At 45.8% G+C, this 135,507-nt stretch overlaps 1 protein-coding gene and 1 non-coding gene across 4 annotated transcripts; one reads left to right on the top strand and one right to left on the bottom strand.

The window, feature by feature from the left end:
- The first annotated feature begins 45,428 nt into the window (after positions 1-45,428).
- UBE2F (ubiquitin conjugating enzyme E2 F (putative)) lies at positions 45,429-119,111 on the top strand. Of its 3 annotated transcripts, none has more exons than XM_010357964.2 (10): positions 45,429-45,616; positions 51,877-52,010; positions 66,952-66,981; positions 73,673-73,738; positions 93,050-93,117; positions 101,473-101,543; positions 106,406-106,463; positions 108,045-108,077; positions 112,353-112,415; positions 117,810-119,111. In XM_010357964.2, the coding sequence occupies exons 2-10, from the start codon at positions 51,893-51,895 to the stop codon at positions 117,858-117,860; spliced, it is 558 nt and encodes a 185-aa protein (XP_010356266.1). In that variant the 5' UTR covers positions 45,429-45,616; positions 51,877-51,892; the 3' UTR covers positions 117,861-119,111. The 3 variants fall into 3 exon arrangements, with proteins under 3 accessions (XP_010356266.1, XP_010356269.1, XP_010356267.1); XM_010357965.2 differs by having other exon boundaries at positions 45,470-45,652; XM_010357967.2 differs by lacking the exon at positions 112,353-112,415.
- On the bottom strand, positions 105,124-105,225 carry LOC115893334. Its single transcript, XR_004053350.1, has one exon. It is a non-coding gene; the product is annotated as a U6 spliceosomal RNA (small nuclear RNA).
- Positions 119,112-135,507: the final 16,396 nt, after the last annotated feature.

The raw sequence follows: 135,507 nt of genomic DNA, 5'->3' as shown, positions 1-135,507 counted from the left end.
GGTGAGGTCCACAGGCAAGGCCTGTCGTGGCTGGGATGGGCAAACTCTGCCCTTACCAGGGTACCCTGTCTGGTCAGGTTCCTGGTCAAGTCACGAGGCTGGGAACCAAGAACTGAATGCCAGCACGTAATGTGGTAAAGGAGAGGTGGAGCGGGCCTGGAAGCACCGTCCCTTCTCCATCCTTCTCTGATGGGCCCAGGGCGGGAGGCAGTGTTGACACAGGGAGGGCCTGGGGTCTCTGCTAAGCCGATGGGGAAACCAATGGCGGGGGGGGGTGATTTTTGATTTGGGGGTTTTTGTTGTTGTTGTTCTTTTTTTAATTAATTTTTTTTTTTTTTTTTTTTTGAGAAAGAGTCTCACTCTGTCACCCAGGCTGGAGCGCAGTGGTGTGGTCTCGGCTCACTGCAACCTCCACCTCCCGGGTTCAAGCAATTCTCCTGCCTCAGCCTCCTGAGAAGCTGGAATTACAGGCATGCGCCACCACGCCCAGCTAATTTTTGTATTTTTAGTAGAGACAGAGTTTTGCCATGTTCGCCAGGCTGGTCTCAAACTCTTGAGCTCAGGCGATCCGCCCGCCTTGACCTCCCAAAGTGCTGGGATTACAGGTGTGAGCCACCGCACCTGGACTCCAAAGGCAATTCTAATTAAAAAAATAAGACTGAGTGGCTTTGTTGTGTCCTGAGCTGGAGAAACAAACACTCCCTTATCCAGAGCTTGTCATAAAAATCCATGTCATAGAATGTCATAGAAATCCGTAGGAAAAAAAATGAATTGGAAGTCAAAAAATCTTTAAAAGGCAAGGGAAAAATATGGAATTTAGCATGGGAAATGGAACTGCCCAACTACGTCACTGCTGCCAAAGTTGCTTGTCTTAATGAGCTCCCAGAAATAAAATTGCTCTGGGGACAGGGTTTCTTGTAAACCAAGAAGCAGCTCTGGATTGGAAAAATCTTCAAAGAAAGGACCTCCCTGTTGGATTTGCCACTAAGGAGGCCACAGACAGCCTGGAAACGTAGGGGCAGAGGCAGCACCAGAATGCACAATGAGTCTGAGCCTGGGAACAGGCCATTCCTGCCGGAGAGAAAGCCCTGAGGCCTCTGGAGATGCGCTCTGCCTCTTGTTCATCAGAAATGAAAACTGGGCTGGGCATGGTGACTCACGCCAGTAATCCCAGCACTTTGGGAGGCTGGGGGTTTTGGGGGGGATTATTTGAGGTCAGGAGTTCCAGACCAGCCTAACTTGGTGAAATCCCCAATCTCTACTAAAAATCCAAAAAAATTAGCTGGGCATGGTGGCAGGCGCCTGTAATCCCAGCCACACTGGAGGCTGAGGTAGGAGAATCACTTGAATCCGGGAGGCGGGGGTTGCTTTGAGCTGAGATCACACCACTGCACTCCAGCCTGGGAGACAGAGTGAGACTCCATCTCATAGATATAGATAGATAGATAGATAGATAGATAGATAGATAGATAGATAGATAGATAGATAGATAGATGATAGATAGATAGATAGATAGATAGATAGATAGATAGATAGATAATAGACAGGTGATAGATAATAGATAGATAGATAGATAGATAGATAGATAGATAGATAGATAGATAGATAGATGGATAGATAATAGATAATAGATAGATAATAGGTGATAGATAGGTGGATAATAGATAGCTAGCTAGATAGATAGGTGATAGATAATAGATAGATGATAGATAATAGATAGATAGATGATAGATACATAGATAGGTGATAGATAATAGATAGGTGATAGATAAATAATAGATAGATAGGTGATAGATAGATAGATAATAGATAGATAGACAGATAGATAGTACCATCTTTCTGGAGGCCAAGTTGGAAATATGTACCAAAAGTCTTGAAATGCTTATTCCCAGTAATTTCCCTTCTAAGAATGTATCCCAAGGACATAATTAAAGATATGCAAAAGGACTTGCAGGGACAGATCTTCACCTGGAGTTATTTATAAGAGCAAAGGGTGGAAACACCCTCAATGCCCAACACTGGAGGACTGTCAATCAGATTAAAACCCAGATGACAGGGAAAAACTGTTCAGTCAGATCAAACCCAGATAACAGGGAAAAACTGTTCAATCCAGATGACAGGGAAAAACTGTTCAGTCAGATCAAACCCAGATAACTAGGGAAAAACTGTTCAATCCAGATGACAGGGAAAATAGGTTCTTTTTTTTTTTCTTTAGAGTCTCACTCCGTCACCCAGGCTGGAGTGCAGTGGCACGATCTTGGTTCACTCACTGTCACCTCCACCTCCCGGGTTCAAATGATTTTCCTGTCTCAGTCTCCCAAGTAGCTGGGATTACAGGTGTGCACCAGCACGCCTTGCTGTATTTTTGTATTTTTAGTAGAGACAGGGTTTCCCCATGTTGGCCAGGCTGGTCTGGAACTCCTGACCTCAAGTGATTCACCCACCTTGGCCTCCCAAAGTGCTGGGATTACAGGCGTGAGCCACCACCATGCCTGGCCGGGAAAAACAAGTTCTTAAATTAAGTACATGGGAATTTTTTTTCATAGTGTAAAGGGAAAAGGGAAAGTGTAATAGTCCCATGGTGTAATTCCCATAGTGTAATTGGGAAAGGCAGATTATGAAAAAGGAGAGGGAACTGATCTCAGTTTTGGTGTGTGTGTGAACACATTTCCCAGGCCATATCCAAGTGGGGGAAGAGCGCATCATACAAGTAGCAGAAATGTTAACAACAGGCTATGGTCTGGATCTAGGTGCCACATCCCAATTACTGGGCTGTCACTCCCTGGCATTAGATCAGACTTAGCAGGTTCTGAGCCTTTTTTTTTTTTTTTTTTTTTTGAGACAAAGTCTCGCTCTGTGGCCCGGGCTGGAGTGCAGTGGCCGGATCTCAGCTCACTGCAAGCTCCGCCTCCCGGGTTTACGCCATTCTCCTGCCTCAGCCTCCCGAGTAGCTGGGACTATAGGGGCCCGCCACCTCGCCCGGCTAGTTTTTTGTATTTTTTAGTAGAGACGGGGTTTCACCGTGTTAGCCAGGATGGTCTCGATCTCCTGACCTCGTGATCCGCCCACCTCGGCCTCCCAAAGTGCTGGGATTACAGGCTTGAGCCACCGCGCCCGGCCTTTTTTTTTTTTTTTTGAGACGGAGTCTCGCTCTGTCTCCCAGGCTGAAGTGCAGTGGCACAATCTCGGCTCACTGCAACCTCCGCCTCCCTGGTTCAAGCAATTCTCCTGCCTCAGCCTCCCAAGTAGCTGGGATTACAGGCACCCGCTACCATACCTGGCTAATTTTTACATTTTTAGTGGAGACAGGGTTTCACCATGTTGGCCAGGCTGGTCTTGAACTCCTGACCTCAAGTAATGCACCCACCTCGACCTCCCAAAGTGCTGGGATTACAGATGTGAGCCACGATGCCCAGCAGGTTCTGGGTCTTGACTGGACCCCTTTTTAGCTGTGTGACTTTGAGCAACCTCTTCATCTTTCGATAATTTTATGTGCATGGAAAAGATGCCTTAGCATTGGTCATATGCCCTATTCCAAGGATGGTGTTTGAGCTCCAAAGAGCAGGCCACCTGCTAGAGGACCCGTATTTTGCAGGGACAGGGATGAGGATGGGATGCAAGAAGAGAGCACATGTAGGCTGAGAGCCTTGAGAATGGGAGAGGAAAGAGGTTTCAAGACACTTTTCTCTAGATTGTGAACAAAATTGCCCTTTGGTTCCCCCTAGAACAAATTTAAGAAGGACCCAAACTGCTTTTCAAGGCTGTTTTAGGAGGTGAACTTGGATCTCACTTTGTTTTTTCTTCCTGGGCCTGTGCTGAGGTGGGCCATGGGTGCCCATCTTTATTTGGGTTACAAAAATATGAAGGGGGTGCAGAGGAACAGCAGAAAGAGGGCAGCCCTCCAAAGCATCCCTCTCTGCCCCACACCAGCCACAATCCTTGGGCCTGGGAACAGCACTCATGCCCCCACGCGAATCCCTTCCCCACAGACACCCTGGCAGGAGGCTGGGGAAGTTTGCTCCCTGTTTTCTGGGGGCAGGGCAGGAGGCAGACAGGGTGACTGGAGGTGCATGTCCATGACAGGTGGCAGCTGCTTTCCATCCCCAATGCAGCCTGCCATGACAGCACCTACATCCCAGCCCTGCCCCTGACACCTTCTTGCAAGAAGCAGTGCCACCTTTAAAACGTTTCAGATGGTCAGGCGGGGTGCAATGGCTCCCACCTGTAATCCCTGTACTTTGGGAGGCTGAGGAGGGCAGATTGCTTGAGCTCAGGAGTTCGACACCAGCCTGGGCAACATGATAAAACCCCGTCTCTACCAAAAATACAAAAACTTAGCCAGGTGTGGTGGCACACACCTGTGTTCCCAGCTACTCTGGAGGCTGAGGTGGGAGGATCACTTAAGCCCAGAGGTGGGAGGCTGCAGCGAGCCGAGATCGTGCCACCGCACTTCAGCCTGGGTGACAGAGCAAGACCCCATCTCAAAAGAAAAAAGTTTCAGATGGTCATAGGTGTGAAAGTATATAATGTAAATAAAATGTTTTTAAAAAATAATTTTTTCAAAAGTTGTAGCATAGAAGTGATGGCACCAGGCTGCCTGAGTTCAAACAAAATGCTAGCTGTGCCAATTTAAAATGGTGAGGCAGGCCGGGTGCAGTGGCTCACACCTGTCATCCCAGCACTTTGGGAGGCTGAGACTGAGGCTGGAGGATCACTTGAGCCCAGGAGTTTGAGACCAGCCTAGGCAACATAGTGAGACCGCATCTCTACAAAAAAATTTTTTTTAATTAGCTGGGTGTGGTGGCATGTGCCTGAAGTCCCAGCTACTCAGGAGGCGGGGGGGGAGGATCGCTTGAGCCGGGGAGGCAGTAAAGCCATGATCACACCACTCCACTCCAGCCTGGGTGACAGAATGAGACAGACGGAAGGAAGGAAGGAAGGAAGGAAGGAAGGAAGGAAGGAAGGAAGGAAGGAAGGAAGGAAGGAAGGAAGGAAGGAAGGAAGGAGGAGGCAGGAGGGAGGGAGGGAGGGAGGGAGGGAGGGAGGGAGGGAGGGAGGGGAGGGAAGGAAGGGCAAGGCAAGCTCCTCAACCCTCTGGGCTTCAGTGTCATTGTCTGCAGAGGGCTGGCCGTGGACACTTCAAGGACTCACAGTGAAGACAGCCCTTGGCCATGTGCTGGGCACATCACAAACGCTGCTAACCAGGGCCATAGTGATTCACTTTCACAGAAGGGCTGGGGGCTGTGGCTGCAGGTGCGCGTGTACATACGTGGGCATGCTCCTGTCTCTCAGTGTTCCCAGCCCTTCTGCACAGAAGGTGCAGGTGAGTCAAAGAGAGAATAATCGGTGATCATAATGATAGGAAATGATCAAGTTCAGGGATTCTGTCCTCCTAGGGCTCGGCTGAGGATAAAGCAGTGCAGTCAGGGTCTGCTCAAGCTGCTGCTGTAAGACTGGGGACTTAAACGACAGAAGTGCGTTTCTTGCAGCTGTGGAGGCTGGAAGCCTGAGATCAAGGGGTCGGCAGGGTTGGTTTCTTCTGATGCCTCTCTTCTTGGCTTGCCACTTCCTCCCTGCCTCACATGGTTGTCCTTCTGTGCCTGCATCCTAATCTCTCTCTTTTACTTTTCTTTTGAGATGGGGTCTCACCCGGTCACCTAGGCTGGAGTGCAGTGGTGCAACCTTTGCTTGCTGCAGCCCCCACCTCCCGGGTTCAAGTAATTCTCCCACCTCAGCCTCCCAAGTAGCTGGAATTACAGCCGTGTGCCACCATGCCTGGCTAATTTTTGTATTTTTAGTAGAGATGGGGTTTCACCATGTTGGCCAGGCTGGTCTTGCACTCTTGACCACAGGTGATCCACCCATCTTGGCCTCCCAAAGTGCTGGGATTGCAGGTGTGAGCCATCACAACTGGCCCTAATCTTCTCTCCTTATAAGGGCACAGTCACATTGGGTTAGGGCCCACCCAGTGACCTCATTTAACCTTAGTCACCTCTGTAAAGACCCTGGGTCCAAACCCAGTCATATTCTGAGGTACTGCAGATTAGGACTTCAAGATGTGAAGTCACATTCTGAGGCAGGTACGCAACTTAGCCCAGGACAAGAGCCACCTCCCCAACCATAAAAGTGTCACCCATGGCAGTGGGGTTTTCTACCTGACTCAACACAGCCAATGTCAGGTGGAATGGAATTAAAGTGTTGTAATTCACGTGAAAAGGCATGGAAAACAGCACTGCAGTAAGGCATTGGCTACAGAAACATCACAAGATTGAATAAAGACCTGTTTTGCATCAATGCACATCATGGCACATTCTCATTGTGGGAAAATGTGGTTTAATGAGGGAGCCACGGGGAGGAGCAGAAAGACCTCAGGGAGATTCCAAAGAGGATTCCCAAGCAGGTGCATTCAAGGGCACTGGTGAAAGGCAGCAGGGGCTTGCCATCCCACTTCTGAAAAATGGGCAACTCTTCTCTTCAATGATGCCCATGTTCCCCATGGGGGATGGCGGTGGCGGGGGGAGAAGGCAGGACCGACAAATCAACCTGCAGCAGGAGGTGGGAAAGGAGGGCAGGACTGCTGCCAAACCAGCCTGCAGCGGGAGGTGGGGAAGGAGGGCAGGACTGCTGCCAAACCAGCCTGTAGCAGGAGGTGGGGGAGGAGGGCAGGAGTGCAGCCTGGGCCTGCTTCCTGAGGCTAAGAGATGCCACCCCTGCAATCCCAGCACTTTGGGAGGTCAAGGTGGGAGGACCGCTTGAGGCCAGGAGTTTGAGATCAGCCTGGGCAACACAGTGAGATCCTGTCCCTACTAAAAAATTTTTTTAAATTGAGAGAGACAGATGTCTGCCAGCCAGCCTCACACAGCAGGCCAGCCCGGGAGAAAGCAGTGGAGGAACAGAAAGGCACTGAGCCCCTATGAAGGGGCCTGTCCCTGACCTCTGCTCTCCTAGTCTTCATCAGCCTGGAGGTTATGTCCATTTTGCAGTTAAGGAGATTGAGGCACAGGCAGGTGACAACACATGCCCAGTGTCCCTGAGCGAGCGCGGGTACTAGCGCCAGGATTGGAAGCCAGCTGTCTGACTCCAGGGCCCCCAGTTCACTAACGAGTCTGTGCTGCCCTCCTTGGCACAGGAGAGAGCAGAATCATCAGGAACTGGGATTTGAGGAGGGGAGGACAAGGGGGGCTGTGTGCCTCCAGCCATGTGTACACTTGGGTGCCTCACAACTGAGTATTTGCAACGCTGGGTACCATAAACCTAGTGGGCCACCCTCTGCGTGACTCATGCCACCTCCTGCCCAAGCTTTCCCGGGGCCACCCCTGCCCTGGAGGAGTGCCCAACACAGCAGCTGTCACGGCCGATCTCCTGGGAAACCCTCCTGACGGAGCCCAGCCCAGGGAACCCCACGGGATGCTCTGGTTCTCCTCAGCACTCTCTCTGGCCCATCAGCTTCAAGGACAGCTCTAAGTCGTACCCCGGAGAAGAAACTGGGGCACCTCCTGTTTCCTCCGCTCTGCTTCTCACCAGGGTGTGCGGAAAGGAGACCTGTGTCTGCAAGTCCTGCACCTGTTTCGTAAGCCTCACCTGAGCTTCCTGGGGATGGAGTCCTGTCCTGGCCCCCTGTTCCCCCAGGAAGGCTGGCAAGCCCACAGCCAGGACAAGTTGTGGGAAAACGCGGGGACCATAAGGCCACCCAGCCCAGGGAGGAATCTGTGTGTCTCCAGGCACAGCTCAGTCCCCAGCCCACCACAAGCTGGCCCCACGGGCAGCCCCACTGCCCCTGCTGTCACTGCTCCTGTGGCCCTACAGCCCACCCAAGGCTGCCAGGGGACCCTCCTTTCCTCCCAGCCCCCCGATTTTTAATTAAAAAGCAATGATTTCCCAAACTGGTACCAATAAGTGGTAAATTCCTGTTGACGGGTTTGGAGGAGACTTTCCTAGTTCATAGATTCCACGGTTTTAAAAAGATCACTGCTGTCTAGTTTTCCAGTCCTGGCCCCGTGGAAGGTCACGCGCAGCTGAAAATAATTTTCTGGATCAGGAAACAGGCCAGACTGACGTGTGCCCAGGCAGTTCCCTTGCTGGCCTTGGAAGACATCTGGCAGACACCTGGCTGCGGAGGTTCGACTTAGAGTCCAGCTGGGGCTCAACTCAGCTCGCTGGAGGGCAGGGGACTCTGGAAAGAAAACGGGCGCAGCTTGCCCTGTGGGCCCGGGGTTGTGCAACGCGTGGACACAGGACCGCACGGCCCGCAGGACGCCGGACGCCCGCTAGGGGCGCGCGCGAGCCAGGGACTCCACGAGGGCCCTGTGGGGAGCGAGCCCGGCAGCCAGGCCCAGGACCCCCTGAGTTCTCCTGCTCTTACTCCTCTCCCTTTGTTTATTTCTATCTTTTGTTTTTCTTTTCTTTTTCTAAATTTTCTTTTCTTTTCCTTTTCTCTCCTCTCCTTTTTTTCCCTTTCCTTTCTTTTTTTCTTTTTTTTTTTGAACAAAAAGCATAGTCACATGTACAGCCTAGAACAGCCAAAGAACATCTAATACCTAGCACGTAAAAAAAACTATTCACTGGCGTCATTAATTGTAAATAAATGTGACATACACGTCATCAGCCAATCCTCTATTGTTAGACATGAAGCTTGTTACCAATTTCCCCCTATGTCTTGTCACCTTTTATTATAGAAGTGCATTGTAGAAAATATAGGTAAACAAGGCCGGGCGCAGTGGCTCACACCTGTAATCCCAGCACTTTGGGAGGCCAAGGCAGGCAGATCACGAGGTCAGGAGATAGAGACCAGACTGGGCAACATGATGAAACCCCGTATCTACTAAAAATACAAAAATTACCTGGGCATGGTGGCATGCGCCATGTAGCCTGTAATCCCAGCTACTCGGGAGGCTGAGGCAGGAGAATCGCTTGAACCTGGAAGCTGAGGTTGCAGTGAACCGAGATCGTGCCACTGCATTCCAGTGCAGACAGAGCAAAACTCAGTCTCAGAAAAATAATAATAATAAAGAAGGAATAAAGAATAAAAAGAAAATACAGGTAAACAAACCAAACAGCCTTAATTCCAACCATACATTTTGGCATTAATTTATACTTAAGTACATAGATGATAGATAGATGCTTGTATTAAAAAAAAAAAAAAAAAGAAAAAGAGGACTTACTGGGCGCAGTGGCTACATGGTGAAACCCTGTCTCTACTAAAAATACAAAAATTAGCCAGGTGTGGTGGTGCGCACCTGTAGTCCCAGCTACTCAGGAGGCTGAGGTGAGAGAATCACTGGAACCCAGGAGGCAGAATTCACAGTGAGCCAAGATTGTGACACTGCACTGCAGCCTGGGCAACGGAGGGAGACTCTGTCTGAAAAAAAAATAATTAATTAAAATGGCCTCATACTCTTTTGTAAATGGCTTTATCAATTTAAAAATTACCGCTTTTTTAGAAAATGACTACACAATTTTTATAAGCTCTGAAGGGCAGGGAGTTCATCTGTTTTGTTTATATTTTTATTAATTTTTTTTTTTGAGACAGAGTCTCTATCACCCTGGTTGGAGTGCAGTGGCACTATCTCAGCTCACTGCAACCTCTACCTCCTGGGTTCATACAATTCTCCTGCCTCAGCCTCCTAAGTAGCTGGGATTACAGGCGCCTGCCAACACGCCCAGCTAACTTTTGTATTTTTAGTAGAGACGGGGTTTCACCTTCTTGGTGAGGCTGGTCTCCAACTCCTGACCTCAATTGATCCACCCACCTTGGCCTCCCAAAGTGCTGGGATTACAGGTGTGAGCCACCGTGCCCAGCCTGTTTTGTTTATTGCTATTTATAAATAACGCTCTGATGTGCACTTCCGTAATACGAATGTTTAGAAATAGAATATTTGGGTCAAGGAGATCCCTAGGCTCTGTGTAGCTGTTGCCAGATCCTTCACGCATGTTTGTGTCCTCCCGACACACCAGCATTGATTCAAGTTTCTACTTACTCACACTTTGGCCAGAACAGGGTATTAACTTTATCAGCTGGATCAGGAAAAGATGCTCTCAACTGCAGTTTTCATTACACACATCAAGGCCAATGTTTTCCCCATGGGTGTGGGCCATAGGAAGTCTTCTTTGGCGAATTACTGCGCAGGCCTGTGGCCCATGTATAAGTTACGATGCTCTTCACAATAGCATTCTGCCCCCACAAGTTCAGGCACAGAAGGCCTCTGTTTTCCTGAGTGTTTTCGCATGTACATTCATAAGCCAGTCTGTAGTTATTTTGCAGGGAAGGAGTCTCTTTTGATCAGGATTTTGTGAGCTATCAGGTTTCTGTGATTTTGTAAAATGAATTGGAAAATGTCCATCTTATTCTATGCCCTGGAATGGTTTACAGAGCATTAGAAATGCAGAGAAGGAAAACAGAAATGCTTGATAAATATATAAAAAGATGATCAGAAAAATGCAAATTGAAAGGAGATACCATTCTTTGTATATATATTGTTAGCAAAATGTGTAAAGAGTGATAAATCCAGCCAATAACTCATGCCTATAATCCCAGCACTTTGGGAGGCCAAGACAGGCAGATCACTTGAAGTCAGGAGTTCAAGACCAGCCTGGGCAACATGGCAAAACCCCATCTCCAAAAACAATAGCCGGGCATGGTGGCACTCGCCTATAGTCCCAGCTATGCTGGAGGTCGAAGTGGGAGGATCACCTGAACCTGGGAGACGGAGGTTGCAGTAAGCTGAGATCCCGCCACTATACTCCAGCCTGAGCAACAGATTGAAGCCCTGTCTCAAAATAAAATTAAATTTAAAAAAGAGTGATAAAATCCATTATGACAATCATCTTAAGATTCTCACAGAGGCCAGGAGCTGTGGCTCACGCCTGTAATCTCAGCACTTTGGGAGGCCAAGATGGGTGGATCACCTGAGGTCAAGAGTTAGAGAGTACCCTGGCCAATATATGAAACCCCATCTCTACTAAAAATACAAAAAATGAGCTGGGCATGGTGGCACACATCTGTAATCCCAGCTACTTGGGAGGCTGAGGCATGAGAATCACTTGAAGCAGGGAGGCAGAGGTTGCAGTGAGCCAAGATCATGCCACTGCACTCTAGCCTGGGCGACAGAACAAGACCCTGTCTCAAAAAAAAAAAAAAGAAAAAAAAAATTTATAGAGATGGGATCTTGCTGTGTTGCCCAGGCTGATCTCAAACTCCTGGCCTTAAGCAATCCTTCTGCTTCAGCCTCCCAGAGTGCTGGGACTATAGGCTGTGACTGGCCATGTGCTTCAGTATTGATGGGAGATTTTCTAATGAGAATATTTTATTTTTATCAAAAGCTTAAATAATAGAATAAAATTATCTAACTCTCAGAACTTGAGAAAACAGGTTCATTAAACTATCTATCTACATGGTGCCTATTTGAAATGGATTTCCTTTTCAATCTCTCCTATAGCTATTGGTATATTCAAGTTTTCTCTTTTTAAGAGATGGGGTCTCACTCTGTCAACCAGGCTGGATGGTGGCAAGATTATACCTCACTGTAACTCTGAACTCCTAGGGTCAAGTGATCCTCCTGCCTGAGCCTCCAGAGTAGCTGGGACTACAGACACACACCACCATGCTTCGCTAATTTTGTGTGTGTGTGTGTGGAGACAGAGTCTCACTATGTTGCCCAGGCTGGCCTCAAACTGTTGACCTCAAGTGATCCTCTTGCTTTGGCCTCCCAAAGTGCTGGCATTGCATGTGTGAGCCACCATGCCTGGCCCTATATTCAGGTTTTCTAAGTTTCCTTGGTCATTTTTGGTACTCTACTCTTTCCCAGATAATCAACCCATCTTAATATTTTATTGTAAAATATAATATACTGAAACTAAAGAGAGAGGAAAAGCTAAATATCAATTATCACTAAAGAAATAGAAGTAGGGGACCGGGCGTGGTGGCTCACGCCTGTAATCCCAGCACTTTGGGAGGCTGAGGTGGGCAGATCATGAGGTCAAGAGATCGAGACCATCCTGGCCAATATGGTGAAACCCCGTCTCTACTAAAAATACAAAAATTAGCCAGGCGTGGTGACAGGTGCCTGTAGTCCCAGCTACTCAGGAGGCTGAGGCAGGAGAATTGCTTGAACCCAAGAGGTGGAGGTTGCAGTGATATGAGATCGTGCCATTGCACTCCAGCTTGGGCAACAAGAGTGAAACTCCATCTCAAAATAAAATAAAATAAAATGTTCCAACTGCCTTTTTTTTTAATTGCAGAAATAGACAAACTGATCCTCAAATTTATATGGTAGTGTAAGAGGGCCTGAGTAGCCAAAATAATTGAAAAGGAAGGTGTTGGGGACTCACACCTCCCAATTTCAATACTTACTGCAAAGTTACAGTCATCAAGACAGTGTGGTACAGGCGCAAGGACAGGTGTATAGATTAATGAAATAGAATGAAGAGTCCATACATCTGTGGTCATTTGATTTTCAACAAGCGCGCCGAGACCATTGAGTGAAGAAAGAATAGTATTTTCAACAAATGTCACTGGGACGACTGGATATACATGCAAAAGGATGTATATTCTTTTATTTATTTATTTATTTTATTTTTATTTTGACAGAGTTCCGCTCTTGTTGCTTAGGCTGGATTGCAATAGTGTGATCTTGGCTCACTGCAACCTCCGCCTCCCAGGTTCAAGCAATTCTCCTGTCTCAGCCTCCTGAGTAGCTGGGATTACAGGTGCCCGCCACCACTCCTGGCTAATTTTTTTGTATTTTTAGTAGAGATGGGATTTCACCATGTTGGCCAGGTTGGTCTCAAACTCCTGGACTCAAGTGATCCATACACCTCGGCCTCCCAAAGTGCTGGGATTATAAGCGTGAGCCACCTTGCCTGGTCAAGAATGTATATTCTACCTCACACCATATGTGAAAATTAACTCGAAATGGGTCAAAGGCTTAGATGTAAATTTAAAACTGTTAGAAGGAAACATAGGTGTAAATCTTCGTGACCTTGGGTCAGGCCATGGTTTCTTAAGTATTAAAACACAAGCACAAGCAACAAAAGGAACAAATAGATAAATTGGACTTCATCAAAACTTAAAACCTTTTTGCATCAAATGACTCCATTAAGAGAGTATTTCTGTGTAGCTGCTGAGGGGGAAGAAAAAGAAAGTAAAAAGGCCAGGTGCGGTGGCTCACGCCTGTAATCCCAGCACTTTGGGTGGCCGAGGCGGGCAGATAGCTTGAGCTCATGAGTTTGAGACCAGCCTGGGCAACATGGTGAAACCCCATATCTACAAAAAATACAGAAATTAACCGGGCGTGGTGGTGTGTGCTTGTCGTCTTAGCTACTCGGGAGGCTGAGATGGATCACCTGAGCCCTGGAGGCAGAGGTTGCAGTGAGCCAATATTACTCCACTGCACTCCAGCCTGGGTGAGAGAGTGAGACCCTGTCTCAAAAATATGTATATGTATATATGTATGTGTATATATATACATATATATGCCAGCACTCCTCAAAACTGTCAAGATAATAAAAACAAAAGAAGTCTGAAAAACTATTGCAGCCAAGAGGAACCCAAGGAAACATGGCAACTGAATGTCATGTGGTATCCTGGATGGGCTCCTGAATATAGAAAGAATATTAGGAAAAAACTAAGGAAGTAGGAATAAAATATAAGCTTTAGTTAACAATAACGCATTTGAATATTGGTTTATTAATAGTAACAAATGTACCCTATTCACATAAAATGTTAGTGGTAGGGTTGACAGTGTGGCATATATGGCAGCTCTCTGTACTCTATTTGCAACTCTTCTGTAAATCCCAAGCTGTTCTAAAATAAAATCTTGTTTTTAAAAAGATGAAAACAGTGGCTGTCCCTGTTCCATCAGTTTGGTGAGTCAGTGTCCCTGTAAGTTGTAGAATGAAAATACCCAACACTGAAATTCAAACGCAACACAGATGATTGTGGAGGTGGTTCAAAAGACAGTGCTTTGAATATCAAAGGTTCCAGAGAAACACTGGAGAAAACTGATCAAGTACTTTCGCAAAAATAACCCTCTTTCTTGAGAAGGCCAAGCATGCTGGGTAGGAGTTCACGTGGAGCTGTCCAGCCTCCTGGCTGCTGAAACCCTGATCAATACCTGATGGATTCTTTGTTCTAGAATGGGCAGGTGGCACCAGGAAGATGACGGGTCCTGACCCCTGGAGCTGCACCAGAGCTCAGCCTATGGCAACCTATGAGCACCCTGTACTCTTCCTAGGAGGGATCAGGAGGAACACCAGGACCCCAAACCCCCAGAGCTAAAAGATGGTACCAGTCTCTAAGTGGAAACCCATGGCATGAGGACCAGAGCCATTGATACCTCTGGCTCTCCCCAGGGTACTCCATGGTTACAGGTGTGCACCCCACACCTGATCCCGCTAGGGGCTGGAACAGGAAAGGGGCTGGATGGGGGCTAGGGGAAATAGGCAGGAAGGGCAGAGCAGTCCATCTTTTGCAAGTAGCAGTGGATCTCTCTCCGGGAAGCAGAGAACTAGCTCTGGGGCAGCCTCTTTCTGTGCTTTGGGAGATTCACTTTGAGGGTTACAAACCCTCAAAGCTGCTCCTACAAGTCTTCTTGGGCAAACCGGGACTTTGGCATGGCTGGCAGCGTTACCGAAACAACAGGAATTTGGCCTAGGTTCTAGTGCTTGCCATGCCAATCCCTGAAGCCACTATTATTGCCAAGGAAGAAGGCTTTAATTGGGTGCTGCAGCCAAGGAGATGGGACTATGTCTCAAATCCTTCTTGACTGATTACAATTAGGGGTTGATATAGCAGAAACGTAACCACATGCAGGAAAGCAGGAATTAGGGAGGGGTAAGGAAGAGGAGTCGGTTAACAGGGAGCAGGTGGCCACTTAGGCAGTCATCAGAGGTGAAGGATTTGGCTTCTCATTGTCCAAATGCAGTGACTGATGAGTTTCAGCTTCTTGATACTATCTGGGAGGCCAGCTGGTTGGTCTCCTGAGAAGGGAGCTCAGAAAAAACAAACATAACTTTCTCAAATTTCACAACTGGGAGGGGCAATTTCTATGTTTACTCAAAATAAACTATAAACATCAGTCTTGTTTTGTTTTGTTTTGTTTTGAGACAGAGTTTCACTCTGTTGTTCAGTGACACCATCTTGGCTCGCTGCAACCTGGGTTCAAGTGATTCTCATGCCTCAGTCTCCCAAGTAGCTGGGATTACAGGCAGGCACCACCACACCCGGCTAATTTTTTTTATTTTTGTGCACTTTTAGTAGAGACGGAGTTTTGCCAAGTTGGCCAGGCTGTTCTCAAATTCCTGACCTCAAGCCTACCTCAGCCTCCCAAAGTACTGGGATTACAGGTGTGAGCCATTGCACCTGGCCTATAAACATCAGTTCTATGGGACAATTGGGCAGCTTTCAGCAGGAGCCTTCCAGGTTCTGGGGTGTGATTGACAGGGACTTGGCTTTGTCACCACAGAGAGTGAGGGTCAATAGCTTCAGCTCTGCATGAATTGAGACCATCTTGACCTTGAACCGAGGTTTGTTCTGGAAGATCATTTGAATGTTTTGCTGGGGCAGGCGAGGCAGGGAACCATGCGTCCACCAGTACAAAAGACAATCACGTAGCCACTAACAAGAACAGTGCAGATCTGTAAATACTGATGTGGAATTAACCCTGAAAAATTCTGTTAGGTGAAAGGAACATAAAAATAATCGAATTTGTCCACTGAAATTTTCTAGCAGGTCAAACCAGAAACAATGTTGGTTGACTCAGAGGAAAGTTACTGGGGTACTGGTTAGGAAGGAAATTTGTGTACCCTCTTAAGTATTGAAGTTTTACTTTGTGTATCATGTAACATTACATTATACTTTTTCTTTTCTTTTTTGAGACAGTCTCATTCTATCACCCAGGCTGGAGTGCACTGGCACAATCTCAGTTCACTGCAACCTCTGCCTCCTGGGTTCAAGTGATTCTCGTGCCTCAGCCTTCTGAGTAGCTGGAATTACCGGCGCACACCACCACACCCACCTAATTTTTGTATTTTTTAGTAAAGATAGGGTTTTGCCATGTTGGCCAGGCTGGTTTCGAGCTCCTGGCCTCAAGTGACCCATCCACCTTGGCCTCCCAAAAGTGTTGGGATTACAGGCATGAACCACCATGCCCGGTCATATAATGATTTTTAAAGTCTAACCTAACCAAACTATGTCAGAAAGTTAAAATGACAACCCTTTCATTCCAATTGATTGTACTAGAATGTTCCAAGCAAATATCCCCTTCCTTCCCCAGGCCAGGTCCCAGCCCTGCCTCCCACTCCTCCAGGCTACTGGGCTAGTTGCTGGGTCCTCGGGTGGCCCACAGGGACTTTGCCTACTGTAATTTCCACCAGCACCCCCAAGCCACCCCAAATAAACACAGAATTGAAGTACAAATTGCATGTTCACCATCTGAAGACAAATCCTCTATTTTCTGCTTCCAACTGGACTGTTTTCTCAAGACCCTCTGCATTCATTTCTATTGCTGGGTAATATATTTCCTGGCTGGTGAAAAGTCCCGGCATAGTCCAGCTATGTCCTCCGAGACGGCAGGGTCTCATGAGGCTGTCATCAGGTGTCCGCTGGGTCGCATCCTCCTCTTGATAGATGCAGAAGGCAGATAAATGCCTAGGCAGATGGGGCGGAACCCCAGTGAAACCCTATCTCCAAGACAAAGACAGTTGAAAACCTGAAAGCCAAGCTACAAGTCAAATCTGCAGACTGGATTGAGAACCTGTCTTCCCGTGTGGTGCACTTTCCTCTGATTGATCCCCACCCTTTACCTATTTTACAGAAATCTACCCTACCCTAATTGGTTTTTTACACCGTCATGCCCACCTTTGAGCGGTGCCTTTGTTTTAACCTTTCTTGCATACTCACAAACCAATCAGCACACACTCCCCATTCTGAGCCTGTAAAAGCCTCAGATCCAGCCACACTGAGGGAGAGACCACCCAACTTAGAGTGGAGGACAACCCTTGCATCCCCTCTCCACTAAGAACTTTTCCATCACTCAATAAAGTTATTATCTGCCCTCCTCACCCTTCGATGGTCAGGGTAACCTCATTCTTCCTGGACGTGAGACAAGAGCTCAGGAACACTGAACACGGGTAGGAGCTGTAACACAGGCAGGCTGAGGCACACACAGCCCAGCTATGGGCTGAGCTGGTGCACAAGCTCAGTGCAGCCCAGTGGACTGAGTGGGTGGGACATGTGACCACGGGGCCCTGGCTTTTGCTGCCTGCTGACTCAAGGTCCCTTTCAGGTCCTTGTTAGTGTTTTTTTTTGTTAGGTGAACTTATAACATAACATGGTCCTTATTTCATCAAGCCAGGAAGGAAAATCTCCAATGTGTGCTGGTAAAATGGAGGCTTGTCTAGGTATCTATAGTAACTAAGTCATGGAGTGACATCCTGTCACCTGTGCTATATTCTACTGGTTGTAAGCAAGTCACAGGCCCCATTCACACTCAAGAGGAAGGGATTATACAGGGCATGAAACTGGAGGCTACCCTTGGGTCTGTCTGCCACACCCTCCCACAGGGAGATTTTTGAGCTGGCACTGGCAAGGCCCTGGGGAGGATTTATGGGACGCCACCCTGCCAGGAGCAGAGGAACTGTGCGGGGTTTGTGCCCTCAGATTCACAGTGGCTGGCCCAGAAAGATGAAAGGCATTTAACATGGTAAAGCCACAGGGGCCATAACTAGCCAGAGCTTTTGTCATGGGCCAGTGTGTGTGATGTTAACACTGGCCCTGAGTTGTGCAGTGCACACCTGCACAACTGTTCACAGCAGCCCTGACCCCCGCCTGTGGATGAGAGGCTTCTTCAGAGCACTACCTCGCTGATGATCATTATCTGGTCAGACTCCAGTTCCACCAACAGACCATATGTCTGTGCAGCTGAGTTTACTTTACACTACATCCTCTTTTCCAGCTATTCTGTGACTTCTCAGTTCCTCAAACACACCCAAAGCTTGAAATATTTTCTCTGGAACTTTTGGCTCTATGCAATTCAGAACTCACAGCTTCTCAGAGTTTTATTTCTTTACACTGCTGGGTGGGTCTCTAGAAGCGAAATATCAAACCCAGCTGGAATCTCAAATGAGAAACCTGATTCTTCCAGAGCAATGATTGTCATAGCTGTCAGGTAAGTGGGACAGCCCATCCCCGACAATGCATTGCAGTTGCAGTGCCACAATTACAGGTGAGGTGTACATTCCAAACAGTTCAGTTCATCCCAGGCATCCTTGGCACAGCTCAAGACTGTTTTACAATTAACAATAAATGTAGAAGGTGCTTGCCGGGTGCAGTGGCTCATGTGTATTCCCAGCAATTCGGGAGGCTGAGGTGGGCAGACCATCTGAAGTCAGAAGTTCGAGACCAGCCTGGCCAACATGGCGAAACCCCGTCTCTTCTAAAAATACAAAAATTAGCCAGGTGTGGTGGCACGCACCTGTAGTCCCAGCTACCCAGGAGGCTGAGGCAAGAGAATTGCTTGAACCCAGGAAGCAGAGGTTGCAGTGAGCCAAAATTGTGCCACTGCACTCCAGCATGGGCAACAGAGGGACACTGTCTCAAACAATAAACAAACAAACAAAGAAGGTGCAGAATTTCAGAACAGCAATTGCTGAACTTGTATCTGGACCCACTTACAGAGGTAGACCACATTCTAGGCCAAGTTCATCCAATCCGCAGCCTGTGGGCCACATGTGGCCCAAGATGGCTTTGAATGTAGCCCAATGCAAATTCATAAACTTTCTTAAAACATTATGAGACACTTTGGGAGGCCGAGGTGGGTGGACCACTTGAGGTCAGGAGTTCGAGACCAGCCTGGCCAACATGGCAAAACCCTGTCTCTGCTAAAAACACAAAAATTAACTGGGCATGGTGGCGGGGGCCTGTAGTCCCAGCTACTTGGGAGGCTGAGACACAAGTATCACTTGAACCCGGGAGGTGGAGGTTGCAGTGAACTGAAATCGTGCGACTGCACTCCAGCCTGGGTGACAGAGTGAGATTCTGTCTCAAAAATAATAATAGTGATAATAATATGTTTATTGCATTTTTTTTTTTTTTTTTAGCTCATCAGCTATTGTTAGTGTTAGTGTATTTTATGTGTGGCCCAAGACAATTCTCCTTCTTCCAAAGTGGCCCAGGGAAGCCAAAAGATTAGACACCCCTGTGTCCTAGAATGCAGCTCATAAAGCAAGTCTCAAAAATGTTTTTGAAGAATGCAAGCTGTACTAAGTATGTTTTCTGACCCCAGTGGAATCAAATGATAAACCAGAAACAGAAAGATCTCTGGAAAATCCCCAAGTTTTTGAAACTGGATATCACACATCTAAATAATTTATGAGTCAATCAAAAATAAAATAAAAAAATATTTTGAACTGAATAAAAACGAAAATGCAACATACCAGGCCGGGCGCGGTGGCTCACGCTTGTAATCCCAGCACTTTGGGAGGCCAAGGTGGGCGGATCACGAGGTCAGGAGTTCCAGACCAGCTTGGCCAACACAGTGAAACCCCATCTCTACCAAAAATACAAAAAATTAGCTGGACTTGGTGGCAGGCACCTGTAATCCCAGCTACTTGGGAGGCTGAGGCACAAGAATTGCTTGAACCCTAGGAGGTAGAGGTTGCAGTGAGCTGTGATCATGCCACTGCACTCCAGTCTGGGCAACAGAGCCAGACTCAGTTTCAAAAAAACAAAAACAAAAACAAAAATAAAAACAAAAAAATATGACAAACAAGTGGGGACAGATTCCCAGGGCCACCAGATGCTCTGCGTGGACCCCAATGTGCTTGGCACCCCTGGAATCCTGAGTCATTCTGGGACCCAGTGGCAGTGGGGGCATGTTAATTAGTTGCCGTCCCTTCAAATTAATATTCTCTAAATTTGTCAGAATTTAGGTGACAGAGAGCCGGGCATGGTGGCTCATGCCTATAATCCTAGCATTTTGGGAGGCTGAGGCAGGTGGATCACCTGAGGTCAGGAGTTCGACACCATCCTGGACAACATGGTGAAACCCTGTATCTACTAAAAATACAAAAATTAGCTGGGTGGCATGTGCCTGTAGTCCCAGCTACTCAGTAGGCTGAGGCAGGAGAATTGTTTGAACCCAGGAGGCAGAGGTGGCAGTGAGCCATGATCGTGCTACTGCACTCCAGCCCGGGCGACAGAGTGAGACTCCATCTCAAAAAAAAAAGAAAGAAAGAAAGAAAGAAATGGCCAGGTGCGGTGGCTCACGCCTGTAATCCCGGCACTTTGGGAGGCTGAGGTGGGCAGATCACGTGGTCAGGAGATTGAGACCATCCTGGCTAACACAGTGAAACCCTGTCTCTACTAAAAATACAAAAAATTAGCTGGGCATGGTGGCAGGCGCCTGTAGTTCTGGCTACTCGGGAGGCTGAGGCAGGAGAATGGCGTGCACTTGGGAGGTGGAGCTTGCAGTGAGCCGAGATCGTGCCACTGCACTCCAGCCTGGGCGACAGAGCGAGACTCCATCTCAAAAAAAAAAAAAAAAAAAAATACAAAGATTAGCTGGGCATGGTGGCTCGCACCTGTAATCCCAGCTACTCAGGATGCTGAGGCAGGAGAATTGCTTGAACCTGGGAGGCAGCAGTTGCAGTGAGCCAAGATTGTGCCATTGCACTCCAGCCTGGGTGACAGAGGAAGACTCCATTTCAAGAAAAAAAAAAAAAGAAATATATTTGGGGGCTGGGCCCAGTGGCTCATGCCTGTAATCCCAGCACTTTGGGAGGCTGAGGCAGGTGGATCACCTGAAGTCAGGAATTCAAGCCCAGCCTGAGCAACATGGTGAAACTCCATGTCTACTAAAAATACAAAAATTAGCCAGGTGTGGTGGTGGATGCCTGTAATACCAGCTACTCGGGAGGCTGAGACAGGAGAATCACTTGAACCCAGGAGGCGGAGGCTGCAGTGAGCCGAGATTGTGCCACTACACTCTAGTCTGGACGGCAGAGTGAAACTCTGTCTCAAAAAATATATATATATATAGTGTGTGTGTGTGTGTATATATATATATATGGATAAATATTTTGATTTCTTTCAGGGCACACTATATGTCAAGTGATGTTATACTAGAGTCAGGTTGGAATCTGGTATCTTATTACTATAAAGAGTCTTGTTTTGTCAATCTTAAGACTGTTTTAATGTTAATGTTGGTCAGTTGTACCTGAACTCCAAAGGGAGGAGAATATAATGAGGCATGTCTCACCTCTCTTTCCTGTCATCACATGAAGTAGTTTTTCAGGTTTCTTTGGACCCCCGTGGTAGACAGGAGGGGTCTATTCAGTCAGTTGGGGGGCTTAGAATTGTATTTTTGGTTTACACAACAAACTGTATTACAAATGCATGCAACAACTTTGCTGGAGGGGATGGAGGCGTGAGGGGTGGAGGGGATGGGAAGTTGCTGAGCTAAGTAACTTGGAAATGAGTTGCACCTCTAAGACTAAAGACAGAAAGAATTGCACATGAGCACTGTACTCTACTTAATAAAGTTGTTTGCTATGGAGGTATGAGCTAATAATTCAGATACTGCTATACATATATACTGGAATAGAGCAATTATGTAAATAGCAGCAGATGGCAGAAGGTACATTTCTCAGTGTGTTTACACAAAAGCAAGGGGAGGAAGCTAGAATGATCCATGTGGTGATGGATTAAACATCAGTATGAATTCATTCTTAGCTTACTGTAGATGCAGATAGTTACATATAGAAATAGTTGTTGATACATGCTGCTGGTTACATATGTGACATGAGTTAGTATGTACACATATACAGGTATGTGTCACTTAATGGTATTACAGTCTCGTCAATGCACCACAATGGAGCAGTCTCTCACTGTAAAGTATCACCTGGAGTTCTTTGTCTCGCAACCAAGAGAATTAAGGAGTGTGGACACAAAGGATGAAGTTGGAGCAAAAGTTTAATAAGTGAGAGAAAAAAGCTTTCTGCTGCAGGGAGGGGACCTGAAGAGCGTTGCCATTTTCACAGCTGAATGCAAAGGCTTTTATAAGAAACTGGAGAGGGCTGGGTGTCTCATTTGCTTAAGGTGCAAACTTCTGGTAGCTCTACCCCGTCCTCCTAATGTGCATCTGTGCCCTTGGCTTGAGTTACTCCACATTGCTTTGTAACCCTTACTGTGCATGTGTCAGGGCACGGAATTTTCCACTGTGGGCATGTCTGGGAAAGTCACCTATGTAGTCTTTTTTTTTTTTTTGAGACGGCGTTTCACTCTGGTTCCCCAGGCTGGAGTGCAATGGTGAGTGTTCCGTGCGTTCATGTGAAGAGTCCACCAAACAGGCTCTGTGTGAGCAACAAGGCTGTTTATTTCACCTGGGTGCAGGCGGGCTGAGTCTGAAAAAACAGTCAGCAAAGGGTGGTGGATTATCATTGGATTATCATTAATTCTTACAGGTTTTGGGATAGGCGGTGGAGTTAGGAGCAATGTTTTGCAGGCCGGGGGTGGATCTCTCAAAGTACATTCTCAAGGGTGGGGGAGATTACAAAGAACCTTCTTAAGGGTGGGGTAGATTACAAAAAACTTTCTTAAGGGTGGGGAAGATTACAAAGTACATTGATCAGTTAGGGTGGGGCAGAAACAAATCACAACAGTGGAATGTCATTGGTTAAGACTATTTTCACTTCTTTTGTGGATTCTCAGTTGCGTCAGGCCATCTGGATGTATATGTGCAGGTCACAGGGGATACGATGGCTTAGCTTGGGCTCAGAGGCCTGACAGTGAGATCTCTGCTCACTGCAACCTCCGCCTCCTGGGTTCAAGCAATTCTCCTGCCTCAGCCTCCCGAATAGCTGGTTTTAAAAGAATGCGCCACCATGCCCAGCTAATTTTGTATTTTCAGTAGAGATGGAGTTTCTCCATGTTGATCAGCCTGGTCTCAAATTCCCAACCTCAGGTGATCCGCTGGCCTTTCTTATCTGTGCAGCTGTGGGCATGTCTTAGGCAAACTCCCTTGTGTAAGTTCCCTTATCTATGCCTGCAGGCTGTTCTTTTGTTTGAAAGAATTCAACCAGGGACCCACCCTTACTGCCCGCCTGATCTGTTTCTTTCTCCTGTCTCAACATCAGGGACACCTTTTAAGAAATGTGTCTGGTGATTTTGTCACTGTGCGAATATCATAGAGTGTGCTCACACAAACATAGATGGTGTAGCCCACTACACAACCGATTGTGCCTAGGCTACAAATCTGTACAGCATGTTATTGTACTGAAGAGTGCAGGCCATTGTAACACAGTGGTATTCATGTATCTAAACATATCTTAACATAAAAAAGTACAGTAAAAACATGGTATTTGCTCCATAGCAGGCCAGTCTATGCAAACCTACCCCCAAAGTCCAAGGAAGCTGAGGGCTAAAGAAGAGGCTGACAAATCCAGCTCCTCAGAAACAAGCATTTAATAAAGACTTAGGAACAGAAGCCATGTCTCAGGTGGCCAAAAGATGGTGGACCCTCACACCATTCCTACCACAGGGAAGGAATCTGTAGGACAAGTGAAGCTGATCCCCTAGGGAAAGGCAAGAATGCTACATGAATCTGCCTAAGGGCAGGATTTATGGTCAAGGTTGTTTTGACCCAGGGCCAGGGTTTATGGTAATAGCAGATGAAATAAAAATCTTAGAGGCCTCCCTGAACCAGGGTTAATGAGAAGTCACCATGGTGGATTAGAATCCAAGATGGAATTGCTTTAGCCTCCACAGTCTTATAATCTTATGGGACCACCATCATATATATCATCCGTCATTGACCCGAACATTGTCATGTGGTGCATGACTATTTTTTACCCTGCAGGCTGAAAGGGCATTTAAAAACCAATACCGTGAGCTGGGAATGGTGCATGAGTCTGTAATCCTAGCTACCTGGTCAGAGGATCACTTGAGTCCAGGAGTTCAAGACCAGCCTGGGCAACATAAAAAGACTCCCATCTCAAACACACACACACAAACACACACACACACACACAAACACCTTAGTGGCAATAAGCACACTGAGCACTCGGATATTGGTTTTGAACACCATTTCCAATTAATGGAACAATTTCAATTAATTATTGTTTTTCTCAACTGTTATCTGTTGCCTCAGGCAGCAACAACTAAAGCCTTTGGCTGTGTTTTTGACAAACATTCCCTGCATAAGTCTTCAACACTGGCAAAGTTCTGGGTCAAAAAAAATAAAGACAAGTGTTTTGAGCTGGTCTTCCAGGGAAGACAGGTCAAATAATGACAGTTCTTTGAGAATGAGGTCTGTTCTGCTCTCTCTGGTGCTGGGGATGTGTGCTGTTACCTGTATGGAAATAAAGAGAGAAGCATAAATAAAAAGGCTATTTATTTAATAAAAAATAAATAAAAAATAAATAATAAAAATATAATAAATTTTTATAAATAAATAAATAAATAAATAAAATAAAAATAAATAAATAAAAAGGCTATTTATCTACTCAGAGGTTGCTTTAACAAGGGAGGAAGCCACTATCCTGTGTTTCAGCAGAGACTCAAAAGCAGGCAGGGGATTGGGGAAGCTTCATGGCAGAAAAAAGGGAAGTCTCAGGTGTGTGCAGATGGGAGGCTATTGACCTAGGGAAGCTGGAGGGCTCACAAGAAATGGGGCTCCTATATGATCGCTTAGGGGAGCAAATTGACTTTCTCTGTTTGGTCCTAAGCTGGAAGCAGGCACAAAAATTAGGACAGTGGTTAGTTATTAATCAGTCAACTGGCTACTTGGGGCCAGTTGTCACAGAAGTAATTGTTTTTACTTTGCGATTTGTTTCTAGAGAGAGCGATTGGACCTCCAGCAAGTCTGACTTGTAGCATGCTGGCTTCCTGAGTTGTTATGCAGATAAGGGTTTGGCTTCCTTCCTGGGCTTGTTGTTACCGGTTGTGGGTTAGAGTTCTGTTTGTATATATGGCCTGGCCATTGTCTGTATATTTGGTCTCTCTTTTTTTTGAGATGGAGTCTCACTCTGTCATCCAGGCTGGAGTGCAGTGGTGTGATAGCTCACTGCAACCTCCACCTCCCAGATTCAAGCAATTCTTGTGCCTCAGCCTCCTGAGTAGCTGGGATAGCTGGGATTACAGACACATGCCATCAGGCTAACTTTTGTATTTTTAGTAGTGCCGGGATTTCACCATGTTGGCCAGGATGGTCTCAAACTCCTGACCTCAGGTGATCCACCCATGTCGAACTTCCAAAGTGCTGGGATTACAGGCATGAGCCACTGTGCCTGAACTGGCCTCTCATTTTCAAGTTTCCTGCTTTGCTGGGGAGCCAGGGAGAGGAATAGAGTTAACTGCCACAACGCCTACTGCTCTTACGGAGACACCAGCCCTTCCTTCAGCTGTTCCTCTTATCAAGTGCTTCCTGACTTCTTACAAGTCTTTGTTTAATTTCCAGAGTTCCAAGAAGTTAACTCCAGCAGTTTGGGCCAATGTTTTGTGGCTTCTTAGAATGCACAAGATTTCAGGGTTCCTCATTGTAGTTTCACTAACATCACTTGCCATATTAATTTTTTTCTTTTTTTCCTTTTATTATATTAGAAATGGGGATCTCACTATATTGTCCAGGCTGGTCTCGAACTCCTGGGTTCAAGTGATCCTCCTGCCTCAGCCTCCCAAAGTGCTGGCATTGTAGGCATGAGCCACCACACCTGGCTATAAGTAGATTGTTCTTCAGAAGTTATTTTCAGCTGACTTTTGGTTTCCTATCTAATTTTGTAATGGTAGGTAACGAAGCCCCTCTGAACCAGGAAGTTTGTATGCAGCCCATTCTTGTCTTCTGTGATTTTCCTTTTTTTTCTCTCTGTCTTTCTTAAGTATAATTAGAGAGTTTATTTGGGCCAAATTCGAGGACTGCAACCCAGGAGACACATAGTCAAGTTGCCCTGAATATATGTTCCCCTCTTTGATTTTCATCTGCCCTGCCCAGCTCCTATTAAGTACATAAACTGCCTGTCCCATGGTTTTACTTCAGGGGAGGTACATTTAATACCTTGTCTTTTCTAATCAAGATATCGGCCAGTGCTAGTACAGGGCCTGGCACAGGGTATTAAGCCTCCTCTTGGTTGACATATTTTTTTTCTAGAGACACAGCAAACACCAGTCATGTGGACAGGGAGCAAGTAGACTCATTGGCTTTGATGACAACAGTGGCCCATCTGGAGAGGCCACTGGGAAAATGCTAGCTGCAGTGGGGGAGGTGCGGACAGGGCGGCATGCTCCGCATAACAGGCAGGAGCCCTGGCCCCTACAGAGTTGGCAGCACGGAAGCTCCATGCTCCCAGGCGCAGCTGTAGCCGCTCAGCCTCAGCTCCAGACCCCAGGCATCTGTGCACTCTTGGGGACCCAGGAAGCCCCTTACCCCTGCAGGCTTGAAAGTGTCTGCTCCTGTTGCCTGGCTTCTCCCTGCTCCCAGTACCCACTCTGGGGTACAGCAAAGTTGTGGCCAAGCCTGGGCACTGTCATGACCTGGCTGAGTGATTGCGTTTGGGATGCTGCTGACATGCCAGCCCCCTGACACCTTGCCCCCTCTGGACTTTGGGTGTCAGCCAGCATGAGAGGGAAGCCAAAGGGGTGCTGAGGGCAGCTCAGTGTGGGCCTGCAGGTGCCCCTCAACATGAACAGCTTGGGGACCATGGGTGGCATGTTGATGGCAGCAGGAAGAAGATAGGCTCCTGAGTGGGAAGAGGAGGGTCCCCAGTGAAGTCCTACATTCAAGCAAGGGACAGCCTGAAGCCTAGGGGCTGGATTGTCAGTTACAGATGGAGTCCACAGTCTCGAGTGAGAACTTATGGCACTTTTTCCAGGCCCACCTATGGCTGCCCATGGTCAGCACACACTTCCTCCCTTCTAAGCCCATAAAAACCCCAGACTCCCACAGACATCAGGACTACCAGCTGCAGGAAGGGATGACCTACTTTGGGTCTCCTTAACTCGTCAGGACAACCTGCCTGTGCACAGCAGCTACCCACTCTGGGTCTCCTCTCCATTGATAGCCGGACACTCATCAGGATGCCCTGCCTTCAGAAAGGAGCTACCCACTCTGGATCTCCTCTCTGCTGAGGGCTGCATTCATCAGGACTACCTCCCTGTGGAAACAAACTACCCACTTTGGGTCTCCTGAGAGCTGTTCTGTCACTCAGTAAAACTCCTGTCCATCTTGCTCACCCTCCAGTCGTCCACGTACCACATTCTTCCTGGACATGGGACAAGAACTCACCACATGGTGTGACTGAAAGAGCTGTAACAGAAACAGGGCTGAAACATGCCCCCCAACCCCCCACTCACCATGTTGTGGGCAACAAGAAGGAGAGAAGAGCTGTGGTCCTTCAGGAAGCCCAGACCCAGGGGCTCCCTGAGCCAGGGCTGTGACACCTTCTTTGGGGCTCTGTGGTTCCTGGCATCTCCAAGCTTCCAGATACCACCATGCTCCCCTTGTCCAGACACAGGTAATCACAGAGGAAGCTGCTTGCAGTACATCTGATCCAGGTGCAGCCTTGCATGGAGTCAGTGCCTGTGCCAGCGCCTGGAGCTGCCTGTCCCATAGCAGCAGCCAGTTCCCTTGGCTGTGCACAGTGGTCAGACCCCACGCTCACTCCACTTTGCTACTGGCTCACCCTTGGCAGGTATGAGATCCAGGTAAGTAGCATGAGCTGAGTGTAGCCTGCCAGGCCAAGTGGGCAGAATGAGCCAAGCAGGTCCAAGCAAAAACTCAGGCAAAGGCACCAGCAGCCACAGAGGTTTCCAACTGCAAAAGCAACACCCTAAGGATCCTGAGGCAGCTTCAGAGACAATGGAGAGTAAGACAGCAATAGACAGAGGCAGGGCTGTGGAGCGATGCAGACCTCCAAAGAAGAGAGAAGTTTCTATTCCTGAAGCCTTCTGGAATCTGAAGTTTGCTGCCTGGCCTGCCCACTTTTAGCAGAAGTAAGCTTGCATGGGTCTCTGTTGCTACCAAAGACTCTTGGCTAGAGCAACGTGGATCAAGGAAGGTTGAACCAAAGACATGACAGTGGTTCCGAGGGGCTGGGCAGCCTTTGTGGCCTCCCACCACCACCTCAATTAAGCCAAGTGATGGATGAAAAGAATCTTCTGGGTTCTCAAGTGTCTGCTTCTTACAATCACTTTGGAGAGCCCAGGGAGTGCAGGAGGCAAAGCAGTGCCCCCTACATGAGTCATCCCCATTTGAGCCACCTTCCCACCCAGAACTGAGATACAAGGCCACACTTAGCATTGAGGGTGACCAAGTGATGTGCCCAGCTTCAAGCTAGAGCTTTGTTACAGAGAAGAAAGGGAAGGGTAGATGTTGGCATAGCAACCAGCCTTGTCTGCCACTCTCCTCTGTCTGCTGCGTGTCTCCCCATGAGATGCCCCCCTGGGAACAGGGTGCCTGAGTGCGACTCTTAGGCCTGGATGATGAAACCGGACTTCTAATTCCCTCTTTCACGTAAATCAGAACCAGTCATGTCATTTCTGCTCACAACCCAACAGCCGTAGCTAGGCATGGGGCCCTACCTGACTGCAGACGGCTGGACGCATAGGGAGCAGAAGGAAGGTAGTGAGCAACACCACCTCCAACAGCCTTTAACAGGAGTGACGTGGCTCCACACGCACTTACAAAAAAGGGCTTCAAGACCTGCTGTTAACTGGAAAAATAAGAAGAGCAAGCTACAAAACTCATGTAGAATATGATCCCACTTGGGTAGGAAATGGTTCAATTAACCCTTAATAGGCCAGGCATAGTGGCTCATGCATGTAATTGCAGCACTTTGGGAGGCCAAGGCAGTGGACTGCTTGAGCTGAGGAGTTTGAGACCAGCCTGAGCAACATGGCAAAAACCCATGTCTACAAAAAATACAAAAACAAGCCAGGGTTGGTGGCACATGCCTGTGGTCCAGCTACTCAGGAAGCTGAAGTGGGAGGATCACTTGAGCCCAGGAGGTGGAGGTTGCAGTGAGTCAAGAATGTGTCACCTCACTCCAGCCTGGGTAACAGAGCCAGACCCTGTCAAGAAAGAAAGGAAGGAAGGAAGAAAGGAAGGAAGGAAGGAAGGAAGGAAGGAAGGAAGGAAGGAAAGAGGAGAGAAGGAAGAAGAGAAGGAATGAAGGAAGGAAGGGAAAGAGAACGAGAGAAGAAAGAGCGGAGCGTGGAAGAAAAAGAGGAGGAGAAGGGAAAGAAGGAAAAGAAGAAAGAGAAGAAAAAAGAAAGGAAGAAGGAAAGAAGAAGAAGAAAAGAAAAAAAAAGAAAGAAGAAAAAAAGAAGAAAGAAAGACAAGAAAAAGAAACCGAAAGAAAGAAGAAAGAAAGAAAGAAAGAAAGATCAAAGAAAGAAAGAAAGAAAGAAAGCAAGCGAGCAAAAGGAAAGAACAAGAAAAGGAAAGAAAGAGAAAGAGAGAAAGGGTTCAAGATGCAGCTATGAACACATGGCTATATTAGCTTCCAATTGCTGCTGTGACAGATTACCACAAACCTGGTGAAAACAGCACACATTTGTTATCTTACAATTCTGGAGGTGAAACTTCTAAAATCGAGGTGTCACCAGGGTTGCATTCCTTCTGGAGGCTTCAGGGGAATCTGTTTCCTATGTTTTTCAGCCTCCAGAGGCTGCCCGAGTTCTTTGGCTTGTGGCCACTTCCTCCATCTTCACTAGCAGAGGGGCATCTTCAGAGTACCCACCCACCCTCCCTCCCTCCCTTTCTCTCTCTCTCTCGACAGGGTCTCACTCTGTCACCCAGACTATTATAGCACACTGCAATATGAATCCACTGGGCTCGAGTGATCCCTATCTCAGGGGATCACTACCTTCCGAGTAGCCAGAACTTCAGGTGTATGTCACCATGCCCAGCTAATTTTTCAATTTTTGGTAGAGACGGGAGTCTTGCTATGTTACCCAAGCTGTTCTCAAAATCCTGGGTTCAATCAGTCCTCCCACCTTGGGTTCCCAAAGTGCTGGGATTACAGGTGTGAGCCACCACGCCCAGCCTTCACATCTCTTTCTTTCTGACTCTGATTTCCTGTGTAGCTCATAGGAATATGCCACCCCAAAATACGCTATGTTGGTATAATGCTTAATTTGAGTTAGAGGCAAATGAGAATCAGTAGATGCAGAAAAACATCTTCTTGGTGCTTTTCTTATCTGACAAAAAAGCAGAAACTTCTGGGGAATGAGGATTGCTATAAATGCCCTCTCCCAGGGAAGCTTTATGGCCGTGTGGAAGACGGAAAGTCAGCATCCAGATGGACCTGCCCAGGTGGCTCTACTCTTCTGTTAGCTTCCCTCATCTGGTCACCTTCTCACAGTTTGTCACCCTTGGAAACCTAAAACCCTTTCCCTGTGTCTCATCGCTTCTCTAAAAATGTATTGTTTCTTTGCTAAAATGCTACATAAACCCAGTTCTTCTTCTTTTTTTTTTTTTGAGATAAGAGTCTTGATCTGTCACCCAGGCTGGAGTGCAGTGGCACAATCTCGTCTCACTGCAAACTCCACCTCCTGGGTTCAAGTGATTCTCCTGCCTCAGTCTCTTGAGTAGCTGGGATTACAGGCCCATGCCACCACACCCAGCTAATTTTTGTATTTTTAGTAGAGACGGGGTTTCACCATGTTGGCCAGGCTGGTCTCAAACTCCTGACCTGAAATAATCCACCCACCTCGGCCTCCCAAGTGCTTGGATTACAGGCGTGAGCCATCCTGCCCCGCCTACACAAACCCAGTTCTAAATATCCCTCTGAGTTACTCATCACCAAGGTTTCTCCCAAGTGATGTGTGCTGCACTTTCTAACAATTTGTTTGTTTTTCTCTTGTTAGTCTGTCTTTTGTTAGCCCAATTTTCAGGACCCCAGCTGGAAAACTTAAGATGAGCAGAAGAAAAAGATGTCCTCACACACCTGCCTCACTCTTTTTTTTTTTTCTTTTTGAGTCCGAGTCTTGCTCTGTAACCCAGGCTGGAGTGCAGTGGTGTGATCTCAGCTCACTGCAAGCTCCGCCTCCTGGGTTCTCACTATTCTCCTTCCTCAGCCTCCCGAGTAGCTGGGACTACAGGCGCCTGCCACCATGCCCAGCTAATTTTTTGTATTTTTGTAGAGATGGAGTTTCACCGTGTTAGCCAGGATGGTCTCAATCTCCTGACCTCATGATCTGCCCACCTCAGCCTCCCAAAGTGCTGGGATTACAGGCGTGAGCCACCATGCCTGGCCTGCCTCACTCTTATAAGGACCCTTGTGATGACATTGGACCCACCAGATAACACAAGATAATCTCCCAGCTCAAGGTCTTTAAGTTAATCACATCTGCAAAGTCCCTTTTGCATTGTGAGGTAACATATTCACAGGTTCCAGGGATCAGGATGTGGGCATTTGGGAGGAGGGCATTATTCTGCCCACGACAATGGTCAGTGGTCATAGAAAATTCTGGAGAGGTTTGTTATACAGCTTTGGGGTGGGGAGAGTTCCTTTAAGAAAAAGTACACTCGGCCGGGCGCGGTGGCTCAAGCCTGTAATCCCAGCACTTTGGGAAGCCGAGACGGGCGGATCATGAGGTCAGGAGTTTGAGACCATCCTGGCTAACACGGTGAAACCCCGTCTCTACTAAAAAATACAAAAAGCTAGCTGGGCGAGGTGGCTGGCGCCTGTAGTCCCAGCTACTCGGGAGGCTGAGGCAGGAGAATGGCATAAACCCGGGAGGCGGAGCTTGCAGTGAGCTGAGATCCCGCCACTGCACTCCAGCCCGGGTGACAGAGCGAGACTCCGTCTCAAAAAAAAAAAAAAAAGTACACTCAATTTTGACAAGTTAAGGATGAAAGTAAATATTACTGGTGGTGAGAAAGCAAATCACAAATACTACAAACTGGCGGGGGTGGTGGCTCACGTCTGTAACCCAGTACTTTGAGAGGCTGAGGTGGGCAAATCACCTGAGGTTAGGAGTTCAAGACCAGCCTGGCCAACATGGTAAAACCCCGTCTCTACTAAAAATCCAAAAATTAGCCAGGCATGGTGGCACACACCTGCAGTCCCAGCTACTTGGGAGGCTGAGACAGGAGAATTGCTTGAACGCAGAAGGCAGAGGTTGCAGTGAGTCAAGATTGCACCACTGCACATCAGCCTGGGTGACAGAACAAGATTCTGTCTCAAGAAAAAAAAAAGAAAAAAGGATAATATTGTATATGTCACATTGTATCTATGATATGGTTTGGCACTGTGTCTCTCCTCCAAATCTCACCTTGAATTGCAATAATCCCCACCTGTCAAGAGTGGGGCCAGGTGGAGATAATTGAATCATGGAGACAGTTTCCCCCATACTGTTCTCGTGATAGTAAGTGAGTTTTGATGAGATCCGATAGTTTTATAAGGGGCTTCTCCCTTCACTGGGTTCTAATTCTCTCCACTGCCGCCCTGGGAAGAGGTGCCTTCATCACGATTATAAGTTTCCTTAGGCCTCCCAGCCATGCTGAACTGTGAGTAATTAAACCTCCTCCCTTTCTAAATTTCCCAGTCTCAGGTATGTCTTTATTAGCAGCACGAAAACAGACTAATATAATTTTTATTTTGTAATAATATTGCATATCATATATAATGTGATTATATTTTTCTGTATTTTGTCATTTTTGTGCTATTTATTATTTTCTCACTGTAAATAAATATTGACTTTCATCCCTGACTGTGCATTCTTTGAATATACAGCACTTTGTTTTGGTTTTGGTTTTGGTTTGGTTTGGTTTCTGAGACCGGGTCTCACTCTGTCGCCCAGGCTGGAGTGCAGCGGCACGACTTCGGCTCACTGCAACCGCCACCTCCTGCGTCCAAGCGATTCTCATGCCTCAGCCTCCTGAGTGGCTAGGACTACAGGCACATGCCACCACACCCAGCTAATTTTTGTATTTTTTGGTTGAGATGGGGTTTCATCATGTAGGCCAGGCTGGTCTCAAACTCCTCAAGTGATCTGCCCGCCTTGGCCTCCCAAAATGCTGGGATTACAGGAGTGAGCCACGGCACCCAGCCAAGTATATAGCACTTTGTATAATAACTTTATATAATTATGTTCTTTCTTAAAGAGGACTCCTCATCTATGTATCAAGACAGAGACCCCACAAAACTGGATCTGTCCTGGAGTAGAAGAGCTTTTTTCCAAAGAAAATATGACTGTTTATTTGTCAGAGATTGACTTGAAAAAAACAAAAGGCTGAGCACAGTGGCTCATGCCTGTAATCCCAACACTTTGGGAGGCTGAGCCAGGTGGATCACTTGAGGTCAGGAGTTCGAGAAGAGCCTGGGAAACATGGCAAAACCCCATCTCTACCAAAAAAAAAAAAAATAGAAAAATTAGCCGGGCATGGTGGTGCACACCTGTAGCACCAGCTAACCGGGGGACTGAGGTGGAAAGATCACTTGAGCCTAGAAGGTCAAAGCTGCAGTGAGCCAAGATCATGCCACTGCACTCCAGCCTGGGAGACAGAGCCAATTAAACTTCTTTCCTTTATAAATTACCCAGTCTCCGGCAGTTCTTTATAGCAATGTGGGAATGAACTAATGAAAACACATAGGCAGGGTTGGGGGTCATGGCTCGCCCCTATAATTCCAGCACTTTGGGAGGTTAAGTGGGCAGATTGCTTGAACTCAGAAGTTCGAGACCAGCCTGGGCAAGATGGTGAAACCCCATCTCTACCAAAAATACAAAAGCTTAGTCAGGTGTGGTAGTGTATGTCTGTGGTCCCAGCTACTTGGAGGCTGAGGTGGGAGGATTGCTTAAGCCTGGGAGGCAGAGATTGCAGTGAGCCAAGATTGCACCACTGCACTCCCATCTGGGTGACAGAGTGAGACTCCATCTCAAAAAACAAAAACAAAAACAAAACAAAACAAAACAAAAAACTATAGGCCGGGTCCAGTGGCTCACAGCTGTAATCCTAACACTTTGGGAGGCCAAGGCAGGAGGATGGCTTGAGCCCAGGAATTCGAGACCAGCCTGGGCAACATGGTGAAACCCCTTCTCTACAAAAAATACAAAGAATTAGCTGGGCATTTTGGAGCATGCCTGTAATCCCAGCTACTTAGGAGGCTGAGGTGGGAGGATCACTTGAGCCCATGAGGTCAAGACTGTAGTGAGCTGAGATTGTGCCACTGCACTCCACCCTGGCTGTGGCTGACAGAGCAAGACACTGTCTCAAAACAAACAAACAAACAAACAAACAAAAAAACTGGGAGGCCAAGGTGAGCAGATTGCTTGAACCCAGGAGTTCAAGGCCAGCGTGGGCAACATGGCAAAACTTCATCTCTACAAAACCACAACAATTAGCTGGGCGTAGTGGTAAGTGCCTGTGGTCCCAGCTACTGGGGAGGCTGAGGTGAATTTGAGACCAGCCTGGCCAACCTGGTGAAACCCTGTCTCTACTAAAAATACAAAAAATAGTTGGGTGTGGTGGCGCACGCCTGTAATCCCAGCTACTCAGGAGGCTGAGGTAGGAGAATCACTTGAACCTGGGAGGCTGAGGTTGCAGTGAGCCGAGATCACACCACTGTACTCCAGCCTGGGCAAGAGTGAGACTGTCTCAAAATAAACAAAACAAAAAAAACAAAGCTAAGGAACCAGCCACTGAATAGAAGATTTTGTACTACGTACACTATGTCTTATGTATTAGACACAGGATTTATTCCAGAATGCATAAAGAACTTTTACAGATCAATAAGAGAAAGATAACAGAAAAAATGGGCAAAGAATATGAAGAGGCCATTCGCAGAAGGAAAACGGTGAATGGCCCATAGACAAGAGGAAAGCTGCACACACTCGCCATTGAGGGATACGCAAAGGAGACCCACAGGGAGATATAATTTCATCCCCATCACATTGCCAGAATCAGGCCTGTCAGTGCCAGGAGGTTACAGGGAAATGCAAATCCTCACATACTGCTTGTAGGCATGTTAAGTAATATGGCCACTCTAAAGACCAATGTGGCAATTCTAGCAAAGCTGAAATGTGTATACTCTCTCATCTAGCTATTTCACTTCTTGGGGCAGGCTTTAGAGAAACTCCTTACCTTACGTCAGGCGAGGTGTCAGAGGCCAGGCAAAGGAAAGTGATTGGCTCTTAGTTAGTAAGAAGAATTTACCAATAGTATAGGCTTGAAAAGGAGGCCAGGCGCGGTGGCGCACGCCTGTAATCCCAGCACTTTGGGAGGCCGAGGTGGGTGGATCACCTGAGGTCAGGAGTTTGAGACCAGCCTGACCAATATGGTGAAACCCCATCTCTACTAAAAATACAAAAATTAGTCGGGTGTGGTGGTGCATGCCTGTAATCCCAGCTACATGGGAGGCTGAGGCAGGAGAATTGCTTGAACCCAGAAGGTGGAGGTTGCAGTGAGCTGCAGTCCAGCCTGGGCAACAAGTGAGATTCCAAAAAGAAAGAGAGAAAGAAAGAAGGAAGGAAGGGAAGGAGGGAGGGAGGGAGGGAAAGAGAAAGTTTTATTAGATAAAAAATGTGCTGCGGAAGAGTGCAGTGGGCGCTTCAGCAAGACAGGACAGCACACTGCAGTGGATTTTCCTTAGGGCTATTTACGGACCGTAAAGTGGGAGCTTAAGGGTAATTTGGACCATATTAGCCACGTTAAGACATGACAGATAAATGATTACCTTTGTAGACATTCTGATGCTTTAATGCCAGCAAGGGTTGCACAATGAGTTTTGACATCTGCATTCTGCAGATGTATAGAAATTTGAATTACATATACATTTTTGGGAAAGAAGCCTGGAACCGGATGCTGGCTTTAGATAACAAGGAAGTCTAATTTACTTCTAAGCTTCTCAGATAAGGAGTTTTTCCTCTGGGCCTTACTCCAGGTTACTTTCACCAGGCAGCGTGTTTGCTGCAGCACTGTTTGTGATGGCAAATAATTGGAAGCAATGAAATGGAAATAGGAAACTGGACAAACAATCATGAAATATTCTTTGTTTAAAAAATTATTTTTTTATTTTTAATTTATATATATTATATATATGTGTAATTTTTTTGAGATGGAGTCTCACTCTGTGGCCCAGGCTGGAGTGCAGTGGCCAGATCTCAGCTCACTGCAAGCTCCGCCTCCCGGGTTTACGCCATTCTCCTGCCTCAGCCTCCCGAGTAGCTGGGACTACAGGCGCCCGCCACCTCGCCCGGCTAGTTTTTTGTACTTTTTTAGTAGAGACGGTTTCACCGTGTGAGCCAGGATGGTCTCAATCTCCTGACCTCGTGATCCGCCCGTCTCGGCCTCCCAAAGTGCTGGGATTACAGGCTTGAGCCACCGCGCCCGGCCTTAGTTTTTGTATTTTTGATAGAGATGGGATTTCACTATGTTACCCAGGTTGGTCTCAAACTCCTGAGCTCAAGCAATCCACCCACCTACCTCGGCCTCCCAAAGTGCTGGGATTACAGGTGTGAGCCACCACGTGGCCAATTGTGAAATATTCTTATGAATGAATAACATATGCACTTATTAAAAGGAATAATATGGCCAGACACAGGGACTTACACCTGTAATCCTAGCACTTTGGAGATCGAGGTGGGAGAATTGCTTGAATCCGGGAGTTAGAGACCACATCTCTACAAAAAGTTTAAAAATTAGCTGGGTGTGGTGGCTCACCCGTGTAACCCCAGCACTTTGGGAGGCCGAGGCAGGCAGATCACTTGAGGTCAGGAGCTCGAGACCAGCCTGACCAACATGGTGAAACCCCATCTCTACTAAAAATACAAAATTAACCAGGCGTGGTGGTGCATGCCTGTAATCCCAGCTACTCAGGAGGCTGAGGCAGGAGAATCACTTGAACCCGGGAGGCAGAGGTTGCGGTGAGCTGAGATCGCGCCATTGCACTCCAGCCTGGGCAGCAAGAGTGAAACTCTTGTCTAATAAATAAATAAATTAATTAATTAAAAAAAATTAACCAGGTGGCACATGCCTGTAGTCCAAGCTACTTTGGAGGCTGAGTCAGAAGGATTGCTTGGGCCGGAAGATCAAGGCTGCAGTGAGCTGTGATTGCACCACTGCACTCCAACCTGAGTGACAGAGTAAGAACCAGTCTCAAAAAAAAAAAAAAAAAAAAAAAAAAGATGAATAATATGGATTTCTATATATCAATATGAATAGATTTCAAAGCCATAGTATTAAGTTAAAGAACTAAGTTGTGGAATAAGTACTTTTTCTGGTGAATATATGTATACATACCTAAGAGTGAAATGGCTGGGTTGTAAACATTTCTTCAACTTTAGTGGATGCCACCTATTTTCCATAGCCGATGTGTAAAATATTCACTCCCATCTGCAGTGTATGAGTTGCATTTGCTCCACATCCTTACCATCTTCGTTGTAGCCATCCTGACAGGTCTGAAGCAATGTTGGATGGTTTCTTTTCCTGCTGACTAGAGAGCGACCAATGACTGGCTGACGCTGGAACTCCTGGTCTCAAGAGACCCTCTGGCCTGAGCCTCCAGGTAGATGGGACTTCAGGCGCCACCCCTCCCACGTTCACAGGCTTCTTGCCATTTGGCGAACCTCATTTGTGAAGTGCCCGATCAAATCACTGGATGATTTTTCTTGGGGAATTTCTGCCTTTTCTTGTTGACTTATAGAGTACGGTTCTGGCTATGAATTCTTTGTGAGATATGTGTGCCAAATATCTCCTCCCACCCTGCGGCTTGTCTTTTGATTGTCTTGATGGTGTCGTTTGATCAAGAGAGGTCCTGAGTTATAGTGTACTCTAATGTATCCTTTTTGTCCTTTATGACTAGTTCTTTTTTTGTGTTCTGCCTAAAGAAGCTTTGCCTTCTCCAAGGAACCATTTTCCTGTAAGCGCTAATAGAAGTGTAGTCTTACCTTTTACATTTAGAGCTACAATTCATCTGGAATCTGAATTCCTTTGTAATCTCTCCTTTAAGGTGGTGCGCAGTGGTGGAAGGGGACTGGGAGGGGGTAGCAGGCCACTCCGTGCAAAGGCAGCCCTGACCCCCAGTGTACCAAGCGTCTCCCCTCATTAATTTCTCCTGCTTTGCTCTGACCTTGGCTCCTTGAGATGCTCCCCCTCGGAGGCCTGGCCCTACCCTGCAGTCAGCTCTTCGGGCTTCCTCGAAGGCCGGGCACTGCCCCGCTGCCGGTGCTCAGCCCTCCGGGGGCCCAGCGAGTTCCAGGGACTGCCAGGACCACCTGCCTGCGGGACCCGCGGAGCCAGGACCCCTGCAGGGGGAGCCTCACTCGCAGCCCAATGCCCGGGTGTCGCCCCCACCCAACTCTCCTGCCCCAGGACACCCGGGCTTCGGGCTTTGGGGAACCTGCGGCGCCTGGGCCACCCCCTGCGTGGACCCCTAGACCCCGGGCGAGGCCACGAGCTCCCACAATCCAAAGGGCGACAGGGAGTGGTCCCCCCAGCCCCAGTGGCGATGTCCCCTGCGTCCTGACTAACCACATGCCCTGGACCCCCGCACCCTCTGTAGCCCCACGCCGGGTGTAACCGCGCCCCGTGTCCTGGGATCCCGCGCGCTGGGTAATCTGGTCCCGTGTAACCGCAGCCTGGTGAAGCTGTGCGCCCTGGGCACGGCCACCTGGCCCTCCTGGCAAGGCGGAGATGTGAGGCCTCAGGATTCAGCCCCGCAGCACCGCTGAGTCCAAGGACCAAGTTGGGAGTGGGGGCGGAGCAACATCCCAGAAGCAAGCTAAGTATTCCCGGGAGGGCCCTGGGGAATAGGTGATGGGGCATTAGTGAGAGTCTACACAGCTGCTCCAAAAACAAGGTCAACACACATTCCCTGCTGGAAAAGTATTCATCACACATGATAAAATGAGAAGGACAGCAGTCTGTATTGGGTTAGGGCCTTTTCTAACGACCTCTTTTTAACTTAATTACGTTTTTATTTACCTTTTACATTTAAAATTTTTTCTCGCATACCAGCCTTCATGGATCACTTAATTACCTTTAAGGGCCCTCTCTTTAGATAAAGTCACATTCCAAGGTCCTGGGGTTAGAGCTTCAATGTATACACTTGGGGAAGGATACAGTTTAGCCCATAACGACAGGGCTGCATTCCTTCCGAAGGCTTCAAGGGAGCACCCGCTTCCCTGCTTTCTGTAGCCTCTAGAAGCCACCTGCATTCTGTGGTTTGGGCCCCTTCCTCGAATGCCCCCAACCTCTGCTTCCATCCTCACATCTCCTGTTGACAGATCTCTGGCCTTCCTGGCATAAGGACCTTTGTGATTACCTTGGCCCCACCTGGATAATCCATGATAATCTCATCTCAAGATCCTGGATTTACTCACATCTGCAAAGTCCCTTTTACCATGTAAAGCCATATATTCACTGATTCCAGAAATCAGGATGAGGGCATCTTTGGGGGCCATTATTCAGCCCTCTGCATATGGTTATGACCTGTCATACCACACACACCTCCCACATAAGGCCTCTACAGTGCTAAACCATAAAAGGTGGCACTTTTCTTTAGCTGCGTAGAAACACCTGAAAACTTAGCTGGGCGCAGTGGCTCACGCCTGTCACCCCAGCACTTTGGAAGGCCGAGGTGGACGGATCACTTGAGGTCTCTCTCTCTCTGTCTCTCTCTCTCTCTCTCTCTGCCCCAGCACATAGAGGCTGTGTGAGCACAGCCAGATGGTGGCTGCTTACAAGCAAGAGGAGGCCTCAGAATGAACCCTACCTTGCCAGACCTTGATCTTGAGCTTCCCAGCCTCCAGGCTGTGAGAAAATAAACATCTGTTGTGTAAGCCACCCAGTCTTCGGTATTTTATGGCAGCCTAAGCAGAATAAGATGCTGGCAGAGGCCACTTTTCCTGCCTAGGAGACCCTTCCCTCACCCAGCAGGTTCCCAGGTCCCTGCACCAATCCAGGCTGAAGTGCCCATGGCCCTGGACCAGGCTGGAAAGACAGATAGCCCAGGCCATCTCCCCTTCCACATCCTAGCTGGAAGCCTCTGGGGTTGAACTTAAAGGGGTAAGGGAGGAAAGGATGCGAAGGACATCGTCTCCCCCTGCCCTTCCTTGGGCAACAAGATCCCTCTGTGGGGCTCACGGTTGAACCTCCACCCCCACCCCACCCCCACCCCACTCCCACCCCACTCCCAACCTCCACCCCACCCCCACCCCAATCCCACCCCACTCCCAGCCTCCACCCCACTCCCACCCTCCACCCCACTCCCACCCCACTCCTACCCCACTCCCAACCTCCACCCCACTCCCAATCTCCACCCCACTCCCACTCCACTCCCACCCCACTCCCAACCTCCACCCCACTCCCAACCTCCACCCCCACCCCACCCCCACCCCACCCCACTCCTACCCCACTTCCACCCCACGCTCAACTTCCACCCCACTCCCACCCCACTCCCACATACACACACAGTGACTGTGACTCAGGTAGAGCCAGTCTCTCCCAGAGAACATGAAATTCAGAGTTAGGGACACCAGCCCCCTCTATGTCCTGGATTGTGAAGATGTCTGAGCCCAGGTCCAAGATTCCTGGAGGTACCTGGGAGGGCAAGGCCAGCCCACAGAGGCCAGGACTCAGATGACAGGCCTGCAGACAATATACTCATGGCACCATCTCCACCTTCCCAGAGCTAACCTCAAGTTCTTTGTATCGGCTGCCTCAAGGTGTGCTGGCTGAGGGCAAATATCAGAGTCAGACTGCCTGGTTTTAAATCCTAGCTCTGCCATTGTTGGAAATGGGTGTTTGATGTGGGAAAATCAACACTGAGACAAAGGATCTCTTGGTAAGGCTAGTTTGCTTTCTGCAGAAAGGGTGCTGCTTGCTAGCAGTGTTGCCATGAAAGCACAACCAAACAAAGGAGGTGGGGATATTTATCATCTTTGTAACCTGATGCAATCGTCCTATGGCTGTGTCCCATTTCCATTGGCCAGAATGGGGCCTCACATTCTAAGCTTGACCTGATTGGCTAACAGCTTGAAACTTTTCTAAATAAGTAAAGGGGAAAGAGGACAAAGAAAAGAGGAAGCTAGTCATGAGAGGGTCAGGAGGGTTTCCAAACAAGGAGTGGCATGCACTATGGTCCGGGGCTCGCTCAACCCTGTCCAGGCATGCCAGGCCAAGTCAGAGCAGCTGCATTGGAACATATATAGATACGCATAAACCAAATAAATGACAAGCTCTTTATGGTTTTAAGAAACTTTGAAGAACTTCTCTATTCCTCACAGTCATGTTGGACATGTAAACCAAAAATAAAATTCTAAACCCCCTAATCGACCGAATGGACCCCTCCTCTTGACCAAAGGGATTCCAAAGAAACCTGAAAAATTAGTTCAGGCCATTATGGGAAAGAGGGGTCAGACATGCCTCATTATGCCCCCCTCCCTTTGGCATTCAAACACAACTCACCAGCATTAACATTAAAACAGAGATCATAAGACTGACAAAACAGGCTCTTTGTACTAATAAGATCCCAAATTCCAACTGACTGTATGTAGTACAGCATCACATGACAGCAGGCCCTGAAAGAAAGAGAAATATTTTACCCCAAAATATATTTCTTTGACATATATATATAGAGAGAGAGAGACGGAGTCTTGCTCTGTCGCACAGGCTGGACTGCAATGGCGCAATCTCAGCTCACTGCAACCTCTGCCTCCGGGGTTCAAGCGATTCTCCTGCCTCAGCCTCCTGAGTAGCTGAGGTTACAGGCACCCGCCACCACACCCAGTTAATTTTTGTATTTTAGTAGAGACAAGGTTTCACCATGTTGGCCAGGCTGGTCTTGAACTCCTGACCTCGTGATCCGAAAGTGCTGGGATTACAGGTGTGAGCCACCGTGCCTGGACTTCTTTGACATATTTTGAAATGGTCCTGCAAAGCTGTCTCTTGTGGGGAAAACCTACGTTCTGTAGATTTCCCTTTCCAGGTCTTTTCCTGATCCAAGGAGAGATTAACCAAGAGTCTGGCATCTTTTTAAGTCTGATAAGAAATACTTACCATCTATTTCGGAGGCTTCATCTACATAAGAACGTTGGTCTACACAACACCTTTTCTTATCCCAGACACTCCTTTCTATTCATTCCAGTTCGTTAGACAATAACTATTTCAACCAATTGCCAATCAGAAAACCTTTGAATCTACCTATGATCCAGAAACCCCTACCTACTCTTCCCTGCTTCCAGTTGTCCTGCCCTTCTAGACTGAACTAATGTACACATATTGATTGGTGTCTGCCTGTAACTTCTGTCCCCGTTACCGAAAAGGGGTCCCGATCCAGACCCCAAGAGAGGGTTATTGGATCGCAAACAAGAAAGAATTCAAGGCGAATCCATAAAGTGAAAGCAAGTGTATTAGAGAAAGAAGGAAATAGAAGAACGGCTACTACACAGGCAGAGCTGCCCCAAGGGTTGCTGACTGGTCACTTTTATGATAGTTTCCTGATTGTATGCTAAACAAGGGGTTGATTATTCATGAGTTTTCCAGGAAAGGGCTGGGCAATTCCTGGAACTGAGGGCTCCTCCCATTTTTAGATCACATAGGATAACTTGCTGTCTTTGCCATGACATTTGTAAACTGTCATGGCACTGGTGAGAGTGTCTTTTAGCACACAGATGTTTTTTTTTTTTTTTTTTTTTTTTGAGGCAGAGTCTCGCTCTGTCGCCCGGACTGGAGTGCAGTGGCCGGATCTCAGTTCACTGCAAGCTCCGCCTTCCGGGTTTACGCCATTCTCCTGCCTCAGCCTCCCGAGGAGCTGGGACTACAGGCCCCCGCCACCTCGCCCGGCTAGTTTTTGTATTTTTTTTAGTAGAGACGGGGTTTCACCGTGTTAGCCAGGATGGTCTCGATCTCCTGACCTCGTGATCCGCCCGTCTCAGCCTCCCAAAGTGCTGGGATTACAGGCTTGAGCCACCGCGCCCGGCCAGATGTATTATAATTAGTGCATAATAAGCAGTGAGGATGAGCAGAGAACACTTTCGTCACTCTCTTGGTTTTGGCTGGCTTCTTTATGGCATCCTTTTATCAGCAAGGTCTTTGTGACCTGTACCTGTGCCAACCTCCTGTCTCATCCTGTGACTTAGAATGCCTAACCTCCTGTGAATGTAGCCCAGTAGGTCTTAGCCTTATTTTACCCAGCCCCCATTCAAGATGGAGTTGCTCTGGTTCAAACGCCTCTGACACCCTTAAAATTTATAAAAATCGAGCTGCAATCCAACTACCTTGGGCACATGTTCTCAGGAGCTCTTAAGGCTGTGACTCAGGCCTTCATCACTCATATTTGGCCCTGAATAAAATCTCTTCAAATATTTTACAGTTTGACCTTTTTTGTCAATAGACTACTTAACTTCTATGTCAGTTTCCTCATCTATAAAATGGGGATAATACCTGTTTCATGGGGTTATTGTTTGGATTAATTGAGTTAATAAACGAGGAAGTCCTAAATAAGTCTTAGTGAAAGAATTAGGCAGCCTCATGAAATGGAGCTAGAAATGACTTCATTCATCCACAGCGGTGGAATTTGGGCCTATGTGGGCCAATGTGTGGTGCAATCCATTCTGCAGACAGTGATGCTTATGAGTAAGACAAGTGCTCACACCATTCCGGCTGCACCTTTGCACACTGCAATCTTCAAGCCCTTATCTCCTCTCACCAGGACTCATGCCGCCAGCTCATACAATCTCTATCCAGCAGATGTGTTTTAATCACCTGCATGTCCCAGGATGGGAAAGGGGGTGGCAGGAGGTGAGGCTGGAGGAAGAAGGAAGAGGAGGGCTGAGGAGCTGAGCTTAGTCAGGGAAACAGGCCATGACAATAAGGAAGAGGGAAGTGCAGGGCTCCAAGGAAGACACAGAGGGCATCTGCACTGCCCCACCCCACCCTCAGACTTTGAGGCCTCTGAGAAGGTGGTATCTTAGCTTAGAAAAACTTGAGAGTTAGCCGGGCAAGGAAGGGAGAGACATGGTCCCAAACACAAGAAATAACACGAGTTGTGTTCGTTCGTTCGTTCTTTTCTTTTTCTTTTTCTGGAAACAGAGTCTTGCTGTGTCACCCAGACTGGAGTGCAGTGTCAGGATCTCAGTTCACTGCAACCTCCGCCTCCCAGGTTCAAGCAAATCTGCCTCAGCCTCCCAAATAGCTGGGATTACAGGGACACACCACCAAGCCCGGCTTTTTTGTATTTTTAGTAGAGACGGGGTTTTGTCATGTTGGCCAGGCTGGTCTCGAACTCCTGACCTCAAGTGATCTGTCCGCCTCGGCCTCCCAAAATGCTAGGATTACAGGCCTGAGCCACTGTGCCTGACCGAGTTGTGTTCTTGACCAGTTTTCCTGACTCCCCTCCCACCGACTCTCTTAGAGCCAAAGCCTTTATTATTATGGGGACAGGGTCTGGCCCTGTCACCCAAGCTGGAGTGCAGTGGTGCGATCACGGCTAACTGCAGCCTCAACCTCCTGGGCTCAGGTGATCCTCCCATCTCAGCCTCCTGAGTAGCTGGGACTACAGGCGCGCTCCACCATGCGGCTATTTTTTTTTTTTTTTTTTTTGTAGCGATGGGGTCTTGCCACCATCAGGAGGCTGGTCTTGAATTCTTGGGCTCAAGGGATCTTCCCACTGGCCTCCCAAAGTGCCGGGATTACAGGCATGAGCCACCGGGCCCGCCAGCCTCTTTTAGGAAGAAAACCTGATACTGTCACTCCACTGTTAGAAACCTCTCAGTGGGGTTTTTGGAAATGAAAGTCTAACTTCTTGTCTCCTTCGTACCGTCTCCATGCTGAACCTCATCTTTCCGATGGTCCACTCCTCCAGGGGCCTGCCTGACGCCCAGGGCGGCCCCTCGTCAATCACACAGGATGCACATGAGCGCGGGATGAATCTGGGCTCCTAAAAGAGGACAAGTTGAAATGGATTTTTAAGGCACTTTAAACACATTTAAGAAAGAAAATAAGGAATAGAAGGGACATGACAAGAACAGTGGGGCCTGCGGGCGCAGCACACGGTTTGGGGTTGGTCGTGGTTTGCGCGTCTGACCGCCCGGTCTCCCTCACCGCCCGCACTGCAGGCTGCGGGGCCGGGTCCAGTACTTTGCACTCCAGGTGCGGTGCTGGACAGCGGGAGCTCCAGCCACGGAGGCCGCTCCTTAGGGAAGGATAACCCGGGCTCCTCCGAGCCCCTAAATCCTGAAGACCAATAAGTTAACTCCGGTTGGAACCAGGAGCAAAATCCCCAGCCCTCGGGCGATCGGACTCTAGAGCCAACTGGGAAGCCCCGCCCCTAACGCTACTCGCCAATCAGCGACGGTCGCGAAATCCGTGCCCGCCCCCCGGCCGCGCCCTCTGCCAATGAGCGAGGTCCGAGCGGCCGGTCGCCCAGCCCAGTCCCGACCGGCGCACGCCGCTGTTCGCGTGTCTGGTTCCAATAAAGTTTTTCGTCACTTTGAATTTTTTTTTTAAAGCGCCCGCTGCTGTCTCTGCAGCCGCGGGCGAGAGCGGCCGAGTCCCCGCCTCTCCACTTCCGGTCCCGCCGCCGGGAGCCGGTGCGGCTGTGAGGGGCCGCGTCTCGCAGCAGCCGCCCGGGCCGGGCATGGTGTTGGGTGCCGGACCCGCCTCGCCTGTCTCGGGGAGCCCAGGTGAGGAGCGACCGCGCGGCTCTGCGGCGGGGCGAGGTGCGGAAGCCGGTGCGCGGGCTGGCCTGCGGGCCGGGCGGAGGGCGCGGGCGGTGGCGGGGCCGCCTCAGGCCCACCGGGTTCCTCACGCCGGGGGCCGGGCGGGCGCGGGCACCTGGACGCAAGGCCGAGCGGCGTGAATGGGAAGGGACTGCGGGCCGCGGGCAGCGAGCCGGGGGTCGGAGGCGGCGTCAGTGGCCAGGGCGCTGGCCTCGCCCGGCAGTGAGTGACCGCGGCGGCTCCTGGGGACGGCCCGCGCCGAGCACCTAATGTGAACCAGGCCCTGGGTCGAGCGTGGCACAGACCTGGCCACACACGCCCCACTCGCGGGATCGGTTGCCTGCCTTCTAGGGAGGAAGCGGGGCGTCCAGCGCCTGGCCAAGGTCACCGGCCCGACGTGGCCGCAGAAAGCGGGACTGGACTCCCGATCGCGGCAGGAGTCACGCTAGGCCGTGAGGAGCGGGGGAGGTGAGGGGAGTGACAACTCGCGCCCCGTCCGTGTACCTGCAGCGCGAAGAGTAAGTATGGGCGCTTACCTACAATTGGGGGCGGCCAGGCTAGTTTGGAAAATTTTTGCCACAGCAAAGGAGACGAGGAGGGAAGGGCATCTTGGAGCAATTAGTGCTGCAGAATCTTGGTTCCAGACCTGGTTCTGCTGGTGTGTCATCTTGGGTGTGTCCTTCCCCTCCCTGGGCTCAGTTTCCTCATCTGTCACAGGAGGGAATTGGGCCCCCCACCCTGCATTCCCGACCGCCTGAAAGTGGGGGCAGGATGGGTTGGAACAGCCAGAGAAAGCTTCTTGGAGGAGGAGACGTTGGAATCTAGGTAGGAATCTTCCCCTTAAGGAAGGGGTAGGATTCGTTTGTGAAGGAAGGAGGGCATTCCAGACCTGGGTATCAGATTGAATAGAAGCTTCTGGAAATGAACAGGGTGTTGTGAAGGAACAAAGAGGAAATTGGCCTGCCTGGTGCAGAGGAATCCTGGCTGAGGAGTGAGATGAAGGTAAGGGGGAGCATAGAGGTGGGAGAGAGATTGAGAGACAGAACCACACCAAGTGTAGTGCTGTCCCCCAACCTGGACATACCTGCCTTTCAGGTAGTAGGCAGTGCAGGAAGGGGCAGGTTCACTGCTGAAAATAGAAGGGGCTGGGACTCCAAAGATGGTCAGTCAACCAGCGTACTTCTGTGCCAAGCAGGAGGTTCTTGGGCACTGGCATTCTGTGGAAGAGTGGGATATGGACTTTGTTGTGCCCTGATCTGGGCCCCTTTGACTGGGGAAGTTGAGTGTCCCCTAGTGACCCGCAGTCCCATCCTTTATGCTTGGATTGCGATGTCTCCATTAGGAAGGAATTGTAAATAAGTAGCCCCCTCACCTTGAGCTGACTGGCCCCTGGCGTCCCTGCACAAAGTGACATGGCCTGGTTTTGCCATTGCTTGCAGGGGTGCTGAGTAAATATCACTTGATGACACTAATACATTGCACACCAGATACTCTTTGGGCCGTCAGAAAGCAGGTCCCATCCAGAGGAAGAACCTAACTGGGCCAATTACAACTTGTGGAATTTAGAGACTGAGAATGCTGTTCAGAACAGCTGATGTTACCGAAATGCTGCCTTAGAGTGTAATTTGCAGGAAAGAGGAAGTTTTGTTTTAAACCAGATCTTCAAGAGTTGAAACATATTGAAGAAGGAAAAGAATTCTGAAGCAACTGCAGGTATTCAGCTAGCCGCTTGACAGTTTGAATACTTATTTTTTGTTAGAATCCTTTGGTATAGATTTAATTTTATAGCTATGGAAACATTCCCAAATTAGGCCTTGGGTTTATCCTTAAAGTGGCATGTGAAAATGATACACATGACAGAAAAATAGATGGTCACTGTATTAGATTTCTTAGAATGTTAGGGAAGTACATTTTTTATTACTTTCTATGGAAAACAAAACACCAGTGTTGAACATTCTTTTATATCTCGCAAGTCACAGACTTGAAGATAGTAAACCAGCAATCTGACTCTTCCAGTGGAATTGAATATTGGAGCATCTTCTGCCCACAGAGAGGATTTCGTCATGGCATGATTGGGGGTATAAAAGCATTAAGCATAGCCTGCAGACTGTAGTGGTACAGAAGAGTTTCTTGGTGGTGAGCCTTTCAGTATGTGAGGGATCAGTCTCCCCAGGCACCCCTGAGCCTCCTTCAGTGCAGGTTCTCGGGGAGCTGGGTGTGGCCCTGGTGCTTGCTGTTCTATGGGACTCTTCATTCTGGCTTTCCTAGGTTACTGCCTGCTGAACTCATGTTCAAGCATGTTGTGCTTTTATTTTTTACTCTTTGCTTCATTTGCATTCCCAAGGTCAGCCAGAGACCTGGTAGTCCTTGTGTAGGGCATCTGGTGCATCCAGCTGACCCCCAGGTGATGGATGGATGCACGTCTTGGTCTATAATTGGGTGACCCTGATGATGTGGCAGGACTGATGTGATCGAGTCTGCACACGTGGCAGCAGACTTGGCTGGGAAGGGAAACACTGTTCCATGACAAGGAATCCTTGTGAGGGACATTTGACAAGATCATTCCAGGTAGGGGCTGAAGCAGGAGAGCTTGGCTCTAGATGGTGCTAATGTCTGTGGTAGCTGAAGCCCCTACAGGTGTTTGACTTTTTCCCTATGAAGTAACTTCATCAGCTGAACCCAGCTGCTTTGCCCTGGGCGAAGCTGTGAAGATGTGCTCTTATGGAGGTCCACCTGAGGAGATGGCACAGTAGCGTAACAATGAAGAAAGTAATGTTGGCTTATTTTCACATTTTTGTCAACTTTATTGAGGCATAATTGAAATACACTAAACTGCCCATATTTAAATTGTGTAATTGATTAGTCTGAAACCATGACCACAATCGAGATAAAAACATGTCCTGCTGGGCGTGGTGGCTCACGTCTGTAGTCCCAGCACTTTGGGAGGCTGAGGCAGGTGGATTGCTTCAGCTCAGGAGTTCAAGACCAGCCTGGGTAACATGGTAAAGCCCTGTCTCTACAAAAAAATTTAAAATTAACTGGGCGTAATGGTGCGTGCCTGTAATCCTAGCTGCTTTGGGGGTTGGGGGTGCTGAGGTGAGAGGATCTCTTGAACCTAGCAGTTAGAGGCTGCACTGAGCTCGAGTCACGCCACTGCACTCCAGCCTGGGCTACAGAGCAAGACCTGTCTCAAAAAACAAGCAAAAAACATTTTTGTCATCCATGAGAGGGAAACTAGTGTGTCTTTGGTGACTGCTTCTAGCAGCTGAGTGGCTTTCGGCAGCCTGCCTTCTGGGCCCCTGTTGTCCTGGGGTCCACATGTTAAAATGGAATGGGAGTAGGAGAAGTCCATTCCAGCTTTGCAATTCTAAGAGCTTATGACTGTGGAAGCGCAGAGCTGTCTCGGAAGCCTTTAGACCAGTGCTTCTTAAGGGGTTTACGGTATGTGTATGTCCGTGTCCTCTGAGTGGAAAAGACTGTGCAGTTCAGAAGATCATATTCTATGAATTGTTTTCATTTTTTAAAAATTCTTTAAATTTTTTTATTTTTTGAGATGCAGTTTCACTCTTGTTGCCCAGGCTGGAGTGCAATGGCACCATCACTTCATCCTCCACCTTGTGGGTTCAACCTATTCTCCTGCCTCAGCCTCCTGAGTAGCTGGTACAGGCACCCGCCACCAGGCCCAGCTGATTTTTTTGGTATTTTTAGTAGAGATGGGGTTTCACCATGTTGGCCAGGCTGGTTTAGAACTCCCGACCTCAGGTGACCCACCCGCCTTGGCCTCCCAAAGTGCTGGAATTACAGGCATGAGCTACCATGCCCGGCCTATACTGTTTTCATGATACAAACAATAAAAAATAAAATCTGACAGCCTTTAGGAGATAGGCAGAAGATGATGTGAGAAACTGTGTAAGAGACCTGGGTGAAAAATGGTTTAAAATGCCAATGAGGAAAGGAGTATTCTTATTTGACTTTCAGGATCTTAGTCTCAACCTAAAATTTCTGTGCTTATGTCAGGCTTTTCACATGGAATTTTTAGATCGTTTTCTGTTGAAATGATCAGAGTGGTATTGAAATAAAATGATATGAAAGCAATAAAGGAAATTATGGAAATATTGAACTGGTGACAATTTATTTTATTTTATTTTATTTTTGAGTCTCGCTCTGTTGCCAGGCTGGAGTGCAGTGGTACAATCTCAGCTCACTGTAACCTCTGCCTCCCGGGTTCAAGCGATTCTCCTGCCTCAGCCTCCCCAGTAGCTGGGACTACAGGTGTGCGCCACCACACCCAGCTAATTTTTTGTATTTTAGTAGAGACAGGGTTTCGCCATGTTGGCCAGGATGGTCTCAATCTCCTAACCTCGTGATCCTCCTGCCTCATTCTCCTGAAGTGCTGGGATTACAGGCGTGAGCCACAGCGCCCGGCCCTAGTGACAAATATTTGTCCTCAGTCAAAAGAAGTTCCAGAGACTCTCTCTGACCATGGCAAAGTAAGTAAGAGTTAGGAGGAAGATTAATATCAGTTTGTGTTAGAAATAGAAGGCAGAGTCTAGAGGATAGTTACCCTTATAATTAGTGGGATCATAATGTAAGCTGTGGACTTTGAGTTATCATGTGTTGATGTGGGTTCATTAATTGTAACAAATGTACCCTCTGGTGGGAGATGTTGGTAATAGGGGAGGATGTCCATGTGTTGGGGCAGGGAGCATATGGGGAATCTCTGTACCTTCCTCTTAATTTTACTGTGTACTTAAAACTGCCCTTAAAAAATAAAATCTTAAACAAATTGTGGCATTTCTTCAACTGTCTCCCAGGCAGCAAGTGGCATCACCTGTGTTTGGTCTTTGTTGTCCCTCCCAGTGGAGCTTACAGCAGGGGAACCTGCAACACAGATGGGGTGGAAGCCACCAATGAACATAATCTACTTTGGGACATTAATTTTAATTCAGTCTTGATGTTGAAATTGCCAAAAAATATAAATAAAACACAAACGTAAGTAAATGCAACACAGCATGAATAAATGAGAAGATGCTTGTTAAGGCTCTAGCCACACCTTTATTAAAGGAGGAAGGAGAGCAAAGAGTGGTGCTCCTCTTCCACCAGAGGCTGTGCTGCTTCAGTTGGTGATGGGCCAGACCCTGGGACCATACCATGTGTGTGCATGATCCCCTGCAGCAGGGCAGGGCAGACTTACTAGTGGACAGTAATGGACCCATGTGGAACCCGTTGGTGAGGGCATGCTGGTTGAGAAGCTGTGGAGGCACCCTAGACATTGTGTTCCACGGGAGCTTCGTCACAACCACATCCCAGGGCCTGGCACCTAGTGGGTAACCAGTGAGTGTGAAATGCATGACTTTTTAATTTTAATTTTTTTTTTTTTTTTTTTTGGAGACAGGGTCTCGCTCTGTCACCCAGGCCGGAGTGCAGTAGCACAATCACGGCTCACCGCATCCCCAGCCTCCCAGGCCCAAGGGATCCTCCCACCTCAGCTTCCCGAGTAGCTGGGACTACAGGCGCACGCCACCCCCCTGGCTCATTTTTTTGTATTTTTTGTAGAGACAGGGTTTTGCCATATTGCCCAGGCTGGTCTTGAGCTTTTAGGCTCAGGCGATCCTCCTACCTTGGCCTCCCAAAGTGCTGGGATTGTATTTTTGAGCCACTGTGCCCAGCCGTGACTCTCTTTTTAAAAAACTATTAATTCATGGCCAGGCACGGTGGCTCATGCCTGTAATCCCAGCACTTTGGGAGGCCAAGGCGGGCGGATCACCTGAGGTCAGGAGTTTGAGACCAACCTCAACATGGAGAAACCCTGTCTCTGCTAAAAATACAAAATTAGCCAGGCATGGTGCTGCATGCTTGTAATCCCAGCTACTCAGGAGGCTGAGGCAGGAGAATTGCTTGAACCTGGGAGGCGGAGGTTTCGGTGAGCTGAGATTTCACCATTGCACTCCAGCCTGGGCAACAAGAGCAAAACTCCGTCTCAAGAAATAAAAAATAAAAATAAATAAAGTTAATTCATAATTTTAAGTTAGGCTTATAGAGGATGGCATAGAGCTTTTCAAATGTATTATGAAGGAATCCAATCTTATTAATGTGTGCAAATTTTTTCCATAACTAAATTATGGGAAAAAATCAAAATACAAAAGCACCTGTACATTTTCCTCAATGTCTAATTAGTCTCTGGAGACCTGGTCCTTAACCCTGCTTTCATTGCTGTCTTTCAGGGTAAAGGCAGCAGTAATGCTAACGCTAGCAAGCAAACTGAAGCGTGACGATGGTCTCAAAGGGTCCCGGACGGCAGCCACAGCGTCCGACTCGACTCGGAGGGTTTCTGTGAGAGACAAATTGCTTGTTAAAGGTAATGATCATTCATGTGAACTGTTTTTGTATCCTGTAACAAACGGAAGTTTGACTGGAGAGTCTTTGGGGATATAAAGCAACCCACTGCTGAATAGAAATACCTGTTTAAAAAGATTTTAAAATATAATTGCTTATCTCTTATAGTGGAAGGACATTGTACCATGCAGATGATGTGAGCACGCTGTTGCAGGGAGATGGTATGGGATGTTCTTTGTCACGTCTGCCAAAATGCTAGCAGAAAGAATAAGGTGCTGAGAGTCGGCAAGGCCTAAGACTGGTTTCAGAGCTGCCATTATCTTCCTTTCTTTCTGATTCTCAGCACCATAGTTTCTGCTCTGTAAAGGGGAAGGAGTCACATTTTGTAGTCTCTTAGGATCTTTTCCTGTTTTATTCAGGTCAAAGCCTACGGCGAGTCTTGTGAAAAATTAGTTCTCTTCACGGAATTATTAACATGTAGTATTCTACAGTTTTAGTTGACTTCTGCTATCCATGTTGGTGAGGAGAAACTTTATCCTGGAGAAGGGTTGGTAAAATGTGTGAGAGTATGTGTGCATGCAAATATGCATTCATTTGTATGTTTGAGCGTAAATTTTGCATTTATTCATTTAGCAAACTCTTAACATTTTCAAGTGCTTTGAAGTCGGTTTCTTGGGGGTCATAAGACCTATGAAAGATGAGGAAACAGTTGCAGCCTTTAAGGAGATTATAATTTGCTTAATTATAAAAAAGTTAACTTTGTATTTTATTTATTTATTTTTTTGAGACAGAGTCTCACTCTCACCCAGGCTGGAGTGCGGTGGAGCAATCTTGGCTCACTGCAACCTCCACCTCCTGGGTTCAAGCAGTTCTCCTGCCTCAGCCTCCTGAGTAGCTGAAATTACAGGCACCTGCCACCACGCCCAGCTAATTTTTTTTTTTTAAACAGAATTTTGCTCTTTTTGTCCAGGCTGGAGTGCAGTGGCATGATCTCGGCTCACCACAACCTCTGCCTCCCAGGTTCAAGCAATTCTGCCTCAGCCTCAAGTAGCTGGGATTACAGGCATGCGCTACTACGCCTGGCTAATTTTGTCTTTTTAGTAGAGACGGGGTTTCTCCATGTTGGTCAGGCTGGTCTTGAACTCCCGACCTCAGGTGATTTGCTTGCCTTGGCCTCCCAAAGTGCTGGGATTACAAGCATGAGCCCCTACGCCTGGCCAAATTTTTGTATTCTTTTTTTTTTTTTTTTTTTTTTTTTGAGATGGAGGCTCTCCCTTGTCGCCCAGACTGGAGTACAGTGGTGCAGTCTTGGCTCACTGCAGCCTCTGCCCCCGGGGTTCAAGTGATTCTCCTGCCTTAGCCTCCCTAGTAGCTGGGATTACCGGCGCCTGCCACCACGCCCAGCTAATTTGTTGTATTTTTAGTAGAGATGAGGTTTTGCCAAGTTGGCCAGGCTGGTCTCAAACTCCTGACCTCAGGTGATCTGCCTGCCTCAGCTTCCCAAAGTGCTAGGATTACAAGCATGAGCCACTGTGCCTGGCCATTTTTGTATGCTTAATAGAGATGGAGTTTCACCATGTTAGCCAGGCTAGTCTTGAACTCCTGACCTCAGGTGATCCACCTGCCTTGGCCTCCCAAAGTGCTAGGATTACAAGCCTGAGCCACTGCGCCCAGCCATTAATAGAGACGAGGTTTCACCATGTTAGCCAGGCTAATCTCAGACTCCTGACCTCAGGTGATCCACCTGCTTTGGCCTCCCAAAGTGCTGGGATTACAGACGTGAGCCACTGTGCCCAGCTTTACTTTATAACAAGTGTTTACATTTCTTTAATTTTTTTTTTTTTTTTTTTTGAGACAGGGTCTTACTCTGTCACCAGGCTGGAGTGCAGTGGCACAATCATGGCTCACTGCAGCCTCAACCTCCTGGGCTCAGATGATCCTGTCACCTCAGCCTCCTGAGTAGCTGGGACTACAGGCGTGCACCACCATGCCCAGCTAATTATTTTATTTTTTATTTTTATTTTTGGTAGAGACGGGGTTTCATTATGTTTTCCAGGCTAGTCTTGAACTCCTGGGCTCAAGTGATCCACCCACCTCGGTTCTCCCAAAGTGTTGGGATTACAAGTGTGAGCCACCGCACCTGACAAGTGTTTACATTTCCTGCATATAGAGCAGCTAGAAAGCAAATGGTTGATTAGTGTATTTGCACTCCCTGTTTTCATGTTGTATTAGGTTGAAAACATGGAGATTACAGGCATTTACATGTCCTGAAGGAATCTAACAGCAGAAAAGCTGCTGTATATAAATGTGCTGTGCTTGGCCTTCCCAGACACAAATCACTGTTAAACTGGGATAGGAATGGGAACTGTGAGGGCACGGGGTTTGTGGGGACTTAACAATGCCCTCTTTTTCTTTTTCTTTTTTGAGACAGAATGCAGTGGCACGATATCGGCCCACTGCAACTTTCACCTCCCAGGTTTGAGCGATTCTCATGCCTCAGCCTCCTGAGTAGCTGGAATTACAGGCATGCGCCACCACGCCCAGCTAATTTTTTTATTTTTAGTAGAGACAGGGTTTCAACATGTTGACCAGGCTGGTCTCAAACTCCTGACCTCAAGTGATTGCCTGCCTCGACCTCCCAAAGTGCTGGGGTAACAGGCATGAGCCACTGTTCCTGGCCTGTACTCTTTTTCTTATTCTCCCTCTGCCCCTGAGTTTGGACTTAGTTTTGGATTATCCAGCCTGTTGTATGATTGGTTGAAAGTGGAGTGAGAATGGTATTTCACATTTTGGCCTTACCTAGTAAGCCTGTATTCAGCGTCTGTTGTGCTGGAGGCTTTACCCTAAGAGGCCCAGAGGGCGGGGCAAGAGCTGGAGCACCTTACTTGGGTGTGCCTGATAGGACTTGAGTGTCTTCTCAGATTCTGGGCTCCATTTGCAGCATAGCCAGGAAAATGGTGTGTTGTTGCCGTACTTGGAGTAGACAGTGAGTGCTTCGGTGACTAAGGAGTTGCAGCTAGGAGGGCCTGGATGTTAGCTGAGGAGGAGTGGGTAGAAGCTGACAAATGGACTGTCCCATCTTTACCCAATCATCGTCATGGTTAATAGTAACTAATAGTAGTAGCTTTTGTATACTGAGCACTTAGGGCCAGGCCCTCTGTTGGGCACCTTCTTAGTTCATTTGTGCTGCTGTAACAAAATGCCACAAATTGGGTAATTTATAAACAATAGAGGTTTACTTCTCACAGTTTTGGAGGCTGGGAAGTCCAGGATCCTAGTAGGATTGGTATCTGGTACAGGTAGTACTCTGCTTCAAAGATAGCACCTTGTTGCTGTGTCTTCACATGGCAGAAGAGATGGAAGGACAAAAAGGGCCTAAGCTAGTTTCCTCCTGCCCTTTTATAAGGCACTAATCCATTCATAAGGCAGAGCCCTGGTGACCATCACTTCCCTGGAGGCCCCACCTCTTAATACTACCACAGTGGAGATTGAGCTTCAACATGAATTTCCCCATTCGAGTCATAGTAGGCACTTAATGGGGTAATTCTTGTTTGACTTTTCAAAGCCTTACCAGATGGATGCTTCATTTTACCCATGAACTGCTGAGACTCAGGTTAAGAAACTTGCCCAGTTTGCGGCTTTATTGCAGCAAGACAGCCAGAACCACATACTGGGGTAGGACAGGCTCTGGGGGAGCAGATGCAAACAGCAGAAACCAAAGTAGCAGAATAGAAGTGCAAGTCCACAGAAAAGATAGTTCAAGGAGGCTCTGCGTCTCCATGTCTCCTGCCCTGCTCAGGAACTCACCCTGGAGCTCTCTGCGGGCTCCGGGGCCTGACAGAGCCCACTAAGACCCACCAACCTGGGCTCCCCTCCAGCTCCAAGGAAGGAAATATCTTTGTCTGGGTTGACAGGGCCCAGCTGAGGTTCTTTGACTTTGTGCGACCCATCAAGAACAAGAAGGGTCTCACAAGGAAAGGTGCAGAGCCAACTCTTGAGGCCACCATTTCCATCCTCCCCAGGCACTGGTGGCGATTAAGTTTCAGAGTCCAAAGCACTGGCCATAAATGGCAGTAGAACTCAGTGTAACCTCCCCTCTCATGGCCTTTCCCTCCACCTGCCTCAGGGGCTGCAGGCCAGGCTGAGTGGTGAGTAGTTTGGGCTTGTGGTGGAGGTTGGGTAAAGAAGGGTGTGCCTGATCTGAGAGAGGTGGCTGTACACACAGAGTGCAGCAAGAGTGCCTGACGGTTCATGCTTGTGGAGTCCGCACCTAGAGTGCTCCCTTGTTTAGCTTGCCCTGTGGGTGGCTTGTTGACCCTGGTGGCAGTCTGGCCTTCTGTCCTCTGGGAAGTTGTGGTGGAAGTGGTGCTGTGGAAGCTGGCGGAGTCTGTGGCTGTTGGAGGGCATGGCAAGGCACTTTGAGGGCTGATAAAGTAAGAATCCTTTCCAGGTGAAATCCAGACTCCCTTTTGGGACTTTGAGAAAAGTGGGGTGTTGGAGTTCAGAAAGATTACTATAGTCAGAACTGTCATCTGGTACTGTGGCTTGTGTAAGGGTATTATTCACGAGCATTCATAGGTGGTAGAAAATTGTGTCAATATGTCTTTGGGACTTTATGCCATAGGCTGGGTTTCCTGAAGAGGAGGTAGGGAGTTTGTCATGCAGGATCCTTACTAAGGGGTACTTTTGGGGCAACACCTGTGGGGTAGGCATGGGAAACAAGAGTGGGCAGAGGGAGACTCAAGTGGAGAGGAAGGTCCCACGATAGCCTCTGCTATGGAGCAAGGGCAAGCACCAGCACAGCCCTTCAGAGCTGTCCCCAGTCTGGTGAGATAGTCAGGTCTTCCTGCTCTGCACCCTTCAGTGGTTAGATGAGGGTTGCCTGGGACGGGTGTCGTGTGGAGTGCAGATCTGTGCAGCCACCAAATCCCTGAAAGGGCTGATTGCTGAAGGCTGCCTGCCCACAGCCCTCACTGAGGGGATCTGGGTGCTGCTGTGTCATAGCACCTGGCTCATTGCCTTGCTCACCTGTGATGTGGGCTCTGGTGTGGTGCAGATGGCAGTAGGGCTGAGCTTGTGGGAGGCAGGAGCTTGTCCCTGGTGGGGGAGGGCCAATGGTATCTGCACAACAGAGGCCTCTTCTTTTTCTTGGAAGTGTGGGCCTGGTTCTGAACAGTGATGGGAGGCCAGAGTCAGCTGTCCTGGCTCGATTCCAGGTCTCTGGAAACGTGTGGCCTGCTTTGGAATGGCTGGCCATGGGGAGGCCTCCAGATGCCCACAAGGGCTCCCCCTCAGCCACACCCATATTTCCTCAGCATCCTCAGTCCAGTTCTGAGGGCACCCTCCAGGCTGGTGCTGGAGTGATGCTTGTAGCTGCATTGCCTGGAGGGTGTGGAACGATGAGTATTTTGGGCTGCTGTCTGTCCTGACTCCAGAAGCTGGGGTCGCTGAGGAGAGGGAGTCAGATCTGCATTTGAGCTGGTCCTGACTTGCTTGGGTCCAGGCCTGACTGGAGGGCTGGCCATTGTCAGTGTTGTCGGCATTCCCTGTGAACCTGCGTGTGACTGAGTCCATCAGGGTCTGAGTCCATGGTGCTCCCTACCTCCCAACACCCCTCAGGGCAGAATTGGTTACTTTCTTGTCTGTCCGAAGTTTGTTTCCATCTGATAGCCGAATGCCTGTCTGTCTCCCTGTTCTTTCACTTGTTCACCCAACACACATCATAGTTTCAGCATACAGTTAGTGACCTGCAAAGATCTCAGGGGACTCCAGGAGGTCTGACAGGACCCTTTGCCTGTGTCAGTCTTTGTTAAATGTGGGGATTTGGAATTGAGCCATTTCAGGGTCAAGTCTGGAGTTAGGGGAGCTAAACAGGGTGGATTCTGTGTGTACCCCTTGTCCCAATCAACCCCTGAGTCCCAGGTGGTTTCTAACCTTCTCTTGTTTTGGCTGATGGGGGCTGGGGCTGGGACCACTGCAGAGTGGGAGGGTCTGGCTGCCCATCTACCTGAGCTTCCCAGTGTCTAGGGGTGCAGGGGCCTCCCTCTGTGAGGGCGTCTGTGTCTGCTTGAGCAGTCCAGTCACAGGTGGGACCCCTCACCTTCCTATATGAGGTCTGCCACATGTCCCCATTTCAGTGTTGGGGGAGAAAGAGAAGCATTTACTATTTTCTGGAACCGCTGTCTCCAGCGTGTCCTGGCATGGGACTCTAGCAGGGCGGGCTCAGGGTGTGGCATGCCACATTGTCAGGGTAGTCACAGCATTTAGCAGCGTGTGCAGCTGGGAGGTTCTGTGCTACAATACATATTTTAAAAACTAGACCAGTGGCCCAAGGGGAGGAATCCAGCTAGTGTGGATGTAAGGCAGTTGGCCACAGGCTGACCTTTACATGCTTTGTTGGAGGGTTAAATGACAGTGGAGCTGCCCCGGGAAACTTGGCAGCCCCTCAGGTGTACACATAGCCCAGTGGGCAGGGAGGACCCTATGGAAGCGTAGGTGACGGCTGAAGTTGACGTCACCTGCATTTGTGTTCAAAGTAAGTGGTAGGAGGCCTGTGGGCTCCATTCTTAGTGATACCAGACTCTGCTAGAGGGGCTGTGACTGCTTTTCAGGATTACAGCCTTGCTCCTCTGGAGCGTGGAGGGGACCATGAGCACTGTGGACCTGCGCTCTGTAGAGTGAGGCCTCAGCCGTGGTGGTGCTCTCTCTGGAGGGGCTGAAACCCTGTGTGTGAGTCGTCTCCCAGATGTGAGGCATGCAGAAAAGGTGGATTTGAGGATTTTAATGCATAGAGGCAGTGGGAAGCTAAGAAATAAAGTTCCTAGTTCTAGAAATCTGTGAGGCAGTGATTCAGGTTTAAGGAAGTAATCAGGTCACCTGGAAAATGGCAGCTGTCTCTACCTAGGTTGAAGGGCTTGGCAGCTCTGCCTGGTGTTGTCTGATGGGGCTTGGAGCTGGCTTTTGCCAAGAGTCATCTGCCTGTGTGACCAGCCTTTTGTCTTTGTCAGCTTGGGCCGCTGTAACAAAGGACCATAGACAGTTTGGCCTAAACAATAGGCGTGTGTTTCTCTTCTGGAGGCTGGAAGGCCACAGTCAAGTTCCTAGTGAGGGCTGTCTTCCTGACCTGCAGATGGCCTCTTCCTGGCTGTGTCTTCACATGGAGGAGAGAAGGGGAGCTCTGGTCCCTCTTTGTTTTTTGTTTTTTTTAAATAATGGCATGAATCCCATCACAAGGCCTTCACCTCCATGACCTGATCTACACCTAATTGCCTCCAAATACTATCACATTGGGGGTTAGGGCTTCAGCATGAATTTAGGGGTGGAGCATAAATTCCGTCCACAGTGCCTTTGGAATGCCTCCTCAGTTCCCAGCTATGTGAAGAGAAACGTTCTTGGGTCTTAGAGGAAACTCACAGCAGGGGCACTGCCACCCTGTAGGCAAGTATGCTTATGTGTCCCCCTTTTCCCGAGCCCCCCATGTGTGCCCAGCCCCAGTGCCAGGTACTGAGCTCATAGAGCTGGGGCAGGTTACATGGCCCCTGCCCACAGGTGTGCAGGGTCAGGGAGCAGGTGGCAAGGAGCCAGCAGGAGCCCAGTGTTGTGAGGGTCAGGGCAGGAAGGTGAGTACGTGCTGTGCGGGGGCCTTTGTGGTGATCAGGTGGATTTTGCAATCTGATATTTCAGTGTAGTCATGCTTCAAATGGGTCCTGTGGTTTGATCTTTAGTTAGAAAGGAAAAGAGTCTAATTTATCAGAAGGAAGTTATGCAGCCAGAGAATTGTGCAAGGTGTCAGCCAGGTGCCTCCCAGAAATGCCGGGCCACTGAGTGGTAGAAGTGTTAGCATCTTGGGATAGGCAAGACTTGAGCAATTTTAAAAGTATCTTCATTTCTCATTACCTTGTAGGTGGGTGGCGTTCTTCAGGTGGTAAGGGTGTGTAGAGAAGGGCCGCTGCTTTGCCCAGAGGCTGCCAAGCTTTGCTTATAGTCTTACTGTACCTTGACTCTAAGGTGATAACTGTTGATGTTAGTGAATTCTGATTTGCCCTCATTGGAAGTGCAGCAAAACTTCTTGTCATTTGTGACAACTCCCTGAGAGGAGCACTGTGGGAGCGTGCCTGGCTTATTTTATAGTCTGCCCCGGTGGAACTAAAATGCCAAGCATCTGTATTGAAATCCTCTGCCGCAGGATTGTAGTCCTTGCTTGCACTGTCTCTTGGAGCAGAAGCCTGCAGGGACTCTGACTGTGGTAGAGTCATTGGTAGGCTAGGTCCAAGAGCTCCCTCAGCCTGCCCTCCTTCTGTGACTGAATTGCACCAAACGTGCAAATGTGAGCCTGATGCTCATCTTGGAATTTGATTTTTTTTTTTTTTTTTTTTTTTTTTTTGGAGACAGGGCCTTACGCTGTCACCCAGGCTGGAGTGCAGTGGCATGATCTCAGCACACTGTAACCTCTGCCTCTCTGGCTCAAGTGATCCTCCCACTTCAGCCTCCTGAGTAGCTGGTGCTACAGATGCATGCCACCACACCTGGCTAATTTTTGTATCTTTTGTAGAGACAGGGTTTCACCATGTTGCCCAGGCTGGTCTCAAACTCCTGAGCTCATGCAATCTGGCCTCCTCGGCCTCCCAAAGTGCTGGCATTATAGGCATGAGCCACTGCGCCCAGTGCTGGGAGAGAATTTTAAAAATTCAGAGGTATAAGTTCTACCTGAAACTCTTGATATAATTGGTCAAAGTTAGGGATGGGGCATTAGGATTTTTAAAAGCTCAGCAGGTACTAGATTGTGGTGATGGATACATAGCTCCAAAATTTACTACAATTCACTGAATCATTTACTTAAAATGGGTCTATTTTACAGTATGTAAATTGGTCCCTGACAAAGTTGTCAAATGTCAAACCAGCAAAACACTCCCCAAATGACAAATGTGCAGCCAGGGCTTCCATTCCTTTCTTCGTCAGATGTTGTCTGTCATCTCTCTGGCTGTGACTCTGCTAGCCCCTGAGTGCCTCTTGCTCCCGCACCCCTATCCCCATAGGAGAAGGGGCCTGGTTCTGTTGCCGATTTCTTCCCACTCCTCCGTCCTACCACATCACAGTGTTTAGCACTGGTCAGTGGCCTCACTCCTCATTGTCCCTCTGTGTCCAGACCTCGCCTCTTCCCTTGTCACTAGACTGTCCTCTTGAACCTTTTGCTTCTGTCATGCTGGCCCCTCTGCTTGCAATCCACAGTCGCTTACCATGCCCTCTGGACACATTTCTAAATTCCCTTAGGAAAAGCTGGATGACAGGAGTTATGAGTCTCTACTGAAGTAGGCTTGGGCCGCTGCCACAGAGTCACACCAGGGAAAGCTGGATTCCAGTGGCCAGCATCAATCTCTCAAAAGAAGGGCCCTTAAGAACAGTTTCTTGTAAATTCTAATCAACAAAATATAAATAATACAGAATAAAATATGTTAGTATTTGCTTTAAGATCAAGTTTAATTATATAGGTAGCCCTTATTTAAAAGTGATCACTATGAACAACTCATTTGGTCTTCACCTCTGTAGGTCACACCTGTCAGATGTGACCAGCATTGGGTGGTGTGGTCCGAGGCTCTATTGTCTTCCTCTACCCTCTGCCTTTCCCACACATTGCTCTAAGGAAGGGCAAAATCTGGCCCATTGGAAAGGCAGCTATGTATCAGTGTGGGCATGAGAAGAATAATGGTGAACCTTTCCTAGGATCACCATCATTATATTTTGTTAGTATACGTATATATTTTAAGTTTTTGTAGCGACAGTCTCACTATATTATCCAAGCTGGTTTGAAACTCCTGACCTCAAGCGATCCTCCTGCCTTAGCCTCCCAAAGTGCTGGGATTATAGATGTGAGCCACCGCACCCAGTCAAGGGAATATTTTTTAATGTAGGGGCCACTATATAAGACTGCCAGGAAGATAGACTCCCAGGATTGTATTTAGTCACAGAACTTGCTCAGTTTCTTTTCTTTTTCTTTTTCTTTTTTTTGAGACAGAGTCTCACTCTGTTGCCCAGGCTGGAGTGCAGTGGTGCGATCTCAGCTCATTGCAAGCTCCGCCTCCCAGGGTTCACACCATTCTCCTGCCTCAGCCTCCTGAGTAACTGGGACTACAGGCGCCGCCACCACGCCCGGCTAATTTTTTGTATTTTTAGTAGAGACGGGGTTTCACCGTGTTAGCCAGGATGGTCTGTATCTCCTGACTTCATGATCTGCTCGCCTCGGCCTCCCAAAGTGCTGGGATTACAGGCGTGAGCCACCGCGCCCTGCCGGAACTTGCTCTATTTCTAATCATGGCAAGTGGGTGATGAACTGTTTCTCCTCTTCTCCCCACACTCAGCTCCACTGAGGAGATCTGCCCTTTTTCTCAGTGTGAGAAGGCTTGCCCTGGCCAGAACATGTCCTGGCCATGAGAGGGAGCTACTGTGGGTGGGCCTCTCCCTTTCTCTAGCTCCTCCGCTGTCTTTACCTTTGGTGCCCCTTCCACATACCTGGGCCCTAGAACGAGTGCATTTAATGGGCCACTCGCCTCTATACAGGTGCTTAGTTGTTGCATGCAGGTCTCCTGAACCCCAAGCCTCGGAGTAGAGCCCTCAGCCAGCCTTCTCACTCCTCCTCTCAGTGGTCAGCTTTGCAAGCATTCTGGCCTCCATTGCCCCTTCCCCTTGCTGCCTTTCCCCACTTCATTTCTTGAAGGAATTGTTGTGCTGCAGCTATGTTGACCACACATTTGGTTCTTCATTTCATACTCTGGGTTCCATCTCTCTTCCTGCTTTCCTGCTATTTTGAATGCCAGTCAGCAAGGTCTGATCCACTTCCGATGGCCTTTCCCCTTGGAAGCCCTGTGCTGTTTCACTGAATCACCATGTTCCTGATGGCTCTCCTGCTTTTCGGCATGTTTCTCATCTGTAACTTCCACCGTTCCTTGGCCATTGCTTTCTCCAAGGTTCTTTTTTCTCCCTTTTGTTGACCTTACCCAGTCTCATGATGACAGGTGGCATCACTTTGCAGGTACCCCTCACCTTTGCCCTTTTTGTGCCCGCAGCCTTGTTCTCCTCCTCTTCCTCCCCCTCCCCTACTCCTCCTCTTTGTCTCTAGTGGCTTTCTGGCACTCCCACATCCCAGCTCATCACCCCTGGGTGCCATCTTTGACACCCTCCACCCACTTACGGTTGCCAGAACCTCTCCATTCTGTTTGCTCTGAATTTCCCCAAGCTTTTCTGCCTTTGCCAGGTGCTTGCTGCCCGTCTCTTAGGTCACCTGGCCTGCACTTTGCCCTTTCTAAGGTTGTCCTCTTTAGGCAAAGGTTAGAAACTTCTGTTCAGAAATCTCCAATGGCTCTCTCCATGCTCCTGTTTCTATCTTTCTACTTTGTTTCCCAGTGCTCTCCTGTTGTTTTGGGACCTTTCTTCTGGCCACACTGGATGCTGTCTGGTTTCTGTGCTTTTCCGTGCGCTGTGCTTTCTCACATTGCTAATTTGTCTGCTTGGAATACTCCTCTCTTCCCCTAACTCTGCAGGACTAAATTTTATTAACTTGCCAAAGCCCAACCCAGAAACCTCCTCCTTCCTTAGTCCCCACAGCTGGAGAGAATCTCCCGGGCCCAAAGACCCCAGAGCACACTACTTTCTGTCTGAGGCACAGAGGACTTTGCCAGCTCAGTTATTTCAGAGTGTACCCTTCCCCATGCCCTGCTAAACTGCAGGTTTTTATTTTTAATTAATTAGTTGTTTATTATGAATATTTAAGGTATACAACAAGAAGACCTTTTTTTTTGGAGGTGATCTCACTTTGTTGCCCAGGCTGGAGCACAGTGGGGCGATGATTGCTCATTTATAACCTCAAACTCTTGGATTCAAGTGATCTTCCCACCTCAGACTCCTGAGTAGTTGGGACTACAGGCATGTGCCACCATGCCTCACTCTTTGTTTGTTTTTTTGTTTTAAGAGATTAGGAGGTTGTGGAAAAAGGCTAAAAAAAAAAAAAAAAATAGATCATGGTCTCACTGTGTTGCCCAGGCTGGTCTCAAACTCCTGGCCTGAAGCAATCGTCCTGCCTCGGCCTCCCAAATCACTGGGATTACAGGCATTAGCCACAGTGCCTGGTCCAGTATGCTGCTTTGATAAACATAGTAGGTTGTTTACTACAGTCAATTAATATATTCATCTTCTCATATAGTTTACCTTTTTAAAAATGGTAACACCTGAATCTACTCTGTTGGCAAATTTCCAGCATATAAAACAATAATATGAACTATAGTCATCATGCTGTACTTCAGGTCTCTAGACTTATTCATCCTATATAACTATAACTTTGTAACCCCCCATTCTGCCCCCTTCCCCGCTCCCATGCCCTAGTCACCACCGTTTTCTGTTTCTTCATTTTGACTTTAGAGTCTACATATACGTAAGATAATGTAGTATTTGTCTTTGTATGTCTGGCTTATTTTATATATCATAATGTCTCGATTTACCCATGTTGTTGCAAATGGCGGGATCTCTTTTTAAAAGCTGAACAGTGTTCCAACGTATATACAGTGTATACCACAATCTCTTTATCCAGCTGTCAGTGACACTTAGGTTATTTCAGTATTTTGCCTATTGTGAGTAATGCTCCAATGAACATGGAAGCGCAGATACTTGTTTGACATACTGATTTTGTTTTCTTTGGGTGGATAACCAGAGTGGGATTGCTGGGTGATATGGTAGTTCTATTTTTAATTTTTTGAGGAACTTCCATGCTGTTTTCCATAATGGCTATACCAAGTATACAGTCCTGCTATCAGTATACAAGGGTTCCCTTTTTTCCACCTTCTTGCCAACATTTATCACTCTTTTTGATAGTAGCCATTCTAACAGGTGTGAGGTGATTTCTTATGATTTTGATTTGTATTTCCCTGATGTTCATTGATGTTGAGCACCTTTGCATAAATCTGTTGGCCATTTTTATTTCTTCTTTGGATATGTATCTATTCATGCTTTTTGCCCGATTAAAAATTTTTTTTTTTTGCTATTGAGTTGTGTGATTTCCTTATATATTTTAGATATTAATCTCATTGAATATATGATTTGTAAATATTTTCTCCCAATTCATAGACTACCTTTTCTTTCTTTCTTTCTTTTTTTTTTTTTTTGAGACAGGGTCTCACTTTGTCACCCAGAGTGAGTGGTGTAGAGTGCGGTGGTGTGGTCCCAGCTCACTGCAGCCTCGACCTCCCAGGCTCAGGTGATCTTCCCACTTCATATCTTGAGCAGTTGGGACTATAGGTGTGTGCCACCACGCCCCATTAATTTTTGTATATTTTATTAAAAAAAAAAAATTTTGCCGTGTTGCCCAGATGGGTCTTAAACTCCTGGGCTCAAGCTATCTACCCACCTGACCTCGCAAAGTATTGGGAATACAGGCGTGAGCCACCGTGCCTGGCACATAGGCTACCTTTTACTTTGCTGAGTGCTTCCTTTACTGTACAGAAGCTTTTTAGTTTGATGTAATCCCACTTGCTTATTTTTGCTTTTGTTCCCTGAGCTTTTGGTGTGATATCAAAAAATCATTGCCAAGGCCCATGTCAAGGAACTTATTCCCTATCTTTTCTTCTAGGAGTTATATACTGTCAGGTCTTACATTTAAGTCTTTAATTCATTTTGAGTTGATTTTTTGTGAATGGTATAAGATAAGGAGCCAGTTTTATTCCCTTGCATGTGAATATCCACTTTTCCCAACACCATTTATTCAAGGAGCTATCCTTTCCCCGTGGTGTTTTCTTGGTACCTGTGTCGTAAATTAGTTGACTTGCCTATGCTTAGGTTTACTTCTGGACTCTCTTTTCTGTTCTGTGTGTCTGTTTCTATGCCAGTACTGTGCTGTTTTGATTTCTATAGCTTGAAATCAGAAAGTATGATGCTTACAACTTTGTTCTTTCTCACGTTGCTTTGGTTTTTCAGGGTGTTTTGTGATTCCAGACAAATTTTAGAATTTTTTTTTTAATTTCTGTGAAAAATGCCATTGAAATTTTGATAGGGATTGCATTGAATCTGTAGATTGCTTTAGGTAGTACGGACATTTCAACAATATTAATTCTTCCAATATATGAACATGGTATATCTTTCCATATATTTGTTTGTGTCTTCTTTAATGTCTTTCATTAATGTTTTACAGTTCTCAATATACATATCTTTTATCTCCTTAAATTTATTCCTAAGCGTTTTATTCTAAAGTGTGTGTGTGTCTGTGTGTGTGTGTGTGTGTGCGGGGGGTGGGGGGGGGGTCTTTAGGGCTTTCTGCATATAGGATCATGTCACCTGAAATTGGGATAATTTTCTTTCTTTCTAGTTTGAATGCCTTTTATTTCTTTTTCTTGTCTGATTGCTCTGGTTTAGACTTCTAGTACTGTGTTGAATAGAAGTGGTGAGCAGGATTGTGGTGGGGGTTTGCAGTTTTGTCCTGCAGAGGGGTGCTGGGCTTAAACACCAAATGAGTGGCTGGTAGAAGAGGGACTGCGATGTCTGAGGCACTTGGGCAGAGGACTGGGGCCAAGAAATGCAGCTATGAGGGGGTAACTAGAAGATAGCATTGGGAACAGACATAGACACAAGGTGCATGTAGATCAGATTTTGAGAGGACTCTTTCCAGTGCTTGGAACGACTTTTAAAAACATTGTAGTAACTGGCTACCTGTAGGTCATTTCTGTGTTAATTTACAATGTTTTTCTTTTACATTAAAGTGAATATTCAAGGACTTTTGACTGAATTTGTTGGCCTTCTGCAGGTCACTTTGTATATTGAAAGCAACTAAATGGCTTAAAGTCTAAACTTTAGACTAGGTTTTATTCAGTTCATTCAGTTTATTTTTTTTTCTTCAGTGTTCTAGAGGAAATTGCCAATTTCGAACTGGTGATTTTATGTGGAGTAATCGACTAATATTAATAATAATAATTTCTTTGTTTCTACAGAGGTTGCAGAACTTGAAGCTAATTTACCTTGTAAGTATAGCATCCCCAAACGCTAAGTACTGTGAAATAATTGCATGAAGAAAACTTTTTATGTCTTAATAACCTTGTATAGTAAAAAGCCTGTTCTTCATGTATGTTAGGAATGAATTTTAGTTTTCTGTGAAAAGGTAGGATTTTTTCAAATATCTAATAAGAACAAGGTAGGCCAGGCATGGTGGCTCACGCCGCTAATATCAGCACTTTGGGAGGTAGAGGCAGCTGGATCACTTGAGGTCAGGAGTTCGAGAACAGCCTGGCCAACATGGTGAAACCCTGTCTCTACTAAAGATACAGAAATTAGCTGAGCATGGTGGTGCATGCCTGTAGTCCCAGCTACTCGGGAGGCTGAGGCACTAGAGTCGCTTGAACCCAAGAGGCGGAGGTTGCAGCGAGCCAAGATTGCGCCATTGCACTCCAGCCTGGGTGACAGAACGAGACTCTGTCTTTAAAAAAAAAAAAAAAGAGCAAGGTTCTGCCATCTTTTTGAGTGCTTTGTATCTCTCCTTAGCATAGCAGAGGTGTATTTGTTTAGGTTTTTGCCTCTTATGCATTCTGTCCCACATCCACTTTGAGTGAAAAAGTGTATAAATCAATAACCGTTCCATTTTTGTTAAGGATGATACCAGTTTTTTGGCAAAGTGCTCATTTGTAAGTTGTCTGCATGTTTGAGGGGTGGCTGCACTGCCTTGCTGTCAGTGGATGTCCATCTTGCTTGATTGTTTCTGCCCCAGACACACAGGGTCAGCATGCAGTCTTCACTCGTGAGCACAGTACATTTGGAAAGCCCATTTATCAGGCAGTTCACTTTTGTAATATATGTCATATTTTATTTTTTTCCCTATCATTAATCTTCTTCCAAACCCTTGATTATTTCAGAAGATCATTAAAGCCTGAAGATTTGATCATTTTAGTATTTTTTGAAATACAACTTTTTATCATCATACTTCCTTTAAAATTCTGAGGCTGAGGATGTCTGTGGATGATGGTGAAGCATTTTATAAGTGGGTCTGCTGGTTTGGGTGAGTGCTAGAGAGAACGTAGGGTTGAATGTGGAGGTATCTCTGACATGGGGCAGGGCAGAGCCCATTCCAGTCTCCATCTGAAGTTGGAAAGATAATGGTGGGTTGCAACCTCTACATGGTTGTGAAATCAGTTTGAGAGGGTAAGTATGTAATGTTTCTGAAAAAATTATTATTATTTTCAAGACAGAGTCTCACTCGGTCACCAAGGCTGGAGTCTGCTTCCTAGGTTCAAGCAATTCTTGTGCCTCAGCCTCCCGAGTAGCTGGGACCACAGGCACGCACCACCATGCCAGGCTAATTTTTGTATTTTTAGCACAGATGGGTTTTTGCCATGTTGGGCAGGCTGGTCTCAGACTCCTGGGCTCAAGTGATCTGCCTGCCTCGGCCTCCCAAAGTGCTGGGATTACAGGCGTGAGCCACCGCGCCCAGCCAAAAGATTATTTTCAACATGGAACTTACGGGTAGGTATAGTGAGTTGTGGTATAAAATATGTTTCTTACTATGGATCTCAGTTGAAAGTGTTTTGAAAGACATTGGATTGCTTGACCTCAAAGTTTTCTTCAACTCAGAAATGAGGCAATATCTTGAGATTCTGTTAAAAAGTTATCTTTCTGGCTGGGTGCAGTGGCTCACACCTGTATTCCTAGCACTTTGGGAGGCTAAAGCGAGTGGATCATTTGAGGTCAGGAGTTTGAAACCAGGTTGGCTAACATGATGAAACCCTGTCTCTACTAAAAGTACAAATTTAGCTGGTCGTGGTGGTGTTCACCTGTAATCCCAGCTGCTTGGGAGGCTGAGGCAAGAGAATTGCTTGAACCCAGGAGGTGGAGGTTGCAGTGAGCTGAGATTGCGCCAGTGCACTCCAGCCTGGGCAATGGAGTGAGACTGTCTCAAAAAAACAAAACAAAACAAAACAACCACAAAACACAAAAAGGTTATCTTTGTACACACTGAAATATTTACAGATGAAGTGGTTTGCTTTAAAATGCTACAGGAAGACAAACAAGTAAACTGTGTGGGGGCAGGATAGACAAGCAAGATTGGCAGAATGTTGAAGCTGGGGGATGGGTTCATTATACTCTTCTCTTTTATTAGGACATTTTCCTGATAAAAATAAAATAACTCCCCTGCTTTCCACTCCCATCTTGTCTTCCCACAGACCCCCAGCTTGAGCCTGTATGTGTATGTAAACTTTTTTTTTTTGTTTTTTTATAGACAGGATCTCTCTTTGTTGCCCAAGTTGGAGTACAATGGCATGAGTGTGGCTCGCTGCAGCCTCAACCTCCTGGACTCAAGTGATCTTCCCACCTCAGCCTCCTGAGCAGCTGAGACATCAGACCTCAAGTGCATGCTACCACACCTAGCTAATTTTTTAAAATTATTATTATTTTTTTTGTAGAGATGGAGTCTCCTGTGTTGCCCAGGCTGATCTCAAACTCCTGGGCTCAAGTGATCCTTCCACCTTGGCCTCCCAAAGTGCTGAGATTACAGGCACGAGCCACTGTGCATGGCCAACACATACAGACATTTAATCAAAATCACAGAAAAGGTCTCACTTATAAATGGTTCATTCATCCTTGTATGTATCTTACAGAGATTGTTGATTTTTAACTCATAGAGTATACTTTAAAAACCAGAAAATTTTATGACTGGCTTTCAAATCAGGATTGTAACTGCATACCTTAGGTTTTAAAGAACCATGGCACATCTTCCTAGCCATATGGCTGTGGTGTCAGATAAAAAGACAGCATGTTCCCTGCCTCTTCTTTCGTTCTTTCTCCCTACCTTCTCTCCTAATCAAAGAAGGGGGAAATTATATCATTTTAAAAGCCATGCTTTCCAAAAGTATGTCTCATTATTCTAAAGAGAAAAACAAGAAGCCACCAATGCATAACCCTTTACTATCTGTTTAATTATCTTTCTAACATATTTACAAAGACTAACAAAATAACTTGCCTTATATTAGTGCCACTTAGTAACTATTCATAACTAGTTTAGAGCTCTGTATGTGCAATTTTGTAGAGGTTTCTCTGCAAAAAGATTTAAAATGTTTCTTCCAGATAGACTGAAATATTATTAGAGGCTCAGATAGTGCATGCCTACATGTAGATAAAAAGCTTAATTCTAGTGAATTGAACTAGAACAAAAAACTGTTAACATTTTTTTTTTTAGAACTTAACCTTTCTTTTCTTTCTTTTTTTTTGAGATGGAGTCTTTCTCTGTCACCCAGGCTGGAATGCAGTGGTGCGGTCTCTGCTCACTGCGACCTCCACTTCCTGAATTCAAGTGACTCTCCTGCCTCAGCCTCCTGAGTAGCTGGGATTACAAATGCCTGCTACCACGCCTAGCCAATTTTTGTATTTTTAGTGGAGATAGGGTTTTGCCAGAATTACAGGCAAGAGCCACTGCACCTGGCATAGTTTTATTGCTTTTTAATCCACTTTGGTAATTTCTTTTTTTTTTTTTTTTTTTTTTTGAGACAGAGTCACGCTCTTTCACCCAGGCTGGAGTGAAGTGGCGCAATCTCAGCTTACTGCATCCTCTGTCCCCCAGGTTCAAGCAGTTCTCCCACCTCAGCCTCCTGAGTAACTGGGATTACAGGCATGCGCCATCACACCTGGCTAATTTTTTGTATTTTTAGTAGAGAGGGGGTTTTTACCATGTTGGGCAGGCTGGGCTTGAACTCCTAACCTCAGGTGATCCAACTGCCTTGGCCTCCCAAAGTGCTAGGATTACAGGCATGAGCCATCGCGCCCGGCCGATAATTTCTTTATTCTTGGTGGGCCAGCTTTTTCGGAGCTATTGATTTCCTCTGTCTATTAAAACAAAGGAGAATGCTAGATATTAAAAACAAATACATGATGCCAACTTCAGTTAATCGTTGAAACATGACTAACATGATTAACATCCCAAGTCATAATCATATGTTTTTGTTACTTAGAACTCACTAGAAGGATGGCATTTATCTTTGCAAGTTAAGATTAGAAGAATAAAGCCCATTTTAAGTATTTCACACATAGTTCTAAATGTGTAATTTTGGTGAAAGTCTTGAACTCTTTGGCTCCAGTTTCTTTATTTCTAAAGCAAGGACTGCGACATTGCCATCTCTAAGACTGCTTTTTGCTTTTCTTTTCTTTTTTTTTTTTTTTGAGACGGAGTCTTGCTCGTTGCCCAGGCTAGAGTTCAGTGGCGTGATCTCAGCTCACTGCAAGCTCTGCTGCCAGGTTCACGCCATTCTCCTGCCTCGGCCTCCCGAGTAGCTGGGACTACAGGCGCCCGCCAGTACGCCCAGCTAATTTTTTATGTTTTTAGTAGAGATGGGGTTTCACCGTGTTAGTTAACCAGAATAGTCTCGATCTCCGGATCTCATGATCCGCCTGCCTCGGCCTCCCAAAGTGCTGGGATTACAGGCATGAGCCACTGCGCCCGGCCTGCTTCTTGCTTTTCTAGGCAGTTTTCACTCTGGAAAGGAAACCCTACTAACAGTTCTGTATTATTTGTTGTTTGTATGTACAGGTGTCCCATGTCTTAACATGTTCATTATGTATTGAAAGGAAATGAGGCATGCAGTAGGAGAAGGAGTCATGAACTAGTTATTAATGTAGGAATTAACCTTGCTTCTGTTAATAACCTGTATGATCTTGGGCTAGTCACCAAACCTCTCTGGACCTTCTACTTATGTCTCCTAGTTGAGGACGTTGGACTAGATCGTCTCTAAGGTCACCTCTGATAGAAATTTGAATTGTCCTGTTTTCGATAAAAATTTTTATCGTTGTCAAACTAAACAAATACTTTTGGTGGAACTTGTAAGAAAACTTTAAAAAAACTTTTAAAAAGTCTTCTAAAAAAACTTTAAAAACTTAAAAAGACAAAATATCGTAGTAAACTCTGGGTGGGAGCTGACTCCTGGGCAGCACTCTTTTTTTTTTTTTTTTTTTTTTTAAGATGGAGTCTCGCTTTGTTGCCCAGGCTGGAATGCAGTGGCACAATCTCAGCTCATGGCAACCTCCGCCTCCCAGGTTCAGGCAATTCTCCTGCCTCAGCCTCCCAAGTAGCTGGGACTACAGGCACCTACCACCTTGCCCGGCTAATTTTTGTATTTTTAGTAGAGGCGGGGTTTCACCTTGTTGGCCAGGCTGGTCTCGAACTACTGATCTCATGAACCGCCCACCTTGGCCTCCCAAAGTTCTGGAATAACAGGTGTGAGCCACCGCACCTGGCCAGCATTCTTCTTTTTAACTTCCATTTGCCATGGTGACTATGAATGTCTCTGGTGCTAGGAGAACGGAGTAGAGATTTGACCTGGGTTCTTTCCTGGTTTTTCCATGTTTAGTTCACCACCAGTGGTGAACTGAGAAGTTTAGCATAGGCCTGGTGTGGTGGCCCACACCTGTAATCCTAGCACTTTCAGAGGCCAAGGTGAGTGGATCACTTGCGCAAGGGAGTTTGAGACTAGCCTGGGTAACATGGCGAAAACCTGTCTCTACAAAAGATACAAAAATTAGCCAGGTGTGGTGGTGTGCACCTGTAGTCCCTATTACTCAGGAGGCTGAGGTGGGAGGATCACCTGAGCCTTGGAGGCAAAGGTTGCAGTGAGCTGGAATCATGCCACTGTCCTCCAGCCCAGGCAACAGAGTGAGACCCTGTCTAAAAAAAAGTTTAGCATAGTATTTTCTGATTTTATAGATGTAGAAAATTTCTATACATATTCCTTCCAGATTCCTTGGGTATTTTTTCCATGGGTAATTAGCCATGTGCCATTCATTTGAATGAGACGGGTGGGATGCAGTCAACTTCCCTGGCCTGCACCAGCAGCCAGTAGCCCCTCTCCCAGGGGAACATTTTGTCCTGATTTAGGCCTCTTCTGACTTGGACCAGTGGCACAGAACATTGGCATCTGGGTCAGTAGAGCATTATTTTACCAACAAAGCAAGCTGCTTTACCACTTAGGTAGTAAAGGTATTTTTCAAAAAGACAAAATATCATGGTAAACTCTAGCTGGGTGGGAGCTAAGTCCTGGGCGCACACTTCCTTTTTTTTTTTTTTCGAGACGGGGTTTCGCTCTTGTTGCCCAAGCTGGAGTGCAATGGCGTGATCTCGGCTCACTGCAACCTCCGTCTCCCCCATTCAAGTGGTTCTCCTGCCTCAGCCTCCCGAGTAGCTGGGATTACAGGCATAAGCCACCACACCCAGCCAGCACCCTTCTTTATAAAGAACTTCCATTTACCATGGTGACTGAATGTCTGTGGTGCCAGGGGAACAGAGTTGACCTGGGCTCTTTCCTGGTTTTTCCGTGTTTAGTTAGCCTTTGCCTGCATATATTAATCTCCCTGAGATATGGTTTCTTCTTGTCAAGGTACAGTAGCATAATTTTTTTGAAATAAATGGTTTAGTGACCACTTAAAGGTTGAAGGAAAACATTTCTATTTGGGATTAACTAGTAAAAGACTAAGGAGAAACACATGACAAAACCACTGGTTTGCAGTTTTAGTGTATTGGCACCGTTATTATCAGACAAATAGGGAGGGAGATCTACCAGCTTTCCGTAAACCATACGGATCCCTCTAGCACCGCTAACTTTACATGTGTTCAAAAGTTAGCCTCATCATATGGACTGTTGCTCACTGCCAGGCCGTCCTGATGTGCTGTTTCTTTTACAGGTACATGTAAAGTGCATTTTCCTGATCCAAACAAGCTTCATTGTTTTCAGCTAACAGTAACCCCAGGTAACATTCTTACATACTTAAGTATTAAAGTTATTTCAAACAGCAAATTATAAAGGCTGCCCAAACCTGTATTCTTTGCCTTCGTTTGTCCTCTAGCTTTTAAAAAATTAACACATTAATAACAATTTCATATGAAGATAAGATATATACTTCATAGTGAATGAAATAAAGCATAGTAAAGTGAATTTGAGGCATTCAGTGTACACTCTCGATGATGTGTAAATGTAACTAAAGTTAATGACAGCTGAAGCAGTTGGTGTATAGTGAAGAGTGTGGGCTTTGAAGTCGTAAGTGGGTTCCAATCCTTTTCCCCCACAAAGGAATAGTGTGACCTTGGTTAAGTTGCTTGACCTTTTAGCCACAGCCTGCCTATCTACAAAGTGGGGTCAAATAGGACCTATGTCATAGGACAGTTGTGAGGATTAAACAGATAGTGTGGGTAAAGCACTTAAGCCCAGGGTCTGGCACACAGAAGCAGATTACCAGCTGACCTCGGAAAGACTGATAAGTGTCTAATCCCTAAGCTGCCCCAGCATGGCAACATATTTCTTCTTGGTTAAAGTAGACAGCAAGAGGAGGACTTGTATATTTTCTAGTTACAATGCAGCTCCAAGAGCTGCAGATTCCCACACTTCACAACCCACTGGTGTTTGTGTTGGACAGTGAGTAGCAACCAGTCGATGCTGCTGTGGGGAATTAACAAGAGGGAAGGATGTTTGGTGGTGGAAATATAGGGTATTATTTTATTTGGGGTATGGAAAGGTAGTGAGAAACTGAGAATTATTAGTCACTAGTTAATTAAAATGTGGAAAAGAATACAGGATTTTGGTAGGTGGCAATGAACCCACTAATAAGTCCTGGCCTTGTCTCTCTGTAGGTAGGATGGGCTTTTTCTGTGGAAGATGTTTGATAATAATAGCACAAGAAATCCTGGTTTCAAAATACACTTGAAAACTTTAAAAAATTCCATTTTATCTATGTGATGGTTCTACAAGGGGCTCTGAAAGTGTAAATCAATCTGATACTGATTCTTCTAAGATAAGGAGAGTACTTGGGTATAGTAGTTAATACTAGAGCATCATCATTATATATATATATTTTTTCTTTTCTTTCTTGTTTTTTCTGTTAGCCGTACTTTATGCCAAATAGAACACCATCATTAGAAAGCAGAGTGTTCCACTTGCCTGACATCTATAGATAAATGTAGTGAAGGACTTTAAACTGTGAAATGATGAAAACTCTCATGATCTTTTGGCTGCCTTCCTAAAGCACATTGCATATTGTGCTGTTTTTGACGAGAGGTATTGAGCACACTCTAATGCTTTCTTGGTGACTCAAGGTCACTGTTATGGACATCATTTACTATTCTGTTAAGTAATGTAGAGTATTCTCAGAAATTATTGTAGTGATTAAGATTGGTTCTCTGTTTACTAATTTCAGACTTGTGTGTTAATAGTAAAATACTTTCTTTCATCTGCCTTTCTAGGGCATTTTCAATGGCTATCAGGGATTCTGTGGCTCTGCCCATCCCAAGCATGGGCTTTGTGGTCCTTGGCCACTCAAAGATGTTTGTTGATTTTTCCAGGCTCTTTACTGTCACATGATTGGGTTTCTGGCAAGTCTAACTGCTGGATAAATGTTTCTTCCCTGCCTCTCCTCCACCTTTTTTTCTTTTTTTTTTTTTCTGAGACAGAGTCTCACTCTGCCACCTAGGCTGGAGTGCCGTGGCGCGATCTCAGCTCACTGCAACCTTCACCTTCCAGGTTCAAGTGATTCTCCTGCCTCAGCCTCCCAAGTAGCTGGGATTACAGGCATGCGCCACCAGGCCCAGCTAATTTTTGTACTTTTAGTAAAGATGAAATTTCACTCTTGGCCAGGCTGGTCTCAAACTCCTAACCTCAGGTGATCTGTCTTCCTCAGCTTTTCAAAGTGCTGGGATTACAGGTGTGAGCCACTGTGCCCAGCCCCCCTTATTTTTTAACTGAAATTTTTTACTGAATCACATTACTGTTGTGATTATTGAGATTATATATATGATAGCATCTTTGATGTTGGTCTTATAATTGTCCTTGAAAATGGAGCATAATTGTTAGTTTTTCTATTCACTGTTCCATCAGATTAAAAAGTAACTTGTGGCTGGGCACGGTGGCTCATGCCTGTAATTCCAGCACTTTGGGAGGCTCAGGTGGGTGGATCACTTGAGGTCAGGAGTTCGAGACCAGCCTGGCCAATATAGTGAAACCTCGTTTCTACTAAACATACAAAAAAATTAGCCCGGCGTGGTGGTCGCGCATGCCTGTGATCCCAGCTACTCAGGAGGCTGAGACAGGAGAATCGCTTGAACCCAGGAGGTGGAGGTTACAGTGAGCTGAGATCGGCCCAGTGCACTCTAGCCTGGGCGACAGAGCTGTCTCAAAAAATAAATAAATAAATAAATAACAAATAAAAAGTAACTTGTGGGAAAAAAAAAAAAAAAAAGTAACTTGTGTCTTGGTACCTGTAAATACTTAATGCCTGAACATTCATATTTTTAATAAGTGTACTTCAGGGACATTAACATTGAGCTGTGCACAGCATGCTTTTTAGATACTGTGTATATGCCCTATTTTGTGATGTCTGTGAATTCGAAAGCTGTGGTGATGCCTGCTCTTTAATTATTAAGAGAAGTGTAGCCAAGACATGCCAACCCTAAAAACTTGCCACATATCATGGTTTTTAAAAAATTTTTTGGAATCGTGCTCCTCTTCATATTGAAAACAAATTACAGTGATATGTCTAAGTTGTGAAGTTTTAACAGTATATGAAATAAAAATTTTGAAATGAACTTACTTGTAGCCAGTAATCCTGGGGCTAGGGCTGAAAACTCACTAATATCTATGATCTGGGGGTTAGAATGGTCAAGAGTGGAAGAATTGTATCTGCATTTTCAGCTCACACCTCTTTATCTGGCTCCTGTTCACACTTGCTAACATTTTCATAGTTTTGTTTGTTTTTGGAATGGTTACTCATGCTTGGGGATAAATACACTCTTTAGAGACAAACATGGAAATGTAATGTGGTGATGGGGAAAAGAAAGGGACCGAATTTAGAAAAAAGTGTCCATATCATCTCACAAAACAAGAAAAAGTAGTAATAAGTGAAGTGAAACAAAACAAAAACTTAGAAGATAGCCTGAAATATCCCATGGAGTCTTCTATGAAGTTAGTGGGACAGTTTGAAAAACTGGACCTGTTCAGTGAGTGGCCTGGCTGACATGTTGATGGAGGTCACCTTAGCTTGCCTTGCTGTGGTGGTGGTGATGGTTTTAGGCTGAAGGGAACATGGGTTTAAATAACAATGACAATTTTTAAAATTTAAATTTAAATTTTTTTTTTTTTTTGAGAGGGAGTCTCACTCTGTTGCCCAGGCTGGAGTGCAGTGGTGCTATCTCGGCTCACTGCAAGCTCTGCCTCCTGGGTTCACGCCATTCTCCTGCCTCAACCTCCTGAGTAACTGGGACGACAGGCGCCCGCCACCATGCCTGGCTAATTTTTTGTATTTTTAGTAGAGACAGGGTTTCACCATATTAACCAGGATGGTCTCGATCTCCTGACCTTGTGATCCGCCCACCTCGGCCTCCCAAAGTACTGGGATTATAGGCTTGAGCCACCACGCCCAGCCTTAAATTTAAATTTTTAAAATCAGTTTTACTGAAGTATAAAAGTATAAACAATAAAATGTACTAATTTGAAATGTATAGCTTACATTTGGAAAATGTATACACATATGTAACCATAACCCCAATAAATATGAAAAACATTTCCATCATTCCCAAAGTTTCCTTCTGCCTCTTTGTAGCCAGTTCCTTGCCCCCCACACCACCATCCAAAATTACTTGCTGATTTTTGTTTCCATAGATTAGTTTTGCTTGTTCTTGAATTTTTTATATTTAAATGGAATGCTATATATGTACTCTTTGTCTCTGACTTCTTTCACTTAACATAGTTTTAAATTTACACGTGTGAATCAGTTTATTCCCCTTTTATGGAATTTTAATGAATATGCCATAATTTATCTTCCTAGTGATAGACATTTGAGTAGTTTCTAGTTTTTGGCTAATATTAGTAAACCAAAAGCAATGAGGTTTGACTGCTGTGAGCTTTTGTTTTACAAGCTTTTCGTGTTCTTAGTTTTCCTTTCTCTTTAATTCTACCTAAGAGTGGAATTTCTGAGTCATAGGAAAGATAACATGTTTAACTTTTTAAGAAACTTTCCACTGTGGTTGTGCCATACCCTGACCAGCACTGTATGAGAAGTTTCCGTTGTTCTACATATATATCAACATTTGGGTGTGAAGTGGTATGTCATTGGGGTTTTTATTTGCATTTCCCAGTGACAGATGATGTAGAGTATCTTTTCATGTATTTACCGGCCATTTATACATCATCCTTTCTGAAGTGCCCCAGTCTTTTGCCCTAAAAACACTTTTTATTTTATGCTGTGGTCTGAATACAAGTCCTTTGTCAGATGCACAAGCTGTGAATATTTTCTCCCATTCTGTGACTTCTCTGCTCATTTTTTAAAATGCTGTCTTTTGTTGAGGAGTAATTTTTTTTTTTTTTAGACAGAGTCTTGCTCTGTCACCCAGGCTGGAGTGCAGTGGTGCACCTTCACCTGACTGAAACCTCTGCCTCCTGGATTCTAATGATTCTCATGCCTCAGCCTCCTGAGTAGCTGGGGTTACAGGTGTGCACCACCACACCCAGCTAATTTTTGTAATTTTAGTAGAGACAGGGTTTTGCTCTGTTGGCCAGGATGGTCTCAAACTCTTGGCCTCAAGTAATGCATCCACTCTGGCCCCCAAAGTGCTGAGATTACTGGTGTGAGCCACCACATCTGGCTGAAATTTTCATTTTTGTGATGTGCAGTTTATCAATTTTTAAAATAGTTTGTGCCTTTTATGTCCTGTCCAAGAAATTTTTGCTTACCCGAAGCTTATAAATATATGCTTCTATGTTTTTTTCCTAGAAGCTTTATGATTGTAGGTTTTATGTTAAGGTCCATCATCCATCTTGAGTTGATTTTTGTATATGGAGTAAGACAGGTTGAGATTTACTTTATCTATATAGATATCCAACTGTTTCAATGAAAGGACTTTCCTTTCTTCATTGAATTACCTTGATACCTTGATACCTTGACCAAAAAGCATTGACTGTATATGTGTACCTCTGCTTTTTGGACTTGATTCTGTTCCATTGATCAGTGTTTACCCTTAGGCCCATACCACACTGTTTTAATTGTCGTAGCTTTATATAGTACTTATTTGGAAATTCATAGTGTAAGTATTTTGATGTTACTCTTTTTTTTTTTTTGAGATGGACTCTTGCTCTGTCACCTAGGCTGGAGTACAGGGGCGCAATCTCAGCTCACTGCAACCTCCACCTCCCAGGTTCAAGCGATTCTCCTGCCTCAGCCTCCCGAGTAGCTGGGATTACAGGCACACACCACTACACCCTGCTAATTTTTGTATTTTTAGCAGAAACAGGTTTCACCATGTTGGCCAGACTGGTCTCAATCTCCTGACCTTGTGATCCACCCACCTTGGCCTCCCAAAGTGCTGGGATTGCAAGTGTGAGCCACCGTGCCCAGCCCAGAATATTCTTACTAGTCTACTAATATCTGTAAGACTTATATTGATGTCTCCTTTTTCATTACTGATACAATAATTTGTGGCTTCTCATTTTTCTTGATCATGTTAGCTAAAGGTTTATGCAGTTGATTTTTGCAAAGAACTGACTTTTTTCTCAATTGTTTGCCCATTTCATTTATTTCTACTCTTCGTTATTTCCTTCTTAATGCTTTGGTTTTACTTTTTCTAGCTTCTTAAAGTAGAACCTAGATCATTGGTGTGTATATATCTATTTCAGTGTTTTTAAAAGTAATGTTGATTGAGATATAAGTTACATTCTTTTATTTAGTGTAATGTTTTTGAGTTTCACCCATGTTGTTAATCAGTATTCTGTATTTTGTATTGATGAGTTGTATTCTGTTGTATGGACGCATACCAGTTTATTTACCCGTTCACCGGTGGATGAATCTTTGTGTTGTTTCCACTTTGGGGCTATTATTATACATGAAGCTGTTAAAGTATGTGCAGGTCCTCATTTGCCAGTGTGTTTTTATTTCTTCTGGATAAATACAAAGCAGTTGAATTACTGGGCCATGTGGTAAGAGTAAGTTTAACTTTATAAAACCACCACCATTAAGTTTTGCAAAGTTTTGCATTCCTACTAGCAATGAATGAGAATTCCAGTTACTCTATATTCCTACCAACAACTGGTATTGTCATTCTTTTCAATTTTAGCCATTCTAGTAAGTGTATATCTCATTATAATTTTAACTTGCATTTCCCTAATAACCAGTGATGGTGATCTTTTTGTTTGCTTGTTTGCTATCTGTGTATCTTCTTTGTTCAAGCAAGTCTTCAAATATTTTGCCCACTTAAAAATATGATTGTCTTTTTTTTTTTTCAAGATCGAGTTTCACTCTCGTTGCCCAGGCTGGAGTGCAGTGATGCAATCTCAGCTCACTGCAACCTCTGCCTCCTGGTTCATGTGATTCTCCTGCCTCAGCCTCCTGAGTAGCTGGGATTACAGGCATGCGCCACCATGCCTGGCTAATTTTGTATTTTTACTAGAGACAGGGTTTCTCCATGTTGGTCAGGCAGGTCTCGAACTCCCGACCTCAGGTGATCTGTCCGCCTCAGCTTCCCAAAGTGCTGGGATTACAGGCGTCAGCCACCACGCCCGGCCTGATTGTCTTATTAAGTTGTCAGCTTTCCTTATATACCTTGATATGAATCCTTTATCAGATATGTGGTGTTTTTTTAAAGGGTTTTTATTGATATTACATATAGAAAAAATTCTGATTAGAGACTTCTATAGCTAGATTATAAATCTTATATAGTTATGTATGTATTTCTCTTTTTTTTTTTTGAGACAGAGTCTTGCTCTTTCGCCCAGGCTGGAGCGCAGTGGCGCGATCTCTGCTCACTGCAAGCTCCACCTCCTGGGTTTACACCATTCTCCTGTCTCAGCCTCCCGAGTAGCTGGGACTACAGGCGCCCGCCACCTCGCCCGGCTAGTTTTTTTTTTTTGTATTTTTTAGTAGAGACAGGGTTTCACCGTGTTAGCCAGGATGGTCTTGATCTCCTGATCTCGTGATCCGCCCATCTCGGCCTCCCAAAGTGCTGGGATTACAGGCTTGAGCCACCGCGCCCGGCCCCAATTTTTTTTTTTGTTTGTTTTTTTGAGACAGAATCTCGCTCTGTTGCCCAGGCTGGAGTACAGTGGCGCAATCTCAGCTCACTGCAACCTCTGCCTCCCAGGTTCAAGCGATTCTCCTGCTTCAGGCTTCCCAGTAGCTGGGATTACGGGCATGTGCCACCACACCCAGCTAATTTTTATATTTTTAGTAGAGACGAGGTTTCACCATGTTGGCCAGGCTGGTCTCGAACTCCTGACCTCTGGTGATCTGCCTGCCTCAGCCTCCCAAAGTGCTGGGATTATAGGCATGAGCCACCGCACCCAGCCGGAATATCTTTAAGCAAAGAATTACAGTTGGTGAACCTGAAACCCGAGTTCGTTCCACACATGCACATTTTGTTTTTATTGTTTGAGATGGAATCTCACTCTATCACCCAGGCTGGAGTGGAGTGGCACGATCTTGACTCACTACAATCTCTGCGTCCTAGGTTCAAGCGATTCTTCTGCCTCAGGAGGCTGAGTAGCTGGGATTACATGTGTGTACCACCACGCCTGACTAATTTTTATTTTATTTATTTATTTATTTTTAGTAGAGACAGGGTTTCCCCTGTTGGCCAGGCTGATCTCGAACTCCTGACCTCAAGTGATCCATCTGCCTTGGCTTCCCAATGTGCCAGAATTAAAGGCATGAGCCACCATGCCTGGCTGACACATGAATGTTTTGGAACAACATTTAAATAGTCATGGACATGTAAGAAGATAAGGAAATGGAGCAGAGCACTGGAGTAGTCCTATTGCCTTGACCAACATCCTGACCATGTAGTAGTTTACATGTAGTTTATTGTTAATATGTAAAGGTTTCAGACACATAACATTTATACTCTCATCCCTGGTTCTTTCTAGCTTGATTTTTAGTTTTAGTATGGAAATAACCATTATAAGGGGGATAAAGTTGAAGAAGCACAAGTGTTTTTTTGTTTTGTTTTGTTTTTTGTGGAATCTTTTCTTTCAAATAATCTTAAAAATACAGATACCAATTTTCTTATGATGTAGAATAGAAATGTGATGTGAGCTCTTAAAATGTCAGTTATCTGCCAAAGCATTCTCTTAACTTACATCAGGAGAACATTCACTGCTGTCTCCTTGCCCCTTCCAAGAATTTGGCTGTTGTGATGCTTCTGTGCTTACTGTGCCTACTGAGTGGGCCACCCCATCATCTGATACAGAGACACCTGATCTGTTCTCACGCTGGTCTGTCCCCTGCCTTAAAAGTAACTCCAAGTCATATTCTCTCGTGCGATGCTCAGGCTTCCTGAAGCGAGTATGATAGGAATTGTTGTAAAAACCATTCACTTCTGTGGGCAAAAATAGATTCTGGTGGTCTCCAGTAAAAATGTATATAGTGTGTATAAAATCTCCAAAAATGACATAGTTTTTAAATCTTAAGTTTTTTGGCATTTAAAAAATTACCACCACTCTTTAAGTTTCCTGTTCCACCTGATGGTGTCTTTTATGTGGCACAGGCTTTTTATCTTTTTTAAGAATCGTGTTTAGTGAGCTATAATTTACATACAGTAAGTTTACCATTCTTAGGTAGACAGCTCTCTGCCTTTTGACAGACCTACTCAGTCACATAACCACCACTGCAATTAAAATACAGAAAGTTTCCATCACCTCAAAAAGTTCCCTCGATCCCCTTTGTAGATCTCCTCTCCATCCCCAGCCCCTGGCAGTCATCAACCTGATTTCTTTCCCTATAGTTTTCCCTTTACCAGGATATTATTTAAATGAACCCAAACAGTATGCAACATTTTGTATGTGGCTTCTCCCACTTAGCGTAATGCTTTTGACATTCATCCATGTTGTTGCATGTATTGTTATTTCAGTTGTATGGATGTACCACAGTTTGATTATCCATTTATCAAATGACAGGCATGTGAGTTGCTCTCAGTTTTCTTAAATTATAAGAAACTACAAAATTGTTTTTTCCAAGTAGCTGTACTATTTTGCATTCCCACCAGCGCTGTATGAGAATTCTAATTGCTCTGTATTTTCACCAGCATTTAGTTTAAAAAACTTTACTCATGGTAACGGTTACATAGTGGTATTTAATTGTGGTATTAGTTTGCATATAATGACTATCTCTTTTTTGGAGATGCATCTGCTCAACTGTTTTGCTCATTTAAAAAAAAATTGTTTTGCTCATTTAAAAAAAATAAGTTTTTTTTTCTTATTGTGGAATTTTAAGAGTTCTTTACCCTAGATATGTCTTTTATCAGATGTGTTTTCTAAATGTTTTTTCCTAGTCTATGGCTCGTCTTTATTTCCTTAATACTGTCTTTTAAAGACCATGTATTTTAAATTCATTTGGGGATATCCAACTTATGATTTTTTTCTTTGTGGTAATGTTGTAGGCAAAATAATGGCTCTGAAAGATGTCTATGCCTTAATTCCTGGAACCTGTTGAATATGTTATGTTACATGGCAAAAGGGAATTAGAGTTACAGATAAATTAAGGTTGCTAGTCATCTAATCTTAATTAAGGCAGGGAGATTGTCCTGGAGTTTCTAGGTGGACCCAATGTAATTACAGGGATCCTTAAAGTGGAAAGGGAGAGAGAAGCAGTTAGAGCCAGAGAAGGTGATGTGACAATGGAAGCAGGAAGCAGGTGAGGTGATGCACTGGCAGAAAGACTCACCTGCCACTGCTACCTCTGGAGATGGAGGAAGGGCCCATGACCCCTGGTTGTGGGCAGCTTCTGACTGCTGGTAGTACAAGGAGACAGCCTTTTCTGGGGCATCCAGAAAGGAGTGCCCTCTTGCCAACTTCATGATCTTAGCCCAGTGGGACCCATTTTGGTATTCTGGCCTCCAGAAGATAATAAATTTGTATCGTTCAAGGCACAGAGTTTGTGAAAATTTATTATAGCAGCAATGCAAAACTAGTAAGAATAGTTTGTGTTTGTTGTGTCCTAAGAAATCTTTGTCTAAGAAATACAAAGATTTTCTCTTACTGTTAAAACTATTTTATTTTTTTGAGACAGGGTCTTGCTCTGTTGCCCCAGCTGGAATGCGGTGGCACGATCATGGCTCACTGTAACCTTCACCTCCTGGGCTCAAGTTATCCTTTCGCCTCAGTCTCCCGAGGTAGCTGGGTACATGGGAACATGCTACCACACCTGGCTGATTTTTTTATTTTTTGTAGAGACAGGGTTTCGCCATGTTGCGCAAGCTAGTCTTGAACTCCTGGGCTCAAGCGATCAGCCCACTTTGGCCTCCCAAAGTGCTGGGATTACAGGCAGGAGCCACCATGCCTGGCTTTATTTTTTTTAAAGCAGAGGTTTTATAGCTCTAGGTTTTAGTTAGGTGTGTGATCCAGTTTGAGTTAATTTTCACATATTATACAAGAGAAGAATGTAGTTTCTGTTATTTTGCTATCTCTTTTTGCATTGTTCATTTCTAGCACCATTTGTTGAAAAGGGTTTTTCCCATTGACTTACCTTGGCACCTTTGTTGACATTACATGACTATATGTGTGTGGGTCTATTTCTGGACTCTGTTCCATTCCATTGTTCTGTATGTCGACACTTGTACAAATACCACTGCTTGATTATTATGGCTTTATAGTAAGTCTTGAAATCCCATCATGTGACCTCTGACCCCTTCAGCACTTTTCTACTTTTTCAGAATTATTTTGGTAATTTTTGTTCCTTTACTTTTCCACATACACTTTAGAATCAGCCTGTCAAATTTGGCAAAAAACTTGCTGAGATTTTAATTAGGACTACATTGACTCTAATGTAAATCAATTTGGGGAGAATTGCTGTGTTCATTTATTTGCATTGCTATAAAGAAATACCTGAGGCCAGGTAATTTGTAAAGAAAAGAGGCTAATTTTGGCTTATGGCTGTGTAGGAAGTATGGTGCTGGCATCTGCCTCTAGTGAGGGCATCGGGAAGCTTATAATCCTAGTGGAAGGCAAAGTGGAGCTAGCTTGTCACATGGTGAGAGAGGGAGCAAAAGAGATGCAGACGCTTTTAAACAACCAACTCTTGCATGAACTAACGGTAAGAACTCACTAATTACCATGGAACTGAGCCATTCATAAAGGATCTGCCCCCATCACCCAGACACCTCCCACCAGGCCCCACCTCAAACATTGGGCATCACATTTCAACATGAGATTTGGAGGGGACACATGTCCAAAGCATATAATTTTCATCTTAATTATCACATCTTCTAATCCGTGAACGTGGTTTATATATCTATTTTGAGTTTTCTGTTGCTAGTACATACAAATAACAGCTGATTTTCGTATAGTGACCTTGTGTCCTACAACCTTGATAAACCTGCTTTTCATGGTAGTAGTTGTATTGTGGATTCTGTAGACTTTTCTATGTAAACTATCATGCCATCTGTGCACAAAGACAATTTTTATCTCTCCCTTTCAGTCTGTATCCTTCTGTTTCCTCTTCTTGCCTTGTTTTCTTGTCTAAGACTTCCAGTACAATCGTGTATAGAAGTGGTTAGAGGGACATCCTTGGCGTGTTCCTTTTTTTTTTTTTTCTCCCAATAATGAGTTTCGCTCTTGTTGCCAGGCTGGAGTACAATGGCGCGATCTCGGGTCACCACAACCTCCGCCTCCCAGGTTGAAGCAATTCTCCTACGAGTAGCTGGGATTACAGGCATTACAACCAGCTAATTTTTGTATTTTTAGTAGAGATGAGGTTTCACCACGTTGGTCAGGCTGGTCTCAAACTCCCAACCTCAGGTGATCCGCCTGCCTCTGCCTCCCAAAGTGCTGGGATTACAGGCGTGACCCACTGCACCCAGCCGGCTTGTTTCTAATTTTATGGGGATGCTATCAGTCTTTCATCATTACGTGTATGGTTTGCTGTAGGGTTTTTTTTTTTTTTTTTTGAGATGGAGTCTTGCTCTATCGCCCAGGCTGGAATGCAATGGTGTGATCTCGCTCACTGCATTCTCTGCCTCCCGGGTTCAGGCGATTCGTGTGCCTCAGCTTCCTGAGTAGCTGGGACTATAGGTACCCACCACCATGCCCAGCTAATTTTTATATTTTTAGTAGATATGGCATTTCACCATGTTGGCCAGGCTGGTCTTGAACTTCTGACCTCAGGTAATCTGCCTGCCTTGGTCTCCCAAAGTACTGGGATTACAGGCATGAGCCACTGAGTCTGGCCTTGCTATAGGGTTTTTGCAGATGCCCTTTATCAGGTTGAGAAGTTCTTTTCTACTTCTTGTTTGCATATATATATGTGTATATATATATGTATTTTTTTAAATCATGAGTAGATGCTTTTTTTGCCCCAAACCAAAAATGGTCAATAATGAATGGATGCTTAATTTGCCAAATGCTTTTGCTGCATCTACTGAGGTGATCATAATGGTTTTTCTATTTTGGTCTGTTGATAAGGTAAATTACATTGATAGATTATTTTTCAAATGTTGAACCAAAGCTGCATTTGTGAGATAAACCATAATTCATCATGTATTATGTGTTAATGGTTTCATGTATCGCTCAGTTTGATATATTAGTATTTTATTAAGAATTTTTACAAATTCTTACCTGTCTGTGAGGGATATTTGTAATTTTTTTTTTATAATGAGTTGCCTAATTTTGCTGTCAAGGTAATGTATTCTGGTCTTTGAATGGGGAGGTGTTCTAGTCTCTGGAAGAGCTTATGTAGAATTAATATTAATTAGTTAATTAATTATTTTTTTAGATAAGGTCTTACTCTCTTGCCCAGGCTGAATTGCAGTGGCATGATCATGCTTCACTGCAGCCTCAACCTCCTGGGCTCAAGCAGTCCTCCCGCCTCAGGCTTCCAGGTAACTGGTACTACAGATGCCCACCATCTGTAGTGGGCAGATGCACTACCATGCCCAGCTAATTATTTTTTGTAGAGACGGGGGTCTCACTTTGTTGCCCAGGCTGGTCTTGAACCTTTGGGCTCAAGCGATCCTCCCAAAGTGCTGGGATTACAGGTGTGAACCACTGTGCCTGGCCTGTTAATTCTTTATTCAGTGGTAGAATTCACCAGTGAAGCCACCTGTCTCTGGAATTTTGTTTTGTTGTGGTAAGATTTTAAGTATAAACACATTTCTAATAGATAGAGGGCTGCCTAGGTTATTCTTGAGTGGGTTTCACTAATTTGTGTCCTTCAAGGGATTTGCTCATATCCTCTGCATTTTTCAATTTATTGATATAATGTTCTTAGTATCATCTTATCATTTTAAGTTCTGTAGAGTCTGTGTTTTATCTCCTCTTTAATTACTGATATTGTAATTTTTGTCTTTTTTACCGTTGCAAAGAACCTACTTTTAGTTTCATTGATTTTGCTCTGTTATTTTTTGAATTTTGTTCATGTCTTTGTTATTTGCCTCCTCTTTATTTCCAGTTTAATTTGCTCTTTTTCTGATGTTTAAGATGGAAGCTTAGACAAACAGTAGTGTGTTTCCATTTCCCAGCCCAACCTTTATTCTATAGCTCACATTTGTTTCACTTTTACATATGTTGTAACCCAGAATAAATTATCTGTGCTTTACACAGTCTATTTTAAAAATATATGTCTCCACATACTTAACATTTATGACCCTCATTCCCTTTTGTAGATCTAGGTTTCTCTCTCTGTTATTTTCCTTCTGCCTAAAGAACATCCTTGAAGATTTTTCTGTAGTGCAGATTTGCTTGTGATGAATTCTGTCAGTGTTACTGAAGTTTGAATTCTTAAGTTGACAGTTTCAGCATTTTAAGGATGTCATTCTACTGCCTTCTGTATTTTTTTCCTTAGAAGAAGTTAGTAGTGGTTCTTTGTTCCACTTTATGCGATGTGCATTTTATTCTCTGGCTGCTTTTAAGATTTTCTCCTTATCACTGTTTTCAGCAGTTTGATTATAATGTGCTTTGAAGTGGTTTTTTCTTTTTTATCACATTTGGGATTTATTAAGCTTTTTGGATCTGTGAGTTATAGTTTTCATCCAATCTAGAAATAATTTGGCCAACATTTCTTTAAATATTTTTTCTGCGATCCTTTTCTGGCACTCTAGTTCATATGTATATCATATATGTCTTACATATAAATTACTTCTACATGTAAATTATACCTCCATTGGGTCACAAGGCTTTGTTCGCTTTTCTTTCTGTGCCTCATTTTGGATAATTTCTTTTTCTGCAATGTCTCATTTGCTGTTAGGCGCATCCAGTGAATTTTTCATTTCAGATACTGTATTTTCTAGCTGTTGACGTTCCATTTGGTGCTTTCCCCCAACCGTCCATTTCTTTCTTCATTATGTTCATGTTTTCCTCTAAGTCTCAGCATCTCTATACAATAGCTGTCATTGTGTCTTTGTCTGCAGCCCTGCATCCCAGAGTCCTGCCTGCTCCCTGTGCCCATGTCTGTCCTGCCTCCTGCCTCCTGCCTCCACTCGCACTCACTCCCTCTTCTCCACCGTCTGTCTCTGTCTCTTCTCTTTCAACAGTCTGATTTGAGATGGATCAGAGCCTTTTAAGTTTAAAGTTTGCATAGGATGTAACTTCCAGTGTGCTGTAAATATTGACATTTAAAAATGAAAATATTGTATTACTCTGAAATGTTTCCAGTATAGAATCTAAATACCACAGATATGCCCACCACCAAGATATGCCCATCATCACACTTTTTTTTTTTTTTTTTTTTTTTTTTGATGTGTATAAGCTCTACGTCACTGGCTGGAAAACCTTTGCTACTTTTTCTCCTAGCGCTCATGTTTTCATTCCACTTGTTCCCTTGAATTGCACCATAATGTAAACATTTTTATGCTTATAAGTATTTTATTTGTGATTTTTTTATACTCTTCTGTAACTAGATATACAGGTAGATAGATTGATTGAGCTTTTTTTAATTATTATTTTTGAGACAGAGTCTTGCTCTGTGGGCCAGGCTGGAGTGCAGTGATGCAATCTCAGCTCACTGCAACCTCTGCCTCCCGAGTTCAAGTAATTCTCCTGCCTCAGCCTCCTGAGTAGCTGGGCGTACAGGTACCCGCCACTATGCCTGGCTAATTTTTGTATTCTTAGTATTGACGGGTTTCACCATGTTGGCCAGGCTGGTCTCGAACTCTTGACCTTGTGATCCACGGGCCTCAGCCTCCCGAAGTGCTGGGATTATAGACGTGAGCCACCGCGCACAGCCCAGAACTCACTAGTTGAAAAGTTCCTGTAACTAAGACTCTTAAGTGTTAAACATTTGCTTTTGAACGATTGTTGCAGTTTATTTGTACAGGCTCTGCTTCTGGTTTTTATTCCGTTGTCCTGGCTGCCTATCCTTTGCCTCATCTCTCAGCCCCTCGAAGTGAGGGAGCTTCAAGGCTTTATCCTGTCTTTGGACCTGTATAGTCAGTTCCCTGGTATCCTGGTTATCTTGTGACAGAATGCTTTTATACCCCGAATGGCTCCCAAGCTGCCCTCTCTGTCCAACCTCTCCTAGCACTCAAGAATGATCTGTCAGCTGCCCACTCAACGCCTCCACTGGGATGCCAACTTGAAATCTCAAGTTAATGTGTTTGATTTGAACTTCACACAGTTGTGCCCTCTGCAGTTCTTTTATCTTCATGGTAACAACTCTGCCTTTTCCATTGCAAGGTCAAAGATCTTCTTTGACTCCTTCTCTCCTCCCCCCATGCCTAATCTGTCAGCAAATTCTGGTGTTGCTGCCTTCAAAATCTGTCCACTTCACCTGATCCTACCCTGATCCTCACCATTACCATCTCTCACCTGGATGATTACAACAGATACCCACAACTGGGCTCCTGCTCTGTGATCTGTTTATATGCTCCTGTCCCTCCCCTACTGAGACCCCTTTCATGGCCCCATCTCACTCTAAATCAGAGCCAGCTACATGCGGGGGTCTGCAGGGCCCAATACCCTTTGCATCTGCTCCCTGTTTGGGCTCAGATCCTCTTCCCCCACCTCACTCTCTGACTACACTGGCTTCTGCAGGGTTCATGGAACATACTAGGCCTCTTACTGTACCCACCCTGTTTCATCTACGTGGAGTGTCCTTCACCCCAGTACTCTCCTCCTTCAAGTCATCATTTTCTCTGACCTCCCTGCTTAAAATTGCAGCCTCTCCCCACTTTCTACTCCTTCTGTTATGTAATTTATATATTTTCTCTCCCTTCCACTAGAATATACGCTTCATAAGGGTGGGAATTATCTCTTATTGATGTGTCTCCAGGGCATAGAACTGTGTGTGGCACATGGTGGGCACTCATCAACTATTTGTGTAATGAATAATGAATTTAAGCAAATTCTGATGATAATTAAACATAAAATAACATTTCACCTGCAGTAGTGTATCTCTGAAAATGATGATGGGGTTACTGTTAGCATTTTCCCTGATTAAATTGATGCATTGGTAAATGAATATTATTTTATGCTAGAAACAAAGGTCCAATACCAGATTTCTTCCATCATTTTGTCTTTATAGATATAAACACTCAGGACTTCTTGTTCATATAAATAAGTAGATGGGGATGGAAGTTGTCATGTTATGGCTGTGCCATTTTGTCTTTGGACTTCCAAGTTAAAGGCCAAAGATCATAAAGTTGTTTTTTTTTTTTTTTTTTTTTTTTGAGACAGGGTCTCACTCTGTTGCCCAGGCTGGAGTGAAGTGGTGCAGTCATGGCTCACTGCAGCCTCAAATTTCCAGGTTCAAGCAATCCTCTCACCTCAGCTTCCCAAGTAGCTGGGACTGCAGGTGCATACCACCACACCCGGCTAATTTTTCTTTTTTTTGTGGAGATGGGGTTTAGCCATGTTGCTTAGGCTGGTCTCGAACTCTTAAGCTCAAGCAAGCCACCTGCCTTGGCCTCCCAAAGTGCTGGGATTACAGGCATGAGCCACCTTGCCCGTCCTCATATAAAGTATTTTCATGATTTTTCCGCTATTAGATTAGGTTCCTTCTTCCATTTTGTTGAAAGTAGAGAATTGGAAGCCACCTGACTTGGAGAAGACTTTGTCACTCAGTCGTTGGAATCCTTTGCTTCAGTTTCTGAAATGTCCACCAGAATCACTTTACCAATCCCTGTCAGCTGCAGGGACATCATAATGCTTTTCTACCCTGAATAGTTACATCTGTCACCCCTCACTTCAGAGCAGCTTTGCAGGCTTTTGTTAGAAATGCTAAGGAAGAGTTGAGAAAAACAGCAGTATTATTAATTTCAGCATACTAATATGTATACCAGTGTAGTATTTTAAAAAATCTTGGCCGGGCACGGTGGCTCAAGCCTGTAATCCCAGCACTTTGGGAGGCCGAGGTGGGCGGATCACGAGGTCAGGAGATCGAGACCATCCTGGCTAACATGGTGAAACCCCGTCTCTACTAAAAATACAAAAAATTAGCCGGGCCAAAGACTTTATACTGCCAGTCAGAAATCCAAGTGAGTTTATAAAACTTAGAAATATGTATCTCAAAGAAGTGGAGGAAGGCTAGAATAATAAATGCCGTTGGGATGAGTAAGCAACTAGTTAGGAAAAAAAATACGACCTTAGTCTGTAATCAGTTGATGAATGAATGAGCTGATTACATGTAATCCATGAAACCATTAAATTACTAAAAGAAAATATAAGAGGGTATTGATATAATCTTCGTTGGGAAAAGCCTTTTTTAAGCATGACACCAAAGACAGAAAGCCTAAAGAAAGATTAGCTTCTTAAAAATGGAAAACTAGTGTTCAGAAACCACACAATCAAAATGCAAACAGCAGCCTAAGAAAAATTGCTTGTAACATATAAAAAGCAAAGACTAATTTTCTTAAGAGATTTTTATATTAATAATTAAAAGATGAATACCTCAGTAATAAAAGGAGAGTTTCAGAACATTGATCATTCAGTTCTTAAAAGAAAAAACATAAATGACAAGTAATAATATAAATTTTAGCCTCACTGGTATTCATCAGAGAATGTAAAATAAAAGAGAACTAGTATTTCTCTTCTATCAGATTGGCAAAGAAAAAAAATGTCAGGGTCCAGGTAATGCCAGTTTTAACTGATAGATGACATAAATGTTGATACAGTCTCAACTCTTAAGGAATGGAATTTTTTTTTAATGTTGATTTGTTTGAGGCTAACAACTTGCTGTTATGCATTCATTTCATATAAAAAATTGAGAAAAGTGGTAAGATGTAATATTGCTGGTTTGTTCATGATAAATATTTTAGGAGAAGTTGAATTTTAATTTTAAAATGGTGCTAATTCTGTCAAATTTGGAAATCGAGAATAATTTAATTTCTAGTTACTTTTCAAGCTCATTCATGCTGGAGTGCCCTCTGCTGGCACCAGCAGCCATTTAGTGACCCCTGGCTGGGTACCATATGAGGAGAGGGACTGCCCTGTGGGGTCTACAGGGTGTGGGGGGCAGGATAAAGAGGGAGTGGGGGTACACAGCATGTGGATGGCAATGTCAGTGATGCTCAGACCCTGGGCATCCTCCTTTGTGCCTACCAGCCCGCATTTCCAGAAGGTCTGCTCTGTTCTGAAGGCTGTGCCAAGCAATCACTGAGGCAGTGATCTATCAGGTTCACTGCTGTGTCCCCAAGGCCTAGAACCATGCCCAGCAGAGGGTAGTTGCTCAGTAAGGGTTTGTTGGTCACTGTTAGTCTTGTGTCCTCCAATTGACATTCTCTTGGGGAGACCAGCAGTAAGCAGATAAAGAATTCACTTAAGGCATGAGATGTGTTCAGAGGGTTGTAGATTCCAGGAAGATGGTAGGATGCAAGGAGGCAAGGCAGATGGCCCCAGAAGGATGTCCCTTCCCTTCCCTGAGGGTGTGCTTGGCCCCATGAGAAGACAGCAGGCAGGTGACAGCATGGAGCCCATTTCTGTTCAGGCGGGGGCATGACTTCCATCAGTGTGTGTGCATTTGGTAATGGAACCGAGGAACTCCGCAGGCCTGTTTTTAAACTCCTGATTCTCTGTATTTGCCATATCCTAACAGAGTGTTTGCTTTTTGTTTCCTTTTTTTTTTAATTTAAAGGATTTTTTTGTTTTGTTTTGTGTTTTTTGATAGATGAGGGTTACTACCAGGGTGGAAAATTTCAGTTTGAAACTGAAGTTCCCGATGCGTACAACATGGTGGTGAGTAGCCTGCGTTGAGCCTGTTGTTTTACTTCTCGGGCGGGGCTGCCTGTGGCTGTGGCCCGCCACTGGCACAGGGCCCTAGCACTCCTCTCTGCGTGTGTCCATGTGTGACTGAGTACTCACTTCAGTATTTTTGTGATGAATGTCACTCATCAGCAGTATTTAGAGTGTTAGTAGAGAATTTGTTTATTCAACAAATACTTATGAGTACTATGTGCCAGGCAGCCTGCCTGTGTATTTTCTATAACTCTTATCTGTTACAGTCTGGCACTGAAGAAAAAAAGCATTGTAGTTTTTTCATGGTATGACACAAAAATTCCAGAAGTCTATAAAATGTGTATTTTAGAATTTCAGAGAACGGTGACTTGTAGTTTAAACTATAAGTAATTTATACCTATAGTTTCATGTTAATCCCTCAAAGATCCTTTTAGGCGATGATTATACCAAATACCATTACATTATGTCTTTGCTTTGGTGGAACTTGCAGACCAATTAGGAGAGATAAAGTGTAGAAAGTTGATACAGTGATAAAAATGGTAAGTAGAGGACAGTAGAGATACTGATCAATGATAGGAAACTAGTTTTTGAGAATTCAGAGAAGGGAAAGTAATGATCACTTTGGAAAGTGGTCAGGGCTAGTTAAGCTTTTAAGGGGAAATCTAATTGGAGTCACCCTGATGTGGCCCAGAACCAGGGGAGGGTGCTGTAGGTGACATGGAAACGTGGTGAACTGTGGTGACAGGTGTGGACATGAGAACTTGCAACCTGCAGAAGGCGGATGGGCCAGGTCAACTCGAGTGAAGAAGTGGAGTTGGGGAAGAATAGAGGAAAAAATGAGAAAATTCAGATGTGTGGGTTTGGTTGGGCATTTTCGATTTGGCAGTGACAAACCACTGGAGATTCTGAATAATTCCACACCCCTGAGTTGGGGTATTAGAGGAGGTGTGGCTGCGCCTCAGAGACGGGTGTGATGTGTCTAGACCCAAACTGCCAGGAGTTGGCGTACGGGCAGTTCAGTGTGCTTGTTTTATTGGCGTGCACCGTGGATATGTTTTCCTCCTCACGTGTTCTAACTAACCCTCTTGGCCCATCCAGTGGGAAGGCACAAGCTGATGGTGCTGCCAGAGAAAAGGAAGCCTCACTCCCATCATGAGGATGTGGGCATTTGGGCCACTGTGCCTATGACTTCGCTTGTGGGAAGTGTGCTCCCACTGCCTGACGAGTGGAGTTGCCCTGACCCCAGCCACAGGGCTCCATTCAGTGGCTGCAACACTTGTTTGAGAAGCCAAAGCTTCAACTATGGAAATTGACGTTTTACCAGACTACTCCATTTAGGGTTCTTTTTGAAATGTAATTTTTGGGGATGGGGAAGAGTAGGCAGTCCAAGTAATTTTTAAATTTGTAGACAAAGACGGGAAAATACACATTTCCAGTCTTTGTCCATCCACCACCTGCTGAGACTTTCCATTCTTCCCAAACCACACTGAGAAACCTGGTGACGGAGCACTGCACCGTGTCCAGTGCAAGGTGGTTTCAGAGGCTTGGTTTCAGTACAGATGTTTAGAATTTGGGGACTCTTTGGTGGTTTCTGGAAACAAGCAGGCATACAGTATCTAAAATTCTATATTTAGATTTGCCTGTAAATACTTACGACACACCGTTCTGGATGTCATAGCAGGGAGTTAAGTGTAAGCTGATAAACTTTCCAGATAAGTCATGAGGCATCAGAGAACCATTGTTTCAGGTATATCTGGCATCATCTAGTAGCAGAGCTCCTTGTTTTCACTATAGGAAGAAAGTAAACTAAGAGAAAATACCAGGTAAGGAATGGGCGTGATTGAGAGCCTCTGTGTGCCAGGTGTCTTCACTCACTTTACGTTATTCCATTCTTCTGATAGTTCTGTGGGTGGGTGGGTTGGTTGGTTGGTTGGTTAGTTTAGTTCGTTATCTGAGACGGATCTGGAGTGCAGTGGTGTGATCTCAGCTCACTGCAACCTTCACCTCCTGGGTTCAAGCAATTCTCCTCCTCCTCCTGGGTTCAAGCAGTTCTCCTGCCCTAGCCTTCTGTCAGTGGATGATCTTAACATTTATATCTTTATACATTAGGAAGTTAGGGTTCTGAAAGCTAAAGTTAAAAATATTAGCTTTGCCAATGGAGACAGCTGAATTGTTGAAGTCACTTCATGTCCAGGGCCGCCCAGCTTTTAAGCATGTGCCCTTCCTACCACACCAGGTGGTGAGAAAATGTTTGTCATACTGTCTTGTCCCATTTGTGGCTTCAAGAAATAGGAAGGAAAATGGAATAAAGAATGACTTGAAAGCCACTGAGCCTTGAAGACTTGTTTCCCTTATTAGTTTGAGACTGGCACAGAGGTTGAGGTGGAGGATAAGGTTTTAATTTTCCCAGTGATTTTTCTGTCCTTCTCTCAGACCTGCTATTCCTCAGCCCTGCCCCCCATTCCTCACTACCAGTCCCCATGGGAAAACATCATCCTGTGCAGCCTTTCTGAAGTTTGGTGTGCTGTGTTTGACCTTTAGCTCTGTAATGATGATCTTACATTTTTCTATTTCCACTGCTGTCTCTTTTGGAAGTTTCGTATATGATGGGCTGGTCAGATTTCATCGGGAATAAAACCCCTTGTTCTCAAACCCAGAAGTACCGAGAGCAGCTGGTGGCTCTGCATGAACCATGTTCCTACTCTGCTTCTGTAGGGTCCTTTCCTCTCCTCTCCCCAGCCTTTCCTTCCTGTCCCACCAGACTTTTTTTTTTTTTTTTTTAATGAGGCAGAGTTTCGCTCTTGTCACCCAGGCTGGAGTGCAGTGGCGTGATCTCGGCTTACTGCAACCTCCACCTCCTGGATTCAAGCGATTCTCCTGCCTCAGCCTCCTGAGTAGCTGGGATTACAGGTGCCCACCAGTACGCCCAGCTAATTTTTGTAGTTTTAGTAGAGATGGGGTTTCACCATGTTGGCTGGGTTGGTGTCAAACTCCTGACCTCAAGTGATCTGCCAGCCTTGGCCTCCCATAGTGCTGGGATTGTAGGCGTGAGCCACTGCACCCGACCTCCCGTCCCTTTCTCATGTTTTCTTCCTGTCTGCCTCTCATTCAGGCACGCGTGGGGCAACTTCCTTAGGGGCCAGTGTGTATCACTGGTGTCCCCATCAGGGACCCTCCAGAAGATCATTAGGGTGCAGTACTTGGTTGAACACAAAAGTAGTTGCATTTGCCGTGTTTATAATGAATCATTGCTCGCAGACTCTGTGAGCCCTGAGGGAGTGCCAGCCATCTTGCCCACACTATTTCCAATGTGTAGCCTGTCATGCTAGGCAAAAAACACAGATTGTTCAGTGGTTGCCCCTCTCTCTGCCCCCCACAAACTTAACAGTGTAGAAAAGAGATGAAATAATGCAGCCAGCATAGGGAGATCACATAGGCACAGGCATTCAGGACAGAGTGTGAGGGCACACTCTGAAGGCGCCACGTGGGTCAGTGAGAGCGGACACAGCGGCGGCCAGTGCGGAGCCTCGGGGTGGGCTGGGGCTTCTCAGGGTGCATCTGCTTCACTGCCATGACTGACTTGACACAATTTCTGTACTTCATAAGGACTTTTTTCCTAAGAGTTGTAGTTCCTGCAGTGAAGGTCTATTAAGACTGTGAATGTGGAAAACCTTTAATAAAGTCGATCGTTATTTCAGAATAAATTTTTAAAAGAAAAATGTCTATTTGGAATCCCGCACCCCACCCAATATCCCAGCAGCTAAAATTCAATTTTTTGTGTGTTTTTGTCCCTTTGCCTCTGAAGTTTAACTCCCAGCCTAAAGCTTGCCTCGTAATTTGTTAATTTAGAAACTGGCCAAACGGATGTATAGACATTGAGTGAGCTCCTACATTGTGCCAGGCTCCATGTCAGACACTGGAAGGCCAAGGATGGGAACTTGGTGGCCTTTTAAGAACTTCAGTCTCTGGGGAGACAGACGCTGACATGATAATGAGGAGCCCGGGTGGTGATGTGGGCGATGGCTACTCCTCAGGCTGGTGGGGATGCCCGGAGGAGGAGCACATGATGTGGCCTGGGGATGCCTTGGAGGAGGAGAGAGCCTTAGCCCAGACCCTAGCTGGCCTGTGGTGTCACACAGCCCACAGGTGTGTCAGTCAGGACTGGTTGGAGGAAGCTATGTGCTGCAGCAGGAGAAAGGATTACTGCTCTTTGTTCTTGGCTCTGGTTTCCTCCTGGAAGTGAAGACACCACGTCTCCTCACATGTTGTTGGCCAAATCAGATAACATGACCATGGCCAGCCCGGAGGGACTAAGGAAGGCCATTCCTGCCTTGGGCCCTGGAGGAGGAGAACCAGAGACACTTGTTGAATAGCAGTGATGATGACCACAAGTGACACCTGAACTCCCACTCACCTTCTTCGTATGAAATTATCAGACTTTGTAGGGAATTGAGACAACACGGCCATGCAAAAATAGAATAATAATCGCCCGTAATCTCTCCACTCAGAGATGATCACCATGACTCTCTAATGTCTGTTGCAGACAGTATAAATCTCACATACCAGTGGGGTGATGCTACACATAGTCTGGTAACTTGGGGCTTTCCCATCATAATATGATGGACGTACACATTCATGTCAGTCAATGCACGACTGCGTCATCATTAATAAGAGTACTTCCTTGTATGATGTTTCATTTAAACCAGTCCTTTATCATTGGTCACTGGCTGACCAACCTTTTGTAGTATAAAGCAGGCTTTCTGTAAAGGGCTAAGCAATAAATATTTTAGGCTCTGTGGACCATATATGGTCTCTGTCCCATATTCTTTTTTGTTTTTTCAACAACCTTTTAGAAATGTGAAAACCAGTCTTTGACCATGTGAAAACAGTCCCAGCCTGGATTTGGTCTGTAGGCTGTGGTCTGCTGCCCCAGAATAAATAGGGCTGTGAGGTAAGTCTGGGGCATGCATCTTATGTCTGTCCGCTTCTTTCCTCTGGATCAGTTCCTAGACATGGCATTGTGGGTATTGAGTAATTGATGCTCCATTTTAAGGTTCTGGATAAATCCTATTAAATTACCTTCCAAAGAGGAATGTCAGTTGGCATCCTCACCATCAGTGTTTGAAAATTCCCTTTCCCTAAACACTTACCGAGGTAGAATGTTTGCCTTTTTGTTGTTGTTGTTGCCATTTTGGGAGGAAATGGTATCTCATTTAATATCCGGTTGTCTTTTTTTTTTTTTTGAGACAGAGTCTTGCTCTGTCCCCCAGGCTGGAGTCCAGTGGCACAGTCTCAGCTCACCTCTGTCTCCCGGGTTCAAGCAATTGCATTTTCATTTCTTAAGTCGGATGCTGAATAATATTTCCCACTAATTAGCTGTTTATATTTTTTATGAGCTGCTATTATGTCTTTTGCCCATGTTTCCATTGGGGATATTTGTTTTTCTTCTAGGTTTACTAGAGTCCTTACATGCAAAGTATGTGAAACTTTTTTCTTAGGTTTTTTAGCTATGCTATAAATTCTTTGTTTTGCATTTGCCGTCTTTACAAGTTTTGTTTTTTTGTTTCATTGCTTGAGTTTTGTATGTTATGAAATGCTTAAAGCAGCCTTCAGACCCCAAGATGGTCATCTACATTTTCTTCTCGTCCTCCTATAATTCTCTTTTATGTTTAATTTTAATGCATCTGGAACACTGTGTTTTTCCAAATGGGTAGCCAGTGGCCCACCAAATAACCCAGTTCTCTATTGGTTTGAAAGGCCAGATTTGTCATACATTAGACTCCTGGCAGGGTGAGTGATGGTGGCCATGCCAAGCACTGAGGGGAAATGTGGGAGGGCTGGGCATTGTTTGTCTAGCTGTGGGCCGCTGGGGTTGGGGGGAAGGGGCTAGGGGCCTAATTCAGTTTGGAAAGTATGTGTGTGAGAAGCCAGGTGCAGAGTTTTGCCCTCTGTTCTGGAACCACAGTTAAGAGGACCGTTGACAAAAGTAGGTACCTGTGTTAACATCAAACTATGGAAGGTGTGAAGGGGACAGGAGGAAGGGCGAATACCCCCAAGCCTTTGGGAGATGTGGTAGCACCAGGCTGGGTGGTCATGTGTGAGGGCCTCCACAGAAGGGGCACCTGCTTGGGAGGGAGAGTGAGTTTGCCAATTTTCTAGGTTCCTGCAAAAACAGAGTTGGTGACTCGGCCTAGCACTAGACTGCCACCATCCAGTGACCCAGGCGGGGGCACACAGCCCTGCCCCTCATGGCAGTCTGACCTTCCCTCTGCAGCCCAAATGCCTCAGTGGAAGGGAAAGATGCAGTTGCTCCTTTCTATTAAATACATTCCCATTTATTTGTAGAAAAGCACAATGTGAAATTTATTTAAACTCATTCTGAACCTAAATTCTTTGTCCTCAGACACGTGGATTTACACAGTCAGTTTAATCAGTTTTTTGGAATCTACTGATTTTGTGATATTTTGAAATTAGAAACAATGCTCATTAGAGTGTCAAAAAAGTATTTTTGCTTTATACAAATAAATAAAAAGATGAAACTATAAAAGTTTACTAGAAAGTTGAAGAGGATATTTGGATGGTGAAGTATTTTCTAAGTATGGCATCAAAGATAAAAATTTGATTACAAAAATAACCTCCTCAGAAAACATCGTAAATAAAAATTAATAGCAGAGGATACACAGGGAAAATGTTACCGATTTCACAAAGGGTTGATTCCTTTTTGAGATCACCTTTCTGATGAGATCCTGTGATTTGACACTTCTGCATGTTAACCAAGGATACCTTGCTGTGGGAAGTCCTGGAGAAGAGGCCCTCTCCCTCACTGCAGGTTGTAGGGGTGGTGGGTGTCACGTCTTCTGAAGAACATGAGCAGTGTATCAGAAGCTAGGGTTTCTGACCAGCAGATCCTCTTGCTGGGCTTCATCCTGAGGAAACATTTCATCCAGGATGAACCCTGCATTGATAGAGCACGGTTGGGAGAAGAGGAAGCAACCTGAGGGCCCAGAGGTAGGGAAGTGCTTGTTCAACTCGGGCAGGTGTACCATGGAATGCAGGACACCATCTGAAACGATGGAAGAAATAACAAAAACATACGTAGCACAGCTTTCTTCTATAAAGAAAAATGAGTATGCTGCATGCACACTATGTGTGTGGCCTAGAAAAGAGGCATAAACACATGTACTTCAGGTGTCACATAATTTCTGGGTAGCATTTTGATGGAGTGTATATATTCTTACATAAAAAGCAAAAGTGAAAGACAGCATAATTTATTATATATTTACGTATTTCTTTTCATTTCTGTTGTCGTTTTCTCTTGAGTATGGATTGCCTTTGTAACAGGGACGTCTGTTTGGTTTGGTTTGGTTTGGTTTTCTGGTTTGGAGGCAGGGTCTCACTCTGTCACCCAGGCTGGAGTACAATGGTGCGATCATAGCTCACTGCAGCCTACAACTTCTGAGCTCAAGTGATTCTCCCACCTCAGCCTCCTGAGTAGCTGGGACTACAAGCAGGAGCTACCATGCCCAGCTCTTTTTTTTTTTTTTTTCCTGGAGAGACAGAGTCTTGCTATATTGCCCTGGCTGATATCAAGCCCTTGGCCTCAAGCGATCCTCCCACCTCGACCTCCCAAAGTGCTGAGATTTTTTTTTCCTGGGCATTAATTATATTTTCTTCTCTTAGGTGGCCTCCCTAAGTGAGCCACAATGCCTGACCTAGAAAAATCTTAAAAGAACTTTATCCAAACATGCCAAGTCATAAATGATGTTGATATACTTTATCCCCACAAATTCATTTTCATTCTGTTTCTCTCCTTTAAATATTAAGTGGACTAGGGCTTTCATCTAGGAAAATGTATGTGATAGTAGCATCTTCAGAAAAATCCAGCAAAGGGAACAGGCTGTTCTTGCAAGGAGCAGTAACTTTCAGCCATAGTAACTTGTAGTGCAAAGGAATCTGGGGCTTCTGGTTGGATTTGGGCCCAGAGGATGCAGAACTATTCCCTAGAGTGCACTGTGGATACCTGCAGTCCCAAACCCAGGGGGTGTGGGAGGTGACAGAGGTCCAGTCACCAGCACTGTCAGCTGGCAGGACATTTGGGGCTTGTAGAGAGGTGCTCAGAAGCCCATGGGGTAGACTTTGCTGCTGAGAGTAGCCCTTGTGGACGCAGCCCATCAACACATGCCTCGTGGGTGAGGTGAGCCAGTATTCAAGGTTGAACACATGCTCAGCGAGTCAGACTGCACGCTGAGTAAGCCATGAAACAAATGTCTAGATAGGGTATGTGGTAAGGCTCTGGCCTGGATATGTGATTTGCAGAGACTGTTAGCGTGATCTCTCATTCTCTCTGTGTTGCAGCCTCCCAAAGTGAAATGCCTGACCAAGATCTGGCACCCCAACATCACAGAGACAGGGGAAATATGTCTGAGGTAAGTTTCTTGTCTTTTCTTTCTTCTACATTCGTGAGTGTCACGTGTGAGCATTGGGCTTTTAAACATGTTGTCTCCTCTGAGAGAGGATTTTGAGGCATACCCAAGATTAGGACGGGCTTGAACTCAGCTGAAGTAGCTGTGGTTGCCTGCCTGCTCCCAAACCCTACCCTACCTTCTGCCTCTAGACCAGTGTCCTCTCATGGCCCTCTGGGGGCCACAGCCCTACCAAGTTCATAGTGCAGCCTCCTTGCTTGCCCAGGATGGACCCTTGGGGTCCCTTGCCTTGTTCCCCCCTATTTAAATGAGAGACCACATTCCCTCCATGTGGCTGATTTTAGCTAAGATGAGAAAATATGATTAACAATAGATACCCAGGAGAAAAAATGTAGATAGCAGGCTTAAGACAACCTTGGGCACTTGTATTTAAGTTGCCTTCTCTCTACCAAAATGGTCCTAATAGGTGTCAGGGCACTTAGGGCAGGCAGCCTCTCAGAGCTTCGTGTCCGCTGTGACTTGTGTCCCTGATCCCTGGCCTGGGCAGAACATCAGGGATCAGTGATTTCTCCTCCTAAGGCTGCTAGAAAAGATGTATGGGTGGATTGGTTGCTTTTTAAAGTAAGTTTCACGTTTGGGCTTTATTTTTTTTTTGCGCTTTGTCCCTTTCATCACTTTAAGGCAGCAAGGTTGATTGCAGGGGCTTTGATATCAGACCACCTGGACCTGAGTCCAGCTTGCTGCCCCCACCCCGCCGCCCGGGGCAGCTGTGGGACTTTAGGCTAGGTATTTGACCCGTATGTGCCTCACACTTAGCCAGCTTGGAAAGTAGGCACAAAGTGTTTTCTTAGCACATTTCTCCTACTTTTGACATGAAATGCAATTAGTGGCCTAAGTCAGTTCTCATGCAATTAGTGGCCTAAGTCAGTTCTCATGCTCAACCTCCGTATCTCTTTTCTTTTGTTCCTCTCTCCTTAGTAAACACTAGTCACCTTTGAAAGGAAATGTGTAAACTGTGGCTGCTGGAAATCTTACCTCAGGATGCCTTTCTCTTCACAAGTACAGTTAGTGCCCATTTGCCCCTTTCATTTTTGTATATACTGCTCCCTTTCTTCAGTATCAGCCTCATTTTTCATAGATAGTTAAAAATACATTTTACCAGGCATACCTTTTTTAAAAAAGCATCTTCTCTTTGAAGTATCTGTCCTTTGCGTATTGAAATGTTAAAATTCCACCATCTTTAGTTGCAGGTTATAAATGTGTTTGGCCCAGGCCCCCACTGCCCCGCTTCCTCCTGTGCTTGTGAGGACACCTGGCTCACTTTCTCGGGGGCCATACTCTACTTACCTGTCTTGCCCCTGCCTCATTCAGAATTGGGTGCAGAATAGGAAGCTCTCTTGTCCTTTTTGCCATCTTCTGGGAAATCAGATGATTAGCAAAGCCTGATAAGGATAAACAGATGGTATCCTGATATAAAAGCCAGACATCTTAAGGAAAAAGATTGTCAGATTTGACCACATAAAAATTAAAAACACAAAATGGAAGGAGAAATGATCAGCTGGATTAAAATCCTTGGTATGTAAATAGTCCTTACTATTCATTAAAAAAAGATGGATACTTCCTCGGGAAAAATGTGGCATTGGCTACAAACAGGTGATTCATAAAAGGAGAAATAAAAGTGGGCAGTAAATATCTGAGGAGATGTTCACTCTCATCGGTAACCAGAGAAAGGTGCAGAAAACCATGAGGTGTGGCTTACCACTTATCAGATTGGCAGGCACAAAGGTAGATACTTGGTGGTGGGGCGGGGAGTGTGTGACAGAGAGCGAGCAGGCTCTCTCGTTGGAGGGTGTGTATATTTGCACACCTTTCATTGGCCCTTCAGCCATGTAGACTACCTTTAACTCATATGTACCCTTGGACTTGTCCGCTGCACTTCTAGGGATTTAATCTAAGGAAATAATGTGTCAGATTGATGTACAGGGACCACCTTGTTAGTGAAAAGCAGACAGTGTCCAGTGGCAGCTTTATGGTGTGTCCTGAATAAAGGGAAAGAAAAGCCCAGCCACACCTCTGGTTTGTGGTGACCACTGGACAGCAGCTAATCAGGCCCTTCCCACAGCAGGACTGATGGATGCCTGGTGCTCCACGGGCCTTTCATTTGTGGCACACAGGAGCACCTTCCTCTTTTAGAGAGATTTGCCCTGGCTCCACCTTGTTGTCCCAGCAGGGACCCGTCCCCTGCTCTGACACAAGGTCAGAGGCTCCATGTCTGTGGGACTGGAGGGCCTAGGTCAAGAGCTCAGTCGAAGCTTCTCCTAGAGCCTAAGCTTCTATTACAGTTCCTGGGGTGTCCTCTGTCTCCTTGCTTAATGACATCTCTGACAGCCGAGCGTCTCTGTCTCCTGAGCTGTTGCTGGGACTGTCCTCTGTGAGGCCAGGCTAGAACTTCCTCAGTGACTGGGGGCACTGCACCCCTGATGGGCCTCACTGCTGCCCAGACCAGTGGCCACCACATGCTGGGGCCGGCCTTGCCTCCCCATTCCCTACCCCGGCCAGATGCAAAGCCCTCCTGCTCTGGCTGTGCTGTTGACAGCAAAGCTCAGGGTGAGCTTCCTTCTCCTTCATTCAGCTAATGTTGATTGAACTTAGGCACTGGCAGAAGAATTAGAATTCCCTGCTTTTATGGATGAAACAGACATTCAACAAATAAATGACAAATATATAACTGAAGGTTGCATTAAGATCTATATAAGAAAATGATTAGCTAGATCAGAAATAATTCTTCCACTCTAGTAACAAAATATAGCCACTAGGATTTGACTTGATTCCCAAAAAAGTTATTCAGAAGTTGACGATTCACATCCACAGGTCACCAATACCTCTATCGGGTAGAAAGACATCCACCCAGTTGGTAGGGTATGTGATTTGAGTTTTCCTTTTTTCTTTTTTTTTTTTGAGACGGAGTCTCGCTCTGTCGCCCAGGCTGGAGTGCAGTGGCCGGATCTCAGCTCACTGCAAGCTCAGCCTCCCAGGTTCACGCCATTCTCCTGCCTTAGCCTCCCGAGTAGCTGGGACTACAGGTGCCCACCACCTCGCCTGGCTAGTTTTTTGTATTTTTTTAGTAGAGACGGGGTTTCACTGTGTTAGCCAGGATGGTCTCGATCTCCTGACCTCGTGATCCACCTGTCTCGGCCTCCCAAAGTGCTGGGATTACAGGGTTGAGCCACCACGCCCGGCCTTCGTTTTTTCTTTTTAAGGCAAAAGTAAATTTTAATGGTCAATTTAAGGTTAGTTATCTGCTTTTTTTAACTGCTCTTCATAGACAATTAAGATTATAGCTTTGATTCAAACTCTACATATTTTTCTCCTGATCTAAATTGACTTCCGTGAATTTCAACATGCTCTAATTCAAAAAAGTTTATCAGAGGTAACAGTTATGGTCTCTACAGCCTGATATTTTATGGACAGATCAAAGCCACAGCATAATAATTCAACAAATGCAAAAGTAATTTTATCTCCAGAAGGAAGTTTGGCAATAAATTATACTTTTTCGAAGTATGGAATGATCGTTTAATCTTTTTAAAATTATTTAAATTTTTTTTTACTTTTTGAGATTCTTGTGAAAATGCTAATCTTCTCTGTATCATCCCAGTTTGAGCATATGTGCTGCGGAAGTGAGCACTGAATGGTCATTTCCATGAGAGTATATGGGGTGCCTTACAGCTGGTAGACAGTCAGGACCAGGACTCTCAGGTACCAGCTTCAGAAACGGGGCCTCACTGGACCTCTGAATCCTGGTGTGCCTTCCCTGAGCATGGGCCCCTCACCTAAGGAGTGATTGATATTCAGAATTGTGCATTAATCTTTTATCCTCAAGCATTTACTTTTGAACTTAAAAAAAAAAAAACCCAGTTATTAAGATGTCATACGTTCAGAGCTCCCGTTGTTGTTAACCTGCATCAACAGTGTTTCAGAATGTTGGTGCCCGTGAGCTGCCTGGGTTGGAAGAACAACACTGTTCATGAGGCATGTGCCCTTGGGCCTGTCTTCTCTGTGCCTTGGTTTCCTCCTTTATAAGACAGGGAAACAGTGATCCTTCCTTCACGGGTGGTTATAGGCATTAAGTGAATTTAATGGCACAGCACCTAGGATTGTGCCTGACATACACATAAGCTCTAAGCTTCAGTTACTCCTGTTGTCATCTTGTCATTTTGTTGCCATTGTCATTTTCTTTTCTTTTCTTTTTTTTTTTCCTTTTGGAGACAGGGCCTCACACTATTCCCAGGCTGGAGTACAGGGGCGCTGTCGCAGCTCACTGCAGCCTTGAACTCCTGGACTCAAGCAGTCCTCCCGCCTTTGGGACTACAGGCGTGTACTACTATGCCTGGCTAATTTTTAATTTTTAGTAGAGACAGGGTATCACTGTGTTGCCCAGGCTGGTTTCAAACTCCTGGACCCGAGCGATCCTCCCACCTTACCTCGGCCTCCCAGAATGCTGGGATTACAGGCATAAGCCACCATATCCAGCCACCATTGTCATTTTCTGAACATTAAATTGACAGATGTTCTTTGTGTGTTGTTTTAAACATGCTTTTCCTCTGCCTAAAACTTCCATGTCAAGTATTACAACAATAGACAAACATAACACAAGACGTTATACTTGAATATGTATATAACCTTGGAGGTAGAAATGCCTTTCTCAGCAAGAGGAAACTGAGAAGCCACAGAGGAAAAGATGGGTTTAATAAAAAGTAGTTCTCCTGCATGGCATAAAGACAAAACACGCACCAAGAGGACTAGTCGGCAGCGTGCAGGCACCTGTGGCTGCTCCTCACTAACCACTGTGTATTTGTCTTTTTCAGTTTACTGAGAGAACATTCGATTGATGGCACTGGCTGGGCTCCCACAAGAACATTAAAGGTAGAGTCTGTGCCTTGATCATAAGTTGTCCCTGTGGTCCTCTCCCTGCAGTAGCCAGCCTCCTGAGAAAGCAGCACATGTCCTTGCCTGTCACATCCACACCAATGGCCAGACACAGCCTGCCTCCTCTTCTCCCTGCTGCCTGGGCTACTTAGCCAGTCACTGACCTCAGTCAGTTTGGGCCGGATGAGCATCCTTGTTGGTTTTGCCAGGCACCATTCTAGAACCAGAGATAGGAGCCCAAACTGCAGGCTTCACCGCCAAACCACTTGCCACAAAGGAAACCTCATGGCCACCATTCATTCAACAGGAATGTCTTGAGCTCTTCTGGCCGCTAGGTGTTGGAGAAAGCCACTAGTTGTTGGCAGCAAATTGATGTGCAGACCACTCCCTATGGCCAGAGAAGACTGTCAGGTGTTGGGTACCTAACACCAAGCAGGGACCCTAGGGGAACAGCACAGGAAGGGGCTTTTGGCCCTGGCCCTGCATCAGGGAACACTGCAGACTGCATGCAGTCCTGACCGAGCTCCTCCAAGCTGTAGTCTCTGCCACCATGGGCAACCCACACCCTTTTCTTAGCCTCTCCCCACACTCTAGAAATGTCCTTCCCTCTCAAAACTTTCCCTCTGCAGGCCGTGTCTCTACCTGGAAGGCGGCCCTCTGCTCCAGCCCTCTCCCTGGCAGACTCCTGCTCTCCTGGGGCTCAGATGGCTGTCATTGCCTCTGGAGCCTCTCCTCCCAGGGTGGGTGCTCTGGGGAATACGTCTCGTGAACAGTGCTGGCCTGCTGACCTGCCCACCTGTCCATTTCCCTTCCTCAGGCTGAGGGCTCACCTTGAGCCACACTCCAACCCTAGGCCTGGCTCACATCGGAAGGTCAGGGATGGGTGGGTGGATGGATTGATGGACTAGAGAAAACAGAGAAGGGCAAATAAAATTACCAACTAGCAAAGAGTAGGGGAGGAGCGTGAGAATAGGCCTAAAAAGGACGAAACTCTTGAGTTGATGAAGAGGAAAATGGAGAATGAATTTGTGATTCACAGATGGCAAGTCAGTACAGATAGAACAACTCTGGCTTTCAGTTTTATTTAATGAAAATCTTTGATCCTTGAATTGTGAATCTTCCATTATTCTTTAAATAACGCAAAATCATTAAGAAAACTTAATAGGATAAGGTGTAATTAACTTATCTACGACCGCAAGGGGCAGTAGATGTAAAAACAACAGACTTTATTTTGAAGGTGACTTTTTAGAAGTCAGAACCATATTTGGTGGTAACAGCTAAGAGGTGATTCAAGGTAGAGCCCCTATGCAGGCACTGGCCTGCGGGCCCTGTCGTGCAGGATTAGGCTTGTCAGGTCTGACTGGGAGGGCAGCTGATGCTGCTCACCTCTTTGAATTTTCCAGAGTTTGTTGTTACACTTGAAGACAAGTTATTTTAATTTTCTATCTTGAGAAAAACAAGCCATGCTGAAGACAGGTTTTGATACAGTACAATGCATATTTCTTGATCATGGGTTTACACATGCATACAGGTGCACAATGGCCTGAAACTTGTTTTCTGTTTTCTTTTTTATTTCAGGATGTCGTTTGGGGATTAAACTCTTTGTTTACTGTAAGTACAGTGATCAAAATCCCAAGGTTTTCTCGATTTCCTTGTTGCTGGTTTTAGACATTACATTAACGTTAACACAAAACCATGTTAAAAAATGAAATGTGGACTGGGCACAGTGGCTCACGCCTGTAATCCTAGCACTTTGGGCGGATCCCCACTTGAGCCCAGGAGTTCGAGACCAGCCTGGGCAATGTAACAAAACCGGTCTCTACAAAAAATAGAAAAATTAGTTGGGCATAGTGTCACACGTCTGTAGTCCCAGCTACTTGGAAGGCTGAGGTGGGAGAATTGCTTGAGCCCGGGAGGCAGAGGTTGCAGTGAGCTGAGATTGCACCACTGTACTCCAGCCTGGGTGACAGAGATCTGCCTCAAAAACAGACAGATACACACAAAAACCCCCAAAAAATATGCTTGCTGGGCATGGTGGCTCACACCTGTAATCCTAGCACGTTGGGAGACTGAGGCAGGCAGATCACTTGAGCCCATGAGTTCAAGACCAGCCTGGGCAACATAGCAAGACCTGTCTCTAAAAAAAATAATAAATGAAAAAATAACCCCCCATGCAAATAGTTACATAGTTACCCCTTTTTTCTGTTTCTGTTTTATGAGTCAGAAGTAGAACAGTGAGGTGGGGAATGAGGGGCCTTTGGAGTGACACGTGGGGAGGTTGTCTGGGGCAGGGGCTATAGCAGTCTCACTTCTGCCCTGCTGAGGTGGCTGACCCCAGTTTCTAGGGTATGAGGTTGGTTCCACTTGCCTTAGCCCCTTCCAGCAGGGTGGCTGTTACCCTGGGGTCACTTGGCCCAGTCCATGTCTGTGCCTGTGGCTACACTAGCCAGCCCAAGGAGTGGCCCTGTCACCTCCCAGGTGTCCTGGTTGGGGTGGATGATTTTGTGGTTACCCAGCCTTGAAGGTTTTTTCATGAGTCCAGAACCTCAGAGTTGTTGTCTTTTTGTCAGTGATGAGCTGCTGAAGTTTGCTGTTCTCAGGAAATAGCATTTCTCAGACAATGGCCCTAGTGCAGGAAGAGGCTAAATGGACTCAGCTAAAAGCTGTTGGTTGGATTTTTTTAAATACAATATTATACATTCCTTTGAATTTTTACTTTTTAATTCATAAAGGTGCTTTTAAAGAAATAAGCTTCAGAGATCTGTTTGTGAAAAAAAAGTTTTTGCTATTTTGATAAGACCTAAGGGTGCCTCTGTGATCTTGGATAGTCCACCCAGGCCAGGGGGCTGTTTTAGGAGCATCCTCCTAGCCGGTGTCATGTGGGTCACTGGCTGTTGCCTACAGCAGAGGCACCTGCAGGACTCAGTTAAACTAGGGGCAGGTCTGCTCTTCCTTGTCCCATCATCTGAGGGCACAGTGTTCTTATCTTCAGCAAAAGCAGAGCCTCAAAGTAAACTGAGCCCCTGCCTACCTTTTGTCTTTCTGTCTGATGTTAGCTGGTGAATGTCTATCACACAAGCAGAGAAACCAAGCACTTCCAGTGATTTCAGGGCCTCCCTGAGTCTCCGTGGGAGGCCATACGTGATGGAGACCTGGACTTGGCAGTTTCTGCTGCTCTCAGCCACTTTGTTCTGCTTCTGTCTTTGGCTTTTTCATTGACGTGAATGAAGTTTTAGTTCTGGAGTCTAATTTGAAATCTGTCTGGCCATTGTGCTCCATTGTAATATTGAGCCTTGGCATCTCTAGATTTGATTGAGACAGCCAAAGAGAACAGGTGTGAACTCAGGCACTTCTAGAGGCCCACATGCCGTCATTGTCATCAGCCACCGTGATGATTTTTTCTGGAGCCCACCATGTCTGTCCCAGGTTCCTTGGCTCTGAGTAGGTTTTGCCTGGCAACTTGCTGCAGGGGAATTAATGGGAGGAAAGAAACACTGACTCTTTGAACTTAAAATTTTTTTGGCTGGGTACGGTGACTTATGCCTGTGATTCCAGCACTTTGGGAGGCACCGAGGCCAGCAGATCACCTGAGGTCAGAAATTAGAGACCAGCCTGTACAATATGGTGAAATCTCATAGCTACTAAAAAAAAAAAAGTACAAAAAATTAGCCAGGCACGGTGGCGGGCGCCTGTAATCTCAGCTACTTGGGAGGCTGAGGCAGGAGAATCGCTTGAATCCAGGAGGCGGAGGTTGCAGTGAGCCGAGATCACGCCATTGCACTCCAGCCTGGGCAACAAGAGCGAAATTCCATCTCAAATAAAAAAAAAAAATTGGCCGGGCGCGGTGGCTCAAGCCTGTAATCCCAGCACTTTGGGAGGCCGAGACGGGCGGATCACGAGGTCAGGAGATTGAGACCATCCTGGCTAACACGGTGAAACCCCGTCTCTACTAAAAAAAATACAAAAAGCTAGCCGGGCGAGGTGGCGGGCGCCTGTAGTCCCAGCTACTCCGGAGGCTGAGGCAGGAGAATGGCATAAACCCGGGAGGCGGAGCTTGCAGTGAGCTGAGATCCGGCCACTGCACTCCAGCCCGGGCGACAGAGCAAGACTCCGTCTCAAAAAAAAAAAAAAAAAATTGAAGAGAAATCTGCTATAGCCACACTAACTTCCCATCTCTAAGTGCTCTCAGTAAATTCTAAAAAAGCCAATCAAAATTGCTAATTAAGTCTTTAATGGTTATTCTGATCAACTCATTTATCTTAGGTCTAACATACAGTAAAGAAGATAAGAAATTTTGTGTGTCTGATACAGTCTTTTTTTTTTTTTTGAGGCAGAGTCTCGCTCTGTCGCCCGGACTGGAGTGCAGTGGCCGGATCTCAGCTCACTGCAAGCTCCGCCTCCCGGGTTTACACCATACTCCTGCCTCAGCCTCCCGAGGAGCTGGGACTACAGGCGCCTGCCACCTCGCCCGGCTAGTTTTTGTATTTTTTAGTAGAGACGGGGTTTCACTGTGTTAGCCAGGATGGTCTCGATCTCCTGACCTCGTGATCCGCCTGTCTCGGCCTCCCAAAGTGCTGGGATTACAGGCTTGAGCCACCGCGCTCGGCCAGATACAGTCTTTATCTAATAATGTACTTTACATTTTTGCCTTTTTCTAGGACTTGGAATCCAGTTTTCCAACTGTGAATGACTACAGAGATTTACAGTTTTTCTTTGCTATTTTATAACATTTTAATGGTCACAGCCATATTAATCTCCAGGAACATTGTCCCCAAATTTAACGTCATTCCTGAAGAGAAATATGGTTGTCTTGACAATGATCCATCCTATAGCCTGCGTTGGAAAGCCATGACTCATCATAAGGACAAATTGAGGCCCCCTGATTTTTTCTTTTTTTTTTGTTTTTGAGACCAAGTCTTGCTCTGTCGCCCAGGCTGGAGTGCAGTGGTGCCATCTCGGCTCACTGCAACATCCCCCTCTGGGTTCAAGCAATTCTCCTGCCTCAGCCTCCTGGGTAGCTGGGAATATAGGCATGCGCCACCATGCCTGGCTAATTTTCGTAGTTTTAGTGGAGACAGGGTTCCACCATGCTGGCCAAACTGGTCTCAAACTCCTGACCTCAGGTGATCCGCCCGCCTCAGCCTCCCAGAGTGCTGGGATTATAGATATGAGCCACCATCCCCGGCCAAGCAAGCCCCTCTGATTCTCACCAAGAGGTGTGAGCAGTGTGAAGATAAGATGCGGCCTTGGTCCAAAGTCCAGAGTGCTTCTTGGGCTGAGGGGCATAGCCGTTGCAGTGCTTTTCTAGGGGAGAATGGGTCTGGCACCCTCTCCTGAGTCTGGAGACATGAGCCTAGTGACACTACCATGCAATTTGCTCGGGTTCCAGACGTTGTCCCTACTGACTGCATGGGAGGCTTGGTGAGGCAGAGAAAGGAGAGTCCAGGGAAGGCCCCAAGAGAACCTATGGGCTCAAAAAGTCAAAGCTGTTCATCACAAAACAAAAGAAAGATAATTTTTATGGAAAAGAAGGGGATTTTTATTTGGAAATACTTAATGAGAGTGGTTTTCATTCTCCAGTTATCACAACTAGCATCAGAAATGAATGCGATTGCAGTTTACTCCATCTTCACCAAACTTTGTAGAACTGCATGTCAACATATCCCTGACTTCTTTCAGTCAGTTGTCAGTCACCATTTTGAAAAAAATGCCCACATGTTCGATACTTCCATATCACAAGCACTTGAGTTCTTAGTGGGATTCTCAGCTCTTCAGTTTGGTCTGCCATTGGCTAATTAGACTTATCTTACTGTGCCATGAAGAGAAGACTTGAACAGCAGAAAAGCAATTCTTCCAGTGTTTACTTTAAGTTTCTCTCTTTTTAAGGATCTTTTGAATTTTGATGATCCACTGAATATTGAAGCTGCAGAACATCATTTGCGGGACAAGGTGAGCCAGTAACAGGCTTATTCTAGGTTGATATACTTGTCACAAAGATGATTACTACTGTCTCTTGATTGGATAAATGAGAAATGGAGAGTGGTGGGATGCAAAGCTGGAATTCAAAGCAGTTTGTAAACAATATGGTATAGTAAATGTATGTAACCTCAGGAAAATGCTTTACCCAAGGTTAGAGAGAATTGGTGTGTGTTTGGTTTTTTTGTTTTTTGTTTTGTTTTGTTTTGTTTTGTTTTTTGAGACAAGGTTTCACTCTGTAACCCAGGCTGGAGTGCAGTGTTGTATTAGTGGCTCACTGCAGCCTCTACTTCCTGGGCTCAAGTGATCCTCCCACTTCAGCCTCCCAAGTAGCTGGGACTACAGGTGCATGACACCACACTCAGCTAATTTTTTTACTTTTATTTTTTGTAGAGATGGAGTCTTGCTTTGTTGCCCAGTCTGGTCTTGAACTGTTGGCCTCAGGCGATCCTCCTGCCTTGTCCTTCCAAAGTGCTGAGATTACAGGCATGAGCCCCGGCACCCAGCTGAGAAGTGCTTTTTATTTGATGTGATTTCCTAGTAGAATTTAGTATGAGTAACTTAAAACAGGTATAGCACTAGCATGGTGGCATTGTGATGACACCTGTAATCCCAACCTTTGGGAGGCCAAGGTGGGCAGATTGCTTGAGCTCAGGAGTTTGAGACCAGCCTGGGCAACATGGCAAAACTCTGTCTTTACAAAAATCAGCCAGACATAGTGGCACATGCCTGTGGTCCCAGCTACTCAGGGGGCTAAGGTGGGAGTATAGCTTGTGCCCAGAAAGTTGAGTGAGCCAAGATTGTGCCACTGCACTCCAGCCGGGGTGACAGAGTGAGACCCCATCTTTAAATAAATAAATAAATGGTAGGAACAGAGACGGAGAATGGATGGTGTCACACCCACCAGCACCCTCCTGACCCCCAGCGGCCCACCTTATCCTTCCACACCTTTTACTGAGCTCATACACATTCATACAAACTTGACTGTGATTTTTACCCAAAAATAATGAGATCCTGTTCATTACTGTTTTTAATTTTTATTTATTTATTTAATTTTTAGGGCAGCACCCTGAGCTTGTAAAGGTTCAGAGAGCTCCCCCTATTCATTACTTTTAATCTTCAATTCCTCTTCTAAAAGGTTTTTTCCTCTAATGCAGAGCATAAATGATCAGTCATTCATTTCAGGAGCCACATTGAGGTCTTCCAGTAAGACACCTGTTAAGGAAGACAGTTTACCTAGAAACAATATATTAAAATTCACTGGGAAGAAAAAAATACAACAAAACCAAGCTGAAAGAGTTATAGTCGGTGAATGTCACTTTTCCACTGTGCTTGAGTAGCAAGGCAGCAGTGGTTTTAACTGTCTGATAAAAGAAAGCATACAAGCCTTGAGGAAGGGAAGTGCTGTCAGGAAAGGGGGTCTGAAATGACTTTAACATTGGCCCAGTGCAAAGCACTGGAGCAGGAGCAGGAGCAGGAGCAGGAGCCTGCAGAGGCAGGTCATGTGTGGCTAGCACCGAGGTAGCTCAGCTTAGGTGAAGGGTTCTGGCTGGATTTGGTGGTAGAACCTCACATTCCATTACCTGAACCAGATTCCCTACGGCAGCCTTGCCATTGTGGCAGCCTTGCCATTGTGGCAGTCGGTCAGCCACCATTGTTCGTTTGGCTGAAGTTGCTTTTTTTTTTTTTTTGAAACAGAGTCTGTTGCCCAGGCTGGAGTATGCAGTGGTGCAATCTTGGCTCACCTCCATCTCCAGATGCAACCTCCATCTCCCGGGTTCAAGCAATTCTTGTGCCTCAGCCTCCCGAGTATCCGGGACTATGGGCGCGCGCCACCACACTGGGCTAATTTTTGTATTCTTACTAGTAGAGACAGGGTTTTACCATGTTGCCCATGCTGGTCTCAAACTCCTGGCCTCAAGCAACCCACCCGCCTCAGCCTCCCAAAATGCTGGGATTACTGCACCCGACCTGATGTAGCTTTGAACACCCTTCTAAAACCCCTCTATCTAGTTCTAGACATCGTGCAGAATGTTCAGCGCCTTGGCTTCTGTTAATGTTAGTTAGACCTACTATATGCCACTACCGAATAGGGTGTTTGAAATGTGCCCTGCCAAGTCCTCGCTACAGTCTTGAGCCTAAGTTCAGACCAGGAGGTGCTGCCTGACCACGGCCCCAAAGAGTGGGCAGGAGCACCTCCGACAGGGAGGCGAGAGAAGTGCCACCCAGCATGCATCTTGCTGAGACTCACAAAACAAGTGGCAGGCACAGTGGGCACGGGGAGTGGTGCAGTACAAGCAGGCGGGCAGAGCAGACCATCTACTGAGGCTGGTGTTCTGCCAAGGAGGCGAGCTCTGTCTTGAGGGCTGAGACAGCAGGGGTCCTCAAGAGAAATAACAGTGGTGTGAGGCAGCCCTTGTGCCCACAGCTCCCCATGAGAGCAGTCAGTCCCTGACCCCTGCCGTCCGTCAGTGGTTCTGATGGGCTTGTGTTGTCTGGCAAAGCCTTGGGCTTGGTACTGCAGTGACAAGCCCTGGGCAAATGTGCCCCTTGGCCCACCCCTTGCAGGCATTCGTGGCTGTACTCCTGTCTGCTGTTGCTGGCGATGACTAGCCCTTGTGGACCAAGCCTTGTCAGATAGAAAGTGATGGCAATAGGGGCACTCCCACAGCTCCAGGTGGAGAGATGTCTTCCATTTTACCTTTCTTTGTATGAAATAAGATTTCATATTCCTGATTTGTATGAAATAAGACTTTGCAACTGATACACTTTTAGCCCCAGTAAAATGGACCTAATATCTCCAAACAGTGACGCCTCCACATGAAGTCTAAGCAGTGCCGCAGCCCCACCCACGTCTTCATGCGGAGTAATAGTCACAGTTGTTGAGCGCCGCTTCATTATGTCTACTCGTTCATCACCTGTTTGGCTGGTGGCCACTTATGTGCCAGGGGACGTGCAAAGTGCTCGGGATGACTGGGAATGACAGTCCCTGTCCCTGTGGCACACACATTCCAGCAGGAGGAGGCGGAGCATAGGCGAACAAACACGGCCAGATGCGGTGGCTCACGCCTGTAATCTCAGCACTTTGGGAAGCCAAGGTGGGCAGATCACCTGAGGTCAGGAGTTCAAGACCAGCCTGGCCAATGTGGTGAAACCCCGTCTCTAGTAAAAATACAAAAATTAGCCAGGCATGCCAGGCACCTGTAATTGCAGCTACTTGGGAGACTGAGTCAGGAGAATCCCTTGAACCCAGGAGGCGGAGGGTGCAGTGAACTGAGATTGCACCATTGCACTCCTGCCTGGGCAAAAAGGGCGAAACTCCATCTCAAAAAAAAAAAAAAAAAATGATGAAAATTAAAATGAAAAAAATAGGTGAACAAATACAGCATGTGAGGTGGAGAGCGGGCCACAGAGGGCCAGGTGGTGAGAGAGGAGCGCTCCAGAAAACCTTGGCTGCTAGTGCAAAGCCCCTGAGGCAGGAACGTGCTGCAGAGGTCAGGGCAGAGAAAAGAGGCCATTATGACTGGCGCAGGTCAGAAGGAATGGAATAGTAGGAGCCGGGCATGCTTCCATGCACTTGACACAGAGTGCACTTGTTTCTCACAACAGCCCCTTGGGCCGGATACCATTATGATCCCTGTTTTGCTGCTGAGGACACAGCTGCCAAGAAGCTGAGATTCGCCATGGTTGAGTAGCCCATCGGAGGCAGAGCCCAGGACTTGGATCCTCCTCTGTGTGGCTCCAGAGTCTGTGGTTTTCACTTGGGCCCTGTGCTTTGTGTCCCTTGCAGTAGGAGAGGAGGAGGCAGGCAGCAGAGGCTGGAGCATGGGGCCTGCTGCAGGCATGGATGCTGGGCTCTATGCTGGGTGAGGTGAACAGGGCAACTAAGAGTACATGGCGTCTTTTGTCCTCCGAAACATGGAGAGGCAGGGGCATTTATGGGGTCTTCATTTTACATCCTGTAAGCAGTTTGCAGGGTCCTTGTGAGCTGACAGTATTGTCTGGCATCTGGGGACTGTGGAAATGGCCTTGAGAAGGTTTTGTAAAAGGGCAGGTAGGGTTTCTGCAGAGCTCCCCTTTGTTGTGGGGTAAAGGCCCATGTGGGAGGCTGCAAATGCCATCCTGTAGACAAATAGGGAAGTTGGCAGAGCAGAGGCACCTGGGTAGACTCAGAGCACTCCACTTTCTCACCCTGAGACCACAGAAAATCATGAGACCATATCCATAGCTTCAAATTGGGAACTTGCCGGCCCTGGAAAGGGTCACTGTGCTAATTAAGGGTGTGGCAGGAGGGCAGGCACCTGGTGCCCAGCTGGCCAGGACCATGCTCCAGGCAGGGTCTCCCCTGCGAGAGGGCATTGTGGCAGCAGCGAGGTATACACCAAGTGCCTGGGTTTGCCCTGCACATTGCCAGGTGTCGGGATTATGCAGTGGAATCAGCAAAGAGGCTAGGTTGAGGCTTATGCAGGAGGACTGAGGCTTAGCTAAGGAAATGGAACTCATGCCCACTAAGAACTGTGGTACCTGTGCTGTGTTCCCTGTGCAGTGGGGGCTGCATGGCATTGATGTGACTGAAGTAGTGTGATCCTGCGGGGACATCCGAGACCCAGCAGCTGTGTTGTAGGAGTGAGAGGGTTAAGAGCTCCAAGTCACTCTTATGGCTCATACAATCCCATGGGCTTTTACTCGTAACCTTGGGGATACCAGATCCAGGGACAAACCTGACAGTGGCCCAGATCTGAGATTGTTCCACCCATACTGGCCTGGGGTGATTCCTAGGTCCACACCGCCTTTGGTCACTGGCTGCCTGCACTTCAATGCATGAGGATGGAGCTCTGTGGCACACCCAGCTCTCTTCCGGGCAGGGTGTAGTCATCCTGCCCAGAAGAGATGGGGGGCTGTACATGGGCTGTGAAGAGCAGGCACATTTTAAATAGGTAGCAGCATCCAGGGAAATCATTCTAGCAAGACAAATACAGAAACAAGGGTCTTCCTGAGAGCAGTAGCTGTGACTCAGACTCATTGTGGCCAAAGGAGTCTTGGCTTTGTGACCTTGACCACACTTTTCTGGGCTCCACTTTCCCCATCTGGAAATGAGGAGGGATAGGTGCCCCCTGAGGGTCCCTCCCACTCAGGCCTTCCGCATGCTCCCCCCCTCAGCACACCCAGCACTGTGTCTTGCATGCAGTAGGCACCTAGGTTGTGGCAAATGGCACTCAGACTCCGCAAGGTCCCAGTCCTTCTACCACCTTGGCGACCACAGGGGGCCTTGGTGCTGATGGATCTGACTTGTCCCTGAAGCGCTGCTTTACTCACTCACTCACTCTTCCTGTTCTTCTTTCTGTCCCCAATGCTTTTACTCCACAGGAGGACTTCCGGAATAAAGTGGATGACTACATCAAGCGTTATGCCAGATGATAAAAGGGGATGATTGCAGGCCCATGGACTGTGTTACAGTTTGTCTCTAACGTGAAACAGCAAGAGGTAGCCCCCTCTCCCGTCCTCATGCTCCCTCTCAGTCCCCTGGATTGCCCCAGTCCTGTGACCATGTTGCCCTGAAGAAGACCATCTTCATGACTGCTCATTGTAGATGGAGAATTCAACATAAATACAGCAAGAAAATGTGTTTGGGCTTCTGAAGAGTTGTCTGCTTACCTTAACATGTTTACTTTTTTGAACTTGTACTGTATAGGCTGTTGGTGAAATTCTTAAGAAGTTGTAATGAACTCAAAATTGAGGCCAGAGCTTGCTTTCCCTTTTCCCAAACAAAATTGGTTTTCTGCACAAGCGATGCTAATGATGTGTTCAGTGTAACTTGCAGATTGGCAATAAGATACCCGCTACAAACTGTGATTGGATGCAAAATCTCTTAGCTTCTTTCACGAATGTTGGCCCTGCCTAGATGTTGTGAAGCTTCCCAGAATGCATAGTCATTCACTGTAGATCTCTTATTGAAATGCGTATTTTATTTAATGTAAGTATATTTTGGAACAGATTTGTAATTTGTACAATTTAATGCTTTAATTATTTTTTCTATTCTCATTTAGTTTGTATTTTCATTGTATAGAGCAGACAGAAAGATGTTGGGTCAAGCAACTATTGAAGAGAAATACAAAGAAAATATGAAAGGCACATTATTCATGTTGTCCAAATGCAATGAGAGTCTCACTCTTAAAAATCAGCTCTTGCTTTCAGGTCCAGATGTGGCGAGGACGTTTTGGAGCCCTTTGAAGCTAGTTGGATGATCAAAACAGAAAGGCAGGGAGCCCATTGTAACATGCTGCCCAGAGGAAACTGGCTGGAACCTGGACCACCTGGGGTTGATGTTTCTGCAGTGGTCATGTGATTGTGACCTGGTAGCTACTTACCAGAGCATCAGACCCTGCTGTCCTGGGAGACAGGAGTGATGCCTCAGGAATCAGCCTAATGTCTGATGTCACTGAGACTGTACCTATGGCCTTCTTCTGAGTTTGCTATGGCTCCAGGCCCTGCCTGTGGGGTGAGCCTCCTAGGCCTTGGAGGACCAGGAGTCAACAGTGGCATATGCCATCCTCGGCCAAGTTAATGTACCGCAGAGGAAGAGCCCTGAAGAGAGGCAAGTGGGTTTATTCCAGCATGTAGACATTTGAACCAGTGAAGTCAAACACAAAATAAATGTCTGTCTAGTTTTCATTTGCTGCCTGCCTAGCACTCAGATTTAACTGCCAGCTTCCTTAGACCTCTAGATTCCCCTGTCTGCCATCTACTGGGTTTAGTTTGTTTTTCTTAATTTATAGAATCTCTGATTCACGGAGATTCTGTCACGGAGACCCAGCAGGTGAGGAATGTAGGCCTTGCTTTGTCTTTGCACCCATTAGACTTGAGGGTGGCCCCTGGGTAACGGGCCACACAGAGCAGGAAGGGTGAGATTAGATAAAGAGAATGATGGCATCTCAGGAACTCAGGGCTTTTCCAGGAGACACATTAATCCCCGCCTCTCAGGGCCTAGGAGAGGGAGGTGCTGCAGCTTCACACTTTTCCTCTGCCTAGTGTCAGAGGAACTTGCCGGCTGAGCACTAGGCATCCTCTCTAGTCAGGGCAGGCGGCCAGCAGCTAATTCCTGCCCCCTGTGACCCAGGAAATAAGGTTCTCTGCCTGGTGCCATTCCCAGGTCCAAGGCAGGGCACATCCCATAGTAGTTGCTCGGGCTCCCTGGAGTTCCCCGGCTGGTGGTGCAGGTGTTGATGCAGGACTTTTCAGAAGAGCACTTCTGTGGGAGAAATGCCAGTGCCTGCTGTCCAGTGGAAACATTTATGCAGTGTACGTGAAAGACAGTGTGCTCTCTGGACACACTGAAAGTGGTAATATCAGTTATTCTAACATCAAAGTATCTGCACAGTAGAAAATCACTTTGCTCATTATCAGGGATTAAGCAATTCTTTTAAAATGTCCAGATAACTGAATCATCCCATTCTGTCTAGTGGAAATCCCCCAGAAATATTTTGCACACACACCCCATCTTAGGAGCACACTCAGATGCAGCCCATCAGAGTAAGTAGCTGGTGTTGTCCTGGGTGCTCGGCCAGTGGGGCCCTTGGGATCTGTTGGGTGACTGTGGGACCTGGTTTCCTTCCAGACTTTTTGACTTCTTGGCATTCCCCTCCCTCTTTCACAGGCTCCAATGCATATGCCCCCAACCAACCTGGTACTAGGTGGTGATTTCTGATCTGTCAGGGAATGGGAATCCCTAGACTTGGCCGAAAGACCAGTCCTGGAAATAGGTGGGAGTGGGCAGGCCCTTGGGGAACTGAAGCTCTTGGGAAGCTCTGACATCCAGTTGGACATCCAGAACCTTTGCTTCCTGAATCCTGGTTCTTGGCTGGACTCCAGAGGGTCCTTGTGACTATTGCTTAGAATTTGATGCGTAAGCTATATATTTTTCAAGCACTCCGAGAAGGAAACACTTCCAGGGTAAGCCTCTCAGAAGAAGGCTCACATCTTACCTCTGATCTTCCCCTAAATAACCACCAGCAGGTGACCACCCCTTTGCAGTCTTTCTGCTAAGGAGCCAAGGCAAGAGTATTACTCAGATATTGAAAATGGATCTCAGCTGTGCCCCTCGCCTTTTCTCTCACGACTCGTTGTATGTGGTGTTTCCACCAGCTTTATTTGCAGAGCACAGACCACAGGGAGCCAGTGTCTTGGGTTAGGGTTGTCTTCACCTGCCCTCGTCTCCAAGCACGGGGAGGCCTGAGAGGCTGCTCAGGAGCTAAAACATTGTGAATGTCCGTTCTTTTAAAGGATCATGTACCTTAGTATTTGGCCGTTCACATGATTCAAAGCACCTGTGCATATTTTCCTCTGTCTCTAGTTACTTGCACACTTGTCTGGAAAGACCTTGTGGGGTGTAGAGCACAACAGTGTTCATAGCTAGGCCAGTCTCAGCAGAGTCCTAGCCCATTCAGAGGCCATCTGGTGATAGGCCCAGCATGTTTTTTTTCTTATGGCAGCAGAAAGATTGAATAGCCCTTCTGCTGGATTCTAGACCCCCAAAAAAGAAAAATAAAATCCCAGACGGCAAACTCTCAGGCGGTGGTGATCACAAAAATCTGTCACAGTCTGCAGTGAACAAACCCCACTTGCTGTTCCTGGGGTTGCTCTGCTGCCACTCCCCACCCCCACTTACTTAAAGAACTGCTGTGGAAAATCAGTTCCGGTTTCTTGCGTAAAACCCACGGCACTACTGGTGCATTCTGATTTACCTTTGTTAAGTAGAACCTTCTTATTCCCTAAGAGATTTTCAGAATAAGTCTCATATTCCTGTTAACATCACCCTTTTTGCCAATAATCAAATCAAGCAGATTGTGTTTTTTTCATGTAAGAATTCCAACAAGAAGATGTAAACCACCAATTCAGGATTGTTTTCACTTTCTTTTTTTCTTTTTTTGAGATGGGACCTCACTCTGTCACCCGGGCTGGAGCTAGAGTATAGTGGTGTAATCTCAGCTTACTGCAACGTCCACCTCCTGGGCTCAAGCAATCCTCCCACTTCAACCTCCCAAGTAGCTGGGACCACAGGCTTCTGCCACCATTTCCAGCTAATTTTTTGTATTTTTGGTAGAGATGGGGTTTCACCATGTTAGCCAGGCTGGTCCCAAACTCCAGCGCTCAAGCAGTCCGCCCGCCTTGGCCTCCCAAAGTGCTGGGATTACAGGTTGTGAGCCGCCCCACCCAGCTTTCACTTTCATCCGTATGTTTCACTTTGGAAATTCAAGTTTGCTACACATTCACTATTCATAAAATAAGTCGAGTAAAGTGTTGATACATAGTCTTAGTAAAATGTTTAACTCGTTCTTTGCCAAAGAATAAATTTGAGAAATGAGAAAACTGTCACTCCCCTCTTTCCTCCCCCTATAGCCCTGTCTAAAATAAAAAATATTGAACAGCTGAGAGGGGCTGGTTCAGAGGCGTCTATGTCACCTGTCTACGCCACCTCTCTTACCTCAGGTTTCCATGGGTTACAGAAATTTATTTATTGAAAGAATTGTGGTTTGAAAAAATAAACTTCTTCAAGAAACCCACTGATGGGAGCATTTGGGGACCCTGCATTGTTAAGAATATCTATTTATTCACACAGGTAGATAAAGAACTGAATGATCTCTTCAAAAAATTCAGCTTAGGCCTTGTTGATTCTCATTGGCAAATTCACTGAGCCAGAGTTCTTCCAGTAAATTCGCTGCTTTTTTTTTTTTTTTTGAGACGGAGTCTCGCTCTGTCGCCCGGGCTGCAGTGCAGTGGCCGGATCTCAGCTCACTGCAAGCTCCGCCTCCCGGATTCACGCCATTCTCCTGCCTCAGCCTCCCGAGTAGCTGGGACTACAGGCGCCCGCCACCTCGCCCGGCTAGTTTTTTGTATTTTTTAGTAGAGACGGGGTTTCACCATGTTAACCAGGATGGTCTCGATCTCCTGACCTTGTGATCCGCCCGTCTCGGCCTCCCAAAGTGCTGGAATTACAGGCTTGAGCCACCGCGCCCAGCCTTTTTTTTTTTTTTTTAAGCTTATGCCAGGGCCAACTGGAAATGACAGTGCCTGCCCCAAGAGTTCCCTATGCTGGGGAAGAGAACACCTGTGAACAGAGCCTCCATGCACAGCTGACTGGGGTAAATACTTGTCAGGGGGCCACCATTAACCAGGAGAGACTTACGTAGTAGCCGTAGTGACTTAGCACTTCCATTTCGTCTCTTCCTTGGGCCTCTGGTCCACAGTTCATGTATGGGTGTTTCCCCTTCTCTGATAATCTAGGTGATGCCCAGGTGATGCTCTTGTGGCCTACAAGGCCTCCTCCGTCTGTATTTGTTGTATTTTTCAGAGTTGGGTTTTCATCACCTCAGTGTCCAACTTCATGACGTTCCTAGCAGCTCATCACTCCTATGTCATCCCTGATGCTTAATGTTGAAAGATTACTTTGTCTCAAACCAGTCATTGATATTACCAGATATCCCTTTCTAAAAATATGTATTCCAGCCTCAGTGATCCCATTCACCTGTGTGCTTCTGCCCTCTCCTAACCATGGTGAGGTGGAGGAGCTGTAGCTGGGTGCAGCCCTGTGGGGCAGCAGTCTTCTTTCCTATTCCTAAGAGGTTTCCGCCTCAAGTTAGTGTGAAAAGAGAAAACCTGTATCCCTGGGGAATGCTGTGGCAAGGAGCCCCAGACAGACCAGAAGACACAGGTGGAGCCCAGTGACTTCGTGGATCCCACTCACATGACCGTGTGCTCTGCCACACCAGTCACAGTGGCATGTGACAGAAACCATGGTCATTGTAGGAAGGGCAGTGGGATGTGGAAGAGCTGGCGAGATATCCAGGCAAGACTAAAACCCGTGGGGATGGCCTCCCCACCCACATCCTCTCCACTTTACTGCCATAGAGGTTTCTGAAACACCTTTGACCATTCCACCTCTTCTTCTTGCCTTCAGAATAAGCATTCCTGTGCCTGGCATACAGAGCCCATTGTCACTGGGCCCCTGTCCACCCTGCCAGCCACTGCCCTGAAGACCCTGGCCTCAAAGTAGTGCTTCCATGCTCTGAGATGAGGTCCACTCTTCCAAGACACTCAGCCTCCCTCTTGGGACTCCTTCAATATTTAGTTCATACAGTGCCACTGCTATGAAACTGTTCCTGCTCTTACAGGTAGACGAACACTTCTTGAGTATCCTCGTCTTTCCCAGGCTTCCAGAAGCACCAAAGGTGTGTACTGCACTTACTCACATATGTATTCCTGTCTCTCCCAGGAGTCAGCATCTGGAGTACAGGCCTTAGCCAGCTGCAGTAACTGAGCAGGTTACTACAATGTGATTTTTGGCTGTTGAGTAAATATGTAGTAGCTTAAGAGCACAGTACACCAGCTACAAGCCGGCTTGTGGCAGTTAACCAGGAGGTGGGTGCACTGACCAGCCCAGGCAATAGCTGAGTTTGGCGTCTGGTACCACCCAAGTGGGGTAACTGCCTTCCATCAGCTGACAGATGCCAAGGCTGAGCAGAGTTTCCTTTGCTTGAGTAAAGCTTGTGGGAAAATGCTTCAGAAAAGAAGTAATATCCTGTAAATTCTAAGGGTAAACATGATTTTGGAAATGAAGTGTAGGATCAAAAAAATATTTTAGGGAAGAAAAATCCACGTTTAGGAAAATGCAGTAAATTGTACCTTTGACTAAAAATTAAAAAGCCCTAAGTAGGCAATAGGCCAAAGTGAAAAGGAAACAGAATGAAACTATAAAAAAACCTAGATGAGGAAACTAAAATCATCATTATAAAGTGCACAGCAAAGGGCAGGATTGATGCTGAGAAAGTAGATCAATGATATGGAGGCAAACTTGAGGGATTCTCCCAGAATGCAGAAGAAAACAGACAAAAGCCATCAGAAGGAAGATAACAGAAAGGACAGAGGGGACTTGTGCTTGCAGCTTGAGTAACAAGGATTGAATCTACCCTCCTATATGAAATAAGCAAAACCCCAACAGTATCTATGGGTTTTCAGGCTTTCAGACATGACATCAGGCAGTTCATGACAGCGATTTAATTAACAATCTCCTAACAGAAATGTCCAAGATACAAATGAAAATCACTCATCATACCAAGTACCAGGAAAATTGCAACTTAAATTAGAAAATACAATAAACTGACACTAATCATGAGCTGAATCAGATGGAATTTTCTTACAAGTATTTTAAAGTACCCATCATAAAAATGTTTCAAAAGCTGATTATGAATTGTTCTGAGACAAATGAAAAAAATAGAATATCTCTACAAGGATATAGAACTTAGAAAACCAAATGGAAATTATTGAACTAAAATGTGCAGTAACAGAAACTTTAAAATTTTACTGGATGGGCTCAATAGTAGAGTAGAAATAACAGAAGATACAATCAGCAAATCTGAGGACAGATCAATAGAATTTACTAAGTCTGAAGAGAGAAAAACCAAAAAGGGGGAGTCCAGGAGGACAAAGCCTCAATGGAACAATGACGAAACATTCTATTTCCTATTGAGTTCCAAAAGGAGAGGAGAAAGGGAATTAACACTAAAAGAGTATTTGAAACAATAAAGGTGAAAACTTTGCAAATTTTATGGAAAGACTGAAACACAGATTCATGAAGCTGAGTGATCCCCACACAGGATACACTCAAAGAAATCCATGCCAAGAGGCCAGGCATGGTGGCTCACGCCTGTAATCCCAGCATTCTGGGAGACCGAGGCGGGCGGATACCTGAGGTCAAGAGTTTGAGACCAGCCTGACCAACATGGAGAAACCCCATCTCTACTAAAAATAAAAATTAGCTGGGCATGGTGGTGTATGTCTATAATCCCAGCTACTTGGGAGGCGAAGGTTGTGGTAAGCTGAGATCGTGCCATTGCACTCCAGCCTGGGCAACAGGAGTGAAACTCTGTCTCAAAAAAAAAAAAAAATCCATGCCAAGGAAAATAATAAATTGTCTAAAAACTGAAAACAAAAAGTTCTAAAAGCAGCCAGAGGAAAATAGTGCATCACCTATAGGGGGACACCAGTTTGAAAGCAGTGAATTTCTCCTCAGAAATCATGGAGGCCAGAAGGATTGGTATGGCCTGGTATTATAAAAGTGTTGAAAGAAAAATAACTGTTAACCATGAATTCTATATACAGCAAAACTTACTTTTAGGAATGAGTGAAATCAAAACATTCTTGGATGAAATAAAACAAGAAGAATTAGTTACTAGCAGATCTACCCATAAAGTTTAGCTAAAGGAAGTTCTTCAAACAAAAGAAGTGATAAAATAATGAATCTTCATAAATTGTATGTGTTGATTAAATTAAAAATCATGCTGTCTGATGCTCAACATAATGATATTTAAAGGTAGAGGAAATAGGGCAGGGTGTAGTGGCTCATGCCTGTAATCCCAACACTTTGGGAGGCCAAAGGCAGGAGGATTGCTTGAGAGCAGGAGTTTGAGACCAGCATGGGCAACATAGCAAGACCCCATCTCTAAAAAATTAGCCCGTCATGGGGCCTTGTGTGGTGGCTCACACCTGTAATCCCAGCACTTTGGGAGGCTGAGGCGGGTGGATCACTAGGTCAGGAGATCGAGACCATCCTGGCCAACACAGTGAAATCCCGTCTATACTAAAAATACAAAAAAAGTAGCCGGGTGTGGTGTTGGGCGCCTGTAGTCCCAGCTACTCAGGAGGCTGAGGCAGGAGAATGGTGTGAACGCAGGAGGCGGAGCTTGCAGTGAGCCGAGATTGCGCCACTGCACTCCAGCCTGGGCGACAGAGCGAGACTCCGTCTCAGGAAAAAAAAAAAAAAAAAAAAAAAATTAGCCCGTCACAGTGGTGTATGCCTGTAGTGATACCTACTCAGGAGGGTGAGGCAGGAAGATGACTTGAACTCAGGAGTTAGACGTTACAGTGAGCTATGACTTGCTGCTGCACTCCAGCCTGGCCAACAGCAAGACCCTCTCTCTTTAAAAAGAAAAAAAAAAGAATAAAATTAAATGCAAGTAAGATTTCCTTATTTCATTAGAAGTGGTAAAAGACACTAGCAGACTTAATAAGTCACATATGTATATTGTAATACCAGAGCCACTAAGGAAACTACAGAGACACACTAAAAGACAGTATGAATAGAAATGATATCAGTGAAATTGGCAAAGAATTTCTTTTGTTTTTTTTTTAAGACAGGGTCTCGCGCTGTCACCTAGGTTGGAGTTCAGTGGCTTGATCTCAGCTCACTGCAACCTCCGCTTTCCGGATTCAAGCAATTCTCGTGCCTCAGTCTCCCGGGTAACTGGGATTTCAGGCATGCACCACCACACCTGGCTAATTTTTCTATTTTTAGTAGGGACAGGGTCTCACCATGTTGGCCAGGCTGGTTTCAAACTCTTAACCTAAAGTGATCCACCTACCTCAGCCTCCCAAAGTGCTTGGATTACAGGCGTGAGCCACCGCGTCCAGCCAAGAACTTCTTAATCAAGCGATTCTCCTGCCTTAGCCTCCCGAGTAGCTGGGATTACAGGCATGCACCACCACACCCGGCCAATTTTGTATTTTTAGTAGAGACAGGGTTTCTCCATGTTGGTCAGGCTGGTCTTGAACTCCTGACCTTAGGTGATCCACCCATCTCGGCCTCCCAAAGTGCTGGCATTATAGGCGTGAGCCACCATGCCTGGCACACTATCCCTCTTTCACATCCTCAAACTCCACATTAGCCTTAAACACATTCACAATGAAAATGCACAGCCTGGACACCACTGGAGGGAGCAGAACGTGGCTGGAGATCCTTCGAAGCCTCATTCCTGGAGAAATTTGTCCTTTTCTTGCTATGCTGCCCAGGCTGGAGTGCAGTGGCATGATCTCACCTCACTGCAACCTCCACCTCCCAGGTTCAAGTGATTCTTCTGCCTCAGCCTCCTGAGTAGCTGGACTACGGGTGCGTGCCACCACACCCTGCTAATTTTTGTAGTTTTGGTAGAGACGGGGTTTGACCATGTTGGCCAGGCTGGTCTCAAACTCCTGACTTCAGGTGATCCGCCCACCTCAGCCTCCCAAAAGGCTGGGATTACAGGCATGAGCCATCTCGCCCAGCTGAGAAATGTGTCATTTAACAAATCTTGTAGTTCCATGAAAGACCCCACTTGCAAGGCTGTATTTGACTTGAGTTAGAGCTTACTGAGGACAAAACTGCTTTTCCCAGGTTGCAATATATAAGTTCAATATACTGTAATCATTAGCAATGAACAATCTAAAAATGAAATGAAGAAAAGCAATTCCATTTGCAATGGCATACAAAATACTTAGTGATAAATTTAATAAAAGAAACAAGACTTAGAGACAAAAACTACAAAATACCACTGGAAGAAATTGAAGACAAATAAATGGAAAGCCATTCTGTGTCTATGCTTTGCAAGAGTTAATATTGTTAAGATAACAGTACTCCCTAAATGATATGGTTTGGCTGTGTCCCCACCCAAATCTCATTTTAAATTCCCACGTGTTGTGGGAGGGACCCAGTGGGAGGTAATTGAATCATGGTGGCAGGTCTTTCCCGTGCTGTCCTCATGGTGATGGGTGAGTCTCACGAGATCTGATGGTTTTATAAGGGAGAGTTTCCCTACACAAGCTCTCTCTGCCTGCTGCCATCCACATAAGATGTAACTTGCTCCTCCTTGCCTTCCACCATGATTGTGAGGCCTCCCCAGCCATGTGGAACTGTGAGTCCATTAAACCTCTTTCTTTTGTAAATTGCCCAGTCTCAGGTGTGTCTATCAGCAGCGTGACATAGGACTAATACACTAAATAAACATACAGGTTTAGTGCAAGCCCTCTCAAGCTAATCCTAACAGTCTTGAGAAAATTTAAGGGGTCCTGAATCGCCAACACAATCTTGAAAAGGGACAAATTTAGAGGACTCACACTTTGTGATTTCAAAACTTAACTATAAAGTCATAGTAATCAAGACAGTGACATAAGGAGACATGTATAGATTAACAGAGAATAAAGAGTCCAGAAATAAACCTATACATCTATGGTCAATTGAGTTTTTTTTTTTTTCAAGTGACAGGGGTCTCACTATGTTGCCCAGGCTGAACTTGCACTCCTGGGCTCAAAGGATTTTCCCACTTCAGCCTCCTGAGTATCTGGGACTATGCCTGACTTGATCAATTTTTTTTTCTTTGAGGCAAGGTCTGGCTGTATTACCCAGGATGCAGTGCAATGGTACGATCTCAGTTCACTGCAACCTCTGGCCTCCCAGGTTCAAGCCATCCTCCCGCCTCAGCCTCCCATGTAGCTGTGACTATAGGCATGCACCACCATGCCTGTCTAATTTTTTTGTATTTTTTGTAAAGACAGGGTTTCACTGTGTTGTCCAGGCTATTCTCGAACTTGTGAACTCAAAGCAGTCCACCCACCTCGGCCTGCCAAAGTGCTGAGATTACAGGCATGAGCCACTGCACCTGGCCTACAGTCAATAGATACTTGATGAGTATCAAGACAATTAAATGGTAGAAAGAATTGTCTTTTCTTACCTCATGTCATATAATACAAAGATTAAGTCAAATGAATTAAAGACCTAAATACAAGAGCCTGGCCAACATGGAAACCACGTCTACTAGAAGTACAAAAATTAGCTGGGTGTGGTGGCGCACGCCTGTAATCCCAGCTACTTGGGAGGCTGAGGCATAAGAATTGCTTGAACCCGGAAGACAGAGGTTGCAGTGAGCCAAGATTGAGCCACTGCACTCCAGGCTGGGCAACAGAGCGAGACTCCATCTCACACACAAAAAAAGTTTACTGGTTGCTCGGGTATGGGAAATGAATACTAATTAGCACAGTTATTTTTTTTGTGGTGATGAAAATATTCTGGAATGAGTGGTGCTGGTCACACAACCTTGGGAATAGATGAAAATCCACTGAATTGTGTCCTCTGAAAGGGTGAAGTTATGGTATGTGGATTATATCTCAGTTTTTGAAAACAGTATAAAGAAATCAAGACAGAAACTGAAAACTGTTCAGGTAACCCAAAGTAAGGCAAGTAAAGAGATGCAGGCTGAAAACCAGATGAAACAAACAAAACGGTAGATTTAAGAGCTAACATATCAGTCATTCTCTTAAAAAGTCAAAGATTGGCAGAGTGGATTAAAAGACACAACTCAATTATATTCTGTTTAGTAGAAACTCCCATCAAATTAAAAAACATTTGTAGATTGAAAGGATGAAAACAGATATGTGGAATTTAAAAAAAAAAAAGCAGCAGTGACTATATTGATATCTGATCACTTAGACTTCAGAGCAAAGAAAATTGGCAGAGACAAAGAGGGATATTACATAACAGAAGATTCACCACCAGACAGTCCTACGTGTGCCTTTACCAACATCAGACTCAAAACACATGAAGTAAAAACTGATAGAGCTGAGACAAATCTGCATAGTTGGAAATGTCAGTTGCTGAGTCATTACAGTGAACATGCAATTACTGTATGTCCCAGCTACTACATTCCTGACCATTTATCCCAGAGAAACGAAAACTTATGTTCACACAAAAACCTTTACACCAATGTTTATAGCAGCCTTATTTATTACAGCTATAATCTGGAATCAGCCCAGGTGTCCTTCAACCTGTGAATGGTTGAACAAACTATGGTACACATATACCCTGGAATACTACTCAGCAACGAAAAGGAATAAGCTATTCACAGCAACTTGGGTGAGTCTCCAGGAATTACACTGAGTTAAAAAAATAAAAATAAAAATCTCAAGAAATAACATGCTGTATGTTTTTTGTTTATATAACACATTTGGAAAAACAAAATTTTAGAAACAGAAGAGTTTAGTGGCTGACAGGAGTTAGAGGCAGGAATGGGCAGGAGGAGGGGGTGGATTTGTTTTTAAGACTAATACAAGGACCACTGTAATGATGGAAATGTTGTGTCTTGATTGTGGTAGTGGATACACAAATGTACACATCAAAAAACTGCATAGGGCTGAACACCCCACAAATGAGCAAAGCTGGGGAAATCTGAATAAAAACAATGAATTGTATCAATGTCAATATCCTGGTTGTGAGATGTGTATATATATATATATATATATATTTTTTTTTTTTATACAAAATATTGCTCTGTCGCCCAGGCTGGAGTGCAGTGGTGATCTCGGCTCACTGCAACCTCTGCCTCCTGGGTTCAAGTGATTCTTCTGCCTCAGCCTCCTGAGTAGCTGAGACTACAGACACACTCCACCATGCCTGGCTAATTTTCATATTTTTAGCAGAGGCGGGGTTTCACCATATTGACCAGGATGGTCTTGAACTCCTGACCTTGTGACCCACCCACCTCGACCTCCGAAAGTACTGGAATTACAGGCATGAGCTACCTCACCTGCCCCTGGTTGTGATGTTATACTATAGTTTTCAAGATGCTAATCATTGTGGACAACTGGGTAAAGGATCTCTTTTTTTCTTTTTTTTTTTTGAGACAAGAGTTTCACTCTTGTTGCCCAGGCTGGAGTACAATGGCACGATCTTGGCTCACTGCAACCTCTGCCTCCCGAGTTCAAGTGATTCTTCTGCCTCAGCCTCCCAAGTAGCTGAGATTACAGGCATGCACCACCACACCTGGCTAAGTTTTTGTATTTTTAGTAGAGATGGGGTTTCTCCATGTTGGTCAGGCTGGTCTCGAACTCCCGACCTCAGGTGATTCTTCCACCTGGGCCTCCCAAAGTGCTGGGATTACAGGCATGAGCCACCACGCCTGGCCAGGATCTCTTTCATTTATTTACATCTGCATGTAAATCTACAATGATCTCAATAAAATTTTTAATTAAAAATATATATCCAGGCCAGGAGTGGTGGCTCATGCCTGTAATCCCAGCACTTTGGGAGGCTAAGGCAGAGGCCAGGATGGCTTGAGTGCAGGAGACCAGCCTGGGCAACATGATGAGACCCCATCTCTACAAAAAATACAAAAATTAGCCAGGTGTGGTGGCATGCACCTGTAGTCCCAGCTAGTTGGGAGGCTGAGGTGGGAGGATTGCTTGAGCCTGGGAGGAGGTTGCAGTGAGCTGAGATCACACCAGCCTGGGTGACAGAGCAAGACTCTTGTCTACAAAAAAAAAAAAGAAAGAAAGAAAGAAAAGAAAGAAAAAGAAAAAAGATAAATATCCAGCACCCACCAGAGAAAACATACTATACCTAGCAGTCAATTAAAACTTACAGGCCGGGCTTGGTGGCTCACACCCGTAATCCCAGCACTTTGGGAGGCCAAGGCAGGGGGATCATCTGAGGTCAGGAGTTTGAGACCAGCCTGACCAACATAGAGAAACCCCATCTCTACTAAAAATACAAAAATTAGCTGGGCGTGGTTGTGCATGCCTGTAATCTCAACTACTTGGGAGGCTGAGGCAGGAGAATCACTTGAACCCGGGAGGCAGAAGTTGCAGTGAGCCAACATCGCGCCACTGCACTCCAGCCTGAGCGACAGACTCCATCTAAAAAAAATAAAATAAAATAGAAAAAGACACTGGATGACTTTAACAGCAGCTTATATGTTGCAAAAGAAACATGGACTTCAAGATAGGGCAACAAAGGCAATCCAAAATAAAGGGAAAAAGTGGGAACCTCTCCCTCCATGAGAACTTCATGAGCTGTGAGATAACTCCTAATTGTGAATCCCCAAAGAAGCAGGGGAGAAAAACATTTCCAAAGAAAAATTTTCCAGATTAATAAACACTCTAATCCAATGGATCTAGAAAGGTAAACAAACCCAAAGCACGAGAGCATGGAGAACGCCACACCATAATGAAGTCTCACAATGAAACTGCTCAAAATCAGTGACAGAGCAAAATATTTTAAATACTTTTTAAAATTGTTTGTGAAGAACGGGATCTCGCTATATTGCCCAGGCAGGTCTGGAACTCATGGGCTCGATCTGTCCTCCCACCTCTGCCTCCCTAAGTGCTGGGAGTACAGGCATGAGCCACTGTGCCTGGCCAGAGCAAAATATTCAAAGCAAGCAGGAAGGAAATAAAGAGACAACATATATAGGAACAAAGATAGGGGTGACAACAGATGTCTCGTGCAGATAATACAAGCAAGAAAATATTGAAGAAGTAACTCTAAAGTGCTGAAAGAAAAAAACTCAAGCCAGAATTCTAGATCTAAGGAGCATATTAAATATGAAGGCAAAATAACAAGTTTTCATGTGTACAAAAGCTGAAGGAAGCATACCAGCAGACTAGCAATACAAAGTCCTCTGGCAGAAGAAATGATACCAAATGGAAACGTGGAACCACATCAGGGTTTCTCCCCTTTGGCACTGATGACACTTTGGGGCTAATAATTTATTGTGGGGATGCTCAGTAGTATAAATAGCCTCTACTCACTACAGCCCAGAAGCACCACAGCTCCCGTTATGGCAACCAAAATTGTCTCCAGATACGACCAAGGGACCCCTGGAAGGAAAAATCACCCCTGCTTGAGAATCACCATATTCAATGGACGATTTTATTTCATATTTTCCATCTCTATCCTTTTGAGCAATAATCAGAGAATTCCTAGGACCAGTTCACGAATTCAGTCCTCAGCTATGCCTATTCTGCTCTTCAACCCATCTGTTGGGAGGTTCTAAAAAAAAAAAACCTTATTTTTTTAAGAGGAGTTTTAGGTTCACTTGAAAATTGAGGAGTTACCATATATCCCCTGCCTGTGCATACACACAACCTCCTCCACTATCAACATCCACTGCGGTATTTTTTGTTAACAACTGATTAACCTTCATTAACAGATCATCACCCATAGTCCATAGTTTATATTAGGATTCATTATTGGTGTTGTATCTTCTGTGACTTTTGACAAATATATTACATGTATCCACCATTATAGTATACAAAATAGTTCATTGCCCTAAAAGTTCTGTTCTCTGCCTATGCATCCTTTCCTCCCCCAACCCGACAACTCTATTTTTTAAACTTCGATTATTAATGTCCAGTATCTCGTTTTGCTGTTCTTGTTTCATGACTGCCTATTTTTTTTTTTTTTTTTTTTATAAAATACCCATTTGTCTCAAGATCTTGTGTATTGGAGACTTACTCTGATAGCTCTATTAACTTTCTCCCTTAGGTGAGAATTCTATTTGGTGCATGTGCTATCTTCATGGAGATGGCATTCCTCAAATGTCTGGCCAATATGGGGCAATTGTGTTTGTATTAGAGACATCTCGGTAGGTCATCTGTTGCATGTGTGACCAGTACACTTGGAATGGTGGTAGCTGCTGCTGCATGTTGCACCCTACACTGTTTTCAGCTGGGCTATCTCAACACCTAGGCTTCTGTGTTTGTACTCAATTCTGTCTGGGTATCACCATTCCATGTTGGACACTATCTTGTCTGACTCCACCACTACACTCACTATGTCCACCTGGAAACACAAACCTTATTTCTGCCTAAGTGGCCCAAGGAGTGCTTGGGATGAATCATCACCTTGTCCGTTGTCCTTAGGCTTCTATCCTTACAGCCTTCCAAACAGATTTAGAGAATGAACTCTCCCCATACCTATCAACTTCCCTAGCCATCTTTGCTCTTAACTTCATCCCCTATCGTCTCCTCCAGGACTTTGGCTCCTCTTTCTTGCATGGCCTGTTTGCTACCTCCCTTTAGCCTATGAACATGTTCAGCCTCTATTTGCTCTTAATCTTTTTTTTTTTTTTTTTTTTTTTGAGACGGAGTCTCACTCTGTCGCCCAGGCTGGAGTGCAGTGGCATAGTTTCGGTTCCACTGTGTAACCTCCACCTCCTGGGTTCAAGTGATTCTCCTGCCTCAGCCTCCCGAGTAGCTGGGATCACAAGCATGCACCACCACACCGGGCTAATTTTTGTATTTTTAGTAGAGAGAGAGTTTTGCCATGTTGGCCAGGCTGGTCTCAAACCCCTGACCTTAGGTGATCCGTCCACCTCGGCCTCTCAAAGTGCTAGGATTGCAGGCGTGAACCACTGCGCCCAGCTTGCCCATAATCTCATAGGCCGTTTTAATTCCTCCTTTCTCAACCGTTTTAACAGTTGACTGCATTCTTCATTTTTTCATATCCCATCTTTGCATTCTAACTTCCACGCCTCGCCCACAACTGAGGCTTCTCTCGCTAGTTTATCAGTGCCTCCTAATTGTTATGCACAGTAGACTTCGGATTGCCTCTCAGCCACACTTGACACTATTATCTGTCTTCTTGGCTTCTTTGACATTCCTTCCCAATTCACTTTCCTTTCCTCCTCTTTTGACTGTTCTTATGCTCCTGTGCATCCATTTGCTTCTTAAATGTTGGTGGGCCCTTTGCTATTGGCTGCATTTGCAAGAAATGAGCTGCGTTTATAGGGAAGAATGAGAGAGAATGAGTCCAGAAATGTGCAGACTTGCTGTGCTGGAAAAGTCAAGTTATTCTGGACCCCAACAGGACATAAAATAGAGAAAGCCCATGAAAGCCAATTAAAATTCAACCTCTTGGCAAAGCATGCTTGAAATCGAATTTTGGCTCCACCGCTACTCGTGTGAACTTGGGCAAGATGCCTTTCTGCATCTTGGATTCCTCATATATAAGACACCTACCGGACTGGGTTAATCATCAATATTAAATTAGTGAACACACGAAAAATACTTAGAACACTGCCTGGCATAGTTCAAGGCTCAATTAAAGTTAGACACTATTATGCCAAAAAAAAAAAGGATAGTAGGATGGCTTCATGAGAGTTCAGGGATTTTTGCTCCTTTTTACCACTTTCACAACGGACTTTTCTTAACGGTTGGCGGGACACCTGAATGGTGGATGTTTACACTTGTGAAACATGTCCAAAGCTCAACCCATCATCTTTCCCCCTCCCGTGTTCCCTCTTACCCCAGATAAAGGCACTAACATCTTCCCAGTCACTTGGCTAATCCTTCCTTCCTTCCTGTCTCTCATGCCCCAAATCCTATTTAACGGCCTAAAAAGATCTTGAATTAATCTTTTCTGCGTTTCTACGCCCACTTAGAGTCCCTCATTTCTTGCCCTATTTTCTCAATGCCCTCCCATCCTCTA

This window comes from Rhinopithecus roxellana, chromosome 14 (assembly GCF_007565055.1).
Source record: "Rhinopithecus roxellana isolate Shanxi Qingling chromosome 14, ASM756505v1, whole genome shotgun sequence".
In the NCBI taxonomy this organism is placed as follows: domain Eukaryota; kingdom Metazoa; phylum Chordata; class Mammalia; order Primates; family Cercopithecidae; genus Rhinopithecus; species Rhinopithecus roxellana.
Note: the sequence above shows the minus strand (reverse complement) of the source record. Positions and strands in the feature narration are given on the sequence as shown.

What these genes read in the sequence shown, in the direction of transcription:
- UBE2F (XM_010357964.2), top strand. Translation starts at nt 51,893, where the DNA reads ATGCTAACGCTAGCAAGCAAACTGAAGCGTGACGATGGTCTCAAAGGG. An exon ending in TCAGCTAACAGTAACCCCAG is followed by an intron (nt 73,739 to 93,049) that starts GTAACATTCTTA and finishes GTTTTTTGATAG; the next exon opens with ATGAGGGTTACTACCAGGGT. An exon ending in CCGATGCGTACAACATGGTG is followed by an intron (nt 93,118 to 101,472) that starts GTGAGTAGCCTG and finishes TCTGTGTTGCAG; the next exon opens with CCTCCCAAAGTGAAATGCCT.